A 109987-nucleotide genomic window follows, 5' to 3' on the forward strand; every position below is an offset into this window, starting at 1 on the left:
AAAAGGGTTTAACTGTCGGCTTTATCATGAGAAATATATTTATTCTTGAGGAAAATATCGTTTATGTTACTAAAATATTATAAATTATTATTTTTAATAATTGTTATATATGTATAGCACATGAATTACCATTATGCCCTAAGACCATTCCAAATGTCCAATTGGATTCTAACAAATATAGGACAATAGAAACTGTAGTAAATTTTAAAAAGGAAACAAGGCCAAGTGAGAAATGTGAGGTGAGAAGAAACGAACATTAATAATGAAGCAAAATCACTTTATTAGCCTTTGAATACAGCCTCAAGTGTTACATTTAAGAGACTAAAATCATGATTAACCCGGAGTTATTAGGATGGAGTTTTTAGCGAAAGTTAAGAAACAGTTTCTTAACTTCCGCTAAGAACTTCACTCTGAGAACCTCGGGTTAATCATAGTCTAAAGTGGCAAACAAATAGGACTGATGCTGAAATTGAAAATGTGATGATTAGTTCTAGGGTAAATTACACTCATTCACAATTTTATTTTTTTTCAAGTTTACTACACAGATGTGTTTCAAAGAAAAAAAGAGTACTACACAGATACATTTTGATCCTTCGAGACACTCGTTTAATTTACAGACTAAATTTCTTCCTCTTCTTCTTTCACTTATTACTTATGTAATTTGTAATGCATTCATGTCTCCCGAGTATTTCTATATTCCTTAAAGAAGAATCATATCGATTTCACCCAAATGACACGATCCTCGTAATATTTTACAGAATGGCCTAGATCATTTTCTATGTAACTATATATATGTTTCTTTTAACTAGTGACATATTCTGGTTGATGGCGAAACAACCTCGATAATATATAACAATTTGCTACGGTTATAATAATACCTTAAAACATAATCAAAGTATGTCTACACTCGATAGCCTAATGGCAATTTTTAGGGGCTTGGTGTGTACCCACATCACTTAGTTCGATTCTAGCACTAAGTGTGTTTCTTCCGAGACCGACCAGATCAGTCTGATTTATCGGAAAAAAACATCATCAAAGTGTGTCTACATATATAATAATTTATCAAAAGTGTCTCATACCGTAAATCTATATCGGAAGTAGTTGACAGTTTTACACTTTTCTGTTAACTCTCACTCGTTCAAAATAATATTCTTTATGTTCCTGTTATATAAATCTATAAATTATCAAATATATTTATATTCCTGTTATATAAATCTATAAATTATTATTTTGAAAATAAAAACTATTGTTTACCTTTTGTTATACCTATATATATATATATTTTACCATATGAATATATTTTTAAGTGTACACTAAAAAAGTTACGGAATAGTTTTTCACTAAAGTTTGCTAGCACCACTGTCATTTAAAATAACAACTTATAAGATTGTCATTTTTTAATACAATGTTCTCTATTGTTATTGACCAAATTAACTACAATGAAAAAATATGATAAGTTGATAACCACATCTGTCATTCTGTTTGTGGTCGTCACTAGTATTATCAACTCGCAGAACATTATTCCATAAGTCATGCCAAATCATTTGAACAGAACCTCTAAACAAAAAAAAAGAGACACGGACACTTAGACTTTCGATGAGTTAATATGTTTATTATTATTTGAATTTATTTTATTTATGTGATTAATTTCTATAGTATAATATTCTATTGACACGAGTGCGTCAACTTTTTGTTAATGTACCATGGGGCTATATATATATATATGGTCATATAGACAGAATGTATTCAGTATAGAGAGGTAGCTCGCAATGTCTTAGATCTTTGGTATATCTTCATCTTTTTTAAATTATCGTGTTCAAATGTTCCTGGAAATGAAAACACATAATCATTCAACGATCTACCATAGTTTCTCAGTTAGTTTCATATTCAAATGCATCAGAGTTCTCCTCAACAGATCTATTGCTCTCTTGCCTTAAATTAGACGACATTTCTGGGTTTTTTTTTCCCTCTCTTCTTCTAGGTTGTATGTAAACCCATATAATAATATTCATATCGGAAAAAAAAGAAAGAAAAATGTCAAGAAAGCCTTGTTGTGTGGGAGAAGGGCTGAAGAAAGGAGCATGGACCACCGAGGAAGACAAGAAACTCATCTCTTACATTCATGAACATGGCGAAGGAGGGTGGCGTGACATTCCCCAAAAAGCTGGTATATTATATATACACATGCAATGCATGCATAATATATATATAGTTAACAAAATGCATAGTATATAGTTTTATACACATGAATAATGTTTTGGTATAATTGATGTTTATATGTCAATGGTGCTTATGTAGGACTCAAAAGATGTGGAAAAAGTTGTAGATTGCGTTGGGCTAACTATTTGAAACCCGATATCAAGAGAGGAGAGTTTAGCTACGAGGAGGAGCAGATTATCATCATGCTTCATGCTTCCCGTGGCAACAAGTAATATACTTTAATTTGTTTTAACATTACTTCTTCCAATTTAAAATTAAGAGCCTTCCTCTTTTTCCTTTTTTTAAAAAAGAAATGTCATTTTAAAGTTGCATTACATAAATACATAAGTTAACCTCAAATCAAACTTGATTAAAAGTATATTATTAGAATAAAATATCAGTCACCAACTTGCAATCAGTGCCGTGCGAAGGCTATTAGACCATCTCCAACCCACCCCTATTTTTATCTCTATATTTTCCTCTAAAATAGAGTTTCTCTATTATAGAGGTGAAAATGCTCCAATGTATGCCTCTATAATAGAGTTCCTCTATTTTAGAGGAAAATATAGAGGAAAATTACTTTTTGCCTCTATATTTAGAGGTAGAAATATCATATCTCTATATTTTCCACTATAAATAGAGAAACTCTATTATATAGGCATACATTGGAGCATTTTCACCTCTATAATAGAGATCTCTATTTTAGAAGAAAATATAGAGGTGTACATTGGAGATGCTCTTAGGGGCCTAGGGCAAAAATAATTTATTTTATATCAAATATGCGTATTATTTTTTTTAATACGAACCAGAAAATAAATTGTTTTCTTATCTTATATTTTAAAATTATTTTTAAGAAAAATTAATCTTATGAAAATTAATGGCAAAAGTTATATTTTGGTTACAACAGAAAATTGTATATACAAACTCAAATTATATGCAGGAAAATGTTTTCGACATTCAAAATAAAAAATATACAATGAAATTAATATTCACAACAACTAAGCAGAAATTATCATATTATTGAAAAGTATTAAGAGATAATTATAGTTTTTATCATATTATCATATATTGATTATATATATGATTTATGAATATGGAGACCCCAAATTGTACTAATGTGAGAGGGGACCTGGGGCCAATGCCCCAAAATTGATAAGGTGAGCACGGCTCTGCTTGCAATTCTAGGAATATAGTGACCAATTTATTCTAAATGTTTCTTAATTTGTTATTAAATTTTCAAAATGCTTATTGTGAAACGTGGGAGTATAAATAAAGTTTTAGCACATGATCAAATATTTTGATACATTCTTCTTTTCGTTGTCCGCACAAGGTGGTCGGTGATAGCGAGACATTTGCCAAAAAGGACAGACAACGAGGTCAAGAACTATTGGAACACACATCTCAAAAAACGTCTGATCGATCAGGGCATCGATCCCTTGACCCACAAGCCACTTGCTTCTAACCCTAACCCGGCCACGCCCAGGACTTCTGAAGGCCAAGATGACTCAAACCCGATTAACCTGGATGAGCAATCACAATCTGGTTCGATGTCTCCAAAGTCTCTTCCTCATTCATCAAGCTCCTGCAATCTACAAACGATAATCAACAGTGATGAGACACCGAGAAACAATGGTTCCTTGAGCTCCAAGAAATGTCGTTTCAAGAAACTGAGCTCTACATCAAAACTGTTAAACAAAGTTGCAACTAAAGCGTCTTCCATTGGCAATATGCTTTCAGCTTCCATGGAAGGATCCTTAATTCGCTCAACAACACTGTCTCCATGTCTCAATGATGTCTTCTCCGAAACTAGTCAATTTCTCAGATGGACGAGTTTGATCCATTCTCTCACTCCTCTGAACAACATATAACTGATCATATGAAGGAAGATATCAACATGGACTTTGATCTCAACAATTCGGAATTCGATTTCTCGCAGTTTATCGAGCAATTTAGTAACATTGAAGCCGAAGAAGCCAATGCCATTGGAGGATATAACCAAGATCTCCTGTTGTCTGATGTCTCATCAACAAGCGTTGATGAAGACAATGTGATGCAAAACATAACCGGTTGGTCCAACTATCTTGTTGACGATTCCGATTTTCCTTATGACACGAACCAAGATTTCGACGACAAGAACTTCATATGATCCTTTGGTTTCTTACCGTACTGGAGTTGATCGGTTACTTTCATGGTTTAGCAAGTCCAAAAATAATGTTTCACCATAGTCAATATTGTTACTATATAATCAATAAGGGTTTCTCTTAGTTAGAGAACTATGTGATCGCGTGGATCAATTAGTATTTGATTTGTGAGTGACACAGTGTTTGTCTTCTATCTTTCTGGGCGTCCTTTTGAAAGTATTCAATAAAGCTTGCATTTTCTAAATTACACTATATACTTTCATATTTGAAATATTTCCCAAGTCAAAAAAACATCAATAGTGTATTTTACTAGTATTAAACTTACCAGAAAAGTTTCGTAACGGATCTTAACACAAACTGGAATTGGACCAACGCTGTGCACGGATTTTTATTTGATTTTGGAATTAATTTTGAGATTAAACTATTGATTATAAAACCATTAATAGAGTAGATATATCATATATGGATAAATCTTGAGGAACTTACGAAGGTAACAATCATTTTGAAAAACGGCCAATCTTTTTATAATATCAATATATGTAAAATTCATGAACCAAAATATAAACTATTCTTTTAGAGCACGCGTCCACTATAATACATCTTATATATTAAAACAGAAGTAACAACTTTAATTCATGTATGATTTTTAAAAAAATAAATTTAATGGACATATTCCTATAAAGTCATGTTACGTTTAATCTCTAATATTATCATTTAAATTTTGGGCCTACCAAAATTTTTTATTGGGCTATCAATAATTGGATTTAAATAATAAATGTTCCATTAAATTTATAGATAGTATAAATTAAATAGATATAATTTAATGTTGTAAGAATACACCTCCATATGTTAAATATTTAAATATTTGTCGATGTTAAATTTTAAAATTATAAAGATTTTTTTCTAAATAACAAAAATCATATTATCTAACAATGATTAATCTTTACTATTTTAAACCAATGAAAACAAATTTTAAACTATATAGTTTATTTTAAAAATTAAACAAAAACTAAATGTTTAATTATTTACTCGATAATATAAATCTATGAAGCGAAAAGTTTAATTTTTAAAAATTTTCTAAATTTGTGAAATGTTACAATATCTTCGAATATGACGATAAAATTAAACAATATTTTACTAATCTTTATATATATAGTTACGATTTTAAAAATGAAATAATAATCCGAAAATATATATATAGAAAAAGATACAAATACATGTGAAAGTTTGAAACAATCTATTCAATGAAAAAATATACCGTAAGCTTATTATGTTCTAAAAATTGACAGACACATATATATTATAATATATGCCAATTTAAAATTGAAAACAAAATATTTATATAAAAATAAATGAAAAAAAAACCCGTCTGGGTGCGCGGATCGAGATGTAGTCCAACTGTTTTAAAATTTGAGCGTTGGATTAATTGAGCCATATTACCAAAAACATTGGGAAAAATTAAGTTTAGGACATTTTAGGGTTTTGGTTGTGAAACTCCAAAGTAAAACAAAAGCTGAGTCTTTTCTTGGGTTAAATAATGAAAAATATAAATTTTATATTAGTAAGTGACTGCCTGACTGGTAACCATCAAACTTACGACATAGCAAAATTTATTGGACTATAAATAACTAAATATATACTAAACTAGTGGAGAAGAACATAAATGACTATAATTTATTTGTCTCATAAACGAATTTGCGCAGAGATTGTTTAATTTTACAGGAAAATATCTGAAGAAAAGGTTAGGGAAATGTTAATCAAAATTTACACTACATGTGTTTAATAAGATGTAACACTTTTGTAACAACCCGCCCCGTGGGACCCAGGCTGACAGCGCTGCAGCGCACCGACCCCAACCCCTCCATTATGGGAACTACCTGCCCCATAATTAGGTTGTTGGTGAGATTCGAACCCCCGACCTCACCCTTTAACAGCCTTCCCACAAGACAAGCTGTCACCAATTGACCTGCAGACTTTTTATGTAACAACCCGCCCCGTGGGACCCAGGCTGACAGCGCTGCAGCGCACCGATCCCAACCCCTCCATTATGGGAACTACCTGCCCCATAATTAGGTTGTTGGTGAGATTCGAACCCCCGACCTCACCCTTTAACAGCCTTCCCACAAGACAAGCTGTCACCAATTGACCTGCAGACTTTTTATGTAACAACCCGCCCCGTGGGACCCAGGCTGACAGCGCTGCAGCGCACCGACCCCAACCCCTCCATTATAGGAACTACCTGCCCCATAATTAGGTTGTTGGTGAGATTCGAACCCCCGACCTCACCCTTTAACAGCCTTCCCACAAGACAAGCTATTTATAACTTATTTTTATCTTATTTCTCTAAAATAAAATAACTCTATTATACAAATGAATTTTATTTCAACATATATTTTATAATAGAATTTCTATATTTTATAAGAAAATATATACGTGGACTGAAGATTTATTAACTGCATTTGGACAGCTTGGTTGATAGTGGAAGGAATAGCACAAAAATGTTTCTTTTGAGATATGTTTTTCAAACCTCTGTGCATACCATATGGAGAGAAAGGAATGGAAAGAAACATGGAGATGGGCAGCAGAGTTCGGCAGCTTTAATTAAATTCATCGACAAACGAGTGAGGAACCGTATATCATCGTTACGTACGGGAGGCAGTCAACGATTCACTAATGCTTTAATAACCTTGTTTGCTACTAGGGATTCGAGATGAAGCCAAGATGAAGTTAGAGTTTGTTTTTCAAATTTCACTTTCTACGTACTTAAACAATCTAAAACCAAAGTCACACATGTTGTAAAAATGTTTCTTTGATTTGAGTAAATTTAACATTCTTTCAAAATAAAAACTCATGCAACTAGTCTAATTCTAATTGAAAAGTGTGTTTATCATCGTAAGCGTGTAATATTATGAGCGGTTAGTTCTGAAGATGTAGAAATTTATGGATTGGAGAATTTTTATAAACAAATACTCAATATACAGTACCCATACACTACAAGAAAACAGCGGTATTCTGACGGACATTCCGACGGAAAATGAAATCCTCGGAATTTCCCGAGGAAATTCCGAGGAAATTCCGAGGAAACCCAAAATTTGGGTTTCCTCGGAATTTCCTCGGAATATACCGACGGAATTCCGAGGAAACATCAATCCGTCGGAATATTCCGAGGAAATTCCGAGGAAAAATGTGTTCCTCGGAAAAAACCGACGGAATTCCGAGGAAACATCAATCCGTCGGAAAATTCCGAGGAAATTCCGAGGAAATATTATAGGGATTTTACAAAATTCCAAGGAAATTCCGACGAACTAGTGATCTATCGATGCGTTTTTGGACATATACCCATCGATCGATCACATTGTTACGCTTTGGTCCATCTTAGTGATCGATCGATGCGTTTTTGGACATAAATCCATCGATCGATCCGTTTATAAAAAAACATTCGAGATTTTGAAACCCCAAACACTAGTTCCTCGGAATTTCCTCGGAATATTCCGAGGAAATTCCGAGGAACACTTGATATCCTCAATCGATCGATGGGATAATCTCATCGATCGATCACATTCTTACGGCCCGATGCATCTACGTGATCGATCGATGCGTTTTTGAATATATATACATCGATCGATGCGTTTATAAAAAAAAATTGACGTTTTGAAACCCCAAACACTAGTTCCTCGGAATTTCATCGGAATATTCCGAGGAAATTCCGAGGAAGAAGAGGGTTTCCTCGGAATTCCCTCGGAATATTCCGAGGAAATTCCGAGGAAATAGGGTTTTTAAACCGAAAACAACGTTTTGCGGTTTGAATAACACCTATATAACCCTTATTAAGGGTCTTACGTTCATTATGAAGTCAAAAATTTGTTCCTTACCCTATAATAAACACTTTTCCGATTGTATGAACGAAATCCCCACAACATAAGAGAAACACTTATACACTTTAATGAACGGTAAAGGGAATACATACAATTCGTTTTGAAATTTTTTATTCCATGGTTTATGCTCATCTATACAAAGAATCCTCAATGGTATGCATTACAATTGTATAAGAAATGAAATACGGCAAAAAAAATTGATGTTTTGAAACCCCAAACACTAGTTCCTCGGTATTTCCTCGGAATATTCCGAGGAAATTCCGAGGAACACTTGATATCCTCAATCGATCGATGGGATAATCTCATCGATCGATCACATTCTTACGGCCCGGTGCATCTACGTGATCGATCGATGCGTTTTTGAATATATATACATCGATCGATGCGTTTATAAAAAAAAAATTGACGTTTTGAAACCCCAAACACTAGTTCCTCGGAATTTCCTCGGAATATTCCGAGGAAATTCCGAGGAACAATATAAATTAATAGAAATACATGCACAGGATATTTTTTTCCTCGAATTAATGAAAATATTCCGAGGAAATTCCGACGGATATTTAAGTGGCCGTCGGAATTTCCTCGGAATATTTTCATTTAACCGGGCAAACAAGCCGCCAAATATTTCGCGAAAATTGAAATTGAAATACTGAGGGAATTCCGACGGAAAATATCCGTCGGACCCAAGGTTTTATAAACTTGAAACGCATCTTCTTCCCCATTTCTCTCTTCTTCCCCATTTCTCTCTTCTTCCTCTCCGGCGATCTCTCTCTCCTTCCGGCGTTCTCCACCTTCTCTCGCGACGATCTCTCCGGCGAATCCTTTCTATTCCCTTGCAAATCATGTAAGGACCCTATCCCACTCTCTTAGGTCCTATTTGTTAGGTTTTTAAGTAGATTTGATGATTTTAGAAGGTTTTTGATAGATTTTTGTTAGGGTGATTGGTTAGGATTGTGATTTGTTGTGTAATAGGTTTAGAATTGTGATTTGGTTGTGTTGAATTGATTTAGAACTTTTTTTATAAATTGTTCATTATTTTTGTATTTACAAAACGTTTTTTCTATATAAATTCGATTTTACAAAACGTTTTTTGTATATAAATTCGATTTTTGGATTTATAAAAGATGATTTCATATTTATTAAAATATTTATATTTATTAAAACTAATTTTGTATTTATAAAACATTTTTTGATTTATAAACACTATTTTTTTATTTTTGTATTTATAAAAACTATTTTTAAATATACAAACCGTTCTTTGTATATAAATTCGATTTTTGGATTTATAAAAGATGATTTCATATTTTAAAATTAATTTTGTATTTATAAAATATTTTTTTTGATTTAAAAACACTATTTTATTGTTTTTTGTATTTATAAAAACTATTTTGTATTTATAAAAAGATGATTTCATATCTATAAAAATATTTATATTTATAAAACTAATTTTGTATTTATAAAACATTTTTTGATTTATAAACACTCTTTTATTATTTTTTGTATTTATAAAAACTATTTTGTATTTATAAAAAGATGATTTCATATTTATTAAAACTAATTTTGTATTTATAAAACATTTTTTTTATTTATAAAAACTATTTTATTATTTTTTGTATTTTAAATATGTTTTCTATTTCAATTTTAATTTTATATTTTCGAATTTCAATTTAAAAAAATAAATTTATAATTTTTTTTTTTAATTTTGGAAATATTCCGAGGAAGTTTATCCCTCGGAATATTCCGACGACATCTTCCTCGGAATATTCCGAGGAATTTCCGACGAACTTGTGGTCCTCGGAAATTCCGAGGAAATAGGGTTTCCTCGGAATTCCGTCGGAAATTTCCGAGGGATTTCCGAGGAAATATGAATTTCCGAGGAGTTATTTCCGAGGATTTTTTTCGTCGGTATGTCGTCGGAATAGCGTTATTCCGACGACATACCGACGATTTTTTCCCTCAGTATGCCGTTGTTTTCTTGTAGTGATATTTCCAGTGGCTTGGTCACCATTTATTATACATATAGGGTCAAGACAACATTTCAAACTCGAGTGTATTTTCTTTGGTTTATAATAGGTAACATATAAAATTTAAACTATTTTGAATTTGATTGCATATATGCATATATAGCTAAGATTCCAGCTCCATATATTTAGGTACACTCATCTGTCACCGTATAGACCCAATCCCTATATATTAATTGAAAAACATTACAACATTGTTTTGTAGCCACATGTCACCATGAGAATGAAATTCAAAATTTTTAGAGAAATAGGTTGGTCCATCTTAATTTATATTATAATTTTTATTAAACTAACTATTAAATTGATAAATAATGTACAAAAAAATATTCTTGTACTTTCCTTAAATAAAAGCTACAGAATTCCTAATATGATTAACGTATATATGACAATCAATGATTATGAATAATAAATATTTGATAATAATTTTTGTATCTTATCTCCCTTTTTTATATTATTAAAAGATATTATACAATCACATTAATCATATAGTAAAAAAAAATTCTTATATGTTATATTTTGAATTTTAAAAATGACTATAAATTACTAAAAATGTTAAATGTCTCACACTAAAATTTTGTGATCAATGGTTTAATTTTTTTGATAATAAAAAAATACAAATGATCATAAATCATATGAATATAAAGTCTCATTTACTAGACATTCATATTATATATTAGTATAGTTTAAAATTAAACTATATAACATAGAAAAATATGATAATATGATAATTTCTAAATTTGTATTGAAAAAGTATTGAAACCTTAATATTTTAATTTTGAAATTTGCATTAAAAAAATCGCACATTAGAAATTTTGTGTTTATCATACGAGTATGAATTCTCAATAATAAATATTTATATTAAAATATACTATATATCTATGTCCATGTTATTAAAATTTAGTTATATACAATATAAAATAAATAAAATGATTTGTTTTTATTTATTTACCAAAAAAAATATCGTAAATAAACAAGATGTATTTTTTTGATTTATGTCTCTACTCTAATTTAATTATATACATAATACGTAAATAAATACAAATAAATAAAAATTAGTTTTATATATAACATCTATCCCGCATAATTGTATAAAATTATTTAATTTAATTACGTGGATCTTAAGCTAGTATCATAATTAAATAGTAAAACACATGCGAAGAAGGAAGAATAAAATATAAAGGAATTAATGTACAGCAGTACAATATAATCCCCACATCACAAGATCCGGTAAGTTCCATAAAGTTCAATGTGACGAAATAAATGATTAGAACCTGAGTGGAGCTAGCACATTCTGAACGAATATGGTCCAGGCCTCAAACCATGTGGTATATATTTATCGAATCTTCTAATAGATAAAATAAAAACAGTAGAATTAATCGCTTTTGATCCAGTGGTTTGCTGATAGAAAGTACTAGTTGTTTTGGTCAACAAAAGACTATTTTTTCACTTTCAGATTTGATTTAAGTACTATCAATGAACATATTTTGAAGGATGGATTCGTTTCGTACGTCGGTACGTGCCATATACTAAATACTAGGTCAAGATCCGCGCTTTGCCCGGAATCAACATTATATATATAAATTATTTTATGTATTAAATATTTTTACATATTATGAAATAATAAATATATATTAAATAATTAAAAGTTAGTAACTATTAAATATATAATTAAATTGGTGTGAAAATATAAATCAATTTTATTAATCCAAAAAAATATTTTTTTTTATATTTGATAGGATATGTAATTAAATTTAAATGATACTAACATAGATAATATATTTTAGTATATTTTTAATATTAATGTCTATTAAATGATGATTTCTACTCATATAGTTTTTTTGATCATTTGTATCTTTTATAGAAAAAAATTTAAATTACTCATAACAAAATTTTTATAGTAGGATTAATAGTTTTAGTAATTTATAATTTTTTAAAAAATAAGTTGTCAATGATCGTTCAAAACTTTTATCAAAAAAATTGTTCAAAGTAAATTTTGAAACTAAAATATTGTATTTTATATGATTTATAGTTTAATTTAAAACGATATATATATTAATCTAAATAATTAATTAAATTAGACTTTTTACTTATATAATTTTTGTAATCATTTTCATTTTGTCATAACAAAAATTTTAAACCATGGATCATAAAATTTGAATGTGAGACTTTTAACAGTTTTAGTAATTTATAGCCGTTTGTAAAAATTCAAAATATAACATATACATAAAAAATCTAAATTTTTATTATATGGTTATTGTGGTTGTTTAATTTATTTAATAGTATAAAATTAAACAAATATGATAGAAGATACACTATTTTTTTTATTAAATCTTTATTATTCAAAATCATTAATTATCATATATACTTTAGCTACATTAGGCAATTCCGTAAATTTTATTTAAGAAAATAATAAAGTACATTAATGATGAATTTATTGTTAGTTTAATAAAAAACTTATTATATAATTAGATGGACCAGCATATTTCTCTAATGGTTCTAAGAATCATCCTAGTGATGACATGTGGCTACAAAAAAAAGTTGTAATGCTTCTCAAATAATATATAGGGGATTGTGCCACCAATTTTTTTAACAACAAATATTGTGCCACCACTTTTCTCTGATTAATCACTAGGAATTTGGAACACGCCCTAATCTTTTTCTAGGTACGTGATCAGCTGCTCTTCCATTAAGAAACGAACTAAAAACACAATACAACCAACTCTCTATGTTAAACCAGTGACTCGACTTCTTTGCGCCTCAACTGGTGTTGATTATTGTCAATATAGTCAATAAATCGTTATTTATATATTTAAAAAGACATAATGAGCCCAAATAGTCACAATATTGTAGATTAGATGACATCTGGACTGGAGAGAATATAAATAATGGATTAGTGGAACATTTGAAATCTGAAAGAGAAAGCATGTTCAGTCTTTTTTAGATAAGATAGGATTTGAACTAGAAACCAAGATAAAAAAGCGAAATGTGGGAGAGCCTCGAGCGATAATAAGGCTGTCACATACGTGGAAAGACAGACGAATGAGCCCAAAAACGTGTACCATGCAAATATACTGGCTACCTAACCTCCTGCCAGGGACTCGACACATCACGTATCTGCCATATTTGTTTTGTTTTGTAATGGTGAATGGCTGATAAATACCGGAGCAGCCAAATGAATTAATGGAACAAGGGAGCAACATTTGTAAAAGACAAATATTATTTTATGATTAATTTTTTTTCTAGGCTTATTAAGTTATTTTAATCAAATGAAATTGAATATAACATAATCAAAACATTTTCTCTTACAAAATGTTAATTAGAGGAACATGCATGTGGTGATATTCTAAAGCCTAATAATGCTCGTCTACACGAAGACATGCGTGATGGAGCCCTAATGCCAAATATGATTGGAAACGTTCATCTCCTGTTGGAGATCTCTTGTGCAATAAAATTTGAACTTGGGTTTTTCAATTTCACAGAACATCTTTCTAAATGCAACAAAGAAATTGTCGAAATTTTATTCAGAAAGATTTCATGATCTGCAGAAAAAATTCTATAAATATTTTATAGAATATACGTTGAAATGAATTAAGCTTTATATGTACCTTTTTGTCATGAGCAATGAGTAGCACGAAAATTATTTGCTGACCTGGTAAAGTTTGTCTGATAACGAAAACCGAATCTTTATAGATGTTGTCTTCTTGTTTTTACTATGTGATGTTGATTGTTGTCTGAACGGTAAAATGAAGTAGACGTTCAGAAAAAGGAGTAAGTCGCTCGATGTTTTGCGTGAAAGAATCATATAGCAAAAGCAGCTATTTATAAATTGAGAGGTAAATCGACCTAAGTTTATTAGATCTATAATAGTTAGTGTTGCGAAATTATTCATAACCGTGTATACAAGCTCATGATTGATCATCACTTATAATAGCATTAATATACATATTTTTTTATCATATGGTAATAGACAGAGAAAAATAATAAGACCGATTTCACTTTTAAAAAGTATTTTCAGGGAGGAATGGACATAGATTGAATATCTAAAATTCTGGAAGCATTCGTGATGTTATCTGATGTATTTTTCGAGTAATTAATTACATAGATACCCGAATATTTGGTGTTCCGAATACTCAATGTTTTATATTTTTAATCGGGAAGACGACCTATTTCCACACCAGAACTATCGTATACTCCCTCTGTTTTTTATTGTAACTAGTTTTAGATGAATGCACAAATATTAAGAAAGTTATTAATTTTTCCAAAAATAGCATTTGATATATAAATTAGGTGTAGTTAAACCAATCATAAATAAGTATATATTATTTGATTGGTAACACTATACCCAATAAAAGTAAAAATTACTTAAATTATGAAAGCTACTTATATTTTGAAACAAACAAATTTTGCTTAAACTACTTACAATAAAAAACAGAGGGAGTATTAACAAATGTACACAATCTTTCAATTTCGTTGTAATTGCACACCACTTAAGTATAACAACCTATATTTCCACACACCATAAAAACTGGTTTCCACACACATTAAAATTTGGTTGGTTTTAATGGTTTATGACATGAAGTGATAGTAAACCAGTTTGTATCGATTGATAGTGGTATAGCCTGACCCAAACGAAGATCCTACTAGGGATCCATTTAAACCCGACCCGAAACCATTTTAAAAGCCCCAAAATCGATTTCAATCCTTTAAAATCCTAAAATCTAAAAATTCAGAAAGTGTATTTGTATGTATGTGTTAGTTTGTTGGTTCAAAATCATATTTGACTTAAAATAATTGAGTAAATACATAAGAAAAAGAAGTAGATTTGGTCAAGAATCGTGAAAAGAAAAAAACTGAAGCGGAGGTTAGGGATTCCTAGAAATATTGACGAGGAAGAAGATGAGGACGTTTACGTCATTTTACATTAACTAAAGACACAAGGAAAAAAATGTTGCTCCATCATGGATTCGAACTCGGAATGTTAAGCTGTTACAGGAGCACATAAACCAATGGACTATGCTTGATTCTTGTGTTTCCCCGTCATATAATAATATATATACTAAAATACACAAAACTAATGAGAAACAGCCATAGATCTAGCTTGATCCAGAGGCGAAGAGAAACATAGGTGAATCGAAGACGTTGTAAGGCTCCCAAACCTTGATTGAAGGTCCGATCGTGAGGGTCCCAACACGGTTCTTCTTCTCTTCAGTCCGCATTAACGCCTTCATCTTCTTCCTCTTTGATTTCTGTTTCACTCTACATTCACATCAGTCCATGACTCCATTATCGTTTCTGCAAAACAGAGAGACACAGAGTCAATAGTAGAGAGAGACAGAGAGAAAACACACTATTGAGAGAGAGAGAGATAGAGGCAGAGAATTGCGAAATTACCTGATTGAAGCCAAGCAGAGGAGCAACAACGTGGAGGAGCAACGACACGAAAGAGAAAGAGGATTTAATTGTATTGGGTTGATTTAATCTGGTTTATATTCTCTACTTGAGTCAAAATCGGGTCGTTTTGGTTTAGTTAAGTTAGCCGGTGGTTAACTTTTGGGTTTAAGGAACACCAACCAACTTTAAACCGCTATTTGTCGGTATTGGTTCATCTTTTAAAGTTTAGGGAGAAATAAGTTTCGAACTTTTATTGCATGTGGAAATAGGTTGTTATACATAAATGGTGTGCAATTATGACGATGTTGAAAGTTTGTGTACATTTGTTACTATATGATAGTTCTGGTGTCTTTTTAATCGGATATCCAATTTAATCCGTACAAATAAAATAAAACATCTAAAAATAATAGAAAATAATAATACTTTATTACAAAATTATTTACTTTTAAGAATTCTAATACCTAATATAATAAATTTAATAGATAAAATATTATAAAACTTACGTAAAATATAATAACCATAGAATTTATATATATATATATATATCTCTTTAAATATATGTATATACGCATATAGCATATCGGATCAGATATCCGTTCTTTAAAAATATTTGTGATTTGTTTCGTTTCTTATGGATATTACATGGTATTTGTTTGTTTCGTAAAGTTACAAATATCAGAATTTTTTTGGTTCAAATCAAAATGAATAACAAATCGAATCGATGTCTATGGATATTATACTTGGCCCTACATTCAGCAACGTATGATTCATATCAGTCAATTTAGAGCCAAAAATAAAATAAAATAAACTATGCAATATCTGAAAACAAATTGCCATCCTACACCAAACCAAACCCGGTTTGACGATACCATGATTCCTAATTGGTATCGGAAAACGTCGTACCGAGACATAAGAACCGTGAATAAATTTAATTACCAAAGTAACCCTAAAGCTAAAACAATCTGAACTCATCTGGAATCGATATCTATTAAGAGTCCCTTGGGAGCCACTGAGAGGCACAAGTCAGCAATGGAGAGCCAAGCATTGGAGATAAGCTACTCACATCTCCCACAAGCCCTACGTCACACGTGGCGACTCCTCGGATCTTCAGACCTCCTCTGTCCGAACAAAAGTCGAGATTTTTATTGTTTTTTTTTCCCTCTTGTTTGAGAGTCAAGAGAGACTTGGGAATAAGAAGAAGAAGAAGAAGAGGCTCGGAGATATCGAAGGTTTGACTTTCTCTCACAACCCACCAAATCTACAGTGAGCGATTAGTTATTTGAGTGGACATGTCGAGCTTAGCTGCTTCGTTGGTCACTGGGGTTGGCCTGAGACCGGAAAGGCCGATTCTTTATCAGCGCACTTCGTTTCCTTCCTCGAGGTAACATGTTAGCATGATGGGTTGCTCGAAAGTTAGAATCTTGATCCGAATTGTTTGAGTTCAAACCCCAGAGAGAGAGATAAAGTTGTCTCTTTTAATGTACCCCAAGTGTTTGTGGAAATGCTTGAACCAATATGTATTAAGAGATGATTTGTTATATGACTTTTTCTTAGAAGGAACACTCATGGTGTTGTCAAGGCCTCAGCTCGGGTTGATAAGTTCTCCAAAAGCGATATCATTGTCTCTCCATCAATCCTATCAGCCAACTTCTCCAAACTGGGCGAGCAGGTTTGGTTTAACCACTTTCCAAATGCTTCTCTAGTTTTGCTGTTTTTACATTCCTGTGTTTTTGGTTTTCCGTCAGGTGAAAGCTGTTGAGTTAGCAGGTTGCGACTGGATTCACGTTGATGTGATGGACGGTCGTTTTGTTCCCAACATTACTATTGGACCGCTAGTGGTTGACGCTCTGCGCCCTGTGACAGATCTTCCACTGGATGTTCATCTTGTAAAGCTTGATACTTCCCTTTTGCTTTACTGTTTCCTGAGTTCGTCTGTTAATTTTTAGATGCCCTCTTATGTTAGATGATAGTGGAGCCTGAGCAGAGAGTGCCGGATTTCATCAAAGCAGGTGCAGATATAGTTAGTGTACATTGTGAGCAGTCCTCTACCATCCATTTGCATCGGACAGTCAATCAAGTAAGATTCTTTAACCTGTTTTTCAATACTTGTTGTAGACAGACACTCAATTAATCGAACAATGTGATGTTGATTGAATGTAGATTAAAAGCTTGGGAGCTAAAGCTGGAGTTGTGCTTAATCCTGGCACTCCGTTGAGTGCAATTGAATATGTATTAGACTGTGAGGCTTCTGCACATGCTGAACATTATGCACTTTAGTTATCGGTAAAACTGTTCTGATCGGATTCTCTTTTGCTTGTGGCATCAGCGGTTGATCTGGTCTTGATAATGTCTGTGAACCCTGGGTTTGGTGGGCAGAGCTTTATCGAAAGCCAAGTTAAGAAAATAGCAGACTTGAGAAGAATGTGTGTGGAGCTGGTAATACATCTATCTACTTAGCTTCATTTCAAGTTTATTTTGCAACCTAACCAGAAGCTTTACCATTGGCTTGGGTGTTTGCTGCAGGGAGTAAACCCATGGATTGAAGTGGACGGTGGAGTCACTCCCAAAAATGCTTACAAGGTGAAGAATCTTGAAACAGTATGCCTTTAAAAAAAATACAGAATCATGAATCTTTTGTTCATGGTTGTTTTTAAAAAGGTTATTGAGGCTGGAGCAAATGCTTTAGTTGCTGGATCAGCTGTCTTTGGAGCCAAAGACTACGCCGAAGGTATCTACACATTGTCTCCTCCCTGTTAAGTGAACTATACTTGATCCTATTCTGACATTGTTGTCTCCTCGTTTCTAATACTTGCAGCTATAAAAGGAATCAAAGCTAGCAAAAGACCAGAGACTGTGGCTGTGTGAAATTAAAAGGTAGTTTGAAGTAAAGTTAGCTCTCCTCATGTTTGTTTATGATTCAGTCTCAAAATCAAGACCTTAATCGGTGTGTTTACTGTCTCTCTAATCTTTTGAAGATTCTTGCAGAGAAGCTTGGAACAAACCTCGGAACAAGGATTACTTGCAGCTTACAAAGACATGTAAAAGAGGCAAGGAATGTGTACAAAGCACTCTTTGTAAAAACACAATTTCAAAAGACCAAAACCCTTAAAAGTAAATTTTATTTTCACTTTGCGTAACGAAGTGGTCAAAGTAACCTCAGCTTCATATAATCTCATATCCCATTGATGATCCTATTCAGAAACAAAAGTTTAAAGCTTTTAACATTAACCGCTCAACTCAAGTAAAAAAAAAAAAACAACTCTTTGATGGATAGATCCGAGATCGCCTTCTTCGACGTTGAGACAACAGTTCCAAAGCGAGGCGAGCGTTTCGCGATTCTAGAGTTCGGGTCAATCCTGGTATGTCCAAAGAAGCTCACGGAGCTAAGAAGTTACACGACACTGGTCCAACCCGCGGATTTGAGTCTCATATCTACTTTATCCGTTAGATGCAACGGTATTAGCCGCCACGACGTCGTTTTGGCGCCTCTGTTCTCTGACATTGCTGATACGGTCTACGACATTCTCCACGGTTTGAATTACAAATACATAAAAAGTGCTAATCTTTCTGGATTTAAATGTCAAAAGATTAAAGTTTTTTTTGTTTGTATTATTATTATATTGCTGTTGCAGGGAGGATATGGGCAGGGCACAACATATTGAGGTTTGATTGTGCTAGGATTAGAGAAGCGTTTGCTGAGATTGGTCGTCAGCCTCCTGAGCCTAAAGGTGCTATCGACTCCTTGGCTTTGCTTACTCAGAGGTTTGGTAGAAGAGCTGGTGATATGAAGGTAGACAAGATCACAGTGTTGGATAATAGATTTTTTTGAACTCTTGGTTTTGTGTGTTCAAGGTGAGGTGATGGTTTGAGGAGTCTTTATCATGTGTGTGCTTTTGTTTCTGTAGATGGCAACTTTGGCTAGTTATTTCGGACTTGGCAAGCAAACTCATAGGTATGTCACAGTGTTCTAAAAATCGGTATATGCCGCGTAAAACTCTGTCTAGCTACAAATCGAACCTAAACGAAACAATTTTTTTAGACCGATTTTTGAAAAAAGTCGGTTTAAGGGTATCCGCCTAATCAATAATCTCATATAAAACGCTTTAACTGCTGCATACAGTGGCGGATGTAGGATTATTTTTTGGTGGGGGCAGATCTTATATAACCTTAAAAAGTATAGCTAGAAAATGATATTTACTAAGAAAAAATAACTAAAATTTAAGAAGATTAAATAGTTTATGAAAATTTCATGGTGGCACTCCTCTCCTTGGGTAGTGTAGGTTCGCCACTGGCCGCATAGCGATTTCTTGAACATTACAGCATTTGGGATCTAGTTCTTTACCATAAACATCAAAAGCTGTTGAGCTCTGATTGTTTGCATCTTTTTTTCAGGAGCCTTGACGATGTTAGAATGAATCTTGAGGTTCTCAAATATTGTGCTACAGTCTTGTTCTTGGTATGTTCTCTTTAGTACCGTTTCCTAATGGCTCCTTGCAAGCAATTTTTTTTTTTTAAAATGGATTTAATCAGAGGCAATGCTTATATATTTCTCAGGAGTCTAGTCTCCCAGATGTTCTTGTAGATAAATCAGTATCTCCTACAGAAACTACTAGTTTAAGGAGACATCTCAGAGCATCTTCTTCTTCTGGCGAGGATAATACACTGATAACCCCTTTTACCCTACCTTCCATTGGTGAGAACAGTGTAGCTCAGCCAGACCCGTTTAACATGAACTTCTTGAGGAATGAAATGGCTTCAGACAACAACCTTCCGTTAGACACTCTAATGGAAGAAGAAGAGAATCAACCATCTGATACTGTTGTTGTCTCCGCAAATACAAGTGACCGTGAAGGATTCTTGTCCCCTGATGCGATATCTCTTTCAAACATCAGAGCGGTTCTTGTCCCGTTTTATCACGGAAGCCAACTAATGAGACTAAAGCTCCTCCACGGCGACTCCTCCCCTCTGCAGCTCTACTGTTCTTGTCTGAAAATAAGGTTTGGAATCAGCGGGAAGTTTCTAGACAACTCTGGGAGAAGGAGATTAAACTTTGTTGTCGATCTGAACCCAAGGCTGTGCAGTATACTCGAAGCATGTGACAGCAATGCGCAGAAAGTGTCTGTTGATTCAGGTTCCTCTTCTGACTGGAACACGGTGGTGAGTCCAGTGAAGGGGTTAGTAAACTACCCTAACGCAAGGATACAGTAAGTTAAGTTAACCCTCTCCCTTTCTGGTTTCTTGCTATAGTTACTCACTGATTAGTTTCTTGCAGTATACCGACGGAGATAAGTGGAGATGCAGCTCGGTATGCTATAGAGGTGCACCAGAGAGAGTCCGGTGGAGATACTCAGAAGCTGATCTTCAGCAACCCGAGCGCAGAGGAGCTTGAAACATTGCTGAAGCAGGGAAGTGTTGTTGATGCGTTCCTGTCTCTGGAACCGTATGATTATCAGCAGAAAGCTGGAGTCCGTCTCGTTGCAAAAAAGTTGGTTATGCACTCGTAAATCAGAAAAGTGGAGCTTAGTGGATGAAGGAATACACACACACACACACACTGTATTCATGTAGTTTGAGATTCTGTACATAAAAAAATTATGAAATAAAATACAACACAAGCTTGATGAATGGTTTCTTTTGTGTCGACCTCCCTTAGTATATTACTTAATTCTCTTTCATATTTTCGATGTAGGATATTCTCTGCAATACAATGCGTGATAGAATGAAAATTTGCAATCTGAAGACACTGCCACAAATTAATACAAGTCAAAAAAGAAATCTAAAAGGGCAACTTAGTATTCATTTATGGAGTATAAGGTCAAAGAAAAAAAGAAGACTCTATAGTATAGTGGCTGCTTCTGTTTCAGCTCAAGCCAAAATTTCCTGCAACAAGTAATCTTATATATTTTGACTCGGTGAATTAAACTACGGAAAAAGAGGTTAGTGACTCGGTGAATGAATCTTTAAAAGTTAGGTGAATATTAACACCTAAGTGGTAAGTGAACTGTCTAATATGTTAATTGTCTGGTGGCCAATCTTTGTTAGCACGCAACCGTCATTCTCGGATATTTTGACTTTAAGGTACATTTGCTAGTAGTTAACACACGTTTAACAGTAGTTCACACACTACAACTCGGAAACTTTCAGTTTTTGTATCCTAATCTCTTCCTCTCAGCTCTCTCTATATATATAAGATTACAAGTGCATGTCTATATTTCAACATCACAAAACAAAAGAAAAATTGAAGATCTAGTCATACCTCATTCTCAAGACCCAAAATCATAAAAGATGGATCAGAAGGAACTAGACCAAATGCGGAAGGTAGTTAAGGAGTTAATGAAAGAACTAAAAGCGATGGCCATGGCAAGAAAAACTGTGGATGTAGAGTCATACATCCTCAAGACCAAAATCAAGAATATTAAGGAGGAGCTAGACCATAAACGGAAGGTAGTTAAGGAGTTGGAGATGGATCATCTCATTTGCGATCTCGAAAATGGTCTTCGTAGCCTTGATGACCTTTCTCAAACCGAGGTTCATGATTTAAAATCATATACAAGTGAGAAGATTGCATGGTTTGAGAGAGAGATAGGTAGGCGATCACATCCTTCTACAAGTGTCAACGAGCCAATTCTTGGGGATGATATCCCAAAGGCTTCAGATGTTGCACCTGAAGGTGGACCTTCTTCCCTCCCATCTGATGACAATGAAGACATGAAGACACGTGAAGGAGAGAGCAGCAAATCTGGTGGTGCAGACGATGCCTAAAGAAGTAGCTGTCGAATAATGAATTTAACTATTGTGTCTTGAAATAAAGTTGTTGTTGTTTGTGTCTTTGCATGCTCATTTCATATTTCTAGTTCTTGTTGTGTCCTAAACCTGAATAATGTAATGTTTATTTGCTAATATATGGAAAACTATGAAAAGCTAATGCATATCTTATTTGCTAATTTCTTTTTGGGTCTTTTGGTGAGCTCTCTATTCAGGGATTATGAAAGATGTTCCACTAGAAATAGTTCACATATAATAATCTAAATGAGTTATACCCCTTTGTTTTTAACAACTTTAATCACAACTCTTTGAACAATTTTAGTCGTCTTTTACAATAAAGACTCAAATACATTACATTGGTAGTAATTCTAATTATAAAAGATATGTATACACTTTGAGGCTTCCCAAATGCTACAGAAAAGAAACCTCTACAGCTAATCAAACAACATCAATTACTACTACCAACCATTTAGAAACCTTACAGACAAGAAAAATACTCTCATTCGTTTATGGATTGCTAAGACACGCATCTAACAAAGTTAATGTAAATAGTCTTTCCTGGTTTGTGTGTCCATATGAATTTTGTACAGCTGAGTTGAGCGAGTGACCAACATTCAAGTTTGTCACTCTCTAGGCCGAGCAAGCCATAAAGAGCTGAGAGCTCGTAGCCTCGAGGAGTAATCATGAATCGCAAGTAAAGCACGCGCTGACTGTCTCGTTGTTAATACTCTTATCATCTGTTGCAATGTCTGTAACCTCAAATTATCAGCCTGCCACCACCACCAACCAAAGTGATCATTATCTTCTTAAAGACATTTACATATTAAATAACACAATAATGTCAAGATTTTTTGTTGTACCTGGCGGATAAAACCTTCGAGGGTACCTAACTTCCCCATCGCCATGGCCATCTGACCCATATAGCTAGCTACATTACCTGATGAGCTTGAACCAAGAGTCCCGCTAGATAAAGTATCAGCTAGCGACTGTTGTAAGCTCTCCATCCCTTGTGACAAAGCATCTTCTGCCTGCTGCGATGTCTCTTGCAAGCTGTTTATCCCCATCACTTGTCTCTCTGTCATTGGCTCCAACTGATTCACCAGAAGCTGTTTTTTTTTGCACAAACATTATTATTATTATTATTATTATTACTGAAGCAGATGAAGAAGACAAAATGGGAGTTTGGGAACTGACCTTGAGGATTTCGGATGAACGGAAGCCACCAAGCCACAAGAAACATCTCTCAGCCGGTGTTTTCCACATACCGTAAAGCAAGTGAAAGACATCGTTCTTAGCTGCGTTGCTCTTTATCCTGAAAAGCTCCTCGTAGTGAGCCATCACGCCGTCTACTATTATTAGAAGCTCACCATCGCCTGCATGCGCGTTTAGAGCAGACCTCAGCTCGTTCATTCTCTTGTTCTTTTCTTCCAGCCACCTTGAGTATTCAGCATCAAACGCCAACGCCCCTGAAAGAATAAAAAAGTTATACATATCACAATCCAAACATTGAACCAGTAAGATAACTGATTGAGAATAAGCAAACCAACCATTTCCACCGGTAGAATGGGCCTGGTCTCCTGTGCTTGAAATGAAGACACCCTACAAGCGAGAAAACATTCATTTATGTATACAGAATCACAAAAAGTTAACAATATATATATAAAAAAAAAAGAGAAGAAAATGAATTGGAACCTGTTGTCTTGCTCTTTGCAGCTCCTGCTCAAGCTGTGTAAGCTTCAAGCGGCTATTCTCCAGCTGCTGAACATATGCCTATGGATGGAGCAATTAAAAAGTACTTAAGGGTGAACCATTTCAGAAAACAAGAAACAAAGAACCAATTGAAAGATATTTATTACCTTCTTCCTCAGTCTGCTTTTCCTTGCTGCCTCGCGGTTTTGAGCAAGCCTACGAACGGTCTATGGATTCAAAATAAAAAGATTATAACGTTGGATCAATAAAAATGGCTTTTGAATCTTATAGAGATGGAGATATTACCTTTTGATCCAACTTGTTCTTGGATCGTTCACTAGAATCAGAAGCAGCAGTGTTGTTCACTAGTGCTCCCTCAGACTGCATTAAATTTAACAAACATAACAATTTACTTTACACTGAAGAACATAAAGTGAGAGGAATATTTCAGAGGTTATGAGCTAACCCCAAGATCTCTGTCTCCATCTGTTGAGACATCGGTTATTGGACTCATATCAGCCATATTACTTTCTGTACTAACACACTTGATGGCTAAAGACAATATCCACTTGTGGCGGCCTCTCTTGCAGTACAAAATTCTCGAGACTTCTCTTGCAGTAACACAGATTCAAACTATATGAAGAAGACACTGCTAAGATTAAGACAAGTTAAAAAGAAAAGATTCTACAAGGTCAAAGAAAAGAAAAAAACACTCTCTAGAATAGTGGCTGGTTCTGTTTCAGCTAATCAAGCCATAAAGAAGAATGCTAGAGATTCCTTTACTTATTCAACACACAAATGCCAAAAGCCTCACAAACTCAAGAACATAGGAACCTTTTTTGCTTAACAGACTGATTAAAATAACGCATCAAATGTATGCAAAATCATGTAAAGAGGCTGAATAAATGTGGATATCACTTGAATTAAGAGAAACTATTAGCAAAAACAAATGAAGACCCTCCCTGAGTTATACCATTCTACTAGCAAACTCGTTGCGCGGAGCAATAAAATCAAAACTATCACCAGCAAATGAAGCTGCAGGTATTGAATTCAAGCCAAGCAATTACCAACTGAACATCTAATCTAACTCTCAAACAGAATTAACGGTACCATCCAAAAAAAGAAGAAGCAAAAGCTCTTTTGAAAGGTTCTGAAAGTCAACTAAGTTAACTTCAGAGGCAAAAGACAAAGTTACAGAGTACTTCTATATGACTGTGAAACAAAGAAGAAAACCCTAGAAAAAAGGAACTTGCTTTCGAGGAAGAAAGGTCACACCTTGAAAAATGAAAACCTTTTTGTGTGCTGCAGAGGAAGTCCACTGTAAAAAGGTTGGCTTTTGAAATCGGATTTGGAATCGGAAGCAGAGAGAAGAGAGAGAGAGAGAGAGGATCCGAAATGTCCAATCTCCGACACGTTTTGTCCTAAATAATCTCTACCAGTTCCTACCCGAAAGAACACCTTTGATGAATTTAACGGAAATTTTCATTTTGAACCCCCTATGTTTTCTGTTTTTCCATAACTAACTCCACTCTCTTATAATTACAAAACCACCCTGTTTTATTATTTAAAAATTCTAAATCCAAAGTAGATTATAATACGTCACTGCTTTCCTCGACCATTCAGATAAGCCGATCAGACAAGTCCAGTTTAGTAAGATTAATTAAAAGATTTAATGTTTTATAAAAAAGGATCGAATTGATTAAAAAAAAAAAACTAAAAGCCAGAAGCTTATAGAAAGGACTGAACACTCTCACTTAGCCAGAAGCTTATAAAAAGGACAACTGATGAGAAAAAAAAGCTAAAAGCGTGTTCGCAGGTTATGTGAGTGGTACAACTAGTAGGTAAAAGTCAGCGTGGCGAAAGCCTCTACCTTAGCTAGAAGGTTTCAAGCTCGAAAAGAATCTAAAACTCGTGAGAGACACACTACGCCACGTGGACCAGCTTTTATTAAATGCATTTGTTGACAAAAAGAGAGTTTATTACAACTGTTGTCTTATTCGAAAAATGATTACACTCTCTCTCTTTTTACTCATCAATAATGCTTTTAATTCTCACTCTCGTCACTCACTCACACTCCAATCACTCTCTCAGCAGATCTTCTTCATTCTCTTTAATGGCCACCCCCAGATTCAACCACCAGTTCTCAATCTCATTGGCTCTCTCCTGCTTCTTCCTCACAACCTTCTCTTTCACGGAAGACGTCGAACTCACTTCCCTCCTCAGATTCAAATCCTCCATCGACGATCCAAAGAACTCTCTCTCAGCCTGGTCCAACACCTCTTCTTCTTCACACCACTGTAACTGGACCGGCATCACTTGCACCAGAGCTCCTTCTCTCTACGTCTCCTCCATCAGCCTCCAAAGCCTAAACCTCTCCGGCGAAATCTCCGACTCTGTCTGTAACCTCCCTTACCTCACTCACCTCGACCTCTCCCAAAACCTCTTCAACCAGCCTATCCCGCTTCACCTCTCCGCGTGTCTCACCTTAGAGACTCTCAATCTCAGTACCAATCTCATCTGGGGAACGATCCCTGATCAGATATCTGAGTTCAGTTCATTGAAAGTTCTTGACTTGAGTAGTAACCATGTAGAGGGTAAGCTTCCAGAAGGTTTAGGGTCGCTACTCAATCTCCAAGTTCTTAACTTGGGGAGTAATCTCTTGACTGGTCTCGTCCCTAATGTAATAGGGAAGCTAAGCGAGCTTCTTGTTCTTGATTTGTCTGAAAACAGTTATTTAGTTAGCGAGATCCCTTCTTCTATTGGGAAGCTAGACAAGCTCGAACACCTTCTCCTCCACAGGTCAGGCTTCCACGGAGGGATTCCAACTTCGTTTGCCGGTTTAACGAGCTTAAAAGTATTGGACTTGTGTCTCAACAACCTCACCGGTGAGATCACTCGTTCTTTAGGGACTTCTTCTCTTAAGAGCTTGGTCTCTCTCGACGTGTCTCAGAACAAGCTAACCGGCTCTTTCCCTGGCGGCGTGTGCAGTGGGAAGAGCCTTGTTAGCCTCTCGCTTCATTCTAATTTGTTCCAAGGTTCGTTGCCTGGCTCTATCGGTGAGTGTCTTAGTCTTGAGAGGCTTCAAGTGCAGGAGAACGGATTCTCTGGTGAGTTTCCGGTTAAGCTATGGTCGTCACCGAAGATTAAGATAATTAGAGCTGGTGATAATAGATTCACAGGTCAAGTTCCTGAGTCTATCTCTTTGGCTTCATCACTAGAGCAAGTTGAGATAGATAACAACTCATTCTCCGGTGAGATCCCACACGGTCTTGGACTTATCAAGAACTTGTATAAGTTCTCTGCTTCTGAAAACAAGTTTGATGGAGAGTTACCAACAAACTTCTGCGACTCGCCTTCCCTCAGCATTGTCAACATCTCTCACAATACTCTCTCAGGGAAGATCCCTGAGATCAAGAACTGCAAGAAGCTTGTCTCTTTGTCTCTTGCAGGGAATGGTTTTACCGGAGAGATACCAAAATCGCTAGCTGAGTTACACGTTCTGACATACCTTGATCTGTCTGCTAATAAGCTCACCGGTTCGATCCCTCGAGAGCTGCAGAGCCTGAAGCTCGCTCTCTTCAACGTGTCGTACAATAAGTTATCAGGCGAGGTGCCTCCTTCTCTTGTCTCCGGCTTGCCCGCTTCCTTCCTGCAAGGCAATCCGGGGCTTTGCGGCCCCGGTTTGCCTCGTTCCTCTTGCTCCTCGGGCCGGTCTAGCTTCCGTATAGCCTTGTTGTTGGTTCTGATATGTTTAGCACTCGCTCTTGCAGCTTCCTTCTTCATCTCGTATCGATACTACAAAAAGAAAGCTCAGTGTAAGAGTGCTTGGCGGTCGGAGTTTTATTACCCTCTCAGACTAACCGAGCAGGAGCTGATGAAAGCGGTGAATGAAACTTCCCCTTCCGACCTATACGTCCTCAGTTTATCTACTGGGGAGCTAATAGCTGTGAGGAAGCTAGTGAACTCGAGGAACATATCATCAAAAGCCCTCAAAGCCGAAGTGAGAACCGTAGCGAAGATACGTCACAAGAACGTTATTCGAATCCTTGGCTTTTGTTTCACAGACGAGCTGATCTTCTTGATATACGAGCACGCGCAAAACGGTAGCTTGCACAATACGCTATCAAACCCTGGCGGTGGTGATCAGCTGCAGTGGGGGGTTAGGTTGAAGATAGCGTTAGGTGTTGCTCAAGCGTTGGCTTACATTAGCAAAGACTATGAGCCTCATTTGCTCCACAGGAATCTTAAGTCGAGAAACATTCTCTTGGATAAAGATTTTGAACCCAAGATTAGTGATTTTGCTCTTGACCATATCGTTGGAGAAGCTGCGTTTCAGACCTACTACTCCTGCTATACTGCACCAGGTACAGTGTCAACTGTCAAGTGATCATACTGATTGTGTGTGTGTCTGTATACTTCTACTGATTGTGTTTTTTTTTTCTTTGATTGTATTCAGAAAACAATTACAGCAAGAAAGCAACAGAAGAAATGGATGTTTACAGTTTTGGAGTTGTACTACTAGAGCTTGTCACGGGGCAGAGAGCAGAAGAAGGAGAGTCTCTTGACATAGTGAAGCAGGTGAGGAGGAAGATAAACTTGACGAATGGAGCTGCTCAGGTTCTTGACCAAAAGATCTTGTCTGACTCTTGCCAATCAGATATGCTGAAGACCTTAGACATTGCTCTCAACTGCATCGCCGTCGCTGCGGAGAAACGGCCTTCACTGCTTCAAGTTATCAAAGCGCTTGAGGGTATAATAATAAGCTCAGCTTCAACTGAAAAGCTTCCAGTTTCAGCATAAACAATAAAAGCCAAGAGAGAGACCATTTTATTCGCTCTAGTTTTTTTTTTTTACTAAAAAAAATCAAGATTGTATGTTTTGTTTGTGGAGTGTGTGTGTGTGTGAATGTACATCTTATGATGAGCTTTTGGTTTTAGATTTCTCCAAGGAGTCTGTATCTTTCGTTAGTGGGAGAGAAACTAAGGTTGTCCTTTTCTTCAACTCCTTTGATGATTTTGTAGTATGGAGGAGATCTTGATGTTTCTGTCTCTTCATTGTTGTTGTTGTTGTATACTATGTTTTGTATCATGGAAACCTTAAGGTTGTCACTGAACTCTGCAACCATATCTGTCAACTGTGCACTAGTTGGAAGATAGTACTGAACCGGATCGACTTGTCTAGGAAAGTTTCTAGTTGCCTCTCCTCCTGATGAGCTTCTACTCTCAGTTATGCTCTGAAAACACAAACAAAACAACATAGTTTTAGCAATAGTTCTTATCTAATCATTAAAGGACTGAAAAATCAACCTGCATGTTGAGCTCCTCAAGAACACTTCCTGGGACAGGGTATGGGCAGAACTCATCTGGTGTGAAGTTGCATAATATCCTTTTTATCAAACTCAAACCAATTGATGGGCAGACCTGCAAACACACACAAAAAAATATTAAACCAAGAGACTATTTATAATCACAAGCTTAAGAGTGTTAATAAGCATACATTACCTCATCTCTGGTGGAACTGTCTACAAGCATTTCTTTTGGTAGCATAAGGAGATCACTCAATTCATTAAGCAAGTGGAAGGGTTTAAATGTCTCATCTCCTCTTTCCGCAGAATGATCATCATCGATCTCAAAGATGTCTGTAAGTAATCTTGACCAGTATCCAACCTATATTAACCTTATGTTAGCTAGCATACATAGCTCATGGCGCTTGTAATGTACAACTTCATTATGTGAATACCGTGTTTTTTAGTTTAACGCCAGATTCAAAGCTCAAAACCCCTGCTGGAATTGGGAGAACTCTTGGGTCACAAATGGGATCAGAGTCAGGATCAGTTGGTATCTGATGAGCCGACTCTCGGAGAATGGCATTGAACATAGCCACATCAAGTCTTGCTATGCATTGCTCCATAACCTTTAGTTAGACAGAACATGTCAGTTCCATTCCACTAGAAGAAGAGAAGGTAAAAAGTAATGTACCATTCTTGTCAACACATGTAAACAACCACATGCTTCTTGAACAGGACACAGCCGTTGAAGAGCCTCCTCAAAAGCTTTTCTCCATAGGTTTACAGAAAAGCTCTCTTGTAACCTGTCACATGTTGCTGGCTCTGAAAAATTCCCCATCATTTCACACTTTGTGGAGCCTACTCCTTGAGGTTTCATATGTACCATCATTACCTAAAACAAAGAGTGGGAATATAAAGCTATTTGATATCTGCACCTAAAGCTTTTTGGGTTTTTACCTGTGACCATATGGAACCAACAGTTTTTGTAAATAAACATGATTCAACTCTTCTTAGTGCAGCTAACAGAGTTCTAACATCTGTCCAATCTTCTTCAAGCCGGTTAGATCCATTTAGATTTGTGCTACCAAACTCATATGAAATAATCTCTCTCAACATGACAGTGTTGGACAACCAGAAAGTTAACCTGAGCCAAAGCAACATGATAAGGAAACATATATATATATATATATATACATAAAGAAGAATGAACATTTAGTTTGATTACCTTGATACATCACTTCCACATGACTTCAACACCAAGTAAAGACCAGATGCAATGTTTTTGGCAACTGAGATCAACTTGTTTTCACTCTGATTCTTTCTAGCAAGTGCGTAGAGTCTAGAAAGGTCACGTGCAGGTCTGTGCAGCTCGTGTTCCGAGCTCCCATGCTCTGGAAACACAGAGTAGAGCGACATCTCAAGAGTAGCCACCTCTCTCAGCTCTTCTTCAAGTTCCTCTATTCGAGACTCCAACGTCCCAATCTTTTGAGCCAAGACTTCATTTCCTTTGTCTTCCTTGTCCACAGGTGCTTCATTGTCATTGTCACTTTCTGTGTTATTATTCAACGCATCTTCAAACTTGTCATCTTCTTTTGCATCCTCAAAAGGAGTGTCATCAACCGCTTCAGGAGAGAAACTCTTCTTACTCTCAGAGCTGCTTCTATAAGAGGAGAGATCAGACAAAGCTTTTGCCTGACTCTTACTGGCTCTCACGGTCTTTCTAGCTGTGCCGTGGAAGGTGTTGGATCGAGATCTAACCGAACCGGCATTGGTTCGTCCCTTTGATGCTAAGGGTGTTATATCCTGAGAGCTTCTGCTCTTGGGAACCCTAGAAGGCCTTTCTGACTTCTTCTTATCGTCAGGGGAAAACACATCACCTCCTTGAGAAGAAGAGACAGAACCATCATTGTTTGTTTCGGTACCTGACTCGTCACCGTAGTCCATCATCAGAGTCTCGTCATTCCTTGGCTTCTCGTTGGCATCGTCCATGTAATGAAGGTTCACGTTTTCATAGACTTCAGAAGACTCGGATCCAGTTGTTGAATCGTTTAGAGCGAGTGTAGAAGGATCAGAAGCAGTTGCATCTAGAACTCTTGAAACAAGCTGAGCTGCATTCAACGGTTTGACTCCATTGGCTTTGATGGTGGGCTGCTGTTTCTGATCTTTCTTTGCCAAAGTGGAACTGGTTCTTGGCTTTGAGGTAGTTGAAGTTCTTGGCCTCTCGAATCTTTTCATCTCCTTCTTCTACCTGAAAATAAAACAAGAAATAATAACAATCATAACATTATTGGCAGCAGAAATCAAGAAAATGAATTGTCTTAGACATTTTAGCCATTCATTTAAAAAAAAGAATAATAATAATAAGAACAGAATTTGATGAAGTCTTGAGAAGCAAGGCAAGAGAACATGACCACCGACTCAAATGTCGACATTATTGTAGCTTGGTAATAACTCGTGACAGCAACACATGTTTCCACATTGACAAACAAACATTTCATTCATTCATGAGAATCACAATAGTTTCATGATTATCTAATTATATAAGAAACAATACAAAGTTAAATTACCAACTTGTGCAGACAGTAAGTAACACGACACAAGTAATGCATTACTAAGTAACGTACGAGCACGTCTTTATCTTATTATTTAATTAGTTAGAGACTAATAAAAAAAAAAAGTCTCTTCCTCTCTCTCTTTCGACATTACAATGTCGGAAAAAGGATCGACGATGATCGGATTCAAATGAGATCGATCATGATGATGATAATGTAAATGAAAATCTGAAAGATGCATTGTATACAACAAACCTGAGACGTGAGATCCAAGTTGATGATGATCTGAAGAATCAGGATGATCCAGAAAAAAAAGAAGAGAAGAGGAAACTGGGGAGGAGGAGATGTAATTGTTTTTGTGGGAGTTTCTGCAGAGAATATAACAGTTTGTTGTGAGTTTGACACTCGGGTTTATAAGAGGATTAACGTGTTGACAATTCTCTCTCTCTCTCTCTCGTTTTGGATCGGTCGGTGATTTGTTTAATCAATCGGATATAGAGTATCGGTTACACCTAGAGACAGATGCTACGTCGTGATCTTCCCACTTCCGTATTTTTTGTATCATTCAAATTTAATATTTCATCGATCCCAAAAAGGCTGAAAAAGCTAGTGAAACAAATAAATATGAACGAATAATGGTCCTTTTTTTTTGTAAAACAAATATGTGAAAATTGAGTGGTAAGTAAAAGTAAAATTTACAAAGGAAGCATTTATTTTATTACTGAAAGCGAAAATCTAAGCAACTTGTTCCTTCCAAATGTGGCAAAAACAAATCATGTGTTGGACATTTCTTGAATCACATGGATGTGTGTGTCTATCTATCTGCAAAGTGCTTAGACAAGTGAATTATGCCCGTGGGACCTTAATAATGTGTGATATCCTATGGATTACAAAGTTGGGAGAAGAGAACATATCTGGAGCTACAATCTCAACTCTAGAGGAATCATCAAATACTGAGCCGAATTAACGACATTTCTTCTGGTGATTACGAGATCTAGGTCCGGAGCCACTGTCTTCAGTAAGGCTTTCTCAGGCATTGATTCAAAATCTTTTTTTGTTGAACAAGAATGTGATGTCTCATAACTACATAAAGAGCAGCGGAGAAGTAAATGACAATGAAACCAGACTCGGTGTGGCTAGAATCGTTACGGTCAAGTTCTTGTGCTGATCTGCAACCTTCTTGTTGAGAAGAGAGTGCAACGATCCTACTAAATAGTTTAGCTCAATAAGCTTTATTAATGGCTCAAGATTCATTATCACCCGATTTATTTAACTCTATAAAATAAAACTTTCACTAGTTAGTGGCTCAAGATTCATTATCACTCAGATTTACTTACTCTATAAAATAAAACTTTTCACTAGTTAATGGTTTTGCTCTGTTTATGTGGTGCCCTACTCGAGCGTTGCTAGCCGATCGATCAAAACATCTTGAAAATGTGCTATGAATTCACCAAATGCACATATGCTTCATGTTTTTATTAATTATTCCAAATGAAAGATACATGTCCTTAGACTTTATTTATTATGATGGTAATAAAGAAGGTTTGGTTGCTTGAAACATCACTTGCATCTCTGAAGAGGTGCACCACACAAACACTTGTTGTGAAGATAGGCATAAGCACCATCTCTCTGAAGTTCCCCTCCTTTCGGGATGGGTCCACACAATCTATTATAGCTAACATTGAAAGTCTGGAGACTAAGTTCTGTCCATTGAACCGGGATACTCCCTGTGATACCGTTGTGATTCAAGTCCAAGAGATTAACGGTCTTAGCAACCTTAACCTTGGAGATATCGAACTGGAACATGTTTCTTGATAAATCAATAGTCCATGTCTTTTTATTGGTTCCAAACAACATCGAAGCGTCACCTTTTAGCTTGTTACGGGAAAGATCGATCCGGTAAAAGTCTAGCTTGCCTAGTGACTTTGGTATTGAACCATTGAGCTGGTTGTGTGATAGGAAAAGGTCAGGGGCTTTTCCTGGAAACGACCCAAATAACTCTGGTATTGGACCTAATGAACGTTATAAGAGCTGATGTTAGGAAGAGTACATTTAAGTTAATTAATAAGATTAATTGATTAATTATAGAAATTTTTTTTTCACCTGTGAGCTTGTTTCTGCTGAGTTCAAGATACTCAAGTTTAGGTAACAAAGCAAGAGAACTAGGTATGGAACCAGAGAGGTCATTGTAGGAAAGGTCTATGTACTGAAGATTCTTGAGCTGGCTAAAGAAATCAGGAATAGGACCGGTAAGGTTAGTCCAGCTGAGCCTGAGAAAACGGAGGTACTTGAGCTTGGCAATGGTGGGCTGGATTGGGCCGGTGAGGTTAGAGAGCTTGCGGAAGATTAGTGTTTGCAGATAAGGTAAGTCGCCTACTTCAGGAGGGATCTGAGCGGATATCTGGTCGTAACTAATGTGTAGGGAGGTGACACGGTGGTTGACGGTGGCGTCGCCGCAGTCAACGTTGAACCAGGTGCAGCAGTCTTCTTTGGGGTCCCAGGAGATGATGTTGTTGTAAGGGTTGCTAAGTGACTTCTTGATCTTGAGGAGAGTGTTTTTGTCATCTTTGTGACAGAGATCTTTAGATAAGGAGGTCGTGAGGAAGAGCGTGAAGAACAAGAAGAGGAGCAGGGTCGTTGCCTTACTCATAATGGTAGTGTGCTTGAGTATGAGTTGTAGTGGAAACTTCTAATGATATATAGGCTAACGGCCTAACGTAATCAATTGGAAACTTAGTGGTAGGGTTTTACTAATTATATTTGCTGACTAGACCACATGCTAAACAAGTTATGGACGGTGCGTGTGAACTCATGGTTCAAATTCTCCCCGGGCTAGATAAATTTGAGTTGAGAAAGTAATTGGGCCTTCAGAAGTGAAGCCCATAATAAGAATTAATTGCGCGAGTCCGAAAATTGAAAAACGAGGCCCGTGAGTTAGTTATTACCGTTATAAGTGAAAACAGAGAATAAGTATTCATCCTTATTCTTCCTCTATTTGTGGTAACTTCTACCTTCATTTTCACTTTAAAAATGTTCTAAGAACTCATAAAAATACAAGTTGTGACACATGCTTTATTTTATCAATCTGGATGATATTACATTTTTTTTTTTTTGGGAAAACTAGAGATAAGCTTGGTTTATTACTTGCAACTACTATCAAGAGGTGCACCACATAAACACTTGTTATGAAAATATGTATAAGAATCAAATCTCTGAAGACTTCCTCCAGTGGGGATGGGTCCACACAGTCTGTTATAGCTAACATTTAAGATTTGGAGAGAATATTCAGTCCACTGAACCGGAATACTCCCTGTGATCCCATTGTGGTTCAAGTCCAGTACACCAAGTGACTCATGGAGCACAACTCTGGACAGATCAAACTGGAACATGTTTCTTGATAAGTCAATGGAAAACGTCGTTTTGTTGGCTCCAAACAACATCGAAGCATCGCCTGTGAGCTTGTTCCTTGAGAAATCTATCCGGTTAAAATCAAGGTTGCCTAGTGATTTGGGTATAGAACCGGAGAGCTGATTGTGTGAAAAGATAAGGTAAGGAACTTCTGCTGGAAACGATCCAAATGATTCAGGTATTGTACCTAAGTGAAAGTTAGAAAAAAAGCATTTTAATAATCATATTTTAAGCGACGAATAGTAGAATCAAAGAGATTTTGTGACCAAAAAAAAAAAGTAGAATCAAAGAGATTACTTAGTTTACCTGTAAGTTTATTCCTACTAACATCAATGTACGAAAGTTTAGGTAACAAAGCGAGGGAGCTAGGTATGGAACCAGAGAGCTGATTGAAGGCAAGGCTTAAGTATTCAAGATTCATGAGCTGACTAAGGAAATCAGGAACCGGGCCGGTGAGGTTCAACCAGCTAAGCCTGAGAGAACGGAGATGCTTAAGCTTGGTGATGGTGGATGGGATCTGACCGGTGATGTTAGTGATCCTGTGGAACATAAGATTCTGAAGATACGGTAAGTCACCCACTTCAGGCGGAATCTGACCGGATATCTGACCGGCGAATATGGTTAGGGAGATGACGCGGTGGTTAACGGTGGCGTCGCCGCATTCGAGGCAGTACCAGGAGCAGCAGTCGGTTTCCGGGTGCCACGAGGCGAGGTGGTAAGGGTTGTTTAGGGACTTCTTGATTTTAAGGAGGGTGTTTTTGTCGTTTTGGTTACATAGATCTTTCGATGTCGCGATGGTGATGAGGTACGTGATGGAAAACAAGAGCGAGAAAAGCAGTGTCGTGTTTGTCTTATGATCCATGTTGTATGGTGTTTTGTTTTGAATATTTTTTTGTTGAAAGTGTGACGATGATATATACACTATAGAGATTAGATATTCGATTTGATAGAAACCTTAATAGTCAGCCAATACGTGTGATTAAGATGTCGGTGTTGAATATGGTTGGCTGGTGCCAACATGCTGGCAGTCAACATGTGCCACTTGAGGACTACTACTCTCTCAACCACGGCTTCTATTTTGATCTTTTTCGAAAAAATTATTCATATGTATATAAATGTTTGGGTTTATAATCTTAGAGCATGATTAACGCTAGGGGGGCTTGGGTTCTTAGGTTTTTTTTTTTTTGTTCGATTTAAAAAAAAAATTAAAAACTAACCAATCGCGGATCTCACTGATACGTGGCGGCCCGTGAACAGTTCAAAAACTCTATGAAACTCTCATTTTGCAGAAGAGGAAAAAGAGTTGAGTTTTAAGAAAAATGTGGGACTCACCTCTTAAGAACCCACTTAAGAGGTGGAGATAAAAATGATCTTACACGAAACATTTTTAAGCTTCATCATATCAAATTTGCTTTTGATACAATTTTATAACAGTATCGACCAATAGTTTGATTTGCGAAATGAGAAAATTTATATGATGTAAAACTAGATTTCAAAAATGAGATACACCAAAAACAAATAACTTCTAAAACGTATTTCAATACACTAAAATATACTGCTATTTTTTCCTGGTAAGTCTATAAATATAACCAACGTATATAGTATATGGGTGGACACCAAACATGCATCCCAACTTTTCAAAATATTTGTGATCCGTTCTATTCTATCTGGATCAACAACTTTCTGATTTGATCGAGTCGGTAACTATTCGAATATATGGTGTTCGTCAGTTCGTGTAATCCAATGAAATGAATATTTTCGGATATCAAATTCAATATGTAAAACTAAATTTAAAATAAAAAATTAATACAAATAATAATATTTATCACAAAAATAAAATTTTACTTATTTTAAAAAAAAAAAATAGTAACTAAACTATCAGTTTAGTGATAAAATATTATAAATTTATGTAAAATAGTATTTATTTATTTTGCTTCATAAATTACAAATAACAGAATTTTTTGAATCAAATTAAAACAGATAACATACCGAATCAAATTTCACTATATTTTTCCACTCAAGCTTAGTCTAGTGGTTTATATAGTAATATAATATTATTGACATATCGGCATTCGGATTCAGATATATACATGCACATAGTCAAATCATGCATACTACATGGTTATGATTTGATGTCTTATGCCTTTGTCGAATGGAAACGGAAGATCGATAAGTTTGGCCGTAAAAGTGGATAATGGATAGTTACAGCAAACTCTAATTAACAGGAACCTTTGCGATTGATCTTCATTTAAATGTGTCTAACATGACTGATTGTGATTCAGACTGGAAGATTGTATTACAAATATATGAAAGCAGGTTTGGTTGATTTTTTAATCAGTCAATCAAAATAAAACATACAGTTGTCTATAAACTTATTGGATTATTTGGTAAAGTAGAATAGTAATAAGCTTGGCTGCTTGAATCTTTCACTTGCAACTATCAAGTGGTGCACCACATAAACACTTATTGTGAAAATATGCATAAGAATCAAACGTCTGAAGTTTCCCTCCGGTGGGGATGCGTCCACACAGTCTGTTGTAGCTAACATTGAAAATTTGGAAAGGAGTTTCAGCCCACTGAACCGGGATACTCCCTGTGATCCCATTGTGATTCAAGTCTAAGATACCAAATGTATTAGGGATCTCAACTCTTGAGAGATCGAACTGGAACATGTTTCTTGATAAATCAATGGAAAATGTGGTTTTATTGGCTCCAAACAACATCGAAGCATCGCCTATGAACTTGTTCCGTGAGAAATCGATCCGGTTAAAATTCAGGTTTCCTAGTGATTTAGGTATCGAACCGGATAGCTGGTTATGTGATAGGAAAAGGTCAGGGACTTTTCCTGGGAATGATCCAAATGACTCTGGTATTGTACCTAAGTGCAAATTAAAAAGGTTAGAAAAATAACAGTGTAATTAAAAATCAGCTTTTTTTAATAATCACTTTTTAATAGAGATAAAAGAGTTATTCACCTGTAAGCCTATTCCTACTAAGATCAACGTAGGAAAGTTTAGGTAACAAGGAGAGAGAGCTAGGTATGGAACCAGAAAAATAATTGAAGGAAAGGTTTAAGTAGTCAAGATCCATGAGCTGACTCAAAAACTCAGGAACCGGGCCGGTGAGGTTCGTCCAGCTAAGCCTGAGAAAACGGAGATACTTGAGCTTGGTGATGGTGTGTGGGATCTGACCGGTGAGGTTAGTGATTTTGCGGAAGACAAGCTTCTGAAGATACGGTAAGTCACCGACTTCAGGAGGGATCTGACCGGAGATCTGAGCGGAGAATATGGTTAGGGAGATGACGCGGCGGTTAACGGTGGCGTCGTCGCACTCGAGGCTGTTCCAGGCGCAGCAGTCGCTTTTAGGGTCCCATGAGGCGAGGTGGTAAGGGTTGTTTAGGGACTTCTTGATCTTGAGGAGGGTCTTTTTGTCGTTTTGGTTACATTGATCTTTTGATGACGCGTTCGTGAGGTGTGTGATGAAAAACAAGAGCGAGAAAAGCAGTGTCGTATGTGTTTTATTATCCATGTTGTATGGTTTTGGTTTTGAGTTTTTGTTCTTGAAAGTGTGACAGTGATATATACATAACACACTAGAGATTAGAGATTTAATTTGATAGCTAGCAACCTTAATAGTCAATACGTATGCTCAAGATGTCGGTGTTGAATTTGGTTGGCTAGTGCAAAACTAGTGGCTGTCCACATGTGCCACTTGAGTACTACTACTCTCTCCATCACGGCTTCTTTTTTTGAAAAAGGGCTTTCCGGGCTATTTATTTTATGGGAAATTGGGTGAGATAACATAAAAAAAAACCATAATTCACTATTTAACTAAAATTTCATTATCTCTCATCTTTTCTCTTTCTATCTCTCTCTACTTTTTCTCTACAAGACTAATTTTTCTTTTTTTCTTAGCTATTTCACAAATAAATCTTTATTTTATTTTATTTTTCTAAAAAATTATTCGTATACTTATATAGTTATATAAATTATGGTTTACAATACCACATGAAAGACTTTAAAGCTTCAGCATATCAGATTTACTTTTGATAAAATTTGAAACAATAACCACGAATAGTATATATTGTTTTATTTATTTAAAAACTGGAGGTTGGATTCGAAAATTTAGATGCACCAAAAAAAATATTTATTTAGAAACAAGTTTGGTTGATTAACAAAAAGTTTTGAAGATTATACAACAAATTTATCAAAGCAAGTTTGGTTGATTATTTTTATTAATCAATCCAAATAAAGATACAGTTGTCTATAGACTTATTGGATTATTTGTAGAAGTATAATAATAATTGCTTGGCTGCTTGAATCTTTTACTTGCAACTATCAAGAGGTGCACCACACAAACACTTGTTGTGAAAATAGGAATAAGAATCGAATTCCTGAAGTGTCCCTCCTGTGGGGATGTGTCCACACAATCTGTTATAGCTAACATTGAAGAACTGAAGAGGAGCTTCGGTCCACTGAACCGGGATATTCCCTGTGATTCCGTTGTGGTTCAAGTCCAAGATACCAAGTGTCTTAGGGATCACAACTCTAGAGAGATCGAACTGTAACATGTTTCTTGATAAATCAATGTACCACGTCGTTTTGTTGGCTCCAAACAACATCGAAGCATCGCCTCCGAGCTTGTTCCGAGAGAAATCTATCCGGTTAAAATCAAGATTGCCTAGTGTTTTTGGTATATAACCGGAGAGCTGGTTGTGTGATAGGTAAAGATCAGGTACTTTTGCTGGAAACGACCCAAATGACTCTGGTATAGAACCTGCTTGCATGAAAAGTTTCATAATCAGGTTTAGAAAGAAAGGTAAATAAATGCCCTTTTTACAAAAAAAAAAATAGAAAGGTAAATAGGTAAAAAGAGAAAAAGAGAGTTTATTTACCTGTAAGCTTGTTCCTGCTGAGATCAAGGGACAAAAGATTAGGTAACAAAGATAGAGAACTCGGTACTGAACCAGAGAGATCGTTGAAGGAAAGGTCTATGAACTGGAGATTCTTGAGCTCACTGAGAAAACCAGGAACCGGACCGGTCAGATTCGTCCAGCTGAGCCTGAGGCTCCGGAGATACTTGAGCTTGGTGATGGTGCGTGGGATCTGACCGGTGAGGTTAGTGAGTTTGCGGAAGACAAGGGTCTGTAGATAAGACAAGTCACCAACCTCAGGCGGGATCTGACCGGAGATCTGACCGGAAAATATGGTTAGGGCGGTGACGCGGTGGTTAACGGTGGCGTCGCCGCACTCGAGGCAGTACCAGGAGCAACAGTCTGTTTGAGGGTCCCACGAGGCGAGGTGGTAAGGGTTGTTTAGGGCTTTCTTGATCTTGAGGAGGGTGGTTTTGTCATCTTGGTTACATAGGTTTTTAGAGAAAGAAGTCGTGAGGAATGTGAACATGGAGAAGAACAAAAGCAGTGTCGTTGTCTTATCCATGCTGTCGTTGTTTGTTTATTTTTGGTATCGATTTCGAGTTTTTATGGTAAGTGTAGACGTTGAAGAGTTTTGTTTTGATTTGATCTCTGATCTGTCATAGGGACAATACATATAGTCAAAGACGTCGATGTTGAATTTGTTCGCGTAATGCACCAAGATTTGTTTAGTTTTTAAGAGATCGTAATAATGAACCTATTTTCAAGGATCACAATATCAATATCATTCAGACAGAACATAACTGGGGATAACATAACTAGGGAAAAGAAAAGCTTAAAAAAAACAAAAATTGTCAAAAGGCCTAGATAAGGGATAAACTAGGCCCAGTCAGTTTATTATGGATATCATGAACGTGAATGAGGCCCAATCAGTTTCGTTGTACATAGTATTCTATACTAATTATCTAAGAAGTGATTTTACTTATTTTGTTGTGAAAGTAATGAAAAAATCTCTTTATTCATAACATTAAAGTTTCTTATATAAGAAATTACACCATTACAGATAAATGGAAACAATACAAATCATAATCTAACTAGATAAAGAAAAACATAAAAGCATAAGGAAAAGGAAAAGCTGGCCGACTCTCTCTTTCTTCGGCCGCCGATGGTATAATCTCTTGATTATGAGACATCCACAATCTGGTTCATAACACTCCCCCTTAGATGCCATAACCATTTAGAGCTTGTAATGTGCTTTAATGTTGCCTCATTAAAACCTTACCAGGAAAATCCAATTGGGACAAAACCATGGTGAAGGAAAAAGAGTACAACACACATTACTCTCCCTGATTTGGACATTACTGAAGGTCCATTGGACCTCTTCAATTTTCTGCAATCCGTGGGTGATGAAGATCTTGGGTAGAATATGCTTCGTCCTCGAACATGATAGTTGGTTTTTCTTTACCATCGGTCATGCCGCAATCCGATCGAACATATTGAGTCATCGACCTCAAATACACAGACACGAAATCTTGGATGATGTTGCTGTGATATGCGTGTACCACCATGTGTAAAACATAACCTGTCTGAAAACAAATCAACAAAACCAAATAACCCCTCTTTGGGCTGGTTAGTATAAAATAAACCAAAATCAAAGGCTCTTTCATCGTCCTTCTTATGGACCAAACATATCAGTATCTAAAACAAGAATTCTGCATCGTCCATCCCAGGACTAAATGGACTTCTTTATCGTCCACCTTTGGACTGAATGGATCATTGTCCAAAACAAGTGATCTCACGCCCATGTGCTAGATAATGAGTGAGACTGATTCATATTAAATCTCTTGAGTACCCTTTTTTGTGTATACTATTTAATGCACAAGAATTTCATTGTTAATGTACTCAAGCTGTAATTCCAAACAAAACTTTGTTTTTCCAAGATCTTTCATCTCAAACTCTTTCTTGAGATATTCAACTGTTTGGGAAATTGTATCCAGAGGTTCCTAGGATATTCAGATCATATACTTTGATGATTATCAATATTGTTCTCGAGAACTTGCTGTGCTTTCAGCTCAATACCCTCTAGTACTTTCATTATCCAGTGGACCATATAAATATGCAGTCACTACATCAATTTGCTGCAAGTCTAATTTTCTCTCTTATATAGCCAGACTTATGAGAAATCTAAAAGTAGTTGCATCCACCACATGGGAGTATGTCTTCTCATAATCTATTACTGGTCTTTGTGAGAATCCTTGTGCAACATCAGCTTTATATCTCATGATTTCTATTCCTCACAAGACCAATTTATATCCACTGGTTTTAACATCATATGGCGTCTTAATCATATGGCCAAATACGCATTTCTTCTTTAAACTGTTTAACCTCACGTTTCCATTCAATCCAATCTGTTCTACGAGTGCACACTCTTATATTGACGTGGGTTCATGATTCTTGCTTATATTCATAAATTCAAGTGCTACCTTGTATGCAAATAAATCATTTTATGTTGACATTCCTTATTGGTTCCATTATGTTCCAGACATGATGTAATCGATTGAGATTCATTATTATCAGGACCTTTAATACTTTGCAGCTTGGCGTCCCAAGCTACATTGTTTGGTACATGTACCTTAGAGTCGGTCGGCCTTATCTCCATGTATGGGATGGTTTCTTAGTAACCTCGGATTTGGATTTTGATTATCATTCTCTGCACCTTTCTTTTGTTTCCGAGGATTCTTATCTTTTGGAACCTATTGGTCTACCACGTTTCATACTTTGTCTAGACTCTGTAGCAATTTGACTGTGTCTGTTCTTGGACATCAAATTCGTTGGTGCTTTACAAGATGGTTTATATATGACTTAGTCATTCTTTTTCGGGTCAGCAAATGTTACTGGCATTTGATTAGCTAGCTTTGTAAATGTACAATCTTTGGATGTCTATTTCACATTTTTTAGTCTGAGGATCTTGCCAAGACATTGATGGTTGATTCCATTCTATTTCTTTTACTATTCTTTTACCAGCTTTATTATTTTTCTCCTCCTGGTCTTAAAATAATCCGTGTACCTGGCCTCAAATATAATCACCTATAGTTGGCTCAAAATACTTTATTATTGTGGGAGAATCATATCCAACATATATCCCCATCCTCCTTTTGAGGTCCCATCTTAGTTCTCTGTGGTGGAGCAATTAGTACATAGACAGCACATCCAAATATCTTATGATGGGGTATGTCTGGCTCTTGACCCGTTAATAATTGTGATAGGGGATATCTATGCTCACTAAATGGCATGATGAGTATTAACTTAGGTGCATGTAAATTTCGTGTGGCCTAAGCTGTGAATGAGAATTTTGACCTCATAAGTTATGGTCTATCAATCAGCTATTTGCGTTTTAAAAGATTTCGGCCAAGCCGTTCTTGGTATGGACATGTATCACAAAATTGTCCACACTTACCTCCATGGACATACCATAATCATTTAAACGCTTGGGACATGTATTCACCAGTATTATCTAGACATATAGTCTTTATTATGAAAAAGGGGCTCGTAGTCGTTTTACTGGTGATGACCTAATGAGTTTCCCTTATGTACATGCTACACACGTGAGATTCTTTGGGATAACTCTTCTTATCTTTAATGTGTGCCTTTTGAATATCAATTTCGCATCATGTTTGGACCAGGATGGCCAATCCGGTTGTGCCATAAAGTGTATATTTTCGCAGGCTTTCAGCCTCTATCATACTGATCTATGCATAGTCTAGGTCAGTAGAGAATGCATGTATAGTCTTTAGGACTTATTATGGCCTTGGGCGATTTTATACATATATCTGAAAGAACTATTTGTTTGTTTCGCCCATTGTTTCAATATGGAAATCATTCATTCTTATATCTTTAAAACTCAATAGACTGCTCTTGCTTTTAGAGCTGGGTGAATATAAGGCATCACTGATTTCTAGATGCATACCCTTAGGCAATAATATATTAGCCTAGCCATAGTCTTCTATCAGACTCAGACTGGCGATACCTGCTTTAGTACTTATATTGGCGTTTTTCAGTGTACCCATATAGAAAAATCATTCATTCATTTAATCTAAGCAGACAATGTAATAGAAATAAATTCAAGGAGATAAAAATCAGAGAAAGCATACAAGCAAAGCAATCACACAAGTTTGATGTCGAAATCAGATTATCAACTTGATTCTTTTAGGAAATCATAAGTCTCATATTCCATAAGATCATCTTGATTATGTTCGAAATTATTTTCACCATCTTTATAGACCAAGTGGGTTTCAAGATTCTTCCCTTTCAGACTCTTTTTGATAGAGGTCACAAAAATGTTTGGGAGTCCTTCATATCTTAGCCCAATGGTTCCCCATTCCACATCTATGGCACACTGATTTGGTTGAGCTTTGTGGTTTAAAGGATATACCACGGCCACTGCCTTGACCATGGCTCAAATTGGGTTGATACATATGGCCTCTGTCATAGTGATTCCCACGGCCAAATGTGTTATCGTGGCCATGGCCACGTCCTTTCCACCCTCCACTGCGATGGCTGTGTGGTCTATCATTCTAGATGTGGTTACCTTATTTTCTTCTGCGGCCTTATTGGTATCAGGTAATGAGGTTAATCCAGGAGGTCTCAATTCACTGTTTCTCATCAGTAATCCATTATTTTGCCCATCTAGCAATAGACTCATCCACGGACTTATAGTCCTGGATTCTGGGATTCCTCCAATCAAATAGAGCCTTTGGTAATAACACCGTTCTTTGGTGATCATATCTCAATTTTTTAACTCTGTCCAAAGGTCTAGAGGATTCTCTATAGTCAGATACTGATCTTTGAGACTCTTAATAAGATGATTTCTAATAATTAATATTGCCATGTATCAATCTTTCTCATTTGGCATTATCGCCTTTTGTGATTCATTCACCAAGTCCTTTGACTTTAGGATAAACTCAGTATCCAGTGCCCATTTCAAATAATTATCTCCTGAGAGATTTAGGGCAGCAGAATCCAAATTGATTTTCGACATCTCAAATCATATATCAATCAATTTTAGATCTCATAAAATATTTAACATACAGCCATAAACAAGACATGCTATCAAGTCAATACATTTCTAATAAGCAAACAAACCACACGGCCAAAGGTGATATAATGCAATAAGGCCACACAGCCAAAGTGATATATGATGCATAATAAGTCACACAGATTTATCAAACAAGGGTATCGACCAAACAAGTAATTTCTATATGTTTTCATGCGGCCATATGGTTTTAATGCAAACCTAGCATACTGATTCTATATGTACAGGAGTGAAATTATGGAACCTCAATTTAAAACAATCAGATCATGCAAATGTGATAATAATCAGATCATGAGTATAACATAAACATGTTGGTCAGGATGATATATGATGCAAACTGGCCACACGGCCAAGTAGATATGATGCACTCAATCTTAGCAATCGGATTTCATATGTGCAAGGGTAATATTAAAACATTCAATCAAGGTTTTGCAATTAATCAATCAGTTTCAGGTATGAGATTTAGCTAGACTAACAATCAGATTCAATTAGGTTTTATCAAGATTAGCAATTGGATCAATAATCAAAAATAATCAAACGGATTCAAGCAATACACAATTTATGGTTTCAATCCCAAAATAGGGTTTCAATCATGAAAAACCAAAACAATCAGTTTCAAGGCTGATTCTATCAATTTTATTAATCAGTTTCAAGGCTAATATTTATCAGTTTCAAGGCTGATATTAGCAAGATGAAATCAAACAATCTGATTTTAGGAATACGCAAATTAGGGTTTAGGGTTTCAATTTGAAATTAGGGTTTTATCAATCAATCAGTTTCTAGCAAATAATCTTAAACCTCAGAACAATTGATTATATCATAAAACTATCAACCTAGTATAATATGAAACTTCAAAACATTCAATTCGGATTATGCAATACACGGACTCTATTTTAGGGTTTATCAATTCGAATTAGGGTTTATATTATAACAGATTCTAACATGCAATATTAAACCTCAAATCATTCAATCAGGTTATAAAAACTATCAATCCTAACTCACACAGATTTAAACCTCAAAGAAACATTCAGTCAATCAAATAAAACAATCCATGCACACGTAATTTAGGGTTTACAGATTTTAGGGTTTCACTTTGAACATTAGTTCATTCGATTCTGGGTTCTTAGAGCTTAGGTATACCGTAAACCTTTGATGGGTTTAATGGACCACCAAGAGAATGAGCTTACGTTGGTACGCGAGCTGGTACTTGCAGTCAAAGAACTCGTAGATCTGGAACAGTTTGATCACGGACTGGAACAGGCTGATCATACAATCTGGAATAGTTGAGGCGTACTGAAACTTGCAAAGATCAGTCCACAGATCGATCTTGTTGAGATCAGTTGTCGAATACAGATCAGGGTCATGATCAAATAGAAGTGATCGATAGAGATTAGGGTTTTAGCAATGAAGAGAGATTTAGGGTTTATGGTCGATATTTTAGCTTAGGGTTTTAGAGATCAATCGTGCTGATAATGTGTTGTGAAAGTAATGGAAAAGTTTATCTTTATTCATAACATAGAGGTTCCTTATATAGGAGATTAAACCGTCACAAATAAATGGAAAGAGTACAAATCATAATCCAACTAGAAAAAGGAAAACATAAAGACATAAGGAAAATGAAAAGCTGGCCGACTCTCTCTTTCTTGGGCCGTCGATGGTATAATCTCTTCGTTATGAGTCATCCACAATCTGGTTCATAACATATTTGTCATTTTTTCCATGATTTTAGGTAAAATTTGCTTACTTGTCATGTTTTAATTAGGTTTAAGCTGAATCATTAATTTATTACCAGTTTTTTTCCGAGTCAATATAATTGATTAATTTAAATAATATAACTATGAAATTTGTAACCATGTATATAGTTATTTTGATATCTCCATGATTTTAGTTACTTTTGCTTATTTGTCATATTTTTATTAGGTTATAGCATAGTCATTAAATTATTTTTAGTTTTTAGTTGAGTAATTAATTTAAATAATATAACTATAAACTTTATAACTAGATATATAATTATTTTGATTTTGTTTATTTGTCACGTTCTCCATGATTTTACTTAATTTTGCTATTTTCATGTTCTTATTAGGATTTAGCTAAATCATTAATTTATTATTAGTTTTCTCTAAGTCATTAATTTATTAATTTAAATAATATAACTATTTCAAGATTTGTAATTAGATATATAATTTTTAAATAAATTTTGTAACTTTGACGAGTTAAAACCAATTCTTATTATTCTGTTTTAAAATCATATTTATCACTAGTAATTTTAAATTATATTTGTTACCGGATGTGGAACAGAATCTATATTTTATTATACTTTATAGTTTAATGATAATATAGATAATGTATAAGTGATATTTATCTTAGTCTATGTTGTATAATAGTTATAGTAGTATGTAAATACTAATACAAAGAATTATGATGCCGACTTTATCTTAGTATCCATATTAATAATGTATTACAATTATTTTCCAACTCTATGCTATGTTAGTATATATTCTCTTCATACGTTTGATGGGAAATACACACAAAACTTCATTTTTAAATAATATGAAACACTTTCAAATGTTGTTTTTTGAAAAAGAACCTCATTTCACTTTTTCTTATTAGAGTTATTGAGTCGGCTAAAGATTACTATAAAATTATAGTAAAGGTGTTGATACTTTAGAATCAGGTCAAAATTTGTTTCAATTGAATTGATATTGATGCCGTTGTAAATATATTAATTTATTTCATTTTTTTATTCACTTATTTGAAATTTAATTTGTAGGGAACTAGGACTCATGCTTCTATTGAAAAATGTTCTTTTGGCGATTTGTTTTTTGGTAATTTTCTATATACGTTATCTCAACGGGATTCTTTTATTCTATATAATTTCACTTTCGGTGATTATACCATAAAATATAAAAAGACTCCTCTGCTTTTTAAGATAAATTTTTATATAACAACCAAAATCATACCTTGTGATGATTTTCCAAAAGAGTCAACAAATAATGATTTCAAAGAATTTAAATAAATATAGGGACGTCAATATGAAAGTGAATTTTTAGTCGGTATATTTTCTATATCATATTTTATTTTTATTGATATGTCTTATTTATGATATGTTTGTTCACGAGTTTTTCTTTCTAATGTTTTGTGTTTTAGATATTATTAGTGAAGTTGTGAATGTTGAACTTTTGAAATATCTCATTGCAAAAGGAAGATCTTTAACTAAGTTAGAATTGACTATTTGTGACACAATATAAATTTTCCAGAGTTTAATTTAATTACTATTGTTATATTGTTATGACATGACACCAATTTAAATTTTTAATATTTAGTGATACATGTTTAACATGTACATTGGGTCTTGGTGTGCAAACCAAGTATCACATTTCTTTAAACCGATCATGAAAATCACGGTGATATGTAGTATTGTTTTATTCAAGTTCTCTCCATAGTTCTATGTGGCCAAGAACATATACTAATAAAATAAAGATTCTTTTTCATATTGAGTGCGTTCACTTGAACCAATTTTTGTTTTAAATTAAACTCTTTAATATTAAAAGAAATCATTTAAATTGAGATTCGATTTCTAAATAGAAGAATCATGTATAAACAATAAAAAAAAATACACACAATAAACAATTGAGATTTGGTTAAAAAGACAGAAAAAACACAAAAAATAATATTTATATCTAATTAAATACAATAACATAAATATAAAAATAATATTAAACTAAAATTATTAAAATATATTGCGAGCCCACACCTAGTTATATCGTAAACCAAGAAAATTGGATATACTGTGAAGAGACTACTGGTAGAGAAAGACAAAGACAAAGTGTACATCTTGGTGGGAGCGAGAAATTAAAAAATGGAGCTAAAGTTGATGCAAGAATAGGTAAAGTAAGGATCAGATTATCAACCCTAGAGGCAGATATAATCTACATTCTACACTCACTCTCACCCTCTTCTTGTGCTCCAAGCAAAAGGGTTAAAGAAAATGGGAGAGGTGCAACTAGCTGTGAGATTCACTTGTCTGTCTTTGGCTCACATGATCTATCTTTATGGCCATCCTCGCTTCCACTGATGCATTATATCCATCCATTCACAGTGAACCAATTAGACAGTCTTAGATACCAAGCTATGAGCATTGTCGCGGCGCCATGAGCATTATCTACATATTCTTGATAGGTCTCTGGAACTTCAGATTCATGCCTCGCCATCCTCCTCACATGGACACAAAGATCTCTTGTGCTGAAGCGGCTAGTCCCGATGAGCTAGACAGGAATTTGACACTTTTCCGCATCAAAGGGACAAGATGTTGTGAAGATGAGATATGATAGGTAAAGAAGCGTTGCAGGTCGGATCCAGATGGTTGTTGGAGACATTGCAACGCAAGGAGAGAGGTTTCAAGCACTGTTGAGTTGGAGAGTTCCGCGTGCTACTTGCTTTTTTGTGATTCTTTGTCTTGTTGCTGCGTTGGTCTTGTACGTGACGCCTTTCAAGATCGTAGCTCTTGTGGGTGGGATGTTCAGGATGAGGCAGCCTAAGTTCAGAAGCAAGATGCCTTCTGCTCCAAGTAACTTCTTTAGGAAGTTGCCTTCAAAAGCAGATATGATGCTTTAAATGGTCTTCTTTGTTTGGAACTTATGCGTTTTGTCGTGTGTGTGTGATTTATTATTTTTTTCCGTAATTACTATGATGTTTTGGATTTCACACAATGTATTCCTTTGGTATCAATTAGCTTTGGTAATATTATCCTTTGATATGTTGTTGAGTTTGGTCTAAAATAAATAAAAACTACTGGGCCTAGCTAGTTATAATTTCTCGATTGTAAAAGAGCGACACGTTGTAATAATTTAATAACTCGCTGTAAAGACTGAATGAAACGGTCAGGGACACACACTACTGCTGACCTTCCGTCTCAGACTGTCAGTGACCCACCGGCACAATGAGCGATGCTCTTGAGTCCACATTAAATCTAAGTTTAAAAGTTTATATATTATCCAACTATTGGTGCAAATCGAATCAATCTCGTTTTTTGCGGTGTAAAAAATAAATAAATTTTGTTTCTGGTTTGACCATCGTATAATCAAAAAGAAAGAAAGGGGTAAAACAGGTGACAGCAAAGATGAATGAGAAATAGGGCGTTGAACCCAAAGCAAAACGGTACTGATCCCAAGTCCCTGACAGTCTCTTACAGAACTCACCATTTGTCACCTTCCTAACTGGTCAATGCTTTATTTTTTGACCTAACCATCCCACTCTTTCTCTTTCTTCTATCTGTCCTCTCATTCTTGCATGCAATTGCAAAATTGTTGCCAGCCTTCTCTTATGTTCTCTTTCCATATTCTTTTTATTTTTTTGAAAATATCTCTTTCCATATTCTTTCACTTTTTAGATAAACAAGAAGTCATCAGTATGTATGTTCTTGTGTTTGGATCGAAAAATAAGTCTAAATGTCATATGCACAAGGAGGAATTAAAGGTATGGACTTGTCTATCACCATCTGCATCTTTTAAACATATATATAATAAGAATCATATAACAAAAAGACTCCAAACAAATTTCCTAATTAAGGTCTGTAGACAGGCTTGTCTGTAGATCGAGAGACAATAATATATTATAAAGAGGTCAAGCTGGCTAACTAATCAACCTATGCTCTTGCTTTATTTTATCATCCTTCTTGGCGTGGACGGGCTAGCCAGAGAGAACTTAGAGCCTGGAGACGGTGGAAGTACTCTGCAACGGCTAGAATACAACGTGCTTCTTGACGTGTCGTCAACAATTGGTTCAACCTATGGATTGTTTGGTGCCTCAGATTATCCGCCTGTAAGTTATTATTGTATTAGTTCAAAATCTATAGAAATAAAAAGAAAATGGAGTAATAGTCAATGCAAAGACAAAACATCATGGACAAAACTGCGTTCATGTTATTTATTGACTAAGACGAATTAAGATTTAAGGGCTATGAACTGAATATGGACCATCACTAATAATATCATAAATTGAAGACAAATAGACTAACTAGTAAGAAAAAGATAGTAAGACAAAGAGCTATTTTAACAACTAATAGTCCATTAACATCATGTTATCTTTGGAAGAATTTGAATTATCAATTAAATGACCCGAAATTATAAGGCTGATTGATGATTAATGCCAATTATTCAACATATTGATCGAACAAAAATCAAAGCGTGTACTACACTGCTAAAAATACGACACCAAATTGCCAAAAGGTGAAACCGTGATTTCTATATATAGGTCCCACGCCATGCTTCATAATACTTTTGGTTACTAATTAGATAATTAACTATATAATTTAATTAGAAATGCATATCAGTAATGATATAAAAAAGGATGCCCGAAATTAAGTAGAGACAAGAAAAACGGGATCGAATATAAGTAAAGGAAATGTTCTCAAGCAAGTGTTTTGGGAGGACGTGATACATGGGGCGGTTACGCCCATGACATCATGAACGATATGGGTTCCAAGCAATCCATGTTTCCATTTCATGTTAATTTTAGAGTATATATACATGTGAATATATATATAAGTACATATATACGTTCGTGGTGGCAATGGTCACGTGCGTTTTTAGAAGTTTGTATCCATTGTCCTCTTTTAGTAAACTAACCCCATACTTACCACCTCTTTTGAAGTTGGGCCTTTCTCTTTTTGTTTTTAAAATACTCGTTCTGTTTGAACGATGTTTAACATAAACACACAAATTAAGATAAAACTTAAAGCACTCGATTGTAATAAAAAAATAACCAAAAATAATTAATTATTACCATTCTGAACAAATAAGAAAGAACACACATTAATTTTAATATTTTAATCAGTTAATAGTTTTGCATAATTTTTTAAAAAATATTATATAAATTGAAAAAAAAAATATCTTCCAAACCATAATATAAAAATAAATGGAGGGAGTTGTTCTTTGGTGATGAAAGGTAATTGTAAGCGTGTAGGTGTAGCTAAACAAGAACAAATACATACGAATATATATTAAGATATTATTAAAATGAAAGAGGCCACTTTGTATATGCATGAATGTTAATATAATATTAGCCTAAATGGCCATTTGCATATATAGTATATATAGGCTGTTACATCGATAGCTTATAGACAAACATATCTATAAAATTTGTTTTCATAGACCTGCCTGTTCTATACTAGAAAACAATCAGGAAACTAATATTAAATTAATTAAGTTTAATCTTCTAAAAGTAAAGCAATCCGACCAAGTTGATACGACAACTAGGAGTGTTTGTTAGATACCTACTTACATAATGTCAGAATCAAGATGCTAAATACTTTTCATTTCTCTTTTTATACACACACACACACATATAATTAATTTTTGCAAATTAGTTTGAATATTCACTTATAATCTTCCAAAAAAAATTCAACCACTATAATTACAATTGTCATCTAACCAATTAAGACCGACTGTTTACCTATATATATATATATATGAGCTATACACAAATATATATATGAGCTATACACAAACATACAAACATCTTTATAAATGTAGATAGCGTGTTAGAACAACCAAATTTATATGAATATATGATAGTACTGTTTAATATGGAGTGGTTCAAAGAATCGAAATATGTAAAATCCTAGTCTGATTAGGACCACCGCCCTCGGGGTCCACTTGTATATCATTTATATACATATTTGAATTATAAAGATTGCTTAGGTTTGTAAGTTTCGTATAAAATTTACTTATAAATACAAAGAAAAGGATTAGAGTTTACCTGAAGAACGAAGCCCTCGAGGGAAGAGAGTTTGTTGAGAGCCAAGGACATGTGTGACATGAAATTGGATAGATGAGGAGGAAGTTGTGCAGAGGCAGGCGAGAGAGAGTCGGATACAATACTATCGGAAAGCGATTGATTCAATGCCTCGAGGCCTTGCGAGAGAGCCTCTTCAGCCTCGTGTGTGGACTGTTGCAGACCACAAATGCCAACTATCTGTTGCTCTGTCAACGGTTCTATTTGGTTCACAATCACCTGCAAGTGTTTCAAATTAATTAGCACGCATGCATATAGTTACAAGCTTGGGAGTGAGTTATAACAACCTACAATGGATGCATGCATAAAAAACGTAAAATGTATTAAATGTTTAGTGTACTATGCACAAGTTACTAGCTACACCCAAAATCTCTTTTTTCCTTTTTGTTTTCACTAAAAAGGACATAAGATTGAGACATTGCCAAAGGTCTCGTCAGCTATGCACACCATCCATATTATTTAGAATAAGTTTAAAAATGCGTTACGGAAATATCTTATAAAAAAGTTAAAACAAGACAATCAACCAATTATATTTCACTAATAATAACTTATTAAGCCTATTGGTCCGAGAACAAATGTTTGTTGGTTGCTTTATTTATTTTTATTTGTTTAATTATTATGGTCATCTCTCTTAAATTTCATGGGGTTTTTTTGTTTTTCTTTCTTATAAATAGGACCAGATATCGAAAAATTAGACAAGCACTTTCTTTTACATTATGCAAAAACCTAACCTTTACTAGAAATACTTCACCATCACACAACTGCATGATTTCTTTTTTTTTTTCTTACAAAATACATTTTACGTGTACCTTTATTATTTACTTTAATAAAGGGCATATATACAAGCATATAGGTTGCCATATATAGGCCAGCCCATGCATCGTTATGTATATATACCTCGTCAACAGTATCGCTATACTTTATGTCTTGTCTGTCTTATCTATTACCGTACCCTCTTCTAAGAGAATCAAAGACCAAAACTTAACCAACTTTAAAAAAAAAAATAAAGCAGAGAAAATCACTTTTGATTAATTATATAAAGTTATAAGTACTATATTCATGCACAATGTACGTTAAAATAATAAATGTCACTATTTTAGTCATCAATATTTTTCTACAAGCAGTCCACAGAATTTGATAATGTTCAATGATTGAGTTTTGGAATTTGGATTAATCTAGTGTGTGCGATAGGATTTTATATAGTTAATCTTTAAGTAAAAAATTCCAAAAAATTTAAGATTTTCTAATGATCCACACATTGATTAGTTTACATTATCACATGATTAATTTAGACAAACTTACTAAACGTTAGCTAATTTTATTATATTAATTTGTGCGAGGGTGTACCACAAGTAGAAAAATAAATAAAAAATATAAGAAAACATACTCATACTTAAAACCATGTTTATATAGTATAAGAAAAGACGAGATATGTACCTTAATAATCTCAGATGGGCGGAAACCACCCATCCACAAGAAGCAACGCTCGGCTGGAGTTTTCCAAGCGCCAGAAATGAGGTGGAACACATCGGTCTTAGCGACCATGGCCTTGAGGTTAATCAAATGGTCATAGTGAGCTAAACAAGTGTCTACAAACATCCTAAGCTCGTTCTCGGCCAAGTGCTCTTGTGTCGCCACCCTTAGTTCGGTTAACAGCCTCTGCTGCTCCTCCAACCATCTCGTGTATTCCATATCGAACACCGCTGCTTCTGCTACACGTTGGATTTACTCACTTACACTCATTTTACGATTTTTCCAGTCATATGCATGACGAAACTGTTACGTACCAGAGCTCGTGTAGCAGGGACCAATGGGCATCCCACCTTGCTGTTGATCTCCTCCCATAAGCGACCCTCCATAGAATACGCCCTAAACCATCCGAAATCAAAATAGTAAACTTTAGACTTTTAGTGAAATAATTAATTATACAAATATAGACTTATATGAAAAAGATAGGTGAAAAAAAATTACTTGGGATCTGGCCCGTTGAATCTCTTGTTCTAGTTGGGTCAGCTTAATCCTGCATGACTCAAGTTGCTGAACATAAGCCTGTCGTAATTTACCAAAGTACATAGCGTCAGCATAAATCATTCTTTAATATCAGAAATTATAATCGCATATACTGATGAAGTGTATAGATGCTGACTTTTTTTCGTAATCTGCTTTTCCTTGCTGCTTCTCTGTTCTGTGCTAGTCTTCTCAATGTCTGTTGTAAAAAAAAAGGAAATTTATAAACATAAAGAAAAGAAACTACCAAACACAAAACAGTAAATTTTCATTTTAATCTTATTTATTTATATATGATAACAGTACTCACCTTAGGGTCTGATGATTTTGGTGTGTCATGGTCTGATGAGGCAAGACCCTTGCGGTTCCCTTCTTTCTGCCATAACATTTGTGTATGACTCATCAACTTATAAAACGACTCGACCAGGTCTAAGATTAAATTCCATTTATATATATATCAACAAGGAAACTTAATAATATTAATAAAAAGATAGAGACCTTGATTGATTTAGAAGGTTGAGGAAGTTGAAACTGAGAATGATTGGTCAAGTCCATGGATGGCTCGGAAGATGGTCGAGTCGAACCACTAGGTGCAACAGCCTGAAACAAACCTGTATTATCAGTCTTACCAAACACATTATAAACAAACCAACAAAGAAGAAAAAGAATCAAAATCAGTAGGCATTAGAAAAATGAGAAACGTATAATAATTGGCCTGACTTGATATTATATGAAACAGCTAGTAGTTGCGCTGACATTATATTAGAGTAGATACATAAACCAACTAAAACTGGTATATATAAAGAAAAATATAGTAATTATTATTACATTTGGTGTAGAAGAAGAAGGAGGCGGCTCTATGTGCATCGGCTTAGATGGAAAGATGTTGAGCGTCGATGTTGGAGGTCTCATAGCCAAATTCTCTGCCATATAAGATTCATAGATATATATATGAGTCATGTGATGTATGTGGAAATGGTCTGGTTGTGTATATATAATATGTGAGTGGACTAGTTCTAATATGAAGAAAAAGGAGAGAGAGAAAAAGGGTTTAAACAAGAGTTTGAAGTAAAAGGGATATGGATTGAAAGATTTGATGTCTGAAAAGAGAGGATCTGGTCAAAGCTGAAAGTATAGTACTGATGGCAGAAGAAAGATTGAAATCTGTTTGGCATGCTTTTGCTGTGACTCTCTCTCCCTCTCTCCCTCTCTCTCTCTCTCGATCTCTCTCTCTCTCTCTCTCTCTCTCTCTCTTCACAAGGGAATCTTCCTAATCTGCTAAAACAAAACCAAACCCCAATTCCCAAAAAAAGAAAGGAGAGAGAGAAAGAGCATACGAGTTGTGTGATGATGAGGTAAAGGAGCAGTTGATGGTTGATCATGATGTCCTTGTCCATCAAGATAGAGGAAGAGTGATGGGTCTATCTCTCCAAGATCATACCCATCTTTGTTCCTGAAACATATACACATAAACAAAAAGCTCTTAATTAACTTCAAGATCATCAGTTCAAAACGTTTATATATGACTTTAGGTCTAAAAAAACTCTTTAGGTTACATGAAGTTTCCACTGGAAGACGTGGCTGAGGCTGATGATAACTGTTGATGATGATTCTGGTGATGACCTTGCATCTGATGATGTTTGAGGGAGTGTGTGATAGTAACAGGAGAAAGATGATGATAGAAGAGAAATTGATGATCTATCTCTTTATGTTGGTCTACTCCTGAGGCAGCAACTTATGATGATGACGGTGGCTTTTGATCACTAGGTGATATATCTTCTTAATTCTTCGTCTATATAACTATAATTATTTATCTTTATATTCTTAGAAAGAGATAGAGCTTATGTAACGGAGCATTTAATGCTACTTTTGGTGTTTACAGAGAGAAATATAGAGAGAGGTCGGTTTATATTGTATTGGAGAGGGTGATATTGGAGAATTATGGAGATTGGAGAAGAGAAGCAAAAGACAAACTCCTTTATTTTCTATTTTTGTTGCTTTCTTATTATAATTTTATATATTCTCCACCTTAAAATATTAGAAGACGACTTTGTTTTTGTGTAAACCCAAGAAAAAATATTCTGATAAAGTGGTCAAGAACATGTCCTTTTCCATCCCTCTCTCTCTAGATAAAAATTGCTGATAACAAACTTGTATAAATATTTTTTGTTTGTTTTCTAAATAATTATTTTATTCCCTTATTGTTCAACTATATTCTTCAAATATCAGATTTTAAAAATACAGTATACAGTTTCCAATTCCAAGGGATATCATATTATAAGAAGACTAATTAAAATACTAATGATCAATTAACAGGTCTTACATTCAATGGATAAAACCACTAGAGAGTATGAACAAGTAAACTGATTGATCTGTTCCATTAAAACTTGATTGTATGGGCCGGGCCCTCTAATACGGGCCTTGGTTCCATCAAAACCCATAAATAACGGACCGGAGTAAATTGATTCGGTTAGCTCAAAACCGGGTTCGGTATATTCGATGAGACCTGTGAAATTGATGCGTTTCTCTTTGGTCTTGACGAGCAAAAACCTTATTGAAGTGAAGAAATCACTTGGGAGATAGATAAAATTGATCTTTGGTGAAGATGCAGAGGCAAGACGATGTTCGTAATCTTCCCATTGACATCACCTTCTCTCGTCTCGGCGGTAATGCACAATCTCAATAAGCGTGTTCTAAACGTTTGAATTCGAATCTGTTTAATTTGATTTGAATTTTTGTTGGATTGGAAGAATGGTTGGTGGATCGGAAGAGAATCCCTGCGGATTGGAGGAAGAAAGTGGCTGCGATCAGGGTCAAAATCTCGAAAGAGTTCTCGTCTTTGCCTAAAGACATCGATCCTTACTTTCAAACCCTAGATCCTGATGGTAACTCTTGTCTGTTAAAAAAAAAAAAAACAATCTTTATTAAAAATATTGTCTTTATTTCTTATGCTTAGCTATCACTTGAACTAAAAGTGTTAAGTCTTTGTTTTTGAAAATGCCAAAGAACTTTGCTTTTGCATCTTTGTGATCATTGTTTTACTTGCAGTGATTGGTTACTTGGAGGCTAAAAAGATATATGAGATTCTCCTCAAGACAACTCCTGAGAGCCGCAACATCTTTGGTCGTCTTTCGGGTGCTTCTGTTAGTAAAACTCCCAACTTTTCTTGTGTCCCTTTTCTACTTTTGGTGATTCTGTTGTGTTTCCCTTTGTAGGGAGTCTGGGAAGCAATCGTTCGTGCGTTTGAAAAAGATCACATTTATCTGGGGGAGGCAGCTCAGATCATTATTCAGAATGTCAATTACGAAATGTAAAGTTGCTTTCTTATAACATTTAATGTCTCTCTGCTATAGTATTTTGACAAATGATTATTTTTTTGTAGCCCATATCTGAAGAAGCAAGTGCAAAAGGTTCAGCAGCAGATGTCGGAGCTTGATCGTAAAGAAGCTGATATCAAAAGAAGCGTTGCACTCTCAGCTACCAAGTACGAGGAAGCTTGCCGAGAGCTTGGCTTGCAGGTTTATTAGTTGTGAACTTGGTTTGATCCATAGGTTTTAGAAGCATCACATAACGTTCAAACGTTATTGATTTTGAAGGGAAACAATGTGAGGCGTGAACTCTTGGAGACTGCAAATTCACTTCCAACCACCTTTGCTAAGATTCTGGAAGTTATCAACAGTGAGTCAGTATCAGCGGCAATGGAGTACTACTCTGCCTATGTTAAAGATGTTCATACTGAGAAAGATGTAAAACTTTATTCTCTCTTTCTAAATTTTTTGTGTTCCTTCTGTTCTGAAGATTGAACTGATTCTGTTTTGATCTGTCTGCAGAAGCCTTTGAGGGTTGTCCTAGAGAATTTGAAAGACATTCGCAAAAATCCACCATCGCTAAGTGTTTTAGGAGCCTTTGAAGCTCTTGATGGTGATAATGTTCAGTCATCTGAGAATGCAAACGGTACAGACGTCGCTGCAGACAGCATTGATTGGGATATTACGCTTGACACTGCTGAGATTGATTGGGATGTTAGTATGGTGGAAGACGTCGATAGTGGAAATGATCTAGGTTCGTATGAAATCGTCAATGCTAGTGATATTCCCGAGAATAAAGTGGAAGGAGGCCCTGAGGTTGATGTTTCTGAGATTTCTTGGGATGTAAGCGTTGAGACACCTCAGGTTGAAGAGATAGCTGATTCGTCTCCGCTAGAGTCAGGCCAGGAGAAGCAGATACAGTCCACAGATCAAGTCCTGGGGAGTGGAGAAGAGAGGAGCCAGCTGTTGGAGACGGAGTATAGGAACAAGATCCTTGATGATTTGTATGAGGTACTACTCTTATCCCTACTGACTATTTAGTGCTCGCGGCTAGACACGTGATGTGGTTTCTCTTCGTTTTAGGTAAAGGCGTTTTTGAACCAGCGATTGATAGAACTAAGAAACGAGGATACTCTGTCCCTGCAACACCATGTGCAAGCAGTTGCGCCCTTGGTTCTTCAGCAGTATTCTCCTGAAATCATTGAGCCAATGGTGGTTGATATCTCCATGGCCATCTCATTGCTAACAAACAAGAAAACTAGAGATCTGGTCATGATTCTCAACTCCAAAAGGTACTTTAAGGCTAAATAATCTCTGAGACAAGTGTATCGAAGCGAGTTCCATATGATATATAATGTATATAATTTTGTGGTGCAGATTCCTAGATAGGCTTGTGTCGGAGCTGGAGGAGAAGAAGCACCGTGAAGTGAAGTTAAAAGAGAGCTTGAAAGATGTGGGTAGGAGACGCATGGAACTTCAGAACTCTCTCTCTTCTATATGGCCAAAACAGGTGAGCTACTATCAGATAGGCTGTTCTCAAATAGCATATAGGTTTTACTTGTGTTTTTGGCGGAAGTGTGAATTGAGATTTAACAAATGATGTTTAATAATGTGATGAATGCAGGAAGCTGCGCTTGTGAAAACAAGAGCACTGAAGGAACTATGTGAGACAAGTCTATCTTCCATATTTGAGGGCAGGCCTGTGAATATAAGAGGAGAGATCAATACTCTGTTGAACGCTGGGGTTTCTGCTTAGTGTTTGTTTGATCTCTCTTTTGTATTGGCTGCTTCTAGAAAACTTAGTTCCAGACTTTTTTCTTCCTACAGGGGGTTCTCTTGTTTCAAACTCTCTTTTTTTTCTATGATATATATATACTGAGGAACGTCCTTTGACTGTTTATTAAGAAAATAAAATAACATTAAAACCCCACCTGGAAATTCAAGAGAAAAAAAATATGAAGTAGGAAAAAAGGAAATAACATCTGAAATTTTAAATTCCACGCCCTTTTTATTGTTGGATTTAAAGCTCTCCAAAAAGTGATCAACCTTCTTAAGTGGTAACGTTTTTGAATTGTTTTTTGGAGTTTTTTTTTAGATTTTGTTATGTTCTCTGTTTTGAAGTAGTCATGTTTTTTTAGCCAGGCCATTTTTTGTCAAATATTTTCCTTTTTAAAAAGAACAAAACAATTTTTCTTTTCATTATAACATTTTCAAGGTTTTTAGGGGAGTTTTTATATAAGCTGAAACTTAGTGTGAACTTGTGTCAACAAATAGAACATGGTGTCCTGTCATTAAGATCGTTAGAGATAGTATGTTCATTTACCTTGACACTTATGATCATTATGTTCTTCTTAATCGATCTAGCAATTATAAAAATTCCCCTTCTCGTGTGTTTTGTTTGTTGTTTGCTGGTGCCTTTTTGTTACGCTCTCAATAATGATTGCTACGTTGGTTTATATCTGATGTTTCCGGTAGATGAGATTAGGATAGAGTTAGCTGATGTAAGTCAACTATAGTTTTTAAGTTGGGATTGTGATTCAGAATTTGTATTGGCTAGAAAACTTTCTTTTTTCTTACTACAGGGTGTTGTCTTGTTCAAACTCTTTTTATTATACTAAGAAACTTCCTTTTTACAATGACAAGTTTATTATTATCAGCATCACCATATGCTCAGAACTATTCTTTTGAAAGTAACGAATATGTATATGAAGAAGAAGAAGAGATACAGGAAAATTTCAGTTGGAGATGTGGCTTGAGGTAGGTGAGGAGAGGAAACGTGTGCGTGTAGAGCAGAAAGATTTGCTAAAAGGGTCAACCTCTGTCTTGTCTGCTACGCTGCTTGATTCCTTGTTCTGTTTCTGTATCAGTGCAGTGAGTGCTTCCACTATTTCTGAAACCGGTGGTCTAAACTCCTTCTCTGCCTGCTTATGGAAACGAATGATTTACTTCTTGTATTTGTAAATGAAGAAGCTATTGACAATTATACCTGAGTGCATAGGGAGATAATGTCTGCGTAGTGTGAGGCGACTCTTGAGGAGAATGTGCCGACTATGCCTTGATCAATCATCTGTTCTAAGCTTCGCCTGTCATGAAGTCTGGTTGATGCCCATTTCACCAGTAGCTGTTCTCCTTCTGGTCGCGAGCTGCAAATAGTTCAACCAAAAGGCTTATCTATTGCACCCAGCAAGTATTTGAAATGCTTTGTGTTACCTGTCGAATGCTTTCCTTCCTGTTAACAGTTCCAAGAGTAGCACACCCAGTGCAAAAGTGTCGCTCTTTGTGCCACTGCTTCCTGGTTGTCCATGTTCTGGTGCAATGTAGCCAGTGTTTTGTATCGCTATCTCTGAAGCCTGCGCCAAATATTACAAAACTCATTAGGTATCAGTCATTAGAAGTAATCGAGACACAGACTAATATAACCGTTCTTTACTTACCCGAAGCTTGACACTGTTGCTTGTAAGTGGCCTCAAACTAGCAAGCCCACAGTCAGCAATGCGAGGTGTAAGTTCTTCGTCTAGCAAAATGTTTGTTGCTTTCAGATCGCTATGGGCAATAGGAAGGCTAAACGACGAGTGCAAATAGCTGAAAATTAAGATTCAAAGTCAATCCATGCAAGGATTGGGAATAAGCTACTATTTATGTTTGAGAAGATAAGGATACTTACTCCAGAGCTCGGGCAACTCCAATAGCAATGCGAAGACGCAAACCCCATGAAAGTGGCTTGTATACTTTGTCATGCATCGCATTGTACAAGGACAAATGCCCAACATACTCATAGACAAGAAGGTGCTGCCCATTATCAATGCAGAAACCGAGAAGGGTCACAATGTTTGGATGTCTTAGTTTGGAAGCTGTCTGAAGCACTTCGGTAAATTTTTCCTCTTCATGTAAAGACAGCGAAGACATTGGGATGTTTCTCACAGCCGCAAACTGAAACATCAATGGATGAGAAACGTATAATGAAAATTTCTCATTTTGAATTTTCGAAGAGAGAGAGAGAGGAGAGGATATATACTTGACCATCAGGCAACTTTGCTCTGTAAACAGAACCAATAGGACCCTCTCCAAGTAGGTTTTCCTCACTGAACCCGTCAGTTGCTAGTTGAAGCTCTGCAGCTGAGAAAAGCTTCGCATACGCTGGATATTGGCATGAAGCAGAGAAGCTTTTTCGTCCTGCTGGCTTATCGATTCTGACAGGTGGAGGAGGTACACGTCTCAGCTGAGGAATTGGCGGTGGCCGGATCCTTTTCATCTGTGGGTTATCTTCAGGTGCAGCAGAAAATTCTGTTACATGCAAAGGTAAATAAAATCAGTCAGGAATCAGAATTGCAACAATGAGGGGCAAAGAAAGGCATAATAGTATCACCTCGGCCTGTACTGACTGGAAGAGTGTACGTTGTGCTATTGTTGCTTCTGTGACTAGCGGCAAGGTTTTGTGCTCGTCGATGATTCATTCCAACTGCGAAAAGTGCAAAGAAAGTTCCAAGCAAAGCCACTCCACCAACCAGTAAAACCATACTCCCTGCTCCTATGCCCTTCTTCTTCTTCTTTATAACCTTCTGAGGTCTAGGAAAGTTCATAATGGCACTTGACTCAGTAGTTGGATAGCCAGTAGCATTTTGAATCATTGGTATGACATCCAAAGGGAATTTCCACGGTTTATAGTTGGGCTCTACATGGAACTTGTTTCCCCAAATCCTGCTCGGCATAACACCATTAATAATCATGAGTCTCGGGTGTCTGAGCCAACTTTTTGAAACGAAGGGAGTAGTAAACTCACCACAGATGAGGAATGGACTGAAAATGACTTGGGATAATACCACTGAACTGGTTATCTTCAATATTCCTGAGGACATGTGTGAGAAGAAGCGGTTTGAGCTAGATGAAATAAAGGAAGCTCAATGAAATGCAAAATCAAAGCACAAAGAGAGAGTTAACTACAGGTCAGTTAAAGGTAGATCCGAGAGATAGATGATTGATCCGGTAAACCTGTTGTTCTGGAGGTACCTGCAGTTTTGTTATCACAGAAGCAAAAAACCATTATTAGACCTACACCTACTGCAGAAAGCAGTTTACAAATCAAATTCTGAGATGCTTACAGTGAAGTCAGATTCAACAGAGATCCAAAAGAGCTCGGTAGATCTCCCGTCAGGTTATTGAATGACAGATCCCTGGCAAATTCAACATTATATGAATATGCGTGACATTTGGTTATCTGCATATCGTGATGAAAGGCTAACATAACTGAACCTAAGACTCACATTTCTTTAATTTGAAGCCCAGAAAACACATTTCCAAGAGGTCCAGTTAAAGAATTATGGCTCAAATTCCTAGAGGACAGACAGAGGAAGCCATTACTTAGACAAAATCAATGAAAAAGGAAGGGCAATGGCAGATTTGGAATAAGGCACTTACAGGTACACAAGAGATGTCAAAAGAGGTAAGGAAAAAGGGAGACCCTGGGTCAGATTGTTATAAGCCAAGTTTCTGTAATCGACAAACAAACAAGACATTAGTGCATTCCACTGCGGTGTAAGCTTAAATGAATGATGAACGAACTTGGATGAAACGCTTACATGTGGGTAGTATTTGGAGGCAAGCCAAACGGAATTTCACCTTGGAGGTTATTGAAGCTTACATCCCTTAACACAGAGGAAAAAAATAGTATTCAATGATTCAAAGCCTCTAACAATCAAGAAGAGGAAAGTTTGCTTACAAGTTCTTCAAATTGTGGAGATGTTGAAGCTGGTTTCCAAGACTCCCCAAAAGCTTTAACCCTCGTAGTTGTCTGCGGTAGCAAGCATGAATCAGATTATCTTCTTCGAACTATGATGAAGCTGAGGAAAAAGAGGGAAAAACTTACAGTTCTACTATAGACGATCCAGAACAAAAAACTCCCATCCAGACTTCACCGCATGGATCTCCTCCCTCCAGTTTCCATCCTCTCAGCTGCGGTGGAGCGTTCAGGGACTTGTAGACATCTTGAAGAGCCGAAACTAACGAAGAAGATACACCAATATAGAACGATTACATGATCAAGCACCAGCCAAGAAAGCGTTTCTATCAATTCACTGATCCTAGATAACAATCATGATTCCGTTCCAATGTAAGTGAAAGTATCAAGTCACGCTCATTCGAAGGAACGACGGAGAACGATCCTCATTCGAAGATTGAGAGGATCTGAAAATTACCTTCGAGCGGATCAGTATCGGTCTCAGCCAGCGCAAACAGCATCGCCGTGAGCATAACTGCAGCGAGGCGTCGCCATTGCCGTTTGATCGTCATCTCCACGAAGGAGAAAGAAGAGAGATAATGCTTAGATGCAGAGAACTGATACTTTCAAGCTCCGTCGAACGAAGAAGAAAAGGAGAAAGAGAGAGAGAGAAGAGATTCTCGGATTTTCTCGCACTTTCTCTCTCGCCTTTTCACGGAAACCAAACAGAAAGAAAATCCGAAGGAGAGAAGATGCCGCCTATAGAGTGAAGGGAGAGATGGCGCGAATGTTCCACGTCAGCGAAAGCAGTTACGGACGTTAGAGTCAACAAGTCAAACCATCTTCTACCAGCGCCAAGCTTTGCCACGTGGCCGCGCAATTCAACTTACACGTCAGCCAATTTTCAAAAGTAAAAAATTTTTCCAATAAATAAAGAGTGACCACCAAAGACTAATACAATCTTTTGTTAAAGACTTAATAATCAAAGAAGCTGTTGCTTCTTCTTCAAATCCTCCAAATGCTTAGGCCCATCAGGATGACGGCTCACAAAATACCTCGCAAAGTCTTTATCCGAACACGCGAGCAGAGTACTAACCGCAAGCTTAGGATCCGCCTTGCCTCTAGCCTTAAGCCACGCAAACATCGCGAACCTAACCTTCATCCTCTCGAGAGTGAACTTCAAACACGAAGGGAACGCCACCAACGTCGAAAGCGGGTAGCCTAACTCCGTTACAAGGAACCTAACCTTAGTTTCCAGCACGTCGCTTGCTTGCGTGAGGATATTAGGAGACGCTTTCACCATCTCTTTGACATCTTCCTCGTCCAAACCAAACCTCACAAGAACTTCGAATCTCTCTTTGAGCTCGGATCCTCTCCCGCGGAAACTCTTCCCTGCTCTCTCCATCTCCTCTGAGCCTTCCACGTACCCGAGGTCTAGCAAAAACTGAGTCTTCATCGCTTTGGAGTCTAGGTACACTTCTGTGGCTGGTAAGGGATGGACTTTTGAACCCATCGTCCATTTCTTCATCTCCTCTGGATTCTCTTTAACGACCTTACAAACTCTTGTTTTGTAAGCCTTTAAGTTAACGAGCAAGCTGCTTGTTTTCTTCAACGTACACGAACTAATCCACCACGAGTGAGACCGAAACACCTTTTGGATCTCGTCGTCCTCCATGTCGATCTCTTTCAGGAACAAGAAGCATCTTCTTAGATTCGAAACGCATTTCTCCACTTGCATCTGAGGGAGTTTCTGAAACAAAGAGTAGAGTTCTCTTGCGGATAAGCCGAGTTTCGTCTCGAATCCAGAGAGAATCAGTGTCCATCTCCCTGAGCTCTCAAAGATGAGTCTCGGATGGTTCTTGATTAACGCATAAAGCTCATCCTCATCGTTGCATATTACTCTAAGCAACGTTAGAGCACAATGCACTGAGCTCCAATCATAAGAAACCTCCTCTGACAAGTTCTTCATCACCCAATCAGAATCAATCCCTATAGCTCTCAGCTTCTCCACGACCCTAACAAGCTCCATATCCGTATCCCCAACCAACATTCTCGGACAACAAGCGATAAGCTTCGACAGAAACAACCTGCTAAACCCAAAATCCTCATAAACCTTAATCTTCGACGCCAAAACACCAGTCTCGTACCCGAACACATCCCTAGCCTCCTCGAAGATCTTCCCAATCTTCTTAGGGTCAACTCCACAGTAACACAGAACGCGATGATTCTCAAGCAACAGCTCGTTCAAGAAGATCTCACCAGAGGGGATGAGATGAGTGTACTCATCGGGCTTGAGACCCGAGCTCTCGAGGAAAGGCTCGAACTCGTTGACGGGGTGGAACCTCAGATGTTTGGTGATGGATTGGTTGATGTCGGAAGCAGAGACGCAGCTCACCTTCTTGAGTAGATTCTCGATGAAGATGGGGCTGTTCTTGCTCATGCTCTCGGCTACCATGTACTGCAAGCTCCTGGTGGAGTAGAAGTAATCTAGCATCGCTTCCTCCGCCATTTTTCTGATGGTGGGAGTGACTCGGATCCCGTTTCGGGTTCTCTGGGTGGCGAAAGATCTAGGCTTTTGAGTTGCGGAGCTTAGGGGCGTAAATGGGTTTTCTACAGAGAGGTGTGAGAGCCGTTTGAGAAGAGTTGTGAATCTACTAGGGTTTCGGACGAGTGTCATTGCTAGGTTCGCGATGTTAATGGACGCATATAGAGCTGAGCAGATCAAAAGGTTTTACCTTTATGAATCTTTTACGAGTTTGGAACTGATTCGACTCAGCTCAATTCGCTGCAATTCATTTGCCATCTCCAAGGATCATCGGAAGAAGATGTGCCGGAGAAGACAGGTCAGGCATGAAGGTTGGGGTTTAGCGTTTTACTTTATCAGTTTTGTCGATTGGGCCCAAACTCTTTTAAGGCCCATTAGATAGCCCATTCTTTAAATAAGGCCTTGCACGATCCACCCAAATTGACGTAGACTTGTATGGTTTGTTTGATTTGTATATAAAACAAGAGAAACAAACTCTCTTGTAGAGATTATTCTTAAATATATAAAACATAATCCCATCACTACTACATTTTTCTTCTTCTTATCACTCATGATAGCAAGTAACTACATGTAAGTTCCACTCTCACTTTACTGTATTTACGAGTTCTTTCGTTTTTGATATGTAATCATCTCGTGGAGTTTTTTATTTTGTTCTTCAACTAACAGGTATAATTCTCTTTGGATCTGCAGAAACAAACAAAAAAATATATGCATATTTTGATTTTAGGAAAAAAAGGAGGTTATATAAATTTTTAATATCTTCTCGTTTAATTTTAATTATTGATTTTGACTTTAGATTTAGGAAAATGGATTTAGCCGTATGTTGTTGGTAGTATATTTCACATAAATGCCAACGTTAAAGGAACAAACCTCTAGTTGTTCTTGAAGATGTTGTCCCACTTTATCTTGCAATCTTATAAACTCTGTGATTCCTGAACCCTCCAGATGAATCTTCTCTTCTTTCAAACTTGTTCCTAAAGAATATTTAATGCTTAGTGTTAGTTCAATGAGTTACTGACTCAGTTAACAATAAAACCTATGACTTTACCTTGTATGGAATTTTGAACATGTTTCTGCGTTCGATATTTCTGATTTGCATGGATACAAGATAGTTAGGTGAGAATATTAAATTTGCATATATATATGTAGATCATACTCTTAAATAGAAGCGATGTGGTACTTACCTGAAGATGGCTCTTGACTTGGTAGATGGTCAATTCATGTGTTCTCATCAGCTTCAAGATCTGCTTTGGTGTCGCTTCTGTGAGTTCGAGGATCAATGGAGAAAATAAAAGGTAAATAATCATGTTTTGCTTTTTTCATTAACAAAATTTCAATAAAACACGAGTATGAATGTATATGATGAAGAGATCATACTCATGGGGCCACCAAGGTGATTCACAGACTCTACAAACTTGTCATGGAGATTTGCTGTCCACTTGACCCTTGTTTTAATGCAAGGTGAGTTTGTAAACTCAGAGGCCAATGAAGACCTCGCTGATGGCTCCTGCCGAGACCATGCATGCATGAACCTTAATTAGTTAAAACTCATTCTCTATACATACAACTTACAAATTCATTAATTCATTTAACGATGGATGAAAATTTATACCGTCGAAATATCAGTTTCCACACACTCAAAAGATTGCTTTGTAAGCGAAGTGGACTGTCTCGTATCGGATGAAAAAATTTGGGAGATATCGTAGCATTTGCAGCAATGAGTAACGTGTTCACTGCACATATCATCCGAGGAATGATCATTATCCGAGGAATGATCATCATCCGATCCATGTCTTCTTCCAAACTTCATTCTACCTGTACTTTTATTCTAATAAAAAATGGTGAATCTTAGGACAATACGAAAAGCATATAACTGGTGGTACCAAGATGTGAAAAAGAATGTAGACCTTCGCGGCGAAATTATAGACGAGTATTTTTTTATCAAATGAGTTATTATAATTGAGAATATAAGAAAGAGTTGATTATATCGGATGTCGACATTGTGGCACACCAATGGTGAAATTTCCATAAAGAGATTCTGACACTTCTATTATAGAGTATCCTCATAAAATAGCACCCAAAAAATACTGGAGATATTCAAAACTATTATAAAAGACAACATTGTGACATTACCAGTTTAGCATGCATGTATAATGCCAACAAAATACAAGTTACAAGTTAAATTTAACTTAACTGATTGTAACCACATGTTTATGTTTCATCAATAGTTATTATTTTAAAAAATTAAACTCTGCTGTGGTTCTTTTTTATGATTTTGAGATAATAGTTCATTAAAATTGAAGTTTAATAATATTAACTCGTTTTTTAATGACTTGAGTTCTCATGTATTTTCACAAATTAGTTAGGAGCGTTTTGAAGTTAAAAATAAAAGCTCAAACATAAAGATTTTTTTGTTTGTCAACAAATACAGTATAACTTTCAATGTTTCTCAATTCTGATGGAGTAATATAATTTTCTTCACATAATCCTCGAAAATGCATTCATTTTGTATGCTCATAACAAACGAGCAGTTGGTTAGGCCAATGCAAATCAGGGACTTTGGAAAAAATGACCTTTTATTACAAAAGATATAAAAATTGAATTTACATATTTTTTTTCTAAAACAAGTTTAATATGGGAATTTTTCTTTGTAATTAAACGGAAAAGTAAAAAGTAAAACATATAAAAATAACCATAGGTCCTTGGACCGTCCCCAAATTATTTACACTCATCTAACACGACCATTAGAAAGGATTTTATGTAGCAAGATTGGAGTGCTTACACACGTTCCATCTAAAAAAAACATTAAAGATCTCCGTAAAGCTGAAGGAAAAGGCCGTAATAGCAGCATATATACAGGGCCAGCTGCTTTTGTAAACATCTTCAAACTTATCAAGGCCATTTGCTATTATGAGCGCATGATCTTCAGTTTCTTTCAACATAATATGCAGATTCTTGTTTGTAATAATAATACAGTAATCGAGTATTGGGAGATACAAAAAAGGATGAAAAGAAATTGACTATTTGTATTATTTTAAAAGGAAAAATAATAGAACGTGAGGTTCGTAGCTGATACACTAAAATTGATCTTTGTCTACTGTTAAGTTAAGAGTGTAGTTATAATATCTTTAGATTCAATTTTATAGGACCAGTTCACACTTTATCTTTATGGAATCAGAATTAAGCTAAAACAAAGTGGGAGTTTTTAAAGAAATCAATAACGTAAATAACAAGTAACAAGATGAGGTTGTTTTGAATTGATTTAAAGGCGCTAGTCTAGTGTTTCTTCTTCAGGTATGGAAATCGCAAGCCAAGCAATTATTCAAGTTCAGTTTATAACAAATCTAAACTCGGATCACTCAGGTTGAATCATCCCACTCTCGTGGTATTGATTCATTTGCAAGTCGGTCTTGATGCCTAAACTCTCGTTTGGATCAAGACGCGCTAGCAAGCTTTAGAGATCAAGTCCGATATGTTCACAATACACCCTAATATCTACTCTCGTTGACTAGGGATGCAAAGCTCGTTCAAATCATATCAAGTTATCAATTAACTGTTAGCTAATTTGATTAACCTTAATTCATGCACTAAGTGATCAGTTCAATGCAAGCAATAAGAACATATATGAATGTAGACAATCTTAAGATGACTTATTTATGCTTCAGCTCACGAATCCAAACCCTAGAACTCTAAAGTAACTCGGTGATTACTCAGACAGAACACAAGAACAGAGAAGCATGATTTCTGAATAATACTGTATATAATAGATAATAGAAATCAGAGGGTTCGGGATAATCTTCTCTAGGAGATAGATGAGGCCTTCTCCCTTAAAAGTAGCAATCGCCTAAAAATCAAAGCTCTCTCACGTCTTTCTTGCGTAAAAACTAAGGTAGGTCTAAAGAAATAAATAGGAGACTATATATATAGAGCCATAGGCGGCTATAGGGAAAAATAGGAAATCAAGGGCAAATCTCGAAATATTTGGAAACTTCTTTTTTTATCTCTACCGCTGGAACATGCACTTAGTCTGCTTCGGTCGACTGTTCTGCGCGAAAGACTCCAATTCACACTCTTTTTATCTTCTTTCCCTTCATCTGGTCTATCTCTCAGCTAATGCAACTCCAGACTTGTAATGACTCAAATGGACTAAAAAGACTCGATAAAACATTGAAAACTATTAGTAAGACATACATATAATATGCCAAAAACACAATATATCAGTAACGCGCAATGTTAAAGGTAGCTTTAGTAATTTAAGAAGCTATCTCTTTGTGTGAGCCTCTTTTAAAAAAACAAATAGCTATTTAAGAATAATCTCACACATCTATTACTCTATGACTGAGACTAGCACTTGCAAACATTAAGTACCTGATTCTGTTTCCAAATGTTAGTGTGTAGCACTTTGGACATTCTCTTGTCGCGACTCTTAGATTTTCATACCACTTTGAATAGAGTAAAAACATGATTTAGGCCTTTTCTACTTAATTAGGCGTCTTGTACTGAAAAAGGCCGAGGAGAATGGTCGGAATCGGAGAGAGACGATGATGTTTCGGCGTTTGGTGTCTTCAGAAGACTCTCTTTTGTCTTTTGCTGCTGTTCTATCATTCTTTTCAATTGTTTCCCTTGCTCTTCGATTCTCAGTTGCAGGTTTCGTCGAATCTAATGAAAGAAAGACACGTGAATCAAATATATATATGATAAGAAATTATAGTTCGAAACAAAATCTCAAATCTAGAAAGCCTTCATTAATTCTCGAAAACAAGTTTTGATGTCTAGCTCAATTTATTGTATAGAACAATAGTTTTCTTTAAATATTTATTTGCTCTAATTATTATGAGAATATCAATTAAAACGGTGAGTGAACCCCTATTTAACTCCATGAATACTGTATTGGGGATACGCACTCAAAGTCACACAGTAGTACTTAAACCATCACACTGGATTGCATTTACGTGGTAAAAAGTATACAAATTATATCAATAAACTAATTAAGGTATACGTGTTGTAACTTACCTCTAGTTGTTCATGAAGATCCCTCTGAACGTCAAGTTGAACCTGGAGTGCCTCTTTAATTTGCACTCCACTGCCTCCACGATGTCAAATACAACAAAATATAAATTAATAACACTAGTAACTCATTCTTTATTATTTTGACTAAACTTAATCGTATCTAGTTATTATTGCTAAGGTAAGCCATTAGGTCACTAATTTTGGAGTTATATGGAGGAAAAACAAAGGGCTGTTTACTCATAAAGAAAACATGGTCTTGGCACCCAAAAAAAAAAAAAAGTAAAACATAGGTTTCTGTGTCAAACTCTTCGGAACAAGATCTCTTCTCAAAGTTGCCTGCAACAACAAAACTCTCGCGATTTGCATTATTCCCAGATTATCAAAGTATTTTTATTACAAATAAAATGTATGGGGATGGTATTTAATCAGTGTACCTTCCTGAGATTCAGGGATGTATTTCACAATCCTATACTTCTGAAATTTTACCCAAGACTAGTGAATAAAAAAAAACTTATAAACGAAAAAAAATGTAAAGAGAGAAGAGGTAACGTTAACCTGCAAGTGGCTTTTAACATGAAATATTGTGAGTCCTTCAGAATCCATTAGCTTCAATATCGCTTTGGGCGTTGCTTCTGCATAGTTTTCCACCAGTTACACCTTTTAGTTTTTAGTGACCCACCAAATAGGATAGTCAAGGGAACTTTTATCTTTAAAACAAATTATCAATTTATTTTTCCCAAATAATGCGCATATTTGGTCTAAAAGAAAGTTTTCAATCCACACATGGTGTTGTATGGGAGCCCATAATATGACTTTTGAGCTCATGTATTCATCATTATAAAATCGACATGCTAATGGTTAACACATGACCGTCCATGATTCATATGCATATTTAAACATAACTTTATGCTAAAGCAAAGTGACTAGATCAAGTGACTGAAAACTAATTGTTTAATTCCTCTAATTCTAAAGTTGAAGTCTCGTTAATGTAACTCATATAACACGGACATGCTAATGGTTAACACCTCTAATATTAACTTTGAGGTCATGTAACTTACTATCAGCACCACCAAGGAGATTTACACACGCCACGAACTTTTCATGAAGATCTTGAGTCCACCTTATCCGTGTCTTGGTCCCAATAACCGCCCCACTGTTGGGCGCCACCGACCCTCCATGGGTTGACAAGGAAGAGGGAGGAGAAAACCTTGGATGTGTTTGCTTAGGTTGATGATGTGATGATGAGAAATTCAGTGGTGTTACATTAGAGTTACTATAGGTCTTCCTAGATAGTCCCTATAAACAATAAAGTAGAAACATCATTGTTATAAAGAAAAATTGTAAACAAAAAAATTAAAGGGATTTTGGGGCATACTTGTGGATCTTGACTAGCTTCAAAAGAAAGAGTGTATGAGCCTGATGAAGCCTTTGTTGCGGCGAAATCATTGGCGCGTGATCTTTGATATTGATCCTGAAGAGGTTGCATAGGAACCATCGATTGGGACTGGTATAATGATGAAGATTGATGAAACGAGGGAGGGTAGGGCTTTGAAGATGAACATTGTACAGGAAAATATTGATTGACTGTGCAATCGTATGGAGTAAAACCCGAGAGCGTTTCAGTAGTCCATGGAGATGATTGGTTGAAATGGATCATATTCACGTCTTGTAAATGAAACGGCTGCTGCGCCTGTAGACGGCTTCCTTGTGAAGCATTTGAGGAATCGAAGTTGATGTTATCCATGAGAGCCTCGGATTGCCAGTTTTGCATCAGAAACATATGATCCTGTTTGCACGTTTGATGCTATATTTAATGGAAGGCCAAAAGGTTAGTAGTTGAGAAAAAAAAAAGATTCGGCGATTAAACAAAGAAAAAACGAAGGAATAATTATCGAAATGAAATCTAAAGCGTTTTTTTCTTTCTTTTCTGGAATCTCTTTACATTCCTCCGAAGTCTTCAGGTGCAGGAGGGATGATGAGTCTTGCTACAGCCTACAGACAATGCCTTTTCTTTTGATTATTCTCAAAATGGATAAGAGTGCGCATTTTTTAATTATCCATTGGCCATACTAGCAAAATAATCTTAATTAACCTCCCACTGTGCTTATTGTTTATGTACTATTATTGAGAACAGAAAAAACAAAACTGTTGATATAGAAAGAACGTGACTCAAAGTCAATTCATAAACATGTATGAATATGATGTATCTGATTCAGAGCTATATTCATGGCTCATTTGAACAAGTTGAACCAAATAAAGATAGCATAGAGACTGCTAAAACTCGCCAAAGATAATCTTCATTTTCTTTTATAAACGTTCATTATACTCTATTATGCCATTCGCAGTTTAACTACTATGCATATTCAATACACAAATTAAATGTTTTTCTATTTTCTGTTGATAAGAAATGTATAAGTTTCATATTTGAATTTCCTATATATTATTGGATCTATGATCGACGAATCTCTTAAAAGAGGTTTAGGTTTGAAACTTAAGATTATCATTAGCACAACCACATTTAATTACAAGTATATTTATATAAAATTATTAACTCAATGCCCAATCCAACTAGATCTGCCTTTGTAAAAGTTAAAAGTTGATTAGGTTTCGAATACACATATAGGACCACTAATTAGAAATTAGTAGTATAATAAATATTAGTTTGTTCTACCCAAGATAATGGGAGAAAATATTTACATGGGTATCTTTTTTTAGTAATGTTTATAACGACGATTCTCGCATAAATTTCATCCACTTATTTTGACATGCATGAATTTAATTTATAGTCTTTGGATTAAAAAGGACTACACATCTTCAAAAAGTTTTGTTTGGGCCAATGTACCTTGGTTATCCTCTTCTTATCAGTTTTATTTAAACTAGAGTATTGGTCCGCGCTACGCGCGGAAAATAGGATTAAATATATTTTGTACAGTATTAAAATCTTTTCATATATTTATTATCATTTATTGTTATATGAATATCTAGGTTGAGTTTATTTTAATAATTTTTATTAAGTTTTATAAAATTACACGCGGAAAGAGGACCTCTGGTGAGAAATGTTTCACCCTTGACAAAATATAAAGAATCAATTTTAGTGTATTTTATAACATTGTGTAATTATTTATATTTAATACCAATACTATACAAAGAAATAAACTTATATACTAAGTTTCAAATTTTATTAGTTGAAATATATTAGTCACCTATTTATTTTTATATATACTATTTTGATGTTTTGACATAAGTTTAGAAAAAATGTTTAGTACTCTCTTTTGATGGTATTTTCTAATAGAATCAATGTATTTCTTTAATAATTTTTTGTTTTGTAATTTTAAGTAATATGTGTTTAAATAGTTTTTATTTATTTTAAAACTGATATTTACTTTTAATTTATTTTTATTTTTATAATATAACTAAAATGAAACATTATTTTCAAAAAAATGTAAACCACTTTAATTATTTATATCACAATTACAAATATAGATATATCAAACATAAATAATTATATTATATAACTATTTGTGCTTTATCAATTAATAGAATATGTACATTATAACATACAACTGCGAGTTAGCATATGAAATACTTGGAGCAGATATACCCATGTCAGAATAGGAGGGAGAGATTCGCTAAAGCTCTAATTAGGTATCTCCAAAACATGTTCGATCACCAAGAAACACATCTAATTAGTAACTCAAATCAAAGAAATATTAAAAGATCAAACGAATAATAACACTATTATACAAACAAAGATTTTGAGAGAAATATTTTGAGGAGTCCCTACCTCAATTTTCTATACAGTCCCTGTTAACTTTTTCCTTGTTCTCATCTTCCACGGCTGGTTTTTCGTGTAAGTTTTTTTTCGACTCTTTATTTTTGTAGACACCATCCATGCTTGTGAGTTGTAAGTTATACGTTTATAATTTTCAGAGTTACCTCGTCACGCTACTTTAGACAGCCATAGTCCCATCAGTTAAGAAAATGGAGATCGAATGAAAACAGGGGATAATATACCATAAATCTTTTGACAAAATGTATCATTGTCATCTGGACACTTACAAATTTATAAATTTTAACTCTAATAAAAGATGAGCATTCTCCCTTTGTATATCCAAAAAAAAAAAACTCCAATTTCCAACTTACAAATCTTCAAAATTTACCTGTGTAGTAGCTAGGGTGCCATACAAATCTTCGAGGTTTACCACTGTGCAATCCAAAGAACAAAAGACTGTAATTTGACCCCAAAAAACGAAATAAAAAAGTTAAAACTCTTTTGCCTCAAGCAGCCAGAGATGTTTGAATGAGAGAACCGCTACGAAAAGATAGAGAGAGTGAAGTCATATAACAAAATGGTCAAAGGTTTCTTCTACCTTTTAATGCCTCAGGTTGCACATCTGTCTCAGCTTTCATCAATCTTCTTGTGAGATCAGCTGCGCTTTTCATCTTCCTCCCTTGCCAGCAAACCCAACATGAACCAAGAAATATAATAAAAAAAATTAATGAAACTGAAGATCAAAATATGGACGTACCTTTTTTTCCATTAGGCTTTCATCATAGAGAGCATATTCTATCAGAATATCTTGTCATAACCCAAGTTTCGTAGCCTATCTCTCCTTCCTTTCCAAACATCTTCTAAAGAATACTGTGATAGTCAATAATTTTGCACAGCCTTAGTTTCAATTGTTGAGAGAAATGTTTCACCCTCTATTGCAAATCATAGTGATAATACTATTACCTCAAGAAAGATTGATATTGATAACCTTCAGTTTCTCTATGTTTTTTTTTCTCCAAACCATAGCGAATGAGAACCTAACCAAAATTTTCATATTTAAGACCCATCATTATGAACTCACCACATGTGCTCCCCATAAGACATGTGCTTGTAGTAAAAAAAATAGAGAGGCTTACTACCTTTGGGCTTTTTGGTGTCCTTCTTAGCACCCTCCTTCTCCTCTGCAGCTTTCTTTTCTTCCTCAGTCTCATCACCAAAAGGATCCATGTCATCATCGTCATCAGCTGCAGGTGCCTGTTCACAGAACAGAAAATAGCTAAACACACACACCCAAGCAAAGTTTCATCTAATAAACACAACTCGTTGATTCCTAATACAGATATCACTATATCAGTCTATGATCACCCTCTTTAAGTTTATGATTTCTTCCAAGCAGAAACTTAGAACATGTCACCAACATAACGCAAGAGTTGCTCCACTCGAGCTTTATCCCTTAAACTTCAAACAAACACCACCACCAGTCATTATAAACTAACTAATCAAAAGAAATAAAAAAAAAATAAGAGAGATATGAAGAGGACAACATACATATGAATGAGACGGCTATTTAAGCTTTGCATTCTTGGATGATTGCTTCCTAGTCAAGTAGCTCTTCCAATGTGTAATCATCCTTGTCTAGTATCGAATCCACCTATTATTTATTAATAAACAAAAGATTGAAAGTATACATTTATTTAAGTTATGTCAAACACTAGGAGTTGAACAGAAGCACGAGAGATCCAAACGCAATGATAAAAATCTTCTACCAATCCCGGATTAATAAACCTTCCGCTAAATCTATCTATCTCAGGATTAAAGCAAACGACGAAGAAGCATTTCAACTACTTAGAATCGGATCATCAGAAATCGGGTACAACACAATATGGAAGGAGAAATGGGATCTGGTAAAGAGAAACTCACGGGAGAAGATGCAACAATTCCAAAATTTGTTACTGAAAGTCAAATAACAATCCAAACTTAATAAACTGATCTAAAGTTTTCAAAAAGACAAACCTTTTAGCAGATGGTAAGCAAGGCAATCGTACCAATTGCTAGCACTGGGGAAAGCATCGCTGGGTTTCTCCACAACGGCAACGTAAACCTTCACATCATCCACAGGCAATTTATCTCTGCGGGATCAAAACCTCTCTTAGATCTCGATGGATGCAATGGATAGATTTCAAATCGTATAGCAAAAGAAGGTCTTTGAGAAACTTACCCGGCGATGTAGGTTTTTCTAAACGCAAAACGCAAACACAGTTTTTTTCTCAGAGAATTCTGCAGATTGAAACATATGAGATTATTGAAGCAAGAGTTAGATAATCAATTAAAAACAGTTCTAATAGATAAGCTTGTGATTTAACTCTGATTATGCAGGTATCACGAACTTCATTTCACCAATTGATCAAAGAACCTGATGGTTTCTTCACAATCGGATCATCGGAGACTATGGCTTTCCCGTTCGAATTCATCGCGATAACAAATTGAGAGAGTTTTGATTGAAAAAAAACATGAAAGAAGAGATTTATAAATAAATAGAGAGGAAGCCATCAATCAAACCGAAACGGACAATTGATTACTCTACAGATCGGTTGCAGTGAAGATGGAGAGACAAAACGTCGTTCGATCGATGAAAATGTAGAAGAAGAAGGAAAACGAAAAGAGGGAGACGAAATGATCGCAACGCGTGATAAAATCTAGAGTTTCGATACTGGACTTTAATGGGCTAGTGGCTTTTGTAAAGATTATATGAAAATATTATTTTGAGCCTAAATAACGTAACTTGTCTGATGATGTGGCCGAATACTTTAATCTTATTGGATGATTTTCCATGCTGAAGTGGATATGCTCAATGGAGCTCATATATCCCTTTTAATATAGTATAGATTGTTTATTATTTGGTACGATGCCCTAACTAAATATTTATATTAGTATAATACTAAAAACAATTCATTGAGTTAATTTGTTTAGATGCAAACCACATTCCGCACCCAAACAACCAATATATTAACAATAAAAACTATAGGTACGACCATGCTCTAGATTTATTCAGATATTTTATTATATTTTTCTAAATGAAGATACCTATTATTTGGATCATTTTTCAAACATACATTTATCACGTACTAATTATATTTTCTTACATAACCAATTTCTATAAAAATGAAGGTACCTATTATTATTTGTAGCAACGTTCAAACGTACATTCACTTTATTTCCTAATATTTTGTGATTCTTGCGTGTTCCCATGAACGCATTAAGGCGTTGTCGCAAACATAGATATATGATATATCTATGAATTTATCTGTACAAGAAGTCTTTTTTTTACATCATAGATTAGACATGAACAAATTTTATTCATGAATTAAGACATTTTTTATTTGAATGTGAAAGAAAACTATTGAGAGAAATATAATAAACCTAGTTTACAAAAAAAAAAATATAATAAACCTATTAGCCGTGAGGGCATGGAAAGAGAACTCGGCTCGTAACACCTCGTTCTTGTCGAGTTGTGGATTTTGGTAGAAGTTAATAATATGTTGGTTACATAGAAGTTAATAATAGGTTGGTTACATAAAAATAAAGCTTTGTATAAAAAATAAAAAAATACAATATTTTATACTATAATTTACGAAGGATTTACCAAATATGACTCAAAACTTGATTTGATTGCCCAAACTTGAATCAAAAGCAAAACTAACCTAAAAGCCTTGTGAAATTACAGCGAACCCCTTGTGAAGAAACAAAAAAACATAAGCCATTTTTACGAATATAGCCCCAGTAAATCGTCTGAGTCGTCTGAGATGCTGGAAGTCGTCTAGACGACCTACAAGTAAGTCGTCTGGTGTAGTTGATCTTAAAAATAATTTTTAAATTTTTAAAAAAATATTTTGACAAATGAAAAATTAAAATCATGTAATTATAAACAGTTTTAAGTAATGTAAATTAAGATATAACAAAATTGAATAGTTTTCAGCATAGATGAGTGAAAGTAGTTAATCATAGTATTCTTTGGTTTTATGGTTTGACAACATATGTTGTAATATTGTATGTATTCTTAGGGTTAGATTTTGGAAAACTTGAATATTTTTTTTTAAATTAAATTTTTACCTATAAGTGTTTATTTTTGTGTATAGTAAACACTTTTAAAGTTTGATTTTGATTTTATCAAGTGTTTAGTTAGTGAATTAAATTTAGGGATTATGTTTAGAGTCTAGACGACTAACTTGTAAGTAGTCTGGTGAATAATTTAAACCAGATGACTTACATGTAAGTCGTCAAATATTCCCGCTAAAATTTTTTAAAAAATTATTTTCCCTCTTAAATAATTTAAACCAGACGACTTACTTGTAACTCGTCTAGGAAGTCTTCTATTTTAGTTTTCCGCTAAAAATATTAAAGACTTATGGGCGACTTACAAGTAAGTCGTCTAGGAAGTCGTTTAAATCAAAAATATTTAACCTAATTAGATTTTTTGTCTCCCTATATAAAGAAAATTTACACATTATCTCTTCTTCTCTCAAATGGCTGCAACAAAAATGTAATGTTCATCATTATAAAACTCTTCAACCTCTCTAATCTCTTTGAACTTATAAACACTAAGTTTTATATCAATTTATTGTTTTTGTCTCAGGTCTTTCTCACTAATTTATCTTATTTTTAATCAGATGGTTCTCATCTTCCACTCATTTAAAGGTAAATCTATCAATTTTAGATATGTATTTTTGTGTGTTCTATAATGGTAGATTTATCTAATCTTTCACTAATTTTCTATGTTTTAAGCCATTTGAACGTTTTTAGATATGCAGGTTTTCATATTTGGATTTGGATATGCAGGTTTTTCATATCTGGAAGACGTCTAGGACGACTTACCTGTTAGTTGTCTAAAATATAATGCGCTAGACGACTTCCAGAAAGTCTTCCAGACGACTTCCTGGAAGTCGTCTGGACTTCCAGGAAGTCGTCTGACGGAGTCTTCTCCTATGTATCTCCCTTTCATAACAGATCTGAGCGTTTTGATAAGTTTTTATGTCTGATTTTTCTTCATTTGGTAACTTTCTGTTGTATAAAGTTCTTACTTTTTTTCCTAAACTAAAACTCTTCAAACCCACTCTAATCTCTTTGACTTGAAAACACCAAACTTTATATGAATTTTTCAGTTTTGTCTCATGTCTTTCTCACTAATCTATCTTTTTTTGCAGGTTTTTAATCAGATGGTTCTCATCTTCTACTCATTTAAAGGTAGATCTGTTAATTTTCGATATGTATCTTTGTGTGTTCTATAAAGGTAGATTTATCTAATCTTCTACTCATTTTCTCTGTTTTTAAGCCATTTGAACGTTTTTTGATATGCAGGTTTTTCAGATCTGGATTTGATATGCAGGTTTTCAGATCTGGAAGACTTTTGGGACGACTTACCTGTTAGTCGTCTAAAATACAATGCGCTAGATGACTTCCAGGATGTCTTCCGGACGACTTCCAGGAAGTCTTCCAGACAACTTCCAGGAAGTCTTCTTCCATATCAATTGGAGTCCAAGCTTGTCTTTGTAGAGGAATGATCTATAATAGTTTTGTTTGTGGTTTGTTTTGTGATTTGCATGTCTACTCTTTTATTTGTGATTTTTTTGTAAAATCAGTAATAATGTTTCCCAAGTTGTAATATATGTGCTAACAATGTGTTTGCACATTTACAAATCAATGAAATAATATACTTCAATAGCCTTTTTCTTATCTTTGGATCTCCCATTTGCAATAATAAACTCCAATGGACTTCTTCTCATCTTAATAAACAAGAATGTTGGTAGCCTCATATTGATATAACATTTTAAGAAGCATTTTAACCCTTCTTCCAACTCATAACAATAATCATCATTGGTGTCTATAACAATAATACTTAAGAGATGGAAATAAACAATAGTAACTAGTCAAAACATATCACATTTTTACAAGTTTCTGTTGAAAAATTTAGTCAAATTTAGTAAAACTAAGGGAGAAAACATATTTTAAAAATATGAGTTGCCACAAAGAGAGTTTTCGTTGACTTGTATATTCCAACATCCATCTTTCAACAACCATTCTCCATACACTGCATGTAACTGACGCATCATCTGAAAAAGTCAAAATAAAACACATTAGCAAACATAGAACAAAGAAAACTAAAGTTTATTAAAGATCGACGCGAACGACTTCAATCTAAGTCTTCCAGACGACTAAAATATAAGTCGTCTGGTCAACGCAGAAGTTATTTTTGCAATTGACTTTGAAATCTGTTATCTGAGACGACTGAAAAATAAAACGTCTACTTTTGTTTGGTTTAAAAAAACTCTAAAAAAAGCTAGATGACATACATTTCAGTCGTCATAGGTTAGTTTTGCATTTGACGGGATTATTTCAGAAGTTTGACTTTCCTGGACGACTTACATTTCAGTCGCCTGGTGAAAAATTGAAATATCAATATTTTATTAAAACTAGACGACTTACAATTAAGTCGTCATATGTTAGTTTTGCAATTGAAAAATAAAACTTTAATATTTAATTATATATAGACAACTTACAATTCAGTCGTCCGTCTGACGACTTACATGTAAGTCGTCCAGGATTTACGAGGTTTGACCAGAATCTCGAAATAAAATCCTAGACGACTTACATGTAAGTCGTCGGGGGGGGGAGGGGGGCGACTGAATAGTAAGTTGTTTGGGTATAATTAAATATTGATGTTTTTTTTTCAATGGTAAAACTAACCTACGACGACTTACATGTAAGTCGTCAGGTTTTAATAAAATATTGATATTTCAATTTTCCACTAGACAATTGAAAAGTAAGTAGTCCAAGAAAGTCAAATTTCCGGCAAAATCCAGTCAAATGCAAAACTAACCTATGACGACTAGGTTCTTTGGAGATTTTTTTGTAACCAAACAAAAGCAGACGACTTATATTTCAGTCGTCTCAGAAAATAGATTTCAAATTTAATTGCAAAAATAACCTCTGCATTGACCAGACAACTTCCAGGTAAGTCGTCTACAGCAAGAAGACTTACCTGGGAAGTCGTCTGGACGAACAGATCTGGAAAAAAACTCGATTTCATACCTTAAATTGGTTAGATAACTTTCTTAGCACACATAAGGCTTCTCCAAGCACAGAGAATCTCAAACGAAAGTGACCCACTCAGAATCGTTAGCTTTTATGACTTTATGAACCATAAAAATTGTAGAATCAAAATCTTGGGTTTTTTAGCTGAATGTGGAGAGAAAGTGAGAGAGATGTTGTGTTTAGTTCATAAGAAGGGTAAATCGATTTTGGGAGCATTAAGAGTTTCAAATTGGTTGTTCATGGTGGTTGGGGTATCGATGACAATGGCAATCTTGTAATTACTTGAAGATGATGAGGGTGAGAGAGTAAAAATGTCACTTTCGAAAGAAAAAAATTGATGGCATTTTCGTGAATTATATGAACTTGTGGGGTAAATAGGGCAAAACTAATTTCTGAAAAAAAAGAGTTAGTTTTGTGTTTTACTTTGAGTTTTAGGTCAATTTTGCAAAAAGCCCATAATTTATTTTGGTTACATAAGAATAACACTAACTAAAACTAATTCAAAACAAAATGCAACATTTTGTAATTGATCATAAAATTTAAATGACAATAAATTTTATTTACAATAGTCAGAACATTATTTATTTTATAATATTTTTTTTAAAAAAATACTAAATAATTTGAAACCGAGTGAATATAAAGCTTTTGAAATGACTATTTCTTTTAAAATGAAATGTTTTTTTTGGTACGAAAATAAAATGGTTACCCTGAAAAAATTTGGGACTCTCCCATTTCATTTTATACGTCGTTCTAGTTTTTTTAGGAGAATATAGGAATTAAAATGAAAAACTTCAAATAATGCAGTGAATTTGAAACATAAAATAACACGAAATGAAAATTTAAACTTTAAAAGGAAAGAATGAGTATTTGAAAATAACAGAAGCTAGACCTCTCTAATTAATGAGTCATTTTAAATGGAAAGCTACAATGGAACAACTGTAATATTCTCCCTACATGTTAAAATAATAACCAATATTATTCTTTCTTTCTTCTTTTATCAACATAGCCACTATTATTTTTACAAGTTGCACTTCCATTTTTATTCAGTAGCATTTTTCAGACAGGTCTCAGATATTTTATTTATTTTATTTCTTATTTTGTTTTAAAAACCTGGAGTTTATATTCGTCTTCGCCACTCACATTGGCCCCCGGACGCGTGTTTACATAAGGAATTTTTGTTAGTTTTTAATTCAATATTTGTTTGTTTAAAAATGTTCGACACATCGAGGTGAATGAATCTATCTATTTGCGTAAAGGGAGAATTTGCTTAATATACAAAACACAAACGGATATGAAGAATATATCACCGATTTTGACATAATTAAGTGGATGACATTTTGTTCCAATTCTTTCCGGTTCTAACCTTATTTGTAGAAGGTAAACGGTAAAAGCAAAATATTTGACGACCTCAACAAATATAACATATATGGTCAGCAAAAAACTTCGAAATATCACATAATGTCATCCACGTCAACACACTTATTGACCATATAAATATGTACCCGCATGTTCTATTATATATCGTTGAAATAGTATAGGACTTCATCCACATTCATAACTCTTAAATATTAAACCCTACTCCTACTCCAACTCAACTCAACCCAACTCTTAATTACTAAACCTTAAATTCTAGTCACTAAGTTTTAATCACTAAATCCTAATTTCAAAACCCTAAACCCAATTATAATCTATAATATATCAAATTAAATAAACTGAAAATAAACAATATTATAGTATCTTGTAGCTTAAATAGTATAGTATCTAGTTTAAATAGTATAGTAGTATTACATAATAGCTATATTACAATATTTTATTTTACTCCATATAGTATGTGGGTTCATCTTCTTCATCTCCTTTTTTCAGATATATAGACACTCTTCTGAAATCATAACAGAGTACAAACACGAGACACATGTAACATTAATCATCAATGATGATAATCAATCATGGAATCTTATTGGTAACGATGGTGATGATCTAGCAAAAAAAAGCTTTTATGATTTATGTTTTCGTTGATATCAAGACAAACAAAGATCTGTAAAAAGAAGAATAAGAAGAAAATAAAATAAAACAAGGAACAAAATAGAAAAAGGTTACACCGGTCAATTGAAATGGCATTTTGGAATATATGATAGAAAATACATTGAATATTGTGCTCAACTTTTTTTTCGGTTAGATAATTATAATTTGTTTGATGTACTGAGTGTAATTTCCCTTGCGTAAATTACTTCTTTATTGGCACTCAAAAAAATAATTTAATGTTTTTTTCTTGGCAGAGGAAAATTCGGGTAGACTTGGTTAAAGGCACTATATATTTGAAGAAAGTTGACCTGAGTTAGAAGTTCTACAAAGATATATATATAGTTAAAAGCACATTTTTACAGCTTAGGCGTATAAAAAAAAAGGGAATACGTCCCGAACTCCGCATATGAAAAAACAAATCGATAATCTCAAAAATAATTACACATACTAAGAAAATATCTCTGTTTTATAAATATTTTTTTGTCCTAGTAATTTGAGATTCAATTCCAATTAAATGTTTTATGCGATAAGGACTTTACTGACTCTAAACAAGGCCCAAGGAAAGCCATATGATCCTTTACTTAGATGGGCTCAAAGACATTGACTAAGCCCATACTACAAAGGTTTTCGGCTTCACTGTTGGGTCGTCGTCACAAAAGGATGATTGGTTGGGACTGTAGATGCTTTGGACAGCCAAAATTTAGTTTACATCTATATATGTCAACCAATCGAGCTTTGCTTTTCTTAAAAAACTCACAGCAAAAAAATCTCTGCAAAATCAAAGGGTCCGATTGGTAATGGCTGTAGCTTTAAAATTTTTGCTGTAGAAAAAAATCTGTAGATTTTTTACTGTGGCTTTAAATTTTATTTCTGTAGAATTTTATGAAAGTACTAAAAAAATGCTTTGGATATTTAGCTCTGCAGAGCACTTGTACACCTGTAGGTTATTTTTAAAGTTGTGGTTTCAAAAAAAAATTTAAAGCTTGATTGCTCTGAATTTTGTGCTTTAGAAATAAATAGGGCTGTGGACAGCACCTACAGCAACTACCAATCACCCCCAAAATATGGCTGTAGAGAGCTTTATTTCCAGAGTAAAAAATTAGTGCTTTAGAAATCTACGGAAAGCTACAGCAAATAAATCTACAGATTAAATTATACAACAAAAAATCATGCTGGATTCTTATTCTTCTTTCTTCTCTTACTATCAAAAGTCGCATCACCATAAAACTTGCATATCGTAAATACCTTTTCCGTAATACGCAGTTCGAGTCCTTACTATCTAGTATCTAGTCAAGTGAGATGCTACTCCGCTTTGTTGATCAGTTGATGCATGCATGGTCAAGGCTCATGAGAAGAAACAATCAACACCGTCAATGTAGTAATAGTTTTTTTTTGTGGAGTGCATATATAATCCGTACTATGACTTCAACTTGGCACCTGTATATCGTATGCTGTAACGGGTTGCTATGTGAAAATCGTAATCAGGCTCATGCATGTAGTTACTTGTTCTTTCTATTTCAATATGTTAATTAGAGCATCGATGTCAATTGTACTGTATTGTATACATTATTAAGGTTAATATTAAAGAAAGAGTTTGGTTTTATAGTTGTTATGTGGACGGAGAACAAGATAAAACTAATCTCTTGCCATGTTACGTTACGTACTTGCTTGCATGTATCGGAAGGATCATGGATTCTGGCAATGACGGTGCAAGTATTAACGTTTTTTGAAAGCCCTTTTTTCAAAAAAAAAAAAAAAAAAGTATTAACGTTTTTACGAAGGGTTATAATATTTTAGTATAACATAGTAAAGAATTATGCTACATCAAAATCCATAATCATATTTTTTTTTTTAAATAGACCACATGCAAGTGATGTGCAGCTTAGAATTGATTTCGGTTTTTGGGATTTAGACAAAACACGTTTATGAGACTTAATTAATTACGATTCACTTATGTTTCATTCTATGTGGGTTTTTTTTTCTTGTTTGACGATGCCAGTTTGGTGTCATGGCCGAATCTGGAGATAGACTAGTGAAACACTGGTCATGGCCTCCAAAATTTTTGAAAGTTTTTTACATAGACATGAGCTCTCAAATTTTGAAAAAAAAAATTGTACTAAAAATCTTATGAAATGTTTCAATTCCCCAAAATTTCAGATTTGACCTTGAATATAGTGTATCTACGTTTTTACCAAAGAAAAAAACTGCATCCAAATATAAATTGTGAAATGCGATAACTACGCAAACCAAATATTTTGAAATATAGGAAGCGGGGTTGTATACTTTGGCTTTCTGGCATTGTTGATATGGTCATATGGGGATCCCAGGGATTTGTTCTATAAATCTCATGTAGTCTAAGATTCGATTCCCCCATCCACCTTTATTATACCCGTCTAAATCTATAGTAAAGTAGTAAGTTTTATTTTAATAATTAAAATAGTAATGTTTGTTATTCGATTTTACATACTTGGTGGTGTTAAGCTGGATAAACTAACCAAATTATTAAGCTGGAATTTTCCATTTAATTAGTGCAAAATGTTTTGGCTCCTAGATACTCAGTGGTAAACTGAAGAATGCATGCACAATCATACATCAGTTGAACTTAACAAGCAGAGTGTTTGATAATTACTGGACACTTTTCTTTATATCGCCACACTCGCCAGTAATGTGTATGTGACTTTACGTGAACTTTAAGGATGTTTAACCTATTTAATTTTATCTTAGAACCAAATGACTAATTAATAAGACATCAAACATGACACACAACAACAAAAAAGAATGAAGACAGAAGCTATACCAATATCCTGTTGATTGTCCTTCATTAGTTGTAAGTATATATCTTAGCTTGCGGATAGTTAGAAATTAGCAAAGATTAGAACACGGTAGTTCAAACATAGACAGTACAAAAGCAAGGATCAGTGTCAGATGAGTACTAGCAAAGATTAGAACACGGTAGTTCAAACATAGACAGTAAAGTCACTTCTACTCTCTTTCAAATCAGAATATTTCCTAGTATTCTGCAAAACATGTCAGGATCAGTGGGGTCACACCACCCCGACCACGACCAAAATCTTCAAAGTAGAATGGCATCCCTTTAAATTGTCCAAAAGATAAGGGTGTTTCGGTCATTCCATACGTTCACAACCTTTACCATTCAACTAGAGAGTATTAAAGCCCTTCCTAACCAAATATTTTCTAACGAGAGATAGAAAATGTCAGTACCACTCAAATCAACGTTTTCCATGTCTTCTTCTCAATGTTCATCTTCATCTTCACAAAAATCAAGCTCTGTGAAACTGAAGTCCCTAATCCAAATTCTAATCATCACTCAAGTTTGTCGACTAATCCGAAAAATCTCTAGAGCTTCATCCATTCTTGTTAGAGTCTTGAGGAAGAAGCAATACAATCTTTTGTCAATGTCTTGTTCGTTCTATCCAAAAAGAACCTCCAAGAAACAAAAGAATAATATATTCTTCGGCTCCTTCAGACTTCATTACAACTTTTGCTCTTCTCACGTGGTGCCTGTCTCTGCCCCGGTGCGTCTCCCTGAAGAACTCTACTTGGCTCATCTACAATACGACTCTACTTGGGAGTCAATGCATTCGACTGAGTTTATTGATGGTCTAGGAGATGATGTTGGTGATGAAATTCAAGAACCATCTCAGCTCTCTAGCTATCTAAAACAGCTTGAGGATGATAAAGCTAAAGATGGCAAAGAAGAAGAAGAAGAAGAAGAAGAAGAAGAGGGGAAAGAGATGAAGATGATGAATCAGATTGATAAACTGGCTGATATGTTTATTGCATATAGTCATGAGAAGTTCATGTTGGAGAAGGTTGATTCGTATAGGAGATTTCAAGAAATGCTGAATACTAGCAGTTGATGATGATTATGATGGACCCATTTGACTCTTTCATTTCTTTTTATGTAATTTCACTTTTCCTTCTTTTTCTTTTTGAATTCCTTCTTGGTGTTCTAATTATCTGGAAATGTATTGGAAGCATAGGGGGATGGATTGTGTGGTGTGTGTTGTGTTACAAATATATGGTTGATGATGGTGGTGGTTCATAAAAATATAACTAGTATAGACAATCCAAAAAGGAAATCAGAGGATGAGAATATGGTTAATTGGTTTTTTGTTACTTTGGCTTTTACGTTTGTCTTCTTTTGCTATTGTTGTTTGCTTCTGATATACAAAAGAGGACCAAATGATTTTGGAATTTTTATATAATCATCTGACTTTTCTACTCCGATTTGATCTCTTTTTTCTTTTTCTTTTTTTTTGGGTAAAATGTTAGTTTTGATCTCTCTTGAAAGTATTTTTTTTTGAAATTATGGGCAAGACTACTGCATATCCATTTATGTAGCGGTCTAGGCCTAAACATCTCCTATATATTAATTGAAAAACATTACAACTTCTTTTTATAGTCATATGTCATCACTAAGATAATTCTTAAATTACTAGAGAAATGAGTTGGTCCATATAATTATATAATAAGTTTTTTATTAAATTAACCATAAACTAATTATTAGTGTTCTTTATTATTTTTTTAAACATATATATGACAATCAATGATTTTGAATAATAAAAATTTGATAAAAATTAGTTTATCTTATATCATATTTGTATATGTTATATTTTGAATTTTAAAAATGACTATAAATTACTAAAATTGTTAAAAGTCTCACATTCAAATTTTGTGATCCATGGTTAAAATTTTTTTTATGACAAAATACAAATGATTACAAAATCATATAAGTAAAAAATCTAATTTAATTAATTATTAAGATTAAAAGAGATATATGTATATATATTGTTTTAAATAAAACTATATACCACATAAAATACATAAATATTTTTAATTTCGAAATTTACTTTGATATTGTTTTTTGATAAAATCTTTGAACTAACATTGACAACTTAATTTTTTTTAAAAATATAAATTACTAAAACTATTAATCCCACAATGTTATTAGTAAATTAAAGTTTTTGTTATAAAATATACAAATGTTCAAAAAACCATTGAGTAGAAAGCCTTATTTAAAAGATATTAATATTAAAATATACTATGTATGTTAATATCATTTAAATTTAATTAATATCCTATCAAATAAAAAAAATGTTGTTTGGATTAATAAAATTGATTTATATGATTGCACCAATTTAATTATATATGTAATAGTTGCTGACTTTTAATTATTCAATATATATTTATTATTTCATAATATATAAAAACATATAATACGTAAAATAATTTATATATAATGTTCATCCCACGCAATCTAGCAGGGACTACAATCTCTACTTGGGTGAGACCAAAAACACGTAACTAGAAAAACTAAACCAGACCTAATTAGATTACTGATTCAATTAAACTAAAAACTTGTTTGGTAGATGCCAAAAAAAAAAAGAAATTTGTTTGGGTAACACATTTTAAACGTAGCAATATTGGGCCTAAAAGGCCCAATTAATCATAGGCCCAAAAATTCATTAAACACGAACGTGTCATCTTGTCTTTAAAAATAAACTAACGCTTCAGACCAAAACTAGTTCATCTCAACTTGTACTTCCCCCGTGATCGATCTTCTCTCTCTCTCTTTATCGCACGCTGTGCCCAGCCCAACACACACACTGCACTTCCGCTTTCGAAAGATCAAATCTCTATCCACAGCACAACCGTTTCTTACAACAAAAAAAAAGTGTCAAAACTTATTTCAATTTCTCGTTAGATCCCTACGATTTACACTGCCATCACCTCGCACGTCGGATCCCATCGACCCTCTCCGTTAGGAGTCAATCTGTCATCTTTGCAATTTTCCGACAGCATTCTGAAACCTCTGTAAGTCAATCTCTCTAACCTTTGGTAATTGCTAATTAGTTTGAACCCCCGATTTGTTTCTTTCTCTGTGTTAAATAGTGTTTTTTTTCTTTCGTTCATTGAGAGATCTAACGGTTCAAGGGTTTTTGATTCCACCAGCTTCAGTCTTTAGATTGTGTGGTTAATTAGTCTGTTTACGTTAGTGATATAACATAAGTGTGTGTTTCTTCTAAATGACAGGGAAAAAAAAGTCTTTATTTGGATGGAAGTGGAGATTCATATACTTGAGCAGGAAGCTTACTGTGCTGTGTTAAGGGCTTTTAAAGCTCAGTCTGATGCAATCTCTTGGGTTAGATAAAAAAGACACTTCTTGAAAAAGTATGTACTTTCAATAGAGGTTTTGATTTTTGTATGATTAGGAAAAAGAAAGCATGATAACCGAGCTGCGTAAAGAACTGAGAGTATCTGATGACGAACACCGAGAACTCTTGACCAGTGTCCATAACGACGACATTATCAAAAGGATAAGGTCAAGAAGCTAAATGTTTTTTTTACATGTGATTTTTGTAATATTGTGCTGTAGTGATGGAACTGGACTACCAAACAGGGAGTGGAGACAGGGAGTTGTTAGGCATGCAAATAACCAGTCGCTTGATGTTCTTCCTAGTCCGGCTTACTCAGCTTCTCGGAAGAAGCAGAAGACGTTTCAATCGGTAAGTGTTTCTGTTTTTTAAATCTCTGTTAGCATATAGTTTTGGTTATAAAAAAACATTTGTGATGTGCAATGCAGTATCCATCTATGGGTTCTACTAGAAGTAGGTCATTCAATAACCATCTAGTGTCTGGTGCCGTGTCAGCAGCCAATGAGCCTGCGGAAGCTCTAATTGGAAGAAAAGTGTGGACGAAATGGCCTGAAGACAACAGCTTTTATGAAGCAGTGGTCACACATTACAATGCAGTTGAGGTAAACTTCCTGTGGCTGAGAGTTAGAGACTTCTCTAGTTTAATTAATTCTCAGCTATGGTTTAGTTCTTAATTAATTCTGAGTTACAACTAATTGTTTTCTGACAGGGTCGCCATGCGTTGGTATATGACTTAAACACAGCGAATGAAACATGGGAATGGGTTGATCTTAAGGAGGTAATCTTGAAATGGATCGACGTAGTATGTAAATATGATTCCTGATCTGCAAGAATCTTAAGGACGTTGTTTTTTATGATTTGTAGATTCCACCGCAAGATATAAGATGGGGTGGAGAGGAGAATGGGGCAGCTTTAAATGCAGGACATGGGAGTCGAAGAACCTTAAGCAATGGTGGTCTAGGGAGATTGCCAATGACTCAGCCAAGAAGAGACCATCTAGTAGCACAAAACGGTGGCGGGAGGAAGCTTTTCGATGAGATCGAACTGTTCAACACAGACTCGCTTGTGAAAGAGGTAAGCATCTCTATGTCTCTCCGTGGATGAGTTTTAACATTTTGCTTAGTCTGAAGTGTTTTTGCGTCGCATTAGGTGGAGAGAGTTTTTGATTCTAATCTTCCTGACCCGCACGAGCTTGATAAGGCCAAGAAGCTACTCAAGGTCAGAGACGTAACAAGAACGCTTTATTATTTATATAAACGATTGATCAAAAGTGAAACTTGGTTGCTTTTATTGGATGATGCAGGAACATGAACAGGCGCTTGTTTCTGCCATTGCAAGGCTTGCGGATGCTTCTGATTTCGAAAGCGGTAAGAAACATTAAGGGAGGGCTTTGTATATGGCCTGAGAATAAGTTTATTGCCTATTCAAATCACATTGTTTGTCAGAACGACTCAATGTCTTTGTTTCATTACAAGACCAGTGATGTTATGTTTTTTTTTTTTATCTTGGTTTTGTGTGTTGCTGCTGAACCAGATGGAGAAGAAGCGTATATGCATGAGCTTCCAGTGCATGAGGGATAACAGTGGATAAAGAAAAGAGATTCGCCCATCAAACCTTAGCACACTCTTTTTATGTCCTTCACGTATAGCAAACCGAACAAGTTCCTCCGAAAATGAAAATATTATGTATTGGTTTCAAAATGTATTAAAATAACCGTTAGAAATTTTGTTTGTAAAAACACGTTAATTATTTTTCAAATTTCTTAATAATTTATGTGACCATCAGGTCTATCCATCAAGATTATGCTTTACCTTTGTGGTTAACGTTAAATTTGCAACATGTATCGAATCAGTGATGACGAACGTGCCAAAAGCCTAATGGTGTAGTTAGATTTTTGGTGTATACGCGGCGGACGTATAAAACAGCATAACTAAAATAACTCTTTCCACCACTAACCAAAGCCTAACACGCGTCAACATGCGAACTGCTCTACGGCTCTACCGCTACGTACACGTGCATGACAAAGAGCTGCAACACAAAGCATACCACCTTTTGCTTCGTGACACGTCTAGCTGACGTGTTGCCAAATAGCGTAATTAAATAATAATCACAGTTACCGACTATAGTACTATACTACCACGTGGCTTTGGCAATGCCTATATTATGTGACATGCTCACCGAGCAAAGCATTGAACAACAACAATTCTCGAAGAATCTTAAGCTATCTTTTTGTAACGTCTTTGAATTTCACTAAGAGAGAAAAAAAGTTAGAAGAAAATGCAGTCGATGAAGGAAACAGCTTCGAACATCGCAGCTTCTGCGAAGTCTGGCATGGACAAGACCAAAGCCACCTTGGAGGAAAAGGTATGTTTACTGTAATTGTGTTTATCATTTAAGCAAAATGATTTTCTTTTGATGATAAATAATGGTATGTTGTATTTGGTTTCGTAGGCGGAGAAGATGACAACACGAGACCCTCTTCAGAAAGAGATGGCTACACAGAAGAAAGAAGGGAGGATCAATGAGGCTGAGATGCAGAAGAGAGAAGCGCGCGAGCACAACGCTGTCATGAAAGAAGCCAGTGGAGCTGGAACTGGAACCGGTTTGGGAATGGGAACCGCTACTCACTCGACCACTGGACACGTCGGACATGGAACTGGGACCCATCAGATGTCGGCTTTGCCTGGTCACGGCACGGGGCAACCAGCGGGACACGTTGTGGATGGTACAGCCGTGACAGAACCGATAAGAACGAACACTGGAACTGGTAGGACCACCGCTCATAACACCCGCGTTGGTGGTGGCACCACTGGGTATGGAACCGGTGGAGGATTTACTGGATAAGACGTTTTGTCATTTGTTTTATGTTCTTGTCAACTTGTGCTTTGTGTGTTCATGTTTTTTTTTTTCGGTCCTACCTTTGTTTTTCTCGTAACCGTAGGACTTTGCTTTCGTGTGTGTTGTTTTTGGTCTGATGACAGACTTGACAGTTGTGGTTTTCTGAATAAAAGTGTTGTGTTTAATCTTCATATGTCAAAACTTGCCAATCATTAATGACGAAGTAGATGTTTTGTCCTTTCTTCCCATATGCTTTGAACATCATCTCTTCATTTTGAGTAACAGCTATCAATGACAAAAACGCTCTTTTTTTTTTTAAATAAACATTTTAAGTGCAACATAGTGAAATTTACAAATTAAGAAGTAACATCAATTAAATGCAAGGTTTTTCAGAAATGTTTTTATTAAGTTTTGTGAGATAGTCGATCCTTTAGATATTTGTGGTCAAAGGCTCCGGACATAAATTTAAAGAAACACAAAAGTAAACATATAATCGAAAACTGATAAAAGTAACTACGATGTCACTTATTTTTAAGTAATCTAAACGGATATTCCTATACTGATTCAGACTATTAATCTAATCCTATAATCTGACAATAATTACTCGCAATCATTATTCAAGCAGCATGAATCCGACATTGGTGTTTAGATAAAATTAATAAACTACAAATATCAATTAAACAGAATTCGGACTTTTGATTTTTAAGCAAATCAAGCAAAGACAACACAGATATAAAAAAAAAAAAAAAAAAAAAACACAGATATAAGACAACACAGATATAACGTGAGATCAACTTGCTAATTCACGTCAACGATTTTGATTAGATTACGTGAACTATGAATATAAAAGTAAAAAGGAGAAAAAAATAACAATATAACTGAAGTTAAAAGACTCAACTATAATGGCTCGTGTTCTCTTCACCTTAATCAGCTTCGATCCACCACATAATCTTTCTTTTTTTTATCTTCCGGTGAGTCTCCGTTGGGAGGCAAGTGAAGTATGTCCTCCTCGTTGGTGAGAATGGTGCTTTTTTGTTTAAGACCGGTGCGGCGGTACGCTCTTATGATCAAGGACGATGAAGACGACAGTGATGGTCACGACGACTCGCTCCTTTGGTCTAGGGAACTACAGAGGCATTCTTTAGGTGATTTCTCCATGGCCGTGGTGCAAGGTAACGAGGTCATTGAGGATCACAGCCAAGTTGAGACTGGGAAAGGAGCAGTCTTCGTCGGAGTTTACGATGGTCACGGTGGTCCCGAAGCTTCTAGATACATCTCTGACCATCTCTTTGCCCATTTAATGAGTTTGTCTTTTCTCACTTTTGATGTTTTGCTCTGATGAACAGTGAACTGAATCTTGACTTTTCTTTTGGCATATTATCGTTGACCTTTTTTTTCTCTGTTGTTTGTTTCTACACTTATATTGCTTTTGTCTGTTTGCCACTTGTTTTATTCTTTTGTCTGAAAGTTAAATTGGTTTATTGGCTGTTTCTTGATTAAAACGTTACCTTTCTAGGAAATTCGAGAGAACGTGGTGTCATTACAGAGGAAACTCTTAGGGCTGCGTTTTCTGCAACCGAGCGAGGGTTCCTCACGCTTGTGCGAAGGACACGTGGATTGAAACCGTTGATTGCAGCCGCTGGATCTTGCTGTCTTGTCGGAGTTATCAGGAAAGGGACCTTGCTTATCGCTAACCTTGGTGATTCCCGTGCCGTGCTTGGCTACATGAGTAGGTCAAACAAGATTGTAGCTGAGCAATTGACGAGTGACCACAATGCTGCTCAGGAAGAAGTCAGACAAGAGCTTAGGTCATTGCATCCGGATGATGCGCGCATCGTTGTCCACAAACAGGGTGTGTGGCGCATCAAAGGAATCATTCAGGTTTGCAAGGCTATTCTTTTTTTTTTTGACAACTAGCGGCTATTCTTTAAACATAAGTTTCCAATTTATAAAAGAAAATTATATATATATATATATATAAAATTTCCAAATTATAAAAGAATTTTTTTTTTTTTTTTTTTTTGTAAATGTTTACCTCTAAATCTCAAATCAGGCAAATACATGGCTTATCAAACTCTAAGACGATGATCTTATTATGTTCCGTTTGGTGCAGGTATCTAGATCAATAGGTGATGCGTACCTGAAGCGCCCAGAGTTCTCTCTTGGTCCTTCGTTTCCACGGTTCCACCTCCCTGAAGGGCTACAAAGACCGGTTCTATCAGCAGAACCTTGCGTCTACACAAGAGTCTTACAAACAAGCGATAAGTTTGTGATATTCGCATCAGATGGACTCTGGGAACACGTGACCAACCAGCAAGCTGTAGAGATAGTCAATAAACATCCTCGTCCTGTACGTCCCTTTAAAAAGATATTCATACTATATTTAATTTGGGATCTCATTGACCTCAATAACACAGGGAATAGCCAGAAGGCTGGTGAGAAGAGCGATGAACATAGCAGCGAAGAAGAGAGATATAACGTACGATGATTTGAAGAAAGTGGAGAGAGGAGTTCGGAGATTCTTTCATGATGATATAACGGTGGCTGTGATATTCATAGACAATGAGCTTCTTATGGTGGAGAAAGCTACTGTTCCTGAGCTATCTATTAAAGGTTTCTCTCATACCGTTGGACCTTCCAAGTTCAGTCTCCTCTTCTCTTAAAAGAAAGTGTGTTTTTTTTTTTACATTTATTATATATTTTACTCCCGTAGTTGCAACATGTAGTTAATAAATATTCCAAAATATACTTTCATAGTATATGTTTTCAAATGGATGAATTGAAAAGCGTGATTCAAAATTACACTATTTAGATGAGTAGGAAAATAAAATGAATTCTTGATGAACAAACTAGTATCACCGGCCAGTTAGCTCAGTGACTGAATTGATCTGACTCCCTGTAAGAGAGTAGTCAACGTCACTAAACGATGGTGGCATGGCTGGCCACATGAAAGCTGGTCTCTCTGTAGGCACATCTGGTGGGCTGGTCTCACCCGTCAAGACCTTCAAGACCGTTTTCATGGACGGTCTTTGGTTCGGGTTCGGGTGGCAACAAGCTAGTCCTAAGAGCAGAACACTCTTCATCTCATCTACATTAAACGAACTTCCCATTCTCGGATCAGCTGCATCCATGATGTTTTCATTTCTGTATAGTTCCCATAGCCAGTTCACAATGCTGTTGTTGTAATTGCTCTGGTTCTCCTTGTCCAACGCGTAACTCGGTTTCTTCCCGGAGACTACTTCGAGCATTAGAACTCCGAACGCGTAGACATCTGTTTCAACCGTTGCTCTCCCGTTGAGGAAAGTCTCTGGAGCCATGTACCCTGGCGTTCCAGCGATCTCCTTAGTCGAATGGTGCGTCATCTCGCTTTGTTGTATCATCCTTGCAAGCCCGAAATCGCCAAGCTTCGCGTTGAAATCTGAGTCCAGCATCACGTTGCTCGCTTTGATGTCTCTGTGAAGTATCCTCTTGTCGCATCCGTTGTGAAGATACTCCAAAGCTTGAGAAAGCCCTCTTATAATGTTCTTCCTTGTCTCCCACGTTAGGTTTGATCTTGACTTGCCTTGCAAGAAAATGTATTTATCCAAGCTTCCGTTAGGCATGTACTCGTAAACAAGAAGATACTCCTTCCTCTCGTAGCACCATCCCAACAGCTTCACCAGGTTCCTGTGATTCAGGCTACCGATTGTCGTGATCTCGGATATGAACTCTTGCTTCCCTTGATGAGATTTCTCGGAGACTCGCTTCACAGCTATGTCTCTACCCTCCCACTTCCCCTTAAACACCATCCCAAACCCTCCTTGTCCGAGTTTGTTCTCGTGGCTGAAGTTCCCTGTTGCTCTCTTCAGCTCTCTCAGCTTGAACTTCTGAGGGTTCGTCGCGCAGTTATCAAGCTCAGCTTCTATATCAGGGCTTGTTTCTCCTGCCCTTGACCTAGATCTCAAGAACAGTAACCCTAAGATAGCTCCTATTACAACAAGACACACAATAGGGACAATAATCCAAAGCCATAACTTGTTTCCATCTCCATCTATCTGTAGACCTTCAAAACTCCATGACCGGACACAGTTCAGCTCCGTGTAATTGCTTGTTGATGCCGTGAATCCAACGTAAACCGTCTCTGGAAGAGAAGCTGAGAGATCTATAGCCCTAGAAAACACTAAGTTCCGTTGATTATACACCACCGAGTTGTTTGCTGAGACGTAAACCGACAGATTGTTACCATCATACCGCACATGCGCGGTAAAGTCCACACCAGAATCGATCTTGATCCCTCGACCGGTCAAGGATTCTTGAACAACAGAGTTGATGTTGTTCACGTTTAGAGCCACATGGTTTCCATCAAGATCATCCGGGTGGCTCTGCCTTGTGTCGAACTCAACCGCAACGATCTTCGACCCGAGAGTCCTGTTTGTGGTTTCGTTGACCAGACCTAGCCACATACCCGAGCTGTTCTGAGGAGGGTTCGTCTCCGGTGTGAGTACAAAGGCTAAGCCTTCGCCTCCAGGGTCGGTTTGGTTCGAGATGTTGATAACGAAAGTTGTGTTGAACGTAGCTTTCTTGTCTTTGTTCCATAGCTTGAAAGGCTTATTGTAGAGAGCGCGGCCTGCATGGTTCGTGAGAGAGCCGCCACGGGTATCAGGAGTCACTTGGATCGCTCCAAGGACGATGTATGAGTTGTTTCTGATCAAGTCTAACTCATTGCTTGCTTCAAACGTAGGGAAATCGAACTCCAAGCATTTCACTTGTGTCTGGATCTTACAAGCTATTGTCAGAGTTAAGAACAGGAGCTTGCACGCTAGAGAGTTTTTCATTTTTGCAAGTGTTTTTGAGTTCAGAGCTCGAGAGATGAGCAATATTAAAACATTTAAGTGGTTTTTAAGGGAATATATATATAATTTTCCAAGGAGCTTTATCGTCAAACACCATACCTTCCTCGAAATCAGAGTCATACTAATGAACTAAAATAAATTTGGTTTTAACTTTTGGATAATAGGATAAATTTGGTTATACTTTTTCCGTTTCTATTTAATTGTCATTGTAGAGAAAAGTTTCCGTTTCAAATAAGTGTCATTTTAGAGTTTCAATGCAAAATTTATTAATAAAATTTTTTATTTTATTTTTCTGTATGTTGAAATATAGTTATATATATAGGTAACTGTGTTTTTATTTTGAAAATATACAAAATCTTATGTTTTATTAATTTGTATGTAGAGATTTAGAATGACAATTAAAATAAAATGGAAAGAGTATATTCAACAATAACAAAAAGAAAAGTCATTGTGCAAAATGTTGATTGTCTGGTTGCATTGGTAATATGGACAGCGACAAAAAAAAAGTTGACCTGTCCATATATTTAACGGCTTATTATTGGATTAGTATTACCATATTCAAATTAGTAAATTACTCCTACATGTTCCTCAGTTACGTGTTATTTGGAATAGTATTAAGTTGAAGTTTAGTATTATATATATATATATATATATATATAAACTATAAGGTTTTGAAAATTTCTCAAGGACTTTTCAAATCAAAGAAAAAATACAAAAAGTCAAATCTTAGATATCCTTTAACATTTGTGACTATTACTGAAATATTGGGATATTTAAAATTATAAATTTGTGTGTAATTAGCTAAGTATTTTATGGTTAGAAATTGGCCAAATAAGAGAATTTATTGGATTACATATCAAAATCCAGATTGATTTATTTGGTCGTAAAATGAATTTCCAAATACTTAGGAGAAGATTTAAGTTTTCAGTAGATAAATTCTTCAGTATGTGTAAACATGGTTTATTCCAAAATATCACTTACGGGGGATTCCTTGAATAAAATTTTATTCAGAAAATCATATATGTGATAGCATATGTTTAGAATTATGATTTTATTCTTTCAATCAGTTATATTCTCTCAGTTATTTCCTTTATGATTCATTTTATTTTATTTTTGGCTAAAGAACATACTATATATAATATACAAAAACCTACATCTTTAAGGAGGTACTTTTCTTTGCACAACTCACATGTGACGCTTCAGTTAAAGCTACAACATGTTCTTATTATAATGCATATTATCTTTCAGAGGCTCTCAGCATCAAAGTTGATTATAATAGAGAAAGGAGATCAGTATAATAATCACCGAATTTTTCTTCTAGTTCTTTTAGAAAATAGGGTTGCATTCTTTCAAAAAAAAAAATATATAGGGTTGCCATATCTTTACTTGAATTTCTGATTTGAAACACAGAGTACTATAACATGAGAAGTTTAGATACATCTTTTTTTTTTTTGGAAAAGAATATTGTAAAGAGGGTGGAATGACAATCTTTTATTTTTTCATCATTATAACAAAATCTCATGATCTCCTCCACCTGCGCGACAAAAATGCACGTAAACATGTTCAAATTGTTATCGTTTTAGACAATTTTTTTGTTGTTGCTAAATTACCGTTTTAGACAATTACTTATGAATACTCGAAAAATAATTAACCGTTAACTATGACGCTTCATCGTCGACGCATGTTGATTGTTGGATTATGTATCACTGCACGAAAACTTATAAAACACTGATGATTTTGAAGAAACTTTTTTTGACCTATTAAGTATAAAATGAAATTGGGCAAAACCAACGGGGGCTTGTGACCTGGTGGTGATTAACTTGAGGATAAAAAATTCAATACAGTGAAACCACCAATGTTCGAGTCCTGGTCACTGAAAATTTAATATTTTGGCATCGCCAAGAATAGGAGACCGACACATGGCAGCACGTGACTAAATATAATTCAAAAAGAAATTGGGCAAAACCATAGCGAATAAATTATCAAAGAATAATTTGGACAGTCCAAAAGCATAACGAATTATTGAATTTAAAGGCACATGTGAGTTGGTAATGACATTCTCAAGTGTAAACCAAAGAGAATGAGCTCAAAAGATTTCGAATAATTGGATCTGATCGGCTAAAACAGTGTAGATGTGATCACTAAAGATGGAAAAGGAATAATAATGGCGGAGTTTGAGACACTTCTCACAAACTTAAATAAATTTGTAAAATAATAATTACAAAATTATTAAATCAAGAAAATAGAATTGATGACGACTAAAACAAAAATTTAAGTTGAAAATTGTAAATCATTTCTATAACAACACAATGTCACTAACTCGTTCCTTTTCCAGCTGCAGTTTCATGATTTCCATCAGTCACCAACAATAAGTCTATAATGAAGATGAAGTGAATAGTGAATGAACATCCAAAACCATCAGAAAAAAACAGTGGGAGTCTTTAGATGCATGAGCCTAATGTGGATTCATACGTCGCAATACTCACACAGTAATAATGTGCGAGCACGTTGGAAAGCAATCTTGACTCTGGCGTGTGATGAAATGATTCTTTTGAAAAAGTTAAATTTTCATATTATTTGTCGGATAATAAAATTAAAGTACAAGAGAACACAATACATGACATGAGCCTTCTGAACTCGTAAGCTAACAACACAGCAGTTACAATCTTACATAACCAGAACACTTCATAGAGATCTCCGATACCATTATCTAATATTCACTCTCACAACTTACTTGTTCTCAGCTCGCAATCTCTTGTTTGCCTTCTCCTTGTTCTTTCTTCGTCTCTTTCTAGAAAAGATCGAATCATTACACGGATTGTGTGCTGCTGCTGGAGCAGGAACAAACTCACCGATTTGCTGAGAAGCTGGTTTAGTTGCCTCTTGAAACTTGATTTTTCCTGTTGTGGTTCTGAGACTAATGGTGAAGTTCTTGGCATATTCACATAAGAACACCTTGAAATGGTCTCTGCTGAAGTTATTGGCAGAGGTACATAAGAAGACCTTGAAATGGTCACTGCTCCAGGAAGATGACCAGACACAAATTGTGTATCATCCAACAAGACTCCTGGACCACCTTGCTTCTCTGTCTGAGGCAGTAAAGTTTTGTTGACTTTGTTCTCTATCTGAGGCAGTGAATTTACTAAATCTTGCTTCTTCTTCCTGACTAAGATTCCAGAACTCCCTTGCTCCCCTATACTATTAGCATGTAAGTTTATCGATAAGGCCTGCTGAGTAAAGGGCCATTACATCACCATTAGAAGTGGTAGCCTTGAACTCGTTGCTAGTGACAGAACAATCCTTAAAGACAGCACAAGCACTAAACTTGGAGTAGAGTACTTCAGAAATCTGTGTACCATAGATAGGATCATCTATAGCAATTTTAACAGTATTCATTAGCCAAACAAAACTGAAACATACCAAAAAGGTAAATAAATCTCCCATTGGTCTCTTCGCGTTTAAGAGAATATAAAGGTGGTTACCTAAAAGGGAGAGGATAGCTGAAAGTGCAGCTAGTTGTTCATCTTCTTTCTTATTCTTACCACATTCACCTTTATAACATGTGCCGTTTAGTACCAAAGAGGAAACAAAGACATGAGCCATCTCAACTTGAACTGTCTCATATACAAATTCCACCTCTATCTTGTCAATAAACTCATTTAATATCATCTTGCAACGTGTTTTTTCCTGACATACGAGCTGCATAAGACCAAAACCGAATTACTTGTAAGACAAGCCATCACTCCTACTCATAAATAGATGCAATGAAACGCAAGTAAACATAAAAAAACCTTGCGGAGATCTGTCGCCAGGCCCGGCTTTGAGGGTGTGCCCACAGTACTTTTGCACAGGGCCCAACATTGGTTTTGCTAATTTTCTATAGAATTTAGGGCCCTAAAATTTTTAAAAAGACAGGGCCCAATAATTTTAACAATTTTACTTTATCAAAAAAACATTTTTTAAAAATATAGGACTAGCACTGAGCCCTCGATCCCTATGAGACTGGCCTGTCTGTAGCATGAGATGTATCCTCATTGAGTAGATGTTGTAATGCAAGAGCTTAGCAGCATCTTGCTCTACTGATCTACGGTTCGTGAGTGTACTCGAGGAGGAGGTAAAGGTCTTTCCACCGACAGAACCGGTACATGCAAATGTAGTTTTATAAACTGGAAGAGGTGTGTTTAGTCTCTGACAGTAAGAGTTTAAGTCATTCTTATGACTCAGAATCTCAGATTCTCCATAACTCCTACAAAAAAATGAAGAAGCAACATGCAGAGATTTATGAGATGCAAGATTGGAGTAAAGCAACAAGATTTAAACAAGTAGGAACAGGGGAAATTGAGATATTGTCCACCGAGGAAGACCTTAAGGCTAATGAGAGGACGAAAGCTAATGAATATTTTACAGGAAATTGAGATATTGTCCACCGAGGAAGACCTTAAGGCTAATGAGAGGACGAAAGCTAATGAATATTTTACATGTAGGACGAGTCTCGGACGAAGTCTCAGAAGGGGGTTGAACCTTAGGCTTTAGCGGCATGGAGGATGTGACTTGTGACGGAGATGCATCGGTCGGTGGTGAGAGAGGTCGTGTCAGTGTACTATTTCGGACACATATTGGCGAAAGGCTGACAGAGTTATCTTTTATAAGATAAGATAGCCCATAACCAAAACCGACCTTAGCTCAGTTGGTAGAGCGGAAGACTGTAGTTGTTGCTGTGATCTTTAGGTCGCTGGTTCGATTCCGGCAGGTCGGATTCCTTTTTAGAATATACTTTACTTATGATATGATGATTTTTCCTTTTATTTATAATAATACTTTAAATATCTATTTCTGGTGTTTGTGCTTTGTTTATGTTTTCTATTTCTCTTTCTTACTTGTTCTTTTTGAACCTTGGATATTACCTCTTACTTGAGTTTAGATGTTTAAAAAAAAATCTATTTAAATACAAATACTCATAGGCATGTTTGTTTAACGTGAATACTGAACGTGGTGTAATCTAAGTATAACTTTAGACATGCTCAAGGCTAGTATCTAACATAATATCTAACTACTAAAAAAAGAAAATAAATAGAGAAAGAGCCAAAGAGGAGAGAGTTCTTTTTTTTTGTGACACAGAGGAGAGAGTTCACAAGTAGCAAAAAAAAACATTAGATTATAGAGATCTAAACTGCTATTATTAGTATAGTTTATACATTGTGGTCCATAGTTTCCGTCAAAATCAGCTGTAAAGCCCTAACAACTCTTCCACAGATTAGTTACTTTTCGTAGAATGTGAGTATGTGGCTAAGAAAAGAATCTAGAAGACTCGACTTTTAAATAAAAATCGATTAAAAACACAAGAACGTGCTACAGTATATGAAAATCGAGAAGGGTCACATCTTCTCATTTTTTGACTTGGTAAACAAACACGCCATTGAATATTGGGTGAAGCACGCAGTTTTTTTCTTATATAATGACTTATCAACTCATTAGATAATCCTAAGTTCAGAATCAATAAGTAAAACGAGAAAACTAATCAAAACTCTTTTTCATTATTTGCAAAAACTAATAAATGGCTGTAACAAACTCGTCTGCTACTTGTAATGGTTTGTTCATCATCAGCCTTCTTGGTATCGTTTCTTCACTGTTTGGGACATCATCTGCGCAGTTAAACGCAACGTTTTACTCCGGCACTTGCCCTAACGTCTCTGCCATCGTTCGCAGCACTATTCAACAAGCTCTTCAGTCTGACCCGAGAATCGGAGCCAGCCTTATCCGCCTTCATTTCCACGACTGCTTTGTTAACGTAATTTAAGCTCTCTAGATAACTCATCTTGATAGGTTATTGAGAAAAAAAAAAAGATAAACTTATCTTGATTTTCTTTTGTGCTAACTAGTCTTGTCTTTGTTATACTAAACCTCTACTATGCTTCTTTACTTTTTCAAAAGGGTTGCGACGGGTCGCTCTTGCTTGACGACAGCGCAACCATCCAGAGCGAGAAGAACGCTGTACCCAACGCAAACTCAACAAGAGGATTCAATGTTGTGGATGATATCAAAACTGCCCTCGAGAATGCTTGTCCCGGCATCGTCTCTTGCTCTGACATTCTAGCTCTTGCCTCTGAGGCCTCCGTGTCTTTGGTAATAAAAACAACTGACTTGACATATCACACATACGTGGGCCCACTTTGGGCCTGTCTGTCTGGGTGGAAAAGAAAAACGTGTTTTTAACATCCCAAATATTTTTACTTTTTTACGGCACACTAATACTTACCTATATATGTTCACATTTATCTAGACAAATAAACATGATTGAACAATCTTCAGGCAGGAGGGCCTACATGGACTGTGTTACTAGGACGAAGAGATGGTCTCACCGCGAACCTGTCTGGGGCGAACACGGGCCTTCCATCTCCTTTTGAAGGCATCACCAACATCACAGCTAAATTTACAGCTGTCGGGCTGAATACAACCGATGTAGTAGTCTTATCTGGTAAATTAATAATGGACATGTTTAGTTACTTGTGTCTTACTTCAAAGCAAATTAAACCCTAACTTATGCTAATTTCTTGTGGTTTAATGTGTATTAGGAGCGCATACGTTTGGACGTGCAGCTTGCGCAACCTTCAACAATAGACTATTCAACTTCAATGGAACAGGAAGTCCAGACCCGACTCTGAACTCAACACTTCTCAGCAGTCTTCAACAGCTATGTCCTCAAAACGGCAACGCATCAGTAGTCACCAATCTTGATCTGAGCACACCTGATGCTTTCGATAACAATTACTTCACCAACCTTCAGAGCAACAATGGTCTTCTTCAGTCAGACCAAGAACTGTTATCTGACACCGGTTCTCCCACCATCCCTATTGTTACTTCCTTCGCAAGTAACCAAACTCAGTTTTTCGAGGCGTTTGCTCTGTCCATGATCAAAATGGGGAACATTAGTCCGTTGACTGGGAGTAGTGGAGAGATTAGACAAGACTGTAAGGTGGTTAATGGACAATCCACCACTCAGGCAATTGAGTTAAGGTCTGGCTCTGCTGAGAAAGCAGTGAATTTAGCAGAAATGTGAAAAATGCGAAGACTAGTTTCACCGTTTGTTTATCACATATGAATAATTATTCGAATAAGCTGAATCATTTTCGTACAAAAATGGTTGGGGAAAACTGTGTGGTGACCTAGTAGAATTATATTTTGCACTTATGAGGTTTTAATAATCTCAAATATGTTTTTATGCTAAATACATGGATGTATCACATCTTTTTATAATAAACTACATACAATCTAGTGGATGGAGTCATGTAGATCATGTCAATTATGGAATTGACGTATAAGTCAATTTTGGAAAAACTATAAAGTCATGAGAATTATCATTACAGCAAAAATTAGCGTTGTATTTCAAACTTACTTTGTTGAACAATTTACAATACTCAAATTTTCTTTTGGGGTTTAGCGTTATTATCTATCCAATAATGCATCAGTTTTAATTTAAAATATATTTTTCTGTGTCAATATGTACAGTTTTAGAAGAACTGTTTGCTTCAAAATAAATGTCAATATAAAAATCTAATGTAATACAATATTTGTTATCAAAAATCCAGGTTAATCATTACACTATTGGAAATTAATGAAATAGAATAATTTTAAGAATCATGTGTTTGTAGGGGAATGAATCCATCAATGATGCACAAATTAGTTATAAATGACATTTTCACATTGTGGAACCTTCATTTAGTTTGTTTTGAAGGTTCACTGAATGTTGAAAATGTCCTAGTTTTCCGTGATGATGGAAGCTTGGAAGGAGAATTGCTTCAGTTTTGGCTTTTATTTAGCAAGTTTGATGGGAAATGTAGCCAACTGGGCCTTAAAACTATGTGTATTTTATTTCTCATCAATTTTTATAGAAAAGCTTTACAATATAATATATATATATACATGTATATATGTGCTGTGCATTTTTAAAATACTTTTAATTTTTAACGTAGTTAGTTATCACTATCAGATATACTCACTTAGTTTAACTTCATCATAGTAAAAACTACTTCTATATCTGAAAAAATGTATGTTTTATGATTTTTACATTTATTGAAAAAACATACCAGATTTTAGTTACTAATGCATTATTTTTCGTGATTAACTATTCTCCACAACTTTTAACCAATATAATTTTAATAAAAATATTTATATTTTTTAAGTTTACAATTTACAATTAATTTATGTATTGAAAATGTAAAAAAATGTATTTTTTTGAAACCAACTTTTTTTCTAAAACATTGATCTTTATGAAACGTAGGGGTAATGAAATAGAAGAAAACTTTCAGAACTAACATTTATAGTAAATTTCAAGAATCATACGTTATAGTATATATGTTCTAAGCTCTTTCTAAGAGTCATAATCCATTATCCATACTCGAAAATCCGGAGCTAGTCACGCATCTGCGAACATAGGTTAATGTCAAAGGAACATCTCGAAAGTAAGACTTCTGGAGTTTCTTTATCAAAATCAGTGAAGTAACAACTCATTATAAAACACTTGATTATGAATCTATTTGTTTTCTCAAAAGTAATACAGCTGTAAAGGTCTAACAACTCTTGAAGGTAGCAGTTATTTTGCAGAAATGTGACTTATAAACTAATTTGTGTAGGCTAACTTTTTTAAAAGCATTTTTGAAATTCTGCCTATCAATGTGAGAATTGAGATCTTCATTCACATTCGTTTTTATATGAATTCTCAATATTAAACATGGGAATCAGAATGCATTAAAGATGATTAATTTCGATATATAATTTATATCATGTTTTAGTGTATTCCACTGTGAATGATATAAAGAAGAAAAAACAATCTTAATCACCAGAACGAGATTTCGTCTCAAGAACGCAAAATCTGATATATTCTTATAGTATACACTATTTATAAATCCATTCACCAACCGCGTGGGAGGACTACAATAATGCAAGTGATGGAGAAGGTATAACCTAAAGACAAATAACTTTTAACTTAAGAAAATGTAGAGCACCAGCTTATTTCTCATCTTTTGGACTTAGTACACAAACACACACGTTAATCTATTTATTGGTTTAATTTAAAATCTTTCACTTTCATGACCAGCCAATATGTACGCGTTAATAAACTTTCCTGCCTATAAATATAATGATTTCAAAAGGATAGGAATACTCATAAGCTCCGCACCAATCATAGAAAAACAAAATTCAAAACTAGTTACTTCCAAAACCTAATTAATGGCTGTAACAAATACTCCTACTACTTGCGATGGTTTATTCATCGTAATCCTCACCACTCTCGTCATCTCATCTTCACTTTTTGGAACTTCAAATGCGCAGTTAAACGCAACGTTTTACTCCGGGACGTGCCCTAACGCCTCTGCCATCGTACGTACCACTATTCAGCAAGCCCTTCAGTCCGACTCTAGAATCGGAGCAAGCCTCATTCGTCTTCATTTTCACGACTGTTTTGTTAATGTATACTAATCTTTTCTCAATACAACTCTTTAACGTTATGATCTTTTTGTCGCTTAAACCGATACTTTTCTTTATTTTCTAAAAGGGGTGTGACGCATCGATCTTGCTTGACAACAGTGGAAGCATCCAGAGCGAGAAGAATGCTGGCCCGAATGCAAACTCGGCTAGAGGATTCAACGTTGTCGATAATATCAAGACTGCCCTTGAGAATGCTTGTCCCGGCGCTGTCTCTTGCTCTGACATTTTAGCTCTTGCCTCAGAAGCCTCAGTTTCTTTGGTAATAACACATTCTTAATAAGACATCATATAATACAAATTCTCACTAGTTCAAAAATAAATAATATATATGCTCACTATCAATTTCGGTTTTAGGCACAGTCCAATAAACATTAACCTTAACCTCGAAAATTTTAAATAATAATTTATAGACACAAATCTCTAAATTATTAACAAGATATTATTAAAGTTTTTACTAATTTTCTATAGCTTCCAAAATCTAATAGCATGTTCACATTCATCTATATAAATTTACGTGGTTGAACATCAGTCAGGCGGGCCTTCATGGACTGTATTACTGGGCAGAAGAGATAGTCTCACAGCAAACCAAGCCGGGGCAAATTCGTCAATTCCTTCTCCATTTGAAAGCCTTAGCAACATCACGTCTAAATTTTCAGCTGTCGGGCTAAATACAAATGATCTAGTAGCCTTATCTGGTAAAATATATCTACATGTTTAGTTAACTTGCGGAAAAAGTAAACAAAACCCTAACGCAATTCTTTTTTTGTTATATCTACGTATAGGCGCACATACGTTCGGACGTGCTCGATGTGGAGTGTTCAGTAACAGACTATTCAACTTCAGTGGCTCGGGAAATCCTGACCCAACTCTAAACACGACACTTCTAAGCAGTCTTCAACAGATATGTCCTCAAAACGGCACCGGATCAGGAATCACCAATCTTGATCTGAGCACACCTGATGCGTTTGATAACAATTACTTTACCAACCTTCAAAGCAACAACGGGCTTCTTCAGTCGGACCAAGAACTGTTCTCTACCACCGGTTCAGCCACGATTGCGATTGTTACTTCCTTCGCAAGTAACCAGAGTCTGTTTTTCCAGGCCTTTGCTCAGTCCATGATCAACATGGGGAATATTAGTCCCTTGACAGGGAGTAGTGGAGAGATAAGACTAGACTGTAAGAAAGTAAACGGAAGTTGATTTCCTTCAAGCTCTTTAGCTTTTTGTTTACCATTTGCAAGCTCTGGTTAAATAAACCGTTTTGCTTTTCATTAAAAAAAATATTCCAAGAAGCTCGATCACTTAAAATATGTGGTTTCTTTGAATCTTTAAAAGACATTTTAATGATAATTGATTGCCAAATATCAAATCTGCAGATCACTCATCTGGATATCAAATTTTTAACTTCAAATTGCATTGTCAAAATTCAGATATTTATTTAACTGTTGACTTTTTGTGGTAATATGAAAACCATTGAAACTATCAGCAATATGTAATCATCGTTTTTGCACAACTGTGTATATTCCTAGTTATAGTTTTAGATTTTTAGTTCATAAATCCTCAAGTAAAAATAGTAAATAAAAAGTCATCTCTTTAACTAAAAAAGATCAACTTTATCTCGTGGGCTCCAACAGAGAATTTATCATTGATGAAATATATATGAATAACCAATCAACAAAGACAACAAAAACCGTCCAACATGTAAATTGAATTATCAACCATCATGATACAGTCCTTGCTAAATGATTTCGCCGACATATAAGATTTACACTTGAAGTTTAGGAGAGACAGAAAATAATTCAGCAGGCTGATTTTCCGGCCAAGATATAAAGCAGTCCTCAAGAGGTCTGTTGGTCTCGTTGACACGTAGGAGAAGTAATCTGCAAGACTTGAAAAGAAAACTGTCAGACTTAAGAAGTAAGTTGCCAGACTTGAGAATTAAACTAGAGATTTATAAGATTTTATAAAGCTTTATAAGGATTACTATACTGCAGTATTTTATTGAAGAGAAGAAGAAGAGAGAACAAGACCGTTAAATATATTTAAAAACAATGAATATTTTATTGTATTGTGTACTAAGGTAACTTGTCTTTAAATACTTGTA

At 35.4% G+C, this 109987-nt stretch overlaps 22 protein-coding genes, 1 long non-coding RNA gene, 1 other non-coding gene and 1 pseudogene across 41 annotated transcripts; 12 read left to right on the plus strand and 13 right to left on the minus strand.

Annotated features, from left to right (window-relative positions):
* The first annotated feature begins 1674 nt into the window (after positions 1 to 1674).
* On the plus strand, positions 1675 to 4584 carry LOC106449574 (annotated as a pseudogene).
* A 10546-nt stretch (positions 4585 to 15130) lies between these two features.
* LOC106449573 lies at positions 15131 to 15698 on the minus strand. Its single transcript, XR_001289201.3, has 2 exons — positions 15625 to 15698; positions 15131 to 15525 (listed from the first exon to the last, which is right to left on the minus strand). It is a non-coding gene; the product is annotated as an uncharacterized LOC106449573 (long non-coding RNA).
* Positions 15699 to 16640: 942 nt separating this feature from the next.
* On the plus strand, positions 16641 to 18761 carry LOC106446068 (ribulose-5-phosphate-3-epimerase, chloroplastic). 2 transcript variants are annotated; one of them, XM_013887738.3, is made up of 10 exons: positions 16641 to 17005; positions 17179 to 17293; positions 17370 to 17510; positions 17588 to 17701; positions 17785 to 17863; positions 17951 to 18060; positions 18148 to 18204; positions 18283 to 18352; positions 18440 to 18498; positions 18610 to 18761. In XM_013887738.3, the coding sequence occupies exons 1-9, from the start codon at positions 16914 to 16916 to the stop codon at positions 18487 to 18489; spliced, it is 828 nt and encodes a 275-aa protein (XP_013743192.1). In that variant the 5' UTR covers positions 16641 to 16913; the 3' UTR covers positions 18490 to 18498; positions 18610 to 18761. The 2 variants fall into 2 exon arrangements, with proteins under 2 accessions (XP_013743192.1, XP_013743193.1); XM_013887739.3 differs by having other exon boundaries at positions 16649 to 17005; positions 18600 to 18761.
* Positions 18762 to 18890: 129 nt separating this feature from the next.
* On the plus strand, positions 18891 to 21249 carry LOC106446066 (protein NEN1-like). Its single transcript, XM_048767208.1, has 6 exons — positions 18891 to 19155; positions 19257 to 19414; positions 19530 to 19576; positions 20017 to 20080; positions 20179 to 20828; positions 20897 to 21249. Exons 1-6 carry the CDS (start codon positions 18891 to 18893, stop codon positions 21126 to 21128), a joined length of 1416 nt encoding a protein of 471 aa, XP_048623165.1. The 3' UTR covers positions 21129 to 21249.
* A 1467-nt stretch (positions 21250 to 22716) lies between these two features.
* LOC106446065 (transcription factor TGA2) lies at positions 22717 to 25581 on the minus strand. Of its 2 annotated transcripts, none has more exons than XM_013887736.3 (9): positions 25354 to 25581; positions 24545 to 24711; positions 24385 to 24459; positions 24246 to 24305; positions 24082 to 24159; positions 23937 to 23988; positions 23584 to 23855; positions 23250 to 23495; positions 22717 to 23159 (listed from the first exon to the last, which is right to left on the minus strand). In XM_013887736.3, the coding sequence occupies exons 2-9, from the start codon at positions 24599 to 24601 to the stop codon at positions 23013 to 23015; spliced, it is 987 nt and encodes a 328-aa protein (XP_013743190.1). In that variant the 5' UTR covers positions 24602 to 24711; positions 25354 to 25581; the 3' UTR covers positions 22717 to 23012. The 2 variants fall into 2 exon arrangements, with proteins under 2 accessions (XP_013743190.1, XP_013743191.1); XM_013887737.3 differs by having other exon boundaries at positions 24545 to 24727; positions 25354 to 25539.
* Positions 25582 to 26080: 499 nt separating this feature from the next.
* LOC106448282 (probably inactive leucine-rich repeat receptor-like protein kinase At5g06940) lies at positions 26081 to 29212 on the plus strand. The gene is made up of 2 exons (XM_013890190.3): positions 26081 to 28442; positions 28535 to 29212. The coding sequence occupies exons 1-2, from the start codon at positions 26117 to 26119 to the stop codon at positions 28876 to 28878; spliced, it is 2670 nt and encodes an 889-aa protein (XP_013745644.2). The 5' UTR covers positions 26081 to 26116; the 3' UTR covers positions 28879 to 29212.
* Positions 28498 to 32369, minus strand: LOC106446064. 2 transcript variants are annotated; one of them, XM_013887735.3, is made up of 8 exons: positions 32173 to 32369; positions 30591 to 31613; positions 30323 to 30509; positions 30057 to 30257; positions 29818 to 29991; positions 29580 to 29744; positions 29385 to 29498; positions 28498 to 29311 (listed from the first exon to the last, which is right to left on the minus strand). In XM_013887735.3, the coding sequence occupies exons 2-8, from the start codon at positions 31598 to 31600 to the stop codon at positions 29012 to 29014; spliced, it is 2151 nt and encodes a 716-aa protein (XP_013743189.2). In that variant the 5' UTR covers positions 31601 to 31613; positions 32173 to 32369; the 3' UTR covers positions 28498 to 29011. The 2 variants fall into 2 exon arrangements, with proteins under 2 accessions (XP_013743189.2, XP_048623164.1); XM_048767207.1 differs by lacking the exon at positions 32173 to 32369 and having other exon boundaries at positions 30591 to 32137.
* Positions 32370 to 33363: 994 nt separating this feature from the next.
* On the minus strand, positions 33364 to 34599 carry LOC106446063 (polygalacturonase inhibitor 2-like). The gene is made up of 2 exons (XM_013887734.3): positions 34021 to 34599; positions 33364 to 33929 (listed from the first exon to the last, which is right to left on the minus strand). The coding sequence occupies exons 1-2, from the start codon at positions 34565 to 34567 to the stop codon at positions 33478 to 33480; spliced, it is 999 nt and encodes a 332-aa protein (XP_013743188.1). The 5' UTR covers positions 34568 to 34599; the 3' UTR covers positions 33364 to 33477.
* Positions 34600 to 34967: 368 nt separating this feature from the next.
* LOC106446062 (polygalacturonase inhibitor 1-like) lies at positions 34968 to 36246 on the minus strand. Its single transcript, XM_013887733.3, has 2 exons — positions 35632 to 36246; positions 34968 to 35512 (listed from the first exon to the last, which is right to left on the minus strand). Exons 1-2 carry the CDS (start codon positions 36185 to 36187, stop codon positions 35058 to 35060), a joined length of 1011 nt encoding a protein of 336 aa, XP_013743187.2. The 5' UTR covers positions 36188 to 36246; the 3' UTR covers positions 34968 to 35057.
* Positions 36247 to 37628: 1382 nt separating this feature from the next.
* LOC125592326 (polygalacturonase inhibitor 1-like) lies at positions 37629 to 38931 on the minus strand. The gene is made up of 2 exons (XM_048767209.1): positions 38301 to 38931; positions 37629 to 38203 (listed from the first exon to the last, which is right to left on the minus strand). Exons 1-2 carry the CDS (start codon positions 38851 to 38853, stop codon positions 37752 to 37754), a joined length of 1005 nt encoding a protein of 334 aa, XP_048623166.1. The 5' UTR covers positions 38854 to 38931; the 3' UTR covers positions 37629 to 37751.
* A 718-nt stretch (positions 38932 to 39649) lies between these two features.
* Positions 39650 to 40763, minus strand: LOC106419064 (polygalacturonase inhibitor 1-like). The gene is given in 2 exon segments (NM_001315968.1): positions 39650 to 40101; positions 40220 to 40763. Coding segments are annotated over 2 exon segments (996 nt in total).
* Positions 40764 to 50788: 10025 nt separating this feature from the next.
* On the minus strand, positions 50789 to 57176 carry LOC106448281 (transcription factor TGA10). 3 transcript variants are annotated; one of them, XM_013890188.3, is made up of 11 exons: positions 56648 to 57176; positions 56429 to 56544; positions 55920 to 56014; positions 55590 to 55691; positions 55402 to 55467; positions 55231 to 55290; positions 55056 to 55133; positions 54872 to 54953; positions 54522 to 54796; positions 53049 to 53303; positions 50789 to 51108 (listed from the first exon to the last, which is right to left on the minus strand). In XM_013890188.3, exons 1-11 carry the CDS (start codon positions 56719 to 56721, stop codon positions 50956 to 50958), a joined length of 1356 nt encoding a protein of 451 aa, XP_013745642.2. In that variant the 5' UTR covers positions 56722 to 57176; the 3' UTR covers positions 50789 to 50955. The 3 variants fall into 3 exon arrangements, with proteins under 3 accessions (XP_013745642.2, XP_022564931.1, XP_048623171.1); XM_022709210.2 differs by having other exon boundaries at positions 54522 to 54793; positions 56648 to 57174; XM_048767214.1 differs by lacking the exons at positions 56429 to 56544; positions 56648 to 57176 and adding an exon at positions 56232 to 56408.
* Positions 57177 to 57567: 391 nt separating this feature from the next.
* Positions 57568 to 60327, plus strand: LOC106446059 (CDK5RAP3-like protein). Its single transcript, XM_048767213.1, has 10 exons — positions 57568 to 57757; positions 57842 to 57976; positions 58140 to 58234; positions 58307 to 58401; positions 58474 to 58609; positions 58688 to 58837; positions 58922 to 59410; positions 59483 to 59691; positions 59777 to 59909; positions 60024 to 60327. The coding sequence occupies exons 1-10, from the start codon at positions 57697 to 57699 to the stop codon at positions 60153 to 60155; spliced, it is 1635 nt and encodes a 544-aa protein (XP_048623170.1). The 5' UTR covers positions 57568 to 57696; the 3' UTR covers positions 60156 to 60327.
* A 634-nt stretch (positions 60328 to 60961) lies between these two features.
* LOC106446052 (protein STRUBBELIG-RECEPTOR FAMILY 2) lies at positions 60962 to 65016 on the minus strand. Of its 2 annotated transcripts, none has more exons than XM_048767211.1 (16): positions 64591 to 65016; positions 64263 to 64395; positions 64116 to 64187; positions 63976 to 64041; positions 63815 to 63886; positions 63661 to 63729; positions 63499 to 63570; positions 63341 to 63406; positions 63180 to 63245; positions 62766 to 63097; positions 62415 to 62683; positions 62064 to 62329; positions 61834 to 61981; positions 61610 to 61749; positions 61386 to 61542; positions 60962 to 61320 (listed from the first exon to the last, which is right to left on the minus strand). In XM_048767211.1, exons 1-16 carry the CDS (start codon positions 64682 to 64684, stop codon positions 61135 to 61137), a joined length of 2208 nt encoding a protein of 735 aa, XP_048623168.1. In that variant the 5' UTR covers positions 64685 to 65016; the 3' UTR covers positions 60962 to 61134. The 2 variants fall into 2 exon arrangements, with proteins under 2 accessions (XP_048623168.1, XP_048623169.1); XM_048767212.1 differs by having other exon boundaries at positions 64263 to 64476; positions 64591 to 64796.
* LOC106448276 (transcription termination factor MTEF18, mitochondrial-like) lies at positions 65014 to 66981 on the minus strand. The gene has a single exon (XM_013890185.3). It carries the CDS (start codon positions 66787 to 66789, stop codon positions 65095 to 65097), a length of 1695 nt encoding a protein of 564 aa, XP_013745639.3. The 5' UTR covers positions 66790 to 66981; the 3' UTR covers positions 65014 to 65094.
* A 3307-nt stretch (positions 66982 to 70288) lies between these two features.
* On the minus strand, positions 70289 to 78779 carry LOC106446054 (myb family transcription factor PHL5-like). 12 transcript variants are annotated; one of them, XR_007328150.1, is made up of 16 exons: positions 77803 to 78774; positions 77658 to 77716; positions 77453 to 77568; positions 76988 to 77090; positions 76777 to 76897; positions 76579 to 76693; positions 76403 to 76476; positions 76197 to 76309; positions 76038 to 76118; positions 73043 to 75895; positions 72726 to 72963; positions 72223 to 72299; positions 72102 to 72141; positions 71671 to 71744; positions 71026 to 71316; positions 70289 to 70803 (listed from the first exon to the last, which is right to left on the minus strand). XR_007328150.1 is itself a non-coding variant. In XM_048767216.1 (14 exons), the coding sequence occupies exons 9-14, from the start codon at positions 73445 to 73447 to the stop codon at positions 71143 to 71145; spliced, it is 1008 nt and encodes a 335-aa protein (XP_048623173.1). In that variant the 5' UTR covers positions 73448 to 75871; positions 76038 to 76309; positions 76403 to 76476; positions 76579 to 76693; positions 76805 to 76897; positions 76988 to 77090; positions 77453 to 77568; positions 77658 to 77716; positions 77803 to 78696; the 3' UTR covers positions 70910 to 71142. The 12 variants fall into 12 exon arrangements, 1 of the variants encoding a protein (XP_048623173.1); XR_007328155.1 differs by having other exon boundaries at positions 76038 to 76110; positions 76805 to 76897; positions 77803 to 78763; XR_007328156.1 differs by having other exon boundaries at positions 73043 to 75871; positions 76038 to 76110; positions 76805 to 76897; positions 77803 to 78761.
* On the minus strand, positions 76021 to 77910 carry LOC125592785 (elongation factor 1-beta 2-like). The gene is made up of 6 exons (XM_048768197.1): positions 77869 to 77910; positions 77658 to 77716; positions 77453 to 77568; positions 77360 to 77391; positions 76579 to 76693; positions 76021 to 76118 (listed from the first exon to the last, which is right to left on the minus strand). Exons 1-6 carry the CDS (start codon positions 77908 to 77910, stop codon positions 76021 to 76023), a joined length of 462 nt encoding a protein of 153 aa, XP_048624154.1.
* An 8572-nt stretch (positions 78780 to 87351) lies between the features above and the next one.
* Positions 87352 to 88721, plus strand: BNAC09G48790D. Its single transcript, XM_013891311.3, has one exon. It carries the CDS (start codon positions 87763 to 87765, stop codon positions 88429 to 88431), a length of 669 nt encoding a protein of 222 aa, XP_013746765.1. The 5' UTR covers positions 87352 to 87762; the 3' UTR covers positions 88432 to 88721.
* A 1374-nt stretch (positions 88722 to 90095) lies between these two features.
* Positions 90096 to 92527, plus strand: LOC106446050 (protein EMSY-LIKE 2). Its single transcript, XM_013887719.3, has 10 exons — positions 90096 to 90388; positions 90608 to 90716; positions 90787 to 90896; positions 90975 to 91080; positions 91158 to 91331; positions 91439 to 91507; positions 91594 to 91803; positions 91879 to 91947; positions 92033 to 92096; positions 92263 to 92527. Exons 2-10 carry the CDS (start codon positions 90630 to 90632, stop codon positions 92307 to 92309), a joined length of 936 nt encoding a protein of 311 aa, XP_013743173.1. The 5' UTR covers positions 90096 to 90388; positions 90608 to 90629; the 3' UTR covers positions 92310 to 92527.
* A 323-nt stretch (positions 92528 to 92850) lies between these two features.
* On the plus strand, positions 92851 to 93758 carry LOC106446049 (late embryogenesis abundant protein 46). The gene is made up of 2 exons (XM_048767218.1): positions 92851 to 93093; positions 93181 to 93758. The coding sequence occupies exons 1-2, from the start codon at positions 93007 to 93009 to the stop codon at positions 93571 to 93573; spliced, it is 480 nt and encodes a 159-aa protein (XP_048623175.1). The 5' UTR covers positions 92851 to 93006; the 3' UTR covers positions 93574 to 93758.
* Positions 93759 to 93856: 98 nt separating this feature from the next.
* LOC106449571 (probable protein phosphatase 2C 68) lies at positions 93857 to 96363 on the plus strand. Its single transcript, XM_048767217.1, has 4 exons — positions 93857 to 94871; positions 95084 to 95448; positions 95681 to 95917; positions 95985 to 96363. Exons 1-4 carry the CDS (start codon positions 94568 to 94570, stop codon positions 96228 to 96230), a joined length of 1152 nt encoding a protein of 383 aa, XP_048623174.1. The 5' UTR covers positions 93857 to 94567; the 3' UTR covers positions 96231 to 96363.
* LOC106449570 (probable L-type lectin-domain containing receptor kinase S.5) lies at positions 96243 to 98450 on the minus strand. Its single transcript, XM_013891310.3, has one exon. It carries the CDS (start codon positions 98379 to 98381, stop codon positions 96423 to 96425), a length of 1959 nt encoding a protein of 652 aa, XP_013746764.2. The 5' UTR covers positions 98382 to 98450; the 3' UTR covers positions 96243 to 96422.
* A 4621-nt stretch (positions 98451 to 103071) lies between these two features.
* On the plus strand, positions 103072 to 103155 carry TRNAY-GUA. The gene is given in 2 exon segments: positions 103072 to 103108; positions 103120 to 103155. It is a non-coding gene; the product is annotated as a tRNA-Tyr (tRNA).
* Positions 103156 to 103820: 665 nt separating this feature from the next.
* Positions 103821 to 105671, plus strand: LOC106375482 (peroxidase A2). The gene is made up of 4 exons (XM_013815400.3): positions 103821 to 104187; positions 104331 to 104522; positions 104709 to 104874; positions 104972 to 105671. Exons 1-4 carry the CDS (start codon positions 103954 to 103956, stop codon positions 105454 to 105456), a joined length of 1077 nt encoding a protein of 358 aa, XP_013670854.1. The 5' UTR covers positions 103821 to 103953; the 3' UTR covers positions 105457 to 105671.
* Positions 105672 to 107549: 1878 nt separating this feature from the next.
* On the plus strand, positions 107550 to 109247 carry LOC106374260 (peroxidase A2). The gene is made up of 4 exons (XM_013814336.3): positions 107550 to 107864; positions 107950 to 108141; positions 108412 to 108577; positions 108665 to 109247. The coding sequence occupies exons 1-4, from the start codon at positions 107625 to 107627 to the stop codon at positions 109081 to 109083; spliced, it is 1017 nt and encodes a 338-aa protein (XP_013669790.1). The 5' UTR covers positions 107550 to 107624; the 3' UTR covers positions 109084 to 109247.
* The last annotated feature ends 740 nt before the right edge of the window (positions 109248 to 109987 follow it).

The sequence above is a fragment of the Brassica napus genome, chromosome C9, assembly GCF_020379485.1.
Source record: "Brassica napus cultivar Da-Ae chromosome C9, Da-Ae, whole genome shotgun sequence".
NCBI lineage: Eukaryota > Viridiplantae > Streptophyta > Magnoliopsida > Brassicales > Brassicaceae > Brassica > Brassica napus.

What these genes read in the sequence shown, in the direction of transcription:
- LOC106446068 (XM_013887738.3), top strand. Translation starts at nt 16,914, where the DNA reads ATGTCGAGCTTAGCTGCTTCGTTGGTCACTGGGGTTGGCCTGAGACCG. An exon ending in ACTTCGTTTCCTTCCTCGAG is followed by an intron (nt 17,006 to 17,178) that starts GTAACATGTTAG and finishes ACTTTTTCTTAG; the next exon opens with AAGGAACACTCATGGTGTTG. An exon ending in GAAGAATGTGTGTGGAGCTG is followed by an intron (nt 18,061 to 18,147) that starts GTAATACATCTA and finishes TGTTTGCTGCAG; the next exon opens with GGAGTAAACCCATGGATTGA.
- LOC106446066 (XM_048767208.1), top strand. Translation starts at nt 18,891, where the DNA reads ATGGATAGATCCGAGATCGCCTTCTTCGACGTTGAGACAACAGTTCCA. An exon ending in GGTCTACGACATTCTCCACG is followed by an intron (nt 19,156 to 19,256) that starts GTTTGAATTACA and finishes TTGCTGTTGCAG; the next exon opens with GGAGGATATGGGCAGGGCAC. An exon ending in CTTGGCAAGCAAACTCATAG is followed by an intron (nt 19,577 to 20,016) that starts GTATGTCACAGT and finishes TCTTTTTTTCAG; the next exon opens with GAGCCTTGACGATGTTAGAA.
- LOC106446065 (XM_013887736.3), bottom strand. Translation starts at nt 24,601, where the DNA reads ATGGCTGATATGAGTCCAATAACCGATGTCTCAACAGATGGAGACAGA. An exon ending in CCATTCTACCGGTGGAAATG is followed by an intron (nt 23,856 to 23,936) that starts GTTGGTTTGCTT and finishes TTATTCTTTCAG; the next exon opens with GGGCGTTGGCGTTTGATGCT. An exon ending in TCGAAGGTTTTATCCGCCAG is followed by an intron (nt 23,160 to 23,249) that starts GTACAACAAAAA and finishes TGGTGGTGGCAG; the next exon opens with GCTGATAATTTGAGGTTACA.
- LOC106448282 (XM_013890190.3), top strand. Translation starts at nt 26,117, where the DNA reads ATGCTTTTAATTCTCACTCTCGTCACTCACTCACACTCCAATCACTCT. An exon ending in CTCCTGCTATACTGCACCAG is followed by an intron (nt 28,443 to 28,534) that starts GTACAGTGTCAA and finishes GATTGTATTCAG; the next exon opens with AAAACAATTACAGCAAGAAA.
- LOC106446064 (XM_013887735.3), bottom strand. Translation starts at nt 31,600, where the DNA reads ATGAAAAGATTCGAGAGGCCAAGAACTTCAACTACCTCAAAGCCAAGA. An exon ending in TGTGGAAGTGATGTATCAAG is followed by an intron (nt 30,510 to 30,590) that starts GTAATCAAACTA and finishes GCTTTGGCTCAG; the next exon opens with GTTAACTTTCTGGTTGTCCA. An exon ending in TTGAGGAGCTCAACATGCAG is followed by an intron (nt 29,312 to 29,384) that starts GTTGATTTTTCA and finishes TTGTGTTTTCAG; the next exon opens with AGCATAACTGAGAGTAGAAG.
- LOC106446063 (XM_013887734.3), bottom strand. Translation starts at nt 34,567, where the DNA reads ATGAGTAAGGCAACGACCCTGCTCCTCTTCTTGTTCTTCACGCTCTTC. An exon ending in CAGCAGAAACAAGCTCACAG is followed by an intron (nt 33,930 to 34,020) that starts GTGAAAAAAAAA and finishes AACGTTCATTAG; the next exon opens with GTCCAATACCAGAGTTATTT.
- LOC106446062 (XM_013887733.3), bottom strand. Translation starts at nt 36,187, where the DNA reads ATGGATCATAAGACAAACACGACACTGCTTTTCTCGCTCTTGTTTTCC. An exon ending in TAGTAGGAATAAACTTACAG is followed by an intron (nt 35,513 to 35,631) that starts GTAAACTAAGTA and finishes ACTTTCACTTAG; the next exon opens with GTACAATACCTGAATCATTT.
- LOC125592326 (XM_048767209.1), bottom strand. Translation starts at nt 38,853, where the DNA reads ATGGATAATAAAACACATACGACACTGCTTTTCTCGCTCTTGTTTTTC. An exon ending in TAGTAGGAATAGGCTTACAG is followed by an intron (nt 38,204 to 38,300) that starts GTGAATAACTCT and finishes ATTTGCACTTAG; the next exon opens with GTACAATACCAGAGTCATTT.
- LOC106448281 (XM_013890188.3), bottom strand. Translation starts at nt 56,721, where the DNA reads ATGCAAGGTCATCACCAGAATCATCATCAACAGTTATCATCAGCCTCA. An exon ending in CTTCTTCTTCTACACCAAAT is followed by an intron (nt 55,692 to 55,919) that starts GTAATAATAATT and finishes GGTTTGTTTCAG; the next exon opens with GCTGTTGCACCTAGTGGTTC. An exon ending in AAAGCAGATTACGAAAAAAA is followed by an intron (nt 55,134 to 55,230) that starts GTCAGCATCTAT and finishes AAATTACGACAG; the next exon opens with GCTTATGTTCAGCAACTTGA.
- LOC106446059 (XM_048767213.1), top strand. Translation starts at nt 57,697, where the DNA reads ATGCAGAGGCAAGACGATGTTCGTAATCTTCCCATTGACATCACCTTC. An exon ending in ATGATTCTCAACTCCAAAAG is followed by an intron (nt 59,692 to 59,776) that starts GTACTTTAAGGC and finishes TTTGTGGTGCAG; the next exon opens with ATTCCTAGATAGGCTTGTGT. An exon ending in CTTCTATATGGCCAAAACAG is followed by an intron (nt 59,910 to 60,023) that starts GTGAGCTACTAT and finishes TGATGAATGCAG; the next exon opens with GAAGCTGCGCTTGTGAAAAC.
- LOC106446052 (XM_048767211.1), bottom strand. Translation starts at nt 64,684, where the DNA reads ATGACGATCAAACGGCAATGGCGACGCCTCGCTGCAGTTATGCTCACG. An exon ending in GGATCGTCTATAGTAGAACT is followed by an intron (nt 64,188 to 64,262) that starts GTAAGTTTTTCC and finishes TTGCTACCGCAG; the next exon opens with ACAACTACGAGGGTTAAAGC. An exon ending in CAAAGTTGCCTGATGGTCAA is followed by an intron (nt 62,330 to 62,414) that starts GTATATATCCTC and finishes TTGATGTTTCAG; the next exon opens with TTTGCGGCTGTGAGAAACAT.
- LOC106448276 (XM_013890185.3), bottom strand. Translation starts at nt 66,789, where the DNA reads ATGACACTCGTCCGAAACCCTAGTAGATTCACAACTCTTCTCAAACGG.
- LOC106446054 (XM_048767216.1), bottom strand. Translation starts at nt 73,447, where the DNA reads ATGTTTCTGATGCAAAACTGGCAATCCGAGGCTCTCATGGATAACATC. An exon ending in CATCCCTGAATCTCAGGAAG is followed by an intron (nt 71,745 to 72,101) that starts GTACACTGATTA and finishes GACATCGTGGAG; the next exon opens with GCAGTGGAGTGCAAATTAAA. An exon ending in ATCTTCATGAACAACTAGAG is followed by an intron (nt 71,317 to 71,670) that starts GTAAGTTACAAC and finishes TTCTTTCATTAG; the next exon opens with ATTCGACGAAACCTGCAACT.
- LOC125592785 (XM_048768197.1), bottom strand. Translation starts at nt 77,910, where the DNA reads ATGAATTCGAACGGGAAAGCCATAGTCTCCGATGATCCGATT. An exon ending in TAGTCTCCGATGATCCGATT is followed by an intron (nt 77,717 to 77,868) that starts GTGAAGAAACCA and finishes TTCAATCTGCAG; the next exon opens with AATTCTCTGAGAAAAAAACT. An exon ending in TGCTTACCATCTGCTAAAAG is followed by an intron (nt 77,392 to 77,452) that starts GTTTGTCTTTTT and finishes TTTGACTTTCAG; the next exon opens with TAACAAATTTTGGAATTGTT.
- BNAC09G48790D (XM_013891311.3), top strand. Translation starts at nt 87,763, where the DNA reads ATGTCAGTACCACTCAAATCAACGTTTTCCATGTCTTCTTCTCAATGT.
- LOC106446050 (XM_013887719.3), top strand. Translation starts at nt 90,630, where the DNA reads ATGGAAGTGGAGATTCATATACTTGAGCAGGAAGCTTACTGTGCTGTG. An exon ending in CACATTACAATGCAGTTGAG is followed by an intron (nt 91,332 to 91,438) that starts GTAAACTTCCTG and finishes GTTTTCTGACAG; the next exon opens with GGTCGCCATGCGTTGGTATA. An exon ending in CAGACTCGCTTGTGAAAGAG is followed by an intron (nt 91,804 to 91,878) that starts GTAAGCATCTCT and finishes GCGTCGCATTAG; the next exon opens with GTGGAGAGAGTTTTTGATTC.
- LOC106446049 (XM_048767218.1), top strand. Translation starts at nt 93,007, where the DNA reads ATGCAGTCGATGAAGGAAACAGCTTCGAACATCGCAGCTTCTGCGAAG. An exon ending in AAGCCACCTTGGAGGAAAAG is followed by an intron (nt 93,094 to 93,180) that starts GTATGTTTACTG and finishes TTGGTTTCGTAG; the next exon opens with GCGGAGAAGATGACAACACG.
- LOC106449571 (XM_048767217.1), top strand. Translation starts at nt 94,568, where the DNA reads ATGTCCTCCTCGTTGGTGAGAATGGTGCTTTTTTGTTTAAGACCGGTG. An exon ending in TCTCTTTGCCCATTTAATGA is followed by an intron (nt 94,872 to 95,083) that starts GTTTGTCTTTTC and finishes TTACCTTTCTAG; the next exon opens with GAAATTCGAGAGAACGTGGT. An exon ending in GCATCAAAGGAATCATTCAG is followed by an intron (nt 95,449 to 95,680) that starts GTTTGCAAGGCT and finishes CGTTTGGTGCAG; the next exon opens with GTATCTAGATCAATAGGTGA.
- LOC106449570 (XM_013891310.3), bottom strand. Translation starts at nt 98,381, where the DNA reads ATGAAAAACTCTCTAGCGTGCAAGCTCCTGTTCTTAACTCTGACAATA.
- LOC106375482 (XM_013815400.3), top strand. Translation starts at nt 103,954, where the DNA reads ATGGCTGTAACAAACTCGTCTGCTACTTGTAATGGTTTGTTCATCATC. An exon ending in TCCACGACTGCTTTGTTAAC is followed by an intron (nt 104,188 to 104,330) that starts GTAATTTAAGCT and finishes CTTTTTCAAAAG; the next exon opens with GGTTGCGACGGGTCGCTCTT. An exon ending in CTGAGGCCTCCGTGTCTTTG is followed by an intron (nt 104,523 to 104,708) that starts GTAATAAAAACA and finishes AACAATCTTCAG; the next exon opens with GCAGGAGGGCCTACATGGAC.
- LOC106374260 (XM_013814336.3), top strand. Translation starts at nt 107,625, where the DNA reads ATGGCTGTAACAAATACTCCTACTACTTGCGATGGTTTATTCATCGTA. An exon ending in TTCACGACTGTTTTGTTAAT is followed by an intron (nt 107,865 to 107,949) that starts GTATACTAATCT and finishes ATTTTCTAAAAG; the next exon opens with GGGTGTGACGCATCGATCTT. An exon ending in TGATCTAGTAGCCTTATCTG is followed by an intron (nt 108,578 to 108,664) that starts GTAAAATATATC and finishes ATCTACGTATAG; the next exon opens with GCGCACATACGTTCGGACGT.